This window comes from Eptesicus fuscus, chromosome 13 (genome assembly GCF_027574615.1).
Source record: "Eptesicus fuscus isolate TK198812 chromosome 13, DD_ASM_mEF_20220401, whole genome shotgun sequence".
Classification (NCBI taxonomy): Eukaryota; Metazoa; Chordata; class Mammalia; order Chiroptera; family Vespertilionidae; genus Eptesicus; species Eptesicus fuscus.
The window spans coordinates 79,946,742-80,053,901 of NC_072485.1; the positions used below are offsets into that span (position 1 = coordinate 79,946,742).

Genomic DNA, 107,160 nt, shown 5'->3' on the forward strand with positions numbered 1-107,160 from the left:
GGCCCTGAAGGCTTGGCACAGCCCCTCAATTCCCAGGGTCACCAGGAGGTGCAGCATGCTCGCTCAAGCTGGAGCACAAAGAAAACGCAGAGTGTGAGAGAAGCGCTGCCTGGCCGCCCTGCCCCTCCACTGAGCCCGCCACCTCGGGGCTTTCCGCACCCCACACTCAGCACCCTCCCCCAGCACGCAGAGGCAGGGTGAACCACCAAAGCTACCCCAGGAAGTGGCGGCTGATCTGAGACTTAAAAGGAAGGACCAAGGGCAGGTGGCTGCACCCCTGGTGGCCTGGAGCTCAGGCCCGGGATTGTTTTTTACAGGTTGGGGGTCTTCTCAGGCTGTGATGGGGGTTCAGGGAGGGCCAGTGTGTGGACAAAGGTGTGGCCACCCCTCGGAGGGCAGTCTCCGCCCTCACCTCGTCCCCAGCTCCCTGGCTGGCCAGGACCCTGGGTGAAAGGCCGCCTTCAGAGGCTGCTCGGGCACAGGAGAGCTGATTGTACCCGCACCCAGAGCTCCTGCAGTAAGAGGCCTTTGGGGCCATCTGCCCACGTGGCACCTCGGAACCCACGATGCAGGAAGCCAGGGGCGCACCCACTGCTCCGGGCCCCCACGGGAGCCCTTCATGTGAGATCTCATCAAAACAGTCACTCCTGCTCCGTCGAAAACGTTACCTTGTCCTGTTCTCATCTCAAAGAGGCGTCACAGAACTTGCCCAAGGCCACCAGGCTCGACAGGGTTAGGACACTCAGCCACCAGTTCTGCCCTCTCCATCCAAAGCACAGAGGGCAGGTCTCAGGCAGACAGGCCGGGGCCGAATCCCAGCTCTGCCGCTCGCTCGCTGAGACTTGTCTTCCCTCCTGAGCCTGATTCCTCGCTCGCCACATGCAAACAGGAGCTCCTGCTTCAGAGGCAGGGCCCCTCAGATGGCCACCTTTGCTCAGCACCCAGTGCAGTTGGTAGGGGTTGGGGGTAAGGGTCGGTGCAGGGAGCCCAGCACCCCACCCAACTCCCAGAACAAAGCAGGTAGGACCCACCCTTCCCTACAGCAGCTCACAGACTTGGTGGCGCCCATGGGCCAGAGGGGTGGTGGCCGCTGGGGCTCAGGCCTGGCTTCCTGTGCGCCCAGAAGGGCTGCTAATTATAAAACCACATGGCCTGCAGCCTCCGTGGAGTGTGGGAGCCCCTATGGTGTGTTGGAGCAGCACAGGTTTTTGGAAGCCAGGATGATGAAATCACCATATGTCCACCCATTTGGAGCTTTGGACTTTTCAAAGGACACACCCCTGTTGTGCTGGGGTGGGCGGGGGGGCGGGGAGGGGGGAGTGCGGGGCTACCAAGGACTAGCTTGGGGAGTGGGGACCCTCAACATCACCATTTCCATCAGCCTCTCCCCCACAGAGACACACGTTTAGATAAAACCTGGAGCCTGCGCGGCAATGCAGCCCCACCCTCCAACCACACTTCCTAGACAGTCCCGCGACCACTGGTGGGCACCCCGTGGACCACTGGCCCCTCACACCTGAGCTGGGGCAGTTCTCCACTGTGACAGCAGCCCAGAGGGGAAACGACTTGCCCCGGCCACACGCCTGGTCAACACTGACCCACAGCCAGGCTCCCTTTGGTCCCTGGCTCTCTGGGGCACGAGTGGGGCACTGTGCTTCCGGTGGGGCCCAGGGCCAGGGCAGCGGGCCAATGCAAGTGGCCCTGCAGGCCCATCTGCGGAGGGTGGTTCCTGAGGCAGGGCTGGGAGAGGCTCGTCCTCAGCCACTGGGCCTGAGTCTCCGCCGTGGGGAAGGGGGGCCCAGGCGGTGGCTGTGGATGTGACAGACCCTGAGGCTGCCTGTGTCTGAGCCACTCCCAGACTCAGGGACCTATGCTCTGGGGTTCAGAAGGCCTGGGTTCCCTGCCACTCCCCTGCACTGGGCTTCACCTCCCGCTCTGTGGCGATCCCCTTATCTGAACCACCATTTTCTTTCTGCTAGCCTCAGAAATACACCGGAGGATATATTTTCCATTGATTTTTAGAGAGTGGAAGGGGCGGGGGGGGGGGGGGGAAGGGGAGAGAGAAACATCAATGTGAGACACTTCGATTGGTTGCCTCCTGCTCTCTCCTGAGCAGGGCTGGGGCTCAAGCCTGCAACCCAGGTACATGCCCTTGACCGGGAATCGAACCCTCAACCCTTTGGCACATGGGCCAACACTCTGAGCACACCAGACAGGGCCTGACAGTTTCTTTTCTCCTCCTCATCAAGGCCCTTCCCAGAGGCCTACATCAAGTCCACCGCCCTCTGGCCTTTCCTGTCCCCTGTCCCCAGCGTCTGGGGCCACGGGCTGCCCTTCTGCTGCCGGGCACTAGCCTAGGCATGGAACCAGGAGAAGCTCAAGGCTGGCGCCACCCACCTCCCCAGCCTCAAGGTATTAATCTGTTCTGGGAGGGCCCTTGTGAAGATAGCAGATCTTAGCTTTGAAATACTAAGGACCACAGGAATGAAGATGTAATCACCATGATCTGCTATCCCCGGGGCTCCCCGAGAGCTAGTGCCAGCACCTCCATACCAAAGGGGCTGGAAGGGGGAGAACTATGGGAGGAACAGGTGCCCTGCACCTGGTGGGCCTCCGGGAAGCAGTGACCAGGGAGAGTGAATGAGGCGGCGATGGGGAGGTCTTCTGCTCAGACTCACTGGGCCAGGGTCTTTGCCACACGCAGACCCTGCTCCCTGGGGCGAGGCTTGTGCAGCCCAGGCGGTCTGGCTCACACAAGACTAGAGAACAGATCTGCTGGGGCAAAGCAGGGCCCCGTGCAGGAGCTGTTTATGATGGCTGGGCTGGGGGACTGGCTGCTTGTGGAGTCTGGAGCAGGGGTTCAGGTACAGACTGAGTCTTGAGGGGTTTTCTGACCTTGAGCTGGGAGCCACCCCCCTTTACCGACAAGGAAACGGAGGCTTGGAACAGGATGTGACAAAAAGGAATGCAGGACCAAATAGAATCAAGTACCAGATGGACTGCCCCACGTAGACACCGGTGGGTCTCAGTTCTTGTCCGCTTCCCCTCTGCTGTTCTGCGTGGGATGGAGTATGAAGGGCCTGTCTGAGAATCCAGCGTTCAGAGAAGCTAAGACACCTGCCCGAGGACACACAGGGAGTCAGCCAGGACCCAGAGGCCCCACCAGTTGGTCCTTGACTGATGACCCTGGGGGCCGGGTTGGAGTGGGTTTGGGGATCAGTGTCCAGGAGGGGCAATGAGGAGTGGTCTGTTTTCCCACCCAGAGCCTTTCCCTACCCTATAACTCCCCAGAAGATGGGAACTTGGGCTTGTCCTGAGCACCTGGACTTCCTCTGGTCTCTGGCACCCCCCTGTGGCCTCCCAGGGCACAAACCCTACAGTGGGCCCCACCCCTGCCCCGCCCCCAAAAGGAGGGCCCAGAATGCTACAGGTGAGAACCCCGAGGGCTCAACCACACAATCCCAGCCCCCTCCCAGAAGACACATAGGCCATTGAAATTTAAATCCCGGTAGTAATAATAACAATAATAACAACAATAACAATAATAATAAATCCTGGCTCCCTTCCCCCACCTGGCTTTGGTGGGGAGAGAGCCTGTGTGTCTTGGTTTTCCCAGGGACAGGTCTCAGAGGAGATCAGATGGGAGAGACGTGTGGGGAAGCCCCGGGGCTGCTAGGGATGCTTACTTCAGCTCCAAGGAGTTCAGAGTGCCTCCTCCCTCAAGGCTCGCTACCTGACCCAGAAGACTCAAGAAGGTCTCCGCCTGAGGGAGGAGGCAAACCCCCAAAGAGATCTTTTTAAATGGAAGAATGTGTTATCTAAAGCCGCTAAAACCCCACCCTTTGATCCCTCCTCTTGGACAGACTCACAGTCCTGTGGTTTCTGGTCCAGCCCAGCTGGAGACGGCTGGGCAGAAATCAGAAATACCACTGGATAAGCCAGCCCCTCCCCTCTCCTGATCTCCTCCAGCTCAGCCAGCTTCTCCTTGGCCTTTAAGTTCCAGGCCGGCGGAAGGCCCTGCTCCCACCCAGGGCTTTGAGAGCCTGTGGTGGCCTGTCTCCCTCCCGGAGCACACCTGTGCCTTCCCCTACCTCTCCCCTCCCCCCACAGGCGTGCGTCTCCTAAACTCTAAGGGACCCCCCGAAACTTGCAATCAGGGGAGCAATGGCCAGCAGCAGCTTGTCTCTCGCTAACCCCCTGAACCTGTCCCCAAGGCTCCCTTTTCTCTGGCTTCTCAGTGAGCCAAAGCAGCCCTGCCTAGGCTTTCCTGTTGCTTCTCCTGTGCTAAGCCCTTCCTTATTTCACAGTCACCAGCTTTAATAAAAGTACACACACACACACACACACACACACACACACACACACACCAGAGCCTGTGGTGGAGTCACCAGCTCAGCCGCACTGCAGGGGTTAGCTAAGGGTCCTCTCATCCTCAGCCTCTCAATTCATTTTGTCCTTCCCAACTCTCAGTGTGTCCATCTGCCAAATGGGTGTAACTATTCCTGCCTCACATACCTGTCTCCCAGGTGGCTGTAACGATACAAATAAAGTGAAAGCAGAAACTAGCGAGTTTTTTGAAGGGGGACAGCCCGGGAAGGGAGCGGACTACAACTCCCATCCGGCTCCGGGGCCGCGGGCGTCCCTAGCCCCTCTCCCTAAGCTGAGAAAGAGGCGGCCGCTGCCCCGGCGGACGAGGGAAGCTGCCGTACCCCGGGCATCCCCGCCGAGGTTGGGGGCCGGCGAGGGCCCAGGTAAGGCTGGGTCTAGGGCCGCACAGGGATCGCCGGCTCCCCCGGCCCCTAGAGACCCCCGCCTGGCCCCGCCCTGCCCAGGAGTTAGTAGCGTTCGGGCCCGCCCCCCCACTTCCTGGCCGAGGTTGGCTCCGCCCCCGCTCGCCTCCGCCCTCCCACCTTCACCCACTGTCGGATCTCCCATTGGCCGGCGCGCACCTGCCCGTCCGTCGGGGGGCGGGGCGGAGGGCGGGGCGGGGCGCCCAGGTGAGGGCGCGCTGGAGGCCTCGGAGGAAGGTGACAGCGGGGAGGGCGGGAGGGTGGGGGGAGGACGCGCGGAGGATCCGAGGACGGACCGGCGGACCGACCGACGGCGGACATGCGGGCGGCCCGGCTCTAGCCCCGGCCGGAGCCTCGGCCGCAGCCATGGAGCGGCGGCTGCGTGCGCTGGACCGGCTGGCGCGGGGCGAGGCCGGCGGCGGCCCGGGCCTCGACGGCCTCTTGGATCTGCTGCTGGGGCTGCACCACGAGCTCAGCAGCGCCCCCCTGCGGCGAGAGCGCAACGTGGCGCAGTTCCTGAGCTGGGGTGAGTGACTCGGGCGGGACCGGAGGGGTGGACCGCAGGGGTGGACCGCGGGACTCCGCGTCTGGACCCTCTCCCTCCGCGCTCCACGCCCACAGACCCTCCCACCCGGAGCCGCGCGCCCACAGCCCCCAACCCCCACCGCAGACGCAGGGAACTGGCTAGCGGACCCCGCGGGCCTCTTAGTCACCTGCACACCTTACCTTCACTCAGATTCACACACACTCCCTTCCACTCACAGAACCTGGACCGTGCTCACAACACACATCTCACATAGACTCACAGAAACTTGGTCCCAGGTATAGACCCAGACACAGGTACAAGGCACGCTCTACACAGAGCCACGTCCAGAACCCCTCCCTCACGCATCACACCTCATGACCTGTGAGAACAGACTCACACGCAGACTCCGTGCATGTCACCCACGGGCACACATGCGCTCTCAGTCTCCCGCATACCACACGGCCGCACTGGGACGCTCGCTCATATGCAGCTGGTGGAGAGACACCTGTTTCTACTCACAATCTGTAGGTGTCACACACGTCCCCCCGACACGCACTTCCATCTCCCTGCATCTAAGACCACCCCAGTCTGGACGAGGCACCAACCTCAGCCCCTTTGTGCAAGCCGCTGGCCAGGTTTCCCGAGGGCTTTTCCCCAGGGCCAGGGAGGGAGGCCTGGCTGGAGGTGGATCTGTACCCCTTCCTGGTTGACTCATCTGAGTCACCGGGAGTGGCTGGCCCGGGGTGACCCTGAATTCACTGTGAGCACCGGTGCCAGCCAGGCCAGGCCATGGGGGTAGGGCATGGGGCCTGGCCTGGAGGGAGAGTGAGGGTGTTTGCCCAGTGGGCAACTAGTGTTCAGGCACTCCTGAGCTCTGGGCAGGCACACGGCCCAGCCTGGCACAGTTGGGGGCCTGAGACATTCCAGTGAGTGGTCCCCAGCCCGCAGCCCTTTCCTCAGTGGTGAGGGCGTAAGAGGTGCCCCATCTCCTTGCTGCCTTCTCTTCTCCCCGGACTCCTGCACCTTATGCTTGTGTCTCACTGTGTTGTCATCACCCCCTGTGACGCCACACCCACGTGTGTGTGTTTGCACACACATGTGCTCCTCCCTGCCTGCCTCTGGCGCCTCTGCCTGGGACCCCCGTGTGGGGGCCTGTCTGTTGACATCTCCCGAGGTAACTTGCAGGGTGGTGACTCACTCTGCTCCTGCCCTAACTTGTCCCCAATCCTAGAGCCCCATCCCCTAGGGCAGGGCCAGGGGACTGGGCAGCCTGTCCGGGGACCTGGATCCTCCTGTCTATGGGCCCCTGGTTTGGGCCCCCGTCTGGCTGATGGGTAGCCGTCCTGGCCTCCGCTCCCCCTTGGAGGCCTGTGGCTGCTCCTCGCAGCTGCACACACAGACCTGGGAAAGAGACAATTAATTTCTGTAATGAGGTTTCCACCCCTGCTGCGGGGGTTCTGCCTGATAAACCTGTGGAGCAGCTCTCTGTCCCACCCACACACTCGCCCATCTGGCAGGGAGTTTACCTCCTGGCAGGGGAAACTGAGGCAGGGAGTCAGACTGCAGCTGACCCCAACCGCTACTGGTCACTCTTGGCCTCCTTAAGTTTCTAGGCCCCGGTTCCCACCTCCAGGCCTGGAAAGGGCCTGGGAGTGGCTGAAGATGCCCCGTGTGGGAGTGTCAGGGACTGCAGGCAGGAGGAGGATCCTGGCCAGGTGAAGGCCAAGTCCAGAGAGGGAGGCGGGCTCAGCTGTAGGGCTGGTCAGGCCTGGAGGAGGTCCTGAGTGTTCACATCTTCCAGTGCCAGCGTCTGGAGCCAGGGAGAGGTTTTTGGCCCTGCATGTGAGTCTTGTGAGGTTCTGGGCAGACCCATCTATGCCTGCCGACGAGGAGGCCCCCATGGGGAGACGCTGTCCTGCCTGTCCTCTGGGCTCCCCCAGGCCTCACCCCGACCGAGGTACCCCGGTGCCTACAGGGGCCCGGGACTGGGCCACACTCCTCAGTGGCAGAGAAGCCTCTCTGGGGACAAGGAATGTTGCCTGTCCAGTTTCCCAAGACAGGCTCTGGCCTGGTCTTGCTGGTGGCTAAGAACTGTGCGCTGGGGGTGGGAATGGTATCCCCATGTGCCCCGGGTGACCTGGCTGGCCAGGGGCAGCCCCAAGCTGGGGAGGACTACACGTTCCATCAGTCCCTGGGATCCAGGCTGTCTGGAGTCTGGGGGCAGAGGTCTAAGGATTCAGGGAGGTCTCAGGGCCAGGTGGTCAGCAGAGTCAGGACCCCACCTTGCATGCATCCTGATCATGGCTGAATGGGCTGCAGCCCCTATCGACCCCTTAGCCAGAGGTTGTCCTGGGGAGGTCATCCTTGCCCTGGCCTCAGAGGAGTTATGGCTCCTGGCTTCCCCCAGGTGAGAGAGGGATCCGGGGCCCTCCCGAAGGTTCCCTGAGCCCCACTCTGTGTCTCCTCAGCCAGCCCCTTCGTCACAAAAGTGAAGGAGCTGCGGCTGCAGAGAGAGGACTTTGAGATCTTGAAGGTGATCGGCCGAGGCGCCTTCGGGGAGGTGAGCAGCGGCCTGGGGAGGCGGGAGGAGGGTGTTTGCACCGACGGCGCTGAGCCCCGCTGAGCCCGGTGCTCTCTGTGGCCTCAGGTCGCCGTGGTGAGGCAGAGGGACAGTGGGCAGATTTTTGCCATGAAAATGCTGCACAAATGGGAGATGCTGAAGAGGGCCGAGGTCAGTTTGGAGTCTGGTGAGACTTAGGCACCCTAAAAACGGGTGAGGGGGGAGGGCGAGAGGGTGCTGGCATACAGGGCATGCGGGAGAAGAGGTGGTGTGGCTGCCCAACAGGCAGAGGATCCACCCCCAACAGCTGCCGACTCCCCCATCCCTTCCTCACTCTAAACCTTCCTTGGAAGCACGTGGAGTTGTTCCCACTTTCCTTATGATAACACTGAGGCCCAGAGCCATGAAGCATGGGCTCTGGCTCACACAGAGGACCTTAATCTGAGCTCCTAGACTTCCTGAGTTTTACTCCATCCCCTGAGCTGGCGTGGGGCTTTCCTGGGCTCTGATCCCACCCCATCCCCTGCCCCCCAAACCTGCTATAGACAGCCTGTTTCCGGGAGGAGCGGGATGTCCTGGTGAAGGGGGACGGCCGGTGGGTGACCGCTCTGCATTACGCCTTCCAAGACGAGGAGTATCTGGTGAGGATCCCGGGCGAGGTTGGAGGGGGTTGCCCGGGGACAAAGGAGAAGGCCCTTGGGGTCCAGAAGCATTGGGCCCAAGGAGAGAGAGGTCCCTCCTACTGGGACCAACAGGCTTACCCTCTCAACCAGCTCAGGGCCTGGACCCTCCGCCTGAGTACTGACTGGGAGCTGGCCCCCCCAAAGCTGGTGGGAGACACAGCCCCGCCTCCCAGAGCCCCACGGGGCCACTGGGAGGCGAGGTCCTGGGGCAGGTGTCCCTTTTTCCATCTGATTCTTGCCCCACCCACCACCATCCAGTACCTGGTGATGGACTACTACGCCGGCGGGGACCTCCTCACTCTGCTGAGCCGCTTTGAGGACCGCCTCCCGCCCGAGCTGGCCCAGTTCTACCTGGCTGAGATGGTGCTGGCCATCCACTCCCTGCACCAGCTGGGCTACGTCCACAGGTGAGGCCCGCACAGCCCCAGTGCCCGCTCCAGTCCCTGCTGACGGCTCTGGGACAGCTGACATTGGCTGAGCACTCACCCCGTGCCAGGCCCTGCGCTGCGTGCGTCGCTGCATGATGCCTTGGACTACTCACACCAAAAACTGTGTGAGGGGCTGCTCACTGCTCCGTTTGATAGATGAGCAAGTCAGGGCTTAGCACAGCTGAGCACCTGCCTGGTTCCCGGTGACTCAGCTGGGGGGTGGCCAAGCTGTGGTTTGCTCCTGTGTCCCCCAGAGCACACTCTGCTGCCTCGGAGGGTCGTCCTTACGGATCCCTTTCCCCAGTCTAGCCACCTTCCTCCTTCCTGGGAGCTAGGGGGCCTGGCCGCCAGCCTTCACCCATCTCACATGCATGCATGCAGGAGCACGTGTGAGCATACACATACGTGCCCGTGCACACACCCAACCGCACACACAGGTCAGGCCCTCACTCTCCCCGCCTCCCCCAGGGATGTCAAGCCGGACAATATCCTCCTGGACATGAACGGGCACATCCGCCTGGCCGACTTTGGCTCCTGCCTACGTCTCAACAGCAGTGGCATGGTGAGGACCCCGCCCCGGGGTGGGGGCAGGGAACACGTGGCTAGAAACGCTCCCAGGGCCTGGGAGGCACCCGGCCTAGTGCAGGGGGCTTCCGGCTCCCAGGGGAAGGAAGGACTAGGCCCAGGGCCCAGGTGGGAGCACCAGGCCAGCCAACCCCTAGGGAGTGGGGTGCCAAGGCCTAGACCCTGGGTGAAGGGCCAGCAGGCCCAGCCAAGCCGGGGGCTGTCCTCGTGTCCTCATCAACACCACCGCCCACAGGTGGACTCGTCCGTGGCAGTGGGGACTCCCGACTACATCTCCCCTGAGATCCTGCAGGCCATGGAGGAGGGCAAGGGCCACTATGGCCCGCAGTGTGACTGGTGGTCGCTGGGGGTCTGTGCCTACGAGCTGCTCTTTGGGGAAACGCCCTTCTATGCTGAATCCCTGGTGGAAACCTACGCCAAGATCATGAACCATGAGGTCTGGCTGCCAGGCTCCGGGGTTCGGGGAGGGCAGCGGGACTCCCGGGTCCACGAGGTTGGTGATGCCTGTAGGTGGGGGTGGGATTCCGGATACCCACCCGCACCGCTCCCCTGGCCTGCAGGACCACCTGCAGTTCCCCTCGGACGTGCCGGATGTGCCGGCCAGTGCCCAGGACCTGATCCGCCAGCTGCTGTGCCGCCAGGAGGAGCGTCTGGGCCGAGGAGGGCTGGATGACTTCCGGAACCATCCCTTCTTCGAGGGTGTGGACTGGGAGCGGCTGGCGAGCAGCACTGCCCCCTACATCCCGGAGCTTCGCGGGCCTGTGGACACCTCCAACTTCGATGTGGACGATGACACCCTCAACCATCCAGTGAGTGGTGGGTCCCACTGCAGTAGGTCCCTCCCTGGCTGTGGGAACCCCCTAGAAGTTTCCCAAAGCAGTTGCTGGGCTGGGCCTGAGGCCTTCAGACCCCAGAGGCTCTTGGGAGTTATGTTCCACCTGCCTTGAGGTGGGTTGTGTCAGGTGAGGGTCCTTTACCTTGCCTCATTCTATTAACCAGAAGTTTATAAGGAAGAAGACTCCCGGCCATAGCCTCAAGGACTCATGGGAAGTGTGGTCTGGTTAGGTGGGGGCCATGTTCCCACCTGCGCAGGAGGAGGGCGGCACTCCGTCCCCAGGCGTCTCCTGGATCTGAAGCCTCAGCCTGGAGCTGTGCCCGGAGACTCTAACTCTTTCCCCTCCTTCCGCAGGGGACCCTGCCACCACCCTCCCATGGGGCCTTCTCAGGCCACCACCTGCCATTCGTGGGTTTCACCTACACCTCGGGCAGGTGAGTCTGGTCCTCACCCACCTGGTGGGAAGCTGGGGGCTGCCTGGCTTGGAGGACACTGGGAGTGTAGCCCAGGACCTGGTGCCTGCATGGGACAGGTGCTGAGGATGTGTGCTCTGAGCCCGCAGGAAGACAGCCCCATGTCCTCGGGGTCCCAGTGAGTCCATGCCCAGGCCCCTCTGGGTCCCGCCCCGGCATTTGGCCCTCACAGTTCCCTCCATGGCAGACTAGAAGTATGCTGGACTGGGAGCCAGAGGCCTCACATTGGAAGGGCCCGTACTGCTGCCTGAGCCTCAGCTTGTGCCTCTGTGAAATGGGCAGGATGATCCAGTTCCATGCGTGGGGCTGGCCTGAGACCATAGTGAGGTCCTGGAGAAGAGGCACTGCGGGTGTGAGCCGCACGCGTGGAGCGCCCACGGGTGCCGCACTCATGGTGCCCACTGTTTGTTCCCCAGGCGTGGGGCCCACGGGACCCATGTCACCGAGTCCTCTTGACAATCCTTGGAAGAAACCCTGTTATCACCTCCATTTTCCTGTGAGGAAATTGGGGCTCAGATATGTTAGATGACTATTCATAGTCACATAGCTTGTAGGGGCTCGAACCTGGACTGCGGGATCTGGGAGCCAATGGTACCAGCCTGGGGACTCCCAAGGGCAGGGTCTGGCCGGATTGGTTTCTCTTCCGGCACAGAGCCCAGGGTTGGGTACAGACCTGGCACACTGCGGGTGTTTCTTGGGTGAATGAATGAGGGGATGCGGGAGAATGGAGGCGGTTTTGGCGGGTGGGGTCTCTGCTGACCTTGCTGCCCTGCTCTCCCCAGTCCCGGCCCCGAGAGCAGCTCCGAGCAGCTGGCTGCCCTGGAGCGGAAGCTCCGCTGTCTAGAGCAGGAGAAGACGGAGCTGAGCCGGAAGCTCCAAGGTACCGGGAGCCAGCGGGGCCGGGGCTGCGGGTCTGACCAGGGCTACTGCCGTGGACTAGCTGCTCACCTGTGGCTCTCCCCGCGGCAGAGGCCCTGCAGATCCCCTCGGACCATCGGGAGCTGGAGCAGCTGCGGAAGGAAGTCCAGACCCTACAGGACAGGCTGTCAGGTATCCTACTCACCCATCCCCGCTCCTTCTCTGCCCCCTGCCCTCACCTTGGGGCGGACCTGCTTTCCCAGCACACCCGAGTCCACCCTGGGTTCCGGTCCTGCCCCGGCTCTGTGCACGCTGTGTGAGCTCAGGGAATTATCTTAAACTCTGAGCCTGCACATGGAAAATGGGCCGAGGAGACCCCCTCCCAGGCCGCAGCCAGGGCTCCACGAGACACTGCCTGCGGTGCCTGGCTGAGGCTGGGCAGTCAGTATGTGCGGTCTCAGTGACAATTCCTGGCAGAGACGCTGAGGGACAGCGAGGCCCCCTTGTCCCAGACGGATGGGCCCCCTGCCGGTAGTGACGGTGACCTACAGCAGGAGAGAGACCGGCTCCTCCAGGTGAGGGCCTGGTGCGGTGGGACTGGCCCAGGGCTCGATGGTAGGAGGCCCTTGCCCTGACTCCAGGCTTTGTCCTCCCCATCCTGGTCCCCAGGAGCTGGCAGAGGCTCGGGCAGGGCTGCGGGCACAGGAGACGGAACTGTGCAGAGCCCAGGGCGGGCAGGAGGAGCTGCTCCGACGGCTGCAGGAGACCCAGGAGAGAGAGGCGGCCTCGGCCAGCCAGACCCAGGCCCTGAGCTCCCAGCTGGAGGAAGCCCAGGCTGCCCGGAGGGAGGTAAGTGACCCCTGGCATGGCTGGAGGAAGCCCAGGGAGCTTGGGTCAAGGTTCTGGGAACACCAGGTGCCTTTGCGCTCCCCACTGTGGCCGGCAGAGGCCTGAGCAGGGGATGATGGTTAGGGTGGGCGGCTGGGGTTCCCTGCCTCATTCCCGCTGTGGCTGGCAAAGCTGGAGAGTCTGCAGCAAGGCCAGGTAGACGCTTGGGGTGGGCAGGTCAGCACTGGCTGCCTCTGCACCCCATCACAGCTGCAGGCCCAGGTGGCCACCCTGAGCCGGGAGGTGACACAGCTTCAGAGACAGAGGGAGCGAAGCCTTGAGAAAGAATCTTCCCGGGTCAAGGTACTGAGTTCTAACCCCCAACCCCCTAAGGGGCACTTCCTCTGCCTGACCTGACTCAGGGCCCTCGGGTCCAGGCCTGTGTCCCAGCGGTAGAGTGGGCCATGGCTTCCCAGGCCCCTGCCCTGACCCCTCTCCGTGTCCTCAAGACCGTCCACACTGCCTCTGAGACCAACGGCACGGGATCGCCCGAGGGCGGGCCTCAGGAGGCTCAGCTGAGGAAGGAGGTGGCCGCCCTGCGTGTGCAGCTGGAGCAGGCCCGCGGCCACGGGTGAGCTGGGCAGCTGGCGGAGGCGGGGGGGGGGGGAGAAGGACCAGGGCCCCAGGTGGGAGTAACCGAGGCATCCTCTCCTCTCCAGGCCCAGGGGAAAGGAGGAGGCCCTGTGCCGGCTACAGGAAGAGAACCGGCGGCTGAGCCGCGAGCAGGAGCGGGTCAGTAGGGTAGACAGAGGGCAAGACAGCCAGGCAGAGGGACCTGGCAGGGGCACAGCAGGAGGGGTGGGCAGAGAGGCCAGGGCCCAGGGCTGGCTGTCTCCCTAGGGGAGTGCCCGTAGCAGGCAGGCAAGCTGGAGGGGGTGAGCAAGGGCGGACATAGGCAGGGCTCTGGTGCTCGGGCCCCTGGGACTGACCCCACCCCCCACCTGGCCCCCAGCTTGTGGAAGAGCTGGAGCGGGAGCAGCAGAGCCGGCAGCGCCTGGAGGGCGAGCGGCGGGAGACAGAGGGCAACTGGGAGGCCCAGATCGCCGACATCCTCAGCTGGTGGGTGCCTTGGGCTGGAGGTGGAGGCTGGGCGCAGGCGGAGCTGAGGGCTCAGCCATCACCCTGAGGCCCCTTTCCAATCAGGGTGAATGATGAGAAGGTCTCGAGAGGCTACCTGCAGGCCCTGGCCACCAAGATGGCAGAGGAGCTGGAGTCCTTGAGGAACGTGGGCACCCAGACACTCCCTGCCCGGCCGCTGGTGAGCCCCAGAGATACCCAGTGGGGAGGGGGTGCCTCACTCTGAAGGGGAGGACACAGCTCATGGAAGAGCAGTGACTTGCTTCAGCCCACAGTGTCACTGGCAGAGCTGGGGCTGTGCGCCTGATCAGGTGGCATCGGCAGTGGTGTGCTCTGGCGAGAGGGGGCCTCTGAGGCAGCCAGGCCCAGGGGGCATCTCACAGGGGTGCCCTCTGGCCACCAGGACCACCAGTGGAAGGCAAGGCGGCTGCAGAAGATGGAGGCCTCGGCCCGGCTGGAGCTGCAGTTGGCCTTGGAGGCCGAGATCCGGGCCAAGCAGAGCTTGCAGGAGCAGCTGACACAGGTGCAGGAGGCCCAGCTGCAGGCCGAGAGGTGAGCCAGGGCAGGCGCGGCAGCGGGCACCAGGAGCATGCCGGGGCGGGTGGTGAGCTCTCGCCGGTCCTCCCCAGCCATCTGCAGGAGGCTGAGAAGCAGAACCGGGGCCTGCAGCAGGAGCTGGCTGCACTGCGGGAGGAGCTGCGGGCCCGCGGGCCAGGAGGTGAGTGGCCGTCTGCATGGCTGTCCTGGGGCAAGTCCCCCACTGCAGCCTCCGTTACCAGGGGGTCCCACCCGCCTGGCAGGGCGTGGAGACAAGAATTTGTTCCAGACGGTCGCTTACCCCACCATCTGTTAGCAGCACTTACTGAGCACCTACTGTGTGCCAGGTCCCGCCACCACAGCCTGCAGTCATTGCCCCACTTTACTGAGGCGGAAACAGGCCCCCACTGGCCCATGGCTCCTCAGGAACAAGTGTCAGGGCTGGGCCAGACCCCAACCCCAGTGACCCACACCCTCTGTTTTCAGACACCAAGTCCTCAAACTCCCTGATTCCCTTCCTGCCTTTCCGGAGCTCAGAGGTAAGAACCCGGTTCAGGGGCTGGTTGGGGAGGGTCCTGGGGACAGGCACAGAGGCCTTGATTTGCCCCCAAACCCCAGAAGGATTCTGCCAAGGACCCTGGCATCTCAGGAGAGGCCCCAAGACCCGGAGTGGAGCCCGAGCTGAGGCCGGAGGGCCGACGCAGCCTGCGCCTGGGGGTAAGGGCGGCGGGAACCTGCCGTGGGGGGCCCTCTGCCCATGCGTTTCTCACCTGCTCGTTTACCCTCCCCCGCAGGCTGTGTTCCCCAGGGGACCTGCGGCTACCACAGCCCCTGCCGAAGGTCCTCCTGCAAAGGTGGGTGCCCAGAGGGTGGAGCGGGTGGGGGCACCACGCCGTTCTGCTGGGTTTCCAGGGACCCTCTTGGTTCCTCCACCTGCACCAGGGCCCGCAGACCACATCGTGGGTGGCGGTGGCAATGGGTCTGAGTGCTGCCACAGACTCACTGGGGCTCAGAGCTCACGCTGCCAGCCGGCTCAGTCCCTGGTCCTGCCTGACGCTTCAGGGTTGCCTCAGGAGTGGGGTGCAGGGCCCTGAGAGGCTGTGGTCTGAGGGGAATAACGGCCATGTTCCTCCCCAAGCCTGGCTCACACATGCTGCGCCCCCGGAGTTTCCCGTCCCCCACCAAGTGTCTGCGCTGCACCTCGCTGATGCTGGGCCTGGGCCGCCAGGGCCTGGGCTGTGACGGTGAGACCCCTCGCCCCTACCCAGCCCCCGGCCTCCCCGGCACCAGCCCCAGCCCCTGGGAGGATCGAACAGAAATGGCCCCGATCCTGACACACCAGGCTCCGTCTCTGAGCCCAGGCTGCGTTTCCCACTGCTACGTTTTTCTTTTCTCACTTGATGGGGAATTAGTGACAGCTTGGGGCCTCAGGGAAGCTGGGGCTGGGAACGCCCAGGCTCACACCCTGCCTCCTGCCTTCCCCACAGCCTGCGGCTACTTCTGTCACTGGGCCTGCGCCCCACAGGCCCCACCCTGTCCTGTGCCCCCTGATCTCCTCTGCACGGCCCTGGGAGTACACCCCGAAACAGGCACGGGCACTGCCTACGAGGGCTTCCTGTCGGTGAGCTGGGGCCAGGGAGGGGGAGGACAGCACGGTGGCGCTGCGGCCTGGCGGGCCCTCCCATGCCTGCCTTCCCCAGGTGCCGCGGCCCTCAGGCGTCCGGCGGGGCTGGCAGCGGGTCTTTGCCGCGCTCAGCGACTCGCGCCTGCTGCTGTTCGACGCCCCAGACCCTCGGCTCAGCCCGGCCAGCGGGGCCCTCCTGCAGGCACTGGATCTGAGGTGGGTGCCGGGCATTGGCATGGGACAAGGGACAAGTGGGTGGATGGGGTGCAGCCAGGGGGAGTGTGACCTCTGACCTATTCCATGAACCTCGCAGGGACCCCCAGTTCTCAGCCACCCCAGTCCTGGCCTCTGATGTTATCCACGCCCAATCCAAGGACCTGCCGCGCATCTTTAGGGTAAGTGCCTGGGGCGGGGTGGGCCAGTCACCACCCACTGTCAGGCTGACCCCTTCCACCGGCTTTTCTCCCTCTCCCTGGCTGACCCTCCGTCCCAGCCCCTCCTCTCCACATGGGCGGCTGCACGAGCCTCCATTCGGTCCGGGCACCCCCGCCCCATCCTGGAGGCAGAGTTTTCCATACTGGAAGCTGGCTGTCCTGCTTGTTAGGACTCACCTGCGGCTCCCTGTCACGCTCAGCGTGCTCCCGCTGTGGCTTCGAGGCCCTACATTCCTGACCCGGCAGGCCTTCCCCCCTCTCCCGGAGTCTCTCTCTGCCCTGACCACACCCTGCTTTCTCCACTTCAAAAGGGCCCTGCACTGGGACCCTTCACCTCTGCCCCCTCCGCCAGTCCCTCCCCCTCCTCGGCCATTCCCGTACTGCCTCTTCCCCCGGGCTCCAGCGGGACGCCTCTTCCCTGGGGGGTCACCCTTCCCCCTCACCTGTGTCCCCACGGTGCCCGCACATCCCCTTCCCCAGCACCCGTCAGGGCTCTGCAGTTGTCCCTGTGCTTGTCTGACCCCCTGCCTCGCTCATCACCTGCTCCAAGCAGCACCGAGCTCTCGCCCGGCAAGCTCACGTCTGGGTTAATTAGCATCAACTGCTGCACAGAGAGAAGGGAGGAAGGACACCTGGCCCGCAGCCCACAGCCCTCCAGCCGAGGTCTCTGCCCACAGGTGACAGCCTCCCAGCTGACCGTGCCGCCCGTCACGTGTACCGTGCTGCTGCTGGCGGAGAGCGAGGCTGAGCGGGAGCGCTGGCTGCAGGTGCTGGGCGAGCTGCAGCGGCTGCTGCTGGACACTCGGCCGAGGCCGCGGCCTGTGTACACCCTCAAGGAGGCCTACGACAACGGGCTGCCCCTGCTGTCGCACACGCTCTGCGCTGCCATCATTGGTGAGCCTCCTGCCAGGGGGCGCGGCCTGTTCCGGGCAGGCCCGGGGAGCAGTTAGGGCCTGTAGGGACAGTGCTGGCCCAGCCACAGTCACGAGGGCCGCTGCCACTGCCCAGTCCCTGCAGCTACGAGATGTGGACTCCGCCTTGCACCGTCCCTCGGCATGGCGGTGTGAGGAGCCCAGGCCGGGGCAGGAGCCTGGCTCCTGCTGCTCAACTTCTCTGGACCTCCATTTGCTTTTTCTGAAAGAATCTCAGGCCAGTGAACAGAGCAAAGGTTTTAATAGGAAATAAACCAGGTGTTTTGCTCTCAGCTCTCTTAACTAGCAGCTGGGTGACCTGAGCCTCACCCGTCTCCCATGAGGTTGCTGGGTCAGCAGGAGCCTGGAGCCTCCATGACAGACGGCTGCGGGAGAGGAGAGGCGCTCTCGGTGCTCCCGGTAGCCTGGGCCTTGTGCGGTCCGCCAGGTCCCCTGTCAGTCAGGAGCCGGGGGCACGGGCATTTAGTGAGCAAGGATTGCCGTGAGCTTCACACTTACCCTGCATTGCTTCCTCCCGTCTCACAGCAGCTGTGTGAGGAAGGTACCATTACTGTCCCCACGTTATTTTTATTTTTTTATTTGTCCCCACTTTACGTTAGCGGGAACCGAATCTCCAAGACTTACCCGAAGTCCCACAGCTTGGGGTGGAGGGCCTCTCACCCCATCCCTGCCCCCACAGCCTTTACCATTAGAGCCAGTCTAGACCCTGGGACAGAAGGGTTCAATGACACAGGGACAGGGAGAGACTGAGGCTCAGCAAGGGCAGGTGGACTGCCCAGTCTCTGCCTCTGAACAGGCCCTCTGACCCCTGACCCTCTCTTTCCCTCTCCCAGACCAGGACCGGCTTGCTCTGGGCACCGAGGAGGGGCTGTTTGTGATCCACCTGCACAGCAATGGTACATGCCAAGCTGGGCCAAGGCTGGTGTGGGTGGGGCTCGCCCCAGGGCCCAGGAGGATGGGCACTGAGCTGCTTCTCACCCACCTGCTGGTGACACTCTCTCTTACCAACTCCACAGATATCTTCCAGGTGGGTGAGTGCCGGCGGGTGCAGCGGCTGGCAGTGAGCCCCACCGCGGGCTTTCTGGCCGTGCTGTGTGGCCGAGGCCCCAGCGTGCGCCTCTTCCCCCTGGCCGAGCTGGAGAGCGCCGAGGTGACAGGCGCCAAGATCCCTGAGTCTCGAGGCTGCCAGGCGCTGGCAGCCGGGCGCATCCTGCAGGCCCGCACTCCTGTGCTCTGTGTAGCGGTCAAGCGCCAAGTGCTCTGCTACCAGCTGGGCCCAGGCCCTGGGCCCTGGCACCACCGCATCCGTGAGCTGCAGGCACCAGCCCCTGTGCAGAGCCTGGAGCTGCTGGGCGACCGGCTGTGTGTGGGTGCAGCTGGTGCCTTCTCGCTCTACCCGCTGCTCAATGAGGCTGCGCCCTTAGCGTTGGGGGGCAGTCTGATGCCTGAGGAGCTGCCACCATCGAGAGGGGGCCTGGGCGAGGCGCTGGGTGCCGTGGAGCTCAGCCTTAGCGAGTTCCTGCTGCTCTTCACCACGGCTGGGGTCTACGTGGACAGCGCCGGCCGCAAGTCTCGCATCCATGAGCTGCTGTGGCCAGCATTGCCCACAGGCTGGGGTAAGGCCAACAGAGAGCCAGTCTGGCCCCTGGGGCTGGCTTGGGGTGGGCCAGGGGCCTCTGGGGCTGGCTTGGGGTGGGCCAGGGCCAGGCACCTGAGGTGTAGCCCATGCATCAGAGGAGGACAGGTCCTGCCCAAACATCTGAGCTGCATCGGAAGCCAGTGTGCACCTTCCTGTCTGACCATGCCCTGCTCTGCCCTCGGCGCCTTGGAGGATCGTCCTCTTCCATGCCTTAGATCCCATCGTCCCCCTGCCTGAGCTGCTCTTCTCTTTGTGCCTGGAAAACTCTTAAGTCCATCCAGCCCCCGGGCCCGAGCAGGCCCTCCATGCGTGACCACCATGGTCGCTGTCATTGTGTGTCCGTGCTCCCTTTTACTCCCCCACTTCTGTGTTTGGACCTCTGCCCTGGCTCTTAGCACCTTCTTGTAATGACTGTTGTGGTGCACTGGGGGCTTGCACATCAGCTGGGCTGGTTTCTTCGTCACATCCAGCACCCACCCCTGACAAGCACACTCCAGGTGCTAGGACTGATTGGAGGAATGAATGAATGAATGGATGAATGAATGAATGAATGAATGAATGAGTGGGGCAGCGGGGGAGTTTGGCACATTCACAGGTAACTGGCGTAATGGAGTATGGGCTGAAAGAGAGGGACAGAGCTCCCTTCATGAGCAATGGCTCTTCTGGGGTGGGGCCTGTGGGTTGGGCGTAGCACAGACTTTCAACATGTAGGCGTTGGACCCAGACAGCCTGGGGCCAGTTCCCAGCTCTCACTCACCACGGGGTGACCTTGCCCACCACTTAGCTCTGAGGTTTCTGATCCCTCATCTGTAAGGTAGGGTTGTTTGAGAATTAAAGGAGAAAAAATATGCAAAGTGGTTAGAACTATGCCTGGCATGGCACAGAGTGGCACTCCAAGATCGTTATCTCTGATTTGTGTGGAAGTCGGGTGGGGCCACCTGGGAAGTCTCCAGAAGGACTTTTGGTGGGGCAGAAAGTTTTGCGCTCTGGCAGGGCACAGGGTGTTCCCGTGGTCCTGAGGAGGAAACAGCCCAGAGAGGTGCCTGACTTGCTCAGGGCTGCACAGCACGAGCAGTTTCTACCCTGCAGGTTACGCAGTCCCCTACCTGACGGTGTTCAGTGAGAACTCCATCGATGTGTTTGATGTGAGGAAAGCAGAATGGGTCCAGACGGTGCCGCTCAAGAAGGTGAGGGTCTGCCGGGACCCCTGGGGCTGGCCTGGGGTAGGACAGGGTAGCATGGCGTGACCTCTGTGCCTGTTGCCTCAGGTGCGACCCCTGAACCCAGAGGGCTCCCTGTTCCTCTATGGCACCGAGAAGGTCCGCCTGACCTACCTCAGGAACCGTCTGGCAGGTGAGGCAGTGTGTGTGCTTGTGTTTGTGGGTGCGCACGTGTGGGTGAATGACTCGGCGCCCGCGGACCGGAGCCCGGGGACTTGAGAGCACCGTCAGCTCTGCTTCTTCCACAGAGAAGGACGAGTTCAACATCCCCGACCTCACCGACAACAGCCGGCGCCAGCTGTTCCGCACCAAGAGCAAACGCCGCTTTTTTTTCCGGGTGTCAGACGAGCAGCGACAGCAGCAGCGCAGGTGCGCGCGCGTGACGCAATGGCTGGGCGGGGCCTCCAACTCTTGGGGGCGGGGCGAAGCAAGGCCCGCCCCCGGGGGCGGGGAGTCAGCCCCGGGAGGCGGGGTCTAGGGGCGGGATGGGTGGGAGATGGCACCTTCGCCTTCCCCCTCTAAATCGTTTCTGCCCGCAGGGAGATGCTGAAGGACCCCTTCGTGCGCTCCAAGCTCATCTCCCCGCCCACCAACTTCAACCACCTGGTACACGTGGGCTTTACCGACAGAAAGCCCAGCGCCAGGGACCCGCCCCCGGTGAGTCCAGAGCCAATCACAAACCTCCTTGGTGAGGTTGAGCCAATCAGCGCTTCTCCGGTGCGCTCGCTGCTGCCCACAGCTCACCTGGTGCCGGGCCCTCAGCACGTCCAGGCTGGCGGCCGGCTGCGGTTCATTGTCACGGTCTATGGTGCCGCTGAGTCCCACCCTCCGCCCCGTCCCCCCACAGGCTCCTGAAGGGAAGGGCCGAGGTGCCCGCAGCTCCGTCCCGCAGCGGCCCCACAGCTTCTCCGAGGCCTCGCGGCGCCCAGCCTCCATGGGCAGCGAAGGGAACGCGGACCCCAGTAAGAACAGCCCCACAGCCTCCTGTACCTCCGCATGTCTCCCCCAAGTTCCCACCCCCTTCGGACCCCTCAGATCTGACCTTGCATTTTTGTCCCCTCACCCTGTTCCTGGAACAGTGAAGAAGAAGCCCTGGACATCCCTGTCCAGCGAGTCCGTGTCCTGCCCGCAGGGATCCCTGAGCCCCGCGGCCTCCCTGATACAGGTGAGCCACGGGGGGGCGTTTCCCTCCTCCACTCCAAGCACAGGCAGTTCTGCTCGGTATTAGGCCCTTCACCGGGACCTGAGGCCAGAGAACAAGCTTAGCCCATCCTCCCCTGGATCCTAAGAGATGCGGACTGTTACCTGTCTCACCCCACAGTGGGACCTGCGGAAGTCTGGAGTTGGGATCTTGGCTCTGACTGTCCCAGCAGTGTGGCCCCGGAAAGGTGCCTGGCCCCCCTGAGCTTGTCTTGCCTGTAAAATGAGGTGGTTGTGAGACCTGGTACATAGCTCCGCACACGGGGACAGTGCCTCAGAGGGGGACCTCTTGGGATTCTTAACGGAGGCCCAGCCATGGCAGAGAGCAGCTCACTCTGGCTGGAGATGAGGGGTTCCTGCTCATCCTCCAGCCTTCTCTACAGCTGTCACCCCATCACCACCCCAGCCACACTGGGCCACTCAGAGCCTGGGCCTTGCCCTGTTCTGTCACACCTCCCAGCTCTTGCCCCTGCTCCCCCCCCCCCTTTGGGTGCCCTTTCCTGTCCCAACCCGATTAATGCCAGGCCACCTCAAGGCTCTGCACCAATGTCACCTTTTCCAGAGACCACCCGACTACCCGGTCAGGTGTCACTGCCCCTCTGGGGTGGTGCCACCTTTGGTGCCCGCCTCCCACCCGTTCCTTGTCAGTGCTGCTGTGCTTTGGTTTTTGTCTGGGTGCCCGTCCTCCCTCAACTGTGGGCTCATTGATGGCGGGGATCAAGTTGGTCTTCTGTCCAAAGGAAAGCATGTTTGTTGATTGAGTGAAGAATGGAGTGAATGAACAAAGAGACTTTACTTTGGACTCCAGGATTAAGTGCGAGCTCCCCAGTTCTCACGTCACCCCACCCCCACCTCACATCAGCCTCCTCCCAGGGCCCTGCTGCAGCCGGTGATGGGTCCTGGGAAGGCCCCGGGGGCGGTGGCTCGGTGAGGAAAGAGTCCTGCGTTCCTCTTTCTACCCTGACTTCCTTCTCTTCTCCTCTAGGTCTCAGAGCGGCCCCGGAGCCTGCCCCCAGCCCCTGAATCAGAGAGCTCCCCTTGACACCCTCTGGCAGGGCCCACCCGAACCCCAGGACTGAGATGTGAGGGAGCAAAGAGTCTGAGGACTGCCACGCTCCGGCTGGTCCGGGACACGTGGAGATTCAGACTCAGGGAGAGCCTGGGCTGGGGAGCCACTGGGAGGCTGAGTCCCTGGGACCTGGGAACCTGGCTCCCAGCCCTCACCCCACCTTTCTCCTCTACTCCCAGCCCGTTCTGTGCCCGCCAATGGTCCCTCTTCTGCTATGGGCTGGGGGCTCTTCTGGCCTGGTGTCCAGGGATGATTGTGCCAAAGCCCTCGTTTCCAGTGCCAAGCCTCGGGGGGTTTGGAAGAGTCGGGGACGGAGAAGGGCCAGGTCCCTGGGAGCAGACTCAGGTCTGGGCTGCGCCCTGTCCAGCCCCCAGGGAGGCCGAGTTGGGGCATATCCCAGCCTCTGCTCAGGGACAGGGCGAGAAGGACAGGCTCTGAGCCAGAGGAGAGAAGCGAGAGAAGCAGGGGGAAGGATGTAGGTGAAGGAAGTGAGAGGCAAGTAGGGAGAGAGGAGGTGATGGTGATTAGAAGGAGGGAAAAGCCACCTGGAGAAGGAGAGAGGGATAAAGGAAGGTGGATGAACAAGAGACAAGGAAAGAGGGAATTGGGGGAACGCACCCACGGTCCTTTCTCTGGGGAGGAGCAGGGTGGGGTTGGGAACAGGGAGAAGAAGCTCCATAAGCAACTGACATTGTCACCTAATCCGTCCAGAGGAGAAGAGAATTCCTAAGCAGGGGTGGAGTGGGGAGGGTATTTATATGGGCTACTTGGTGGGAGATGGGCACCCGGTCGGTCCACTGGCGGGTCTCCAGGCACACTTTGGCCCTTCCCAAAAAAGGGGGGGTCCTTTTTCTCAAAGCTTCGACCAACTGTGTATTAGGGGATCATAGGGGACATTTTATTATTGAGCACAGCCATTATTATTATTATTATTATATTACTATTTTTATTAAACCTCCCCCTACTGATGAGTGAGGGGCAAAATAAGTATTTATCTCCTCAAATGCCCTATTCCCGGGAGGGGTCAACCCTGATGCTCTTCGAGGCAGGAAGAAAACAATAAAGACAACTTTGTAAGTTGCTGGCCTCCCGCCTGGATCTGTTTTCCTGGGGTTCAGAAAATGGGGAGGGTGAGGAGGATCAGAAATGGAGGAGGAGGGGGAGGGTATCAAAGAAAGTTAAAGACCAAGCTGTCTTCCCCGTATTTTCAGGAATCAGGTGACACATCCAATGGGGTAAGTGAAAAGTGTTCGGTAACAAAGGGGTGGTAGCATTAGGGGGCCCGTGGAAGAGGGGGAGTGCCCCAGACCCCACGTAGCAGGAAAAGGCAGTGGTGCTCCCTGAGAAGAGCTGTGGCTCTCAGTAGAACTTGGCCATGGCTGAGCAGGAAGGCACTCCAGGAGATAAATTCCTCCTCCCTAGCTAGAGCTTAGTTTCACTGCAGGTCCTAGAAGGTGGCCTTAGCACTGAGCTGTGAGTCTGCTGAGAGCAGGGAGGAGGAGGGGTCTCACTTGTACTGTGACTGGGCAAGACCCAGGTCCATGCAGAGCTGGCTGAGGAGAGAGGGTGAAACCTGTGCCTGGGATCAAGGCCGGCCTGGGGGACTGTGGCTGAGGCAGGGCTCATGGCATGCTCTACAGCTACAAGCACCAGAGGCCCAGGCACAGTGAGGCTGGTGATAGGGGTTGGGGGTGCCCATGGAATTCCAGGGCCTGGGTAGGAGCCCAACCCTGAGAGTCAGACAACCTGGATTCTAGTCTAGCTGTGCCGTCATGAGCAAGTTACCCAACCTCTCTAAGCCCCGGTTTCCCCTTTGGCAAGTGGGGATCATAAAACCCATCTCATGGTGGTTCTGTTGAGATTTGGTGAGATAATGAGTGTAAAACGCCTTTGCCCCACTCAAGAAATGTATGTTCTCTTAAGATGCAGAAGCCCAAAGCGAGGGCCCAGGGAATCTGAGGCCCCTTGCAAACTAAGACCTCCAATCACCCGCCCTAGCACCCAGCAATAATTTAGCCAAAAGATTTTCATATTTTGTAAGAATTAATTTTCTTCAAGCATTTTATGTTGACTAATCTCAACCCTACAGAATGAAGATGAACTCCCTGTACTGTCACCTAGAGTCACCGATCGTTAACCTTACGCTGCTTTTGTTTTCCCTCCACACCTACCTGCGTCCATGTACACCTGGTACATAGCATGCAGTCTGCTACCACTTGAAAGTAAGTTGTAGACATCTTGAACTTCTCACCTAAATGCTTCGCAGGCATCTCTTAGAAATAAGGAGCCACCAGAAGCCATTGTTATTGTCTGGAGAGATTTAACATCGACACAACAATATTGTCTAATATACAATCAGTTATGGGTTGAATTGTGACCCCCACCCCCAAATTCCTATCTTGATATCCTAACCTCAAATATCTCAGTATGTGACCTTACTTGGAAATAGATTCATTGCAGATGTAATTAGTTAAAATTAGGTCCTGCCTGGCTGGCAGGGCTCAGCGGTTGAGCATCGACCTATGAACCAGGAGGTCCTGGTTCGATTCTCGGTCAAGGCACATGCCCAGGTTGTGTGCTCAATCCCCAGCGTGAAGTGGGCAGGAGAAAGCAGATCAATAATTCTCTCTCACCATTGATGTTTTTTCTTCTTTTTTAAAATATATTTTTATTGATTTCAAAGAGGAAGGGAGAGGGAAAGAGAGATAGAAACATCCATGGTGAGAGACATCAATGGTCAGGCCTCCTGGGTTCTCCATAGCTCTGACCCTCTCCTTTTCCTTCCCATCTGCCCCCTCGGCTCCTGATAGCTGACTACTGTTCCTTCTAGAGTTGATGGTCCATCTTTAGCAAAATCCCGGGTCCTCATCTCCTCCTGCAAACGGTCTGGTCCTGGTCCTTAACCCTCCTGCTCTAGCAAAAACCTCGCCCTCCCTGAGGTCACTGCTGCTCCCTCCTCACGTCCCACAGACCTTCTGCGTCCTTCCTGGAGGTGGCGGTGTCCCGCTGAATCCTCATCTGCACTTACAGGTGTCCTCCTCCCTCCTCCTTTCACACACTCAGGTTTGAATTCACGTTATCACCTTCCACCACCTGTTTTGTTTCTGAGATCTCCCAGCACGTGGATTTCACACCTCTCTATCACTTTAGCTTCTGATTGCTGTGACTCTCTCCATCCTACTCCTGCTTTAATCCTTAGAGCCTCCGCTGTGCCTGTGGATGATCCAACCGACGGCCTCTCAGTTCCTTGGGCTCTTCTTCCGTGATCTTGTCCTCCACCCCACCCCAGCCACCCATTCCCACAGCTCTGTCCTACTGGGAGCTACCGGTTCCATGTGGCTACTGAGAAATATGATTGGTCTGAAGGAGGATATGCTGTGAGTTTAAAATAGATACCAGATTTCAGATTTAGTGAGAAAAAATATATAAATTATCATTAATAATTTTTATATTGATTACAAGTTGAAATAATATTTTGGGTATGCCCTAACCGGTTTGGCTCAGTGGATAGAGCGTCAGCCTGCCGACTGAAAGGTCCCGGGTTCGATTCTGGTCAAGGGCATGTACCTTGATTGCGGGCACATCCCAAGTAGGAGGTGTGCAGGAGGCAGCTGATCAATGTTTCTCTCTCATCGATGTTTCTAACTCTCTATCCCTCTGCCTTCCTCTCTGTAAAATATCAATAAAATATATTTTAAAAATATTTTGGGTATATATTATTAAAATTAACCCCATGTATGTCTTTTTGCTTTTTTAATGTAGCTACTTAGAAACTTTAAAATTGCATGTGGGCCCTGGCCAGTTTGGCTCAGTAGATAGAGCGTCGGCCTGAGGACTGAAGGGCTCCAGGTTGGATTCCGGTCAAGGGCACATGCCCAGGTTTTGGGTTTGAACCCAGTAGGAGGCGTGCAGGAGGCAGCCAATCAGTGACTCTCTCTCATCATTGATGTTTCTCTCTTTCCCTCTCCCTTCCTCTCTGAAATCAATAAAAATGATTTAAAAAAATAAACATGCACCTCATGTTATGTTTCCACTGGAAGCGCTGCTCCGGATCGTTTCATTGCCCGTAACGACATGCTCGTAATGCCAAGCATTCCGCCCTCCCACCAACACCCCATCGAGCCGCTCTCCAACTCCAATACATTTTGGAACCTACAATCCGCTGGTTTTGCCACACTTTTGCTGTCCCCCCATCCCTCTTGTGTCCTTATATGCCTCCTCACACAGCCTACATTCCAGGCCAGTCACTCATTGTAGTCACTTTTTTGCATGAATGTATTTCATTTATTCAGCAAATACTTGTTGAACACCAGTTATGTGTCAGACATTCCTGGTCCTTGTGGAGCTTATATTCTGTTGGTAGGAGACAGACACTATAAACAAGTAAGTAAATTGTATTATGTACTAGAGCAGCGGTCGTCAATGGGGGGCAATTTTGCCACCGATGGGACCGTTGGCAATGTCTGGAGACATCTCCCATTGCCACTACGGGGGGAGGGGTGCTATTGGTATCTATTGGTAGAAGCCAGGATGCTGCGAAACATCCTGCTGTGCACAGGCAGTGCCCAAATACAAAGAATTATCCGGCCCCAAAGTCAGTGGTGCCTCAGTTGAGAGACCTGCTCCAGAGATGTTACTGCCTTAGAGAAAGAAAAACAAAACAAAAGTAGAGTGGGGTGGTGGGATTGAAAGAGGAACTTGGGTTGGAGACTGAGTTTAAGTAGGTCTAGTCAGGGTTGGGTCGGCTTCATTGAGAAGGTGACATTTGAGCAAAAGTGTGAAGGAGGGAGGGAAGGCGGCCAACTAGGCCTCCTATTTCGTTGAGAGAATTCAAGTCCTCGTCACACATGCCGGTGTCCCGTCTGCCCTCTAATTATTGCGGATAAACTGGCCGCGTTCCTAGCAAAGGCCCAATCTCTCACTCAGGAGCTCTCTCCCTCTGTTCAAGGCCATCAGTGCAGCAATGCTTTCCTATTAAACATCAGCGACACCGGAGCATTTGAGTTCTTGCTCCCCAGCATATGTTGTTAGTTTGGTCCAAATAAACCCTTAAAAAAAAAAAAAAAAAGGCACCAGCAACAACAACCACCTTATATTTTACCCTCTTCCCCTCCCCACAACTGCCATCTTATTTTTCTCCTTCCATTTGCTGCAAAGCTCCCTGACAGAATTGTATATTATCCCTGTCTCCAATTTTTTTCCTCCAATTTTTCATTTATTTATTAAAGAGAGAGAGAAAGAAACATCCATTTTGTTGTTCCATTTATTTATGCATTCATTGGTTGTTGTTGTTTGTGGGGTTTTGGGTTTTTTTTGTTTGTTTGTTTGTTTGTTTGTTTGAGAGAGACATTGATCTGCTGTTCCACTCATTCATGTTTTCACTGACAGGGACTAGAACCTGCAACCCTGGTCCATTGGGACAACACCCCAACTGAGCTAACTGGCCAGGGCCATTGGTTGACTCTTTTTACTTTAGATTTTTTTTTAAATTTTGATTTTAGAAAGAGAGAGAGGAAGGGAGAAGGAGAGAGAGAGAGAGAAACATCGATGTGAGAAAGAACCATCAATCGGTTGCCTCCTACATGCCCCCCGGAGAATGAGCCTGAAACCTGGGCATGTGCCCTAACTGGGAATCAAACCAGAGACCTCTTGGTACATGGGACAACGCTCAGCCAACTGAGCCACACTGGCCAGGACTGGTTGATTCTAGTATGTGCCTTGACTGGGGATCAAACCCAAAACCTTGGCATACTCAGAGGATGCTCTAACTAACTGAGCTACTCGGCCAGGGCCCTCCCATTTTTCATGAGCCCAAGAATGTTGGGCTTTTCCTTCTGAACTACTCTTTAAAAAAAAATAATAATATATTTTATTGATTTTTTACAGAAAGGAAGGGAGAGGGATAGAGAGCTAGAAACATCAACGAGAGAGAAACAGATCAGCTGCCTCCTGCACACCCCCCACTGGGGATGTGCCCGCAACCAAGGTACATGCCCTTGACCGGAATCAAACCTGGGACCCTTCAGTCCGCAGGCCGACGCTCTATCCACTGAGCCAAACCGGCTTCGGCTGAACTGCTCTTACTGGGGTCACCAAAAGGTCCCACAGAGCTAAATCCAGTCCATCCTTGGTGCTCAGCTCGCTGACCTGAGAGCAGCATCTGACACTGTCCATCAGGCCTCTGCTCCATGCCTGGTCTTCTTCTGCACCAGACGCTCATCTGGTGTTCCTCTCATTTCTCTGGCTGATCCCGCTCATGCTTTTTCTGGTTCCTCCTGGTCTCCCAACCTCAACACGAAGGAGAAACCAGAACTCAGCACTTGGTGATTTCATCTCCATATACCTTTCACACAGCTTCCCCTAATGTCAATATCGTACACAACCATGCACATTTGTCAAAACTAATTGATGAAAATTATGAATGAAGCTACAGACTTTATTTGAATTTCACAAGTAGAGCGAGCTCCGAGGTGCCCAAGACTTGACTGTTGTGTTTTCTTTAATTTAATTTATTTTATTTTATTTCTTTTTTTATTGAGGTATTATATGTGTACATATCTTACCATTGCCCCACCCCAGTGTTTTCTTTAATTTTAAATAAAATAAAATAAAATAAAATAAAAACAAAATCCCTTGTGTCGAGGGCTGACTTTCAATAGATCGCCGCGAGGGAACTGCTCAGCTACATACGAAACCCTGGCCCAGAAGCAGATGGTCTACGAATGGCTTAGCACCAGGTTCCCCACAAACGTGCGTTGCGTGAAGGGTGAGGGGTGGCTTGGTTTTAAAACTGAAAGTTGTGCCCTAGCCAGCTTGGCTCAGTGGATAGAGCGTCAGCCTTCGGACTGAAGGGTCCCAGGTTCGATTCCTGCCAAGGGCACATGCCTGGGTTTCGGGCTTGATCCCCAGTAGGGGGTGTGCAGGAGGCAGCCGATCAATGATTCTCTCTCATCATTGATGTTTCTATCTATCTCTCCTTCTCCCTTCCTCTCTGAAATCAATAAAGAAATATATATATATAAAACAAAAACTGAAGGTTGCATATGCCCCTAGTCCCCTCAGTCCTGGGCAGATTGGGACAGTCGGCCACCTTATCCACCAGCTTTTCCATTAACGTCCTTTTTCCGTTCCAGGATTCAGTTCACCATATTGCATTTAGTGGTCCTGTCTCTTTAATCCCTTCTAATATGCAACAGTTTCTTAGTCTTTCCTTGTCTTTCATGACCTTGACACTTTTGAGAAGTACTGGACAGGTATTTTGTTGAATGTCCCTCAGTTTTGGTTTGGTTTGCCAGATGTTTTCTCATGATCAGACTAGGCTTATGGATTTTGGTGGGGTTTTTTGTTGTTAATCCTCACGTGAGGATATTTTCTCCATTGATTTTAGAGAGTGTGGAAAGGAGGGAGGGAGGTGGAGGTGGAAGGAGGGAGGGAGGGAGGGAGAGAGAGAGAGAGAAAGAGAGAGAGAGAGAGAGAGAGAGAGAGAGAGAGAGAGAGAGAGATGAATGTGAGACATTCTGCAGGTGCCCTGACCAGGGCTGGGGATCGAACCTGCTACCGAGGTATGTGCCCTTGACCAGAAATCGAATCTGTGACCCTTCAGTGCAAAGTTCTAACTATGGAGCCACACTGGCCAGGGCTAGGCTTATGGATTTTGAAGAAGAAAAGCCAGAGAGGTGAAGTAGGGCAGAAATTTGATCTGCTTTTTCACTGTTTCATATCCAGTGCCTAGCACTGAGTGCCTGGCCCGTTGTAGGCACCAAAAATCTGTTTGTGGGATGACTAAAGGTATGAATGAATGTCTCTGTATAAGTTATTTAGGACTGTTTTGAAGGTTTACAATGTGAATATAAGTACTATCCTATCAAACATGTTGTACTGCAGTATTTTTTCCTTCAACAATGTGTCCTGTAGAGCCATTTCAGGACGCATAGAGCTACTTCATTTTTCTAACTTTTACCCTATTACAAAGATCCGCAATGGCTCTGTAGATGGACGTTCCGCTGTGCACAGACGTTGGGCTTGTGTCATGGGCAGAACTGGGGCAGAATTGCTAGACGCAGAGGAGGCGCTGACGGTGAGTGGATACTGAAAGACGTCCAGCGGAAGCGGCTGAACACCGTGACACCCCAGCACTTGGAAGCACCGTTTTCCCCACGTCTTGCCGACACGGGATCAGTGGCTAAAGCGCAGTGGACCGCCTGAGGATGCCCGGACACGTTCCGGACCACATCTCCCAGGATGCCCTGCGGCCCCTCGGCTACCTGGTTGCGTAGATGGAATGACCAATCCCGGAGAAGCTCAGAAAGGCGGCGCCACCTCCACTCCTCACCTACCGCACGGGGCACCCGGAGCAGCGACTACCACTCCCAGAAGCCCCAGTGGACCGGCGCAGCTGGCCACCATTTCAAGGCTCGGCAGGGGTGGGAGAGGGCCCGGATCCCACTTCCCGGCAGGCAGTGCGGCCGAGGGCGGAACTCCATTTCCCAGCAGGCTCCAGGCGGCGGGCGCCGCGGTGCCTTGTGTGGGATGTAAGCGCGGAGGTGGGCGCGGGGGACCGCAGCCAGGACTCTTCTTGGGATTTGGGGGCTTGGCCAGGGGGTGCCTTTCGGAGGGACTCTAGGGCCCCGGGGTACGGCTGCAGAGAGGGACTGGGGCGGCCATTGGCGGTCCTCAGCGGGGTTCTAGGGGCGCACCCCCATCGGGGCCGGGGCTACTGGGGTTGTGGGGGACGAGGAGGCCCTACCGCCTTGGCTGAGGGGGGGTCTCATCAACGCGAGAGCCGAGGAGCGGAGGGTGAAGGGGGCGGGGGGCAAGGGATTGTGTGTGTGTGTGTGTGTGTGTGTGTGTGTGTGTGGCGGGAGGGGGGGGGTTGGAACCTTAGAGGAGCCTGGGCAGGGGCTCCCGGGCCGAGCCCGCCGACTCTCCCTCTCCCGGCTCGCCCGCAGGCCGAGGCCTGCCGCCATGGGGCTGAAGGCCGCCCAGAAGACGCTGTTCCCGCTACGCTCGATCGACGACGTGGTGCGCCTGTTCGCAGCCGAGCTGGGCCGAGAGGAGCCGGACCTGGTGCTCCTCTCCTTGGTCCTGGGCTTCGTGGAACATTTCCTAGCTGTCAACCGCGTCATCCCCACCAACGTGCCCGAGCTCACCTTCCAGCCCAGTCCCGCGCCCGACCCTCCCGGCGGCCTCACCTACTTCCCAGTTGCTGACCTGTCCATCATCGCTGCGCTCTATGCTCGCTTCACCGCCCAGATCCGAGGTGCAGTCGACCTGTCTCTGTACCCCCGAGAGGGGGGCGTCTCCAGCCGAGAGCTGGTGAAAAAGGTCTCCGATGTCATCTGGAACAGCCTTAGCCGCTCCTACTTCAAGGATCGGGCCCATATCCAATCCCTCTTCAGCTTCATCACAGGTTGGAGCCCCACAGGTGGCAGGGGGCAAGAATCCTGTCCCATCTGACAGCTTGGCCCACCTCTTCACAATACATGGTTTACAGAGCCCTTTTGAGACCTATAAGCCTCATGAGGTGGGGCAGGTGTTAACCCCCCCTTTGCAGTTAGGGAACTGAAGCCCAGAGAGGGGAAGTGAGGTGCCAAAGTCACACCAAGTGGCAAGACTAGGACTAGACCCCAATCACTTGGCTCCAAATCCATTAACCACCCTTTGCCCCCTCAGCACCCCCATCCCTGCCATTGAGCAACTCTAGGAGTCCTACAGCCCAGCCTGAGGCACAGAGGGCAGCAGCAGATTGGGGGGTGAGGAGCCAAAATCTGGCTACATTTGAGACGACTAAATGAAATGTCTATGAAAGTGATGGCTTAAGGCTCAGGGTTTGCAAAGATCTTTCTTTGCTCAAGCCCAGTTGACTAGCAATCCTGTCCTGGAGTGCCATATTGAGAAGGAATCAGAGGCTGCTTCTGAGCTTAGCAGGAAAAGAGTGTAGAGATAAATTAGGAGTAGTTGCCAGTGGGTGTGAAAAAAGAGGACTTAGTCTCTTGGTCCTGTTTTTGCCTATTCTGTTATCACCTGATAGGCACAATAAAACGAGGAAATTCTTTAACCTAAACATATAATGTGGTTGCAGAGAAAGAGAAGTGACAGGGTCCAAGGCTGGGTGGAACTGGGAAGATCCAAGAAGGTCTGTTGTTGGGCGATGAAAACGGGGAGGGAGAGGCTTGGAACAATAAGAGGAAGCGGGTAGAGGAGTGATGGAGGAGGGTCTGAGGTTTGGGCACCGGCTGGGAGGGGAGGGTGGGAGGGAACATGGCCAGTCCCTGCCTAGCCCCCTTCCTCCGCGCCAGAGCTCAGAATCCTCTTTCGTTACCTCCTGCTCCATAGGCACCAAACTGGACAGCTCCGGTGTGGCCTTTGCTGTGGTGGGGGCCTGCCAGGCCCTGGGTCTCCGGGATGTCCACCTGGCCCTGTCTGAGGACCACGCCTGGGTTGTGTTTGGGCCCAATGGAGAGCAGACAGCTGAGGTCACCTGGCATGGCAAGGGCAATGAGGACCGGAGGGGCCAGACAGTCAACGCGGGTGTGGCTGAGCGGGTATTGCCTCCTCCCCCTGCTCCCTTCACACTCCCACCCAAAGGGCTGTGCTTTCCTGAGCCCACTCCCCTCTCCCTGTCACCACCTGAATATGTCAGGAAGGGGACACAGAATAGCTCCCTTCCTGCCTGTCATTCCTTGGAGCAGGCACAGGGGGGTCATCATGAGCCATCTGGTCTTGTCCTCTCCCAAGAGCTGGCTGTACCTGAAAGGATCATACATGCGCTGTGACCGCAAGATGGAGGTGGCATTCATGGTGTGCGCCATCAACCCTTCCATTGACCTGCACACGGACTCCCTGGAGCTGCTGCAGCTGCAACAGGTATGTGCCTGTGGGACCCTGGGCAGCTGCAGCAGGTGAGGTGTGGCTGTGGGGCCCTGGCAGGGGCACTTTTCCTCCCCCTTTATTTTGGTTAATCCTCACGTGAGGATATTTTTCCATTGACTTTTAGAGAGAGTGGAAGGGTGGGGGAGGGACAGAGAGAAACATTGATGTGCAAGAGACACATGATTGGTTGCCTCCCTTACATACCTTGATCAGGGCCAGGGAGTGAGTCTGCAACCGAGGTACATGCCCTTGACTGGAATTGAACCCGAGACCCTTCAGTCCATCGGCCGACGCTCTATCCACTGAGCAAAACTGGCTGGGGCTCAACTTCCCCTTTTGCAACATGGTTAACAATTCCTGGCCCAGTGTTTCCCAGGGCTCTGGGGAGAGTGGTGTTAAGACATGAAAGGACTTGGACTCCAGTAAGGGGCTGGTTTCTAAATTCTGGCCCTTCCTATCTAGTGGGAGATCCCTGCTGGTGTTGGACCCCACTTTGCCTGGTAGACTGAGGACTTCTCACCCCCCCCCCCCAACCCCCTACCCCAGCTCTTATTTCTCTCTTTTGGCCTCTAGAAACTGCTCTGGCTGCTCTATGACCTGGGACATCTGGAGAGGTCAGTAGGGGGAAGTGGCCAGGCTGGGCCTACGGGGCCGGGTGGCTAGGTAGCAGCCTGGACTCATGGACTTTTCCTAGGTACCCCATGGCGCTGGGGAACCTGGCAGATCTGGAGGAGCTGGAGCCCACCCCTGGCCGGCCAGACCCACTCACCCTTTACCACAAGGTGGGGATTTCCCAGGAGGGCACAGAAGGGAGAACCAATAGTGGCTGGGGTTCCCTTCTACCTGGGACTGGGAGGGGCCACATGAGAGAAGAACTTGGTGTGTGTTGGGAGTTACCACCCATTTTGTGTTCACCATGTACATAGTCTGTGCTGTTTGCCTCACGTGGTCCCTCCTGGCGTATAACAGATGTCAAATGTGGGCGCACTGAGGAGAGGGTGTTAACTTGGTGCGAGTGGAGGTAGAAGGGACATTGGGCTGGGCTTGGAAGGCTTTGGTGTTTGTGTAGGAGTGTGTGGGAAGCCTGGGAAAGGGACATGCCCCGAGCTTGGAGGACAGACCCCTCCCCTTCCCTAGGCCTTGTTCTGCATTCTGGCCCAGGCCTCACCAAGCAGCCCTGCAGCCATGGGCGGAGCAGCTGGTAGAGCGGATGGCAGGGGGGAGAGGTGGAACTGGAGATGGGACTCTGGGATCGTGCCTATTTCGCATTCTGGGTGTGATCTGATGGGACATTCCTGCCACACAGTATGGCTGGGGGCTGCCTCCCTGAGGGCCCTCTGCTCTGTCCCTAGGGCATTGCCTCAGCCAAGACTTACTACCGGGATGAGCACATCTACCCCTACATGTACCTGGCTGGCTACCACTGTCGCAACCGCAACGTTCGAGAAGCCCTGCAGGCCTGGGCCGACACGGCCACTGTCATCCAGGAGTGAGGATCCTTCACCCCCCACGCCTCCCACTAGGGCCTTAGTCCATCCTTCCTTCCTCTTTCACCCAACTTCCAATCATACTTACCCAGGAGTGAGGCCTGGGTCCCAAGCCCCATCCTTTCCTCTAGTCTGGGCAGCCAAGGCTACCATCACCCAGGAGGCAGGGATCCCTGATGAGAGCCTCACGCCTTTCTCTCCCTCCCCTCTCCTCCTAACGGCCAACCACCATCATCCAGCAGTAAACCCTGCCCCCCTGCCCCATGCCCCCCTCCTCACTCTGGCTCTGGGCTGGTACAGACATCATGATTTTGGAGTGAGGACCCCAACCACTCGCCCAGTCCCTAGATGATCAAAGGAAAAGAAACCTGGGCTCCGTCCCCCACCAGGTCCCTGGGGGTTCCCAGCATGGTCGAGGCCCCACGGTGCCCTCCTGCTCTCACAGCTACAACTACTGCCGGGAAGACGAGGAAATCTACAAGGAGTTCTTTGAAGTAGCCAATGACGTCATCCCCAACCTGCTGAAGGAGGCGGCTAGCCTGCTGGAGGCTGGCGAGGAGCGGCCAGGGGAGCAGACCCAGGTGAAGGGCTCCCCCTGCGCCCCCTTCCCACCTGGTCAGGGCTCCGAGTCAGAGGACATGGACTGCTGCCCACGGCGGGGACTGAGTGAGGAAGGTGGCCCAGCACACAGAGCAGCCAGGGTTTGGGGGAGCTGAGCGTATTTTAGGGGTTTCTACCTTATTCCTTCAGGTAAATGGGGTAAAGCCCTTCTCTTTCTTGGCCAAGACTTCTTATTCAGTTGAGGCGGGTGGGATGGAGGTAAGGGACGGTTCCCTCTTTTCTCCGAGTCCTGGCTAAGAACTGGTTCTATAAAAGGAAGGCGGTTCTGAGAATTCCCCCCTATGCCCACTCTTACGGAGCCAGGGCTCTGCTTAGATGAGCGGCTTGGCCTAGCCCTGATAAAGGGGTTCTGATCTGTGCCCTCCTTTCCCCCTTGCCCAGGGCACCCAGAGCCAGGGGTCTGCCCTCCAGGACCCAGAGTGCTTCGCGCATCTGCTTCGGTTCTACGATGGCATCTGCAAATGGGAGGAAGGCAGCCCCACGCCGGTGCTGCACGTGGGCTGGGCCACCTTCCTGGTGCAGTCCCTAGGGCGCTTCGAAGGACAGGTGAGGGCAGCTGCGCGGGGCTCTGAGGAGGACGGGTGGTGACAGCAGCTGCAGGGCAGCCAGAGCCTGGGCGGCCCTGAAGGGCATCTGCTCATCCTCTCTGGCCGCATGGGACAGGCCTCAACCTGCGGTCCGAGGCGGGGTCCTGGGGATCCAGCCACGGGGTTGCAGCCTTGCCCTCAGCTTGCTTCCCTGTCCGGCCAGGTGCGGCAGAAGGTGCGGATAGTGAGCCGGGAGTCCGAGGCAGCTGAGGCCGAGGAGCCCTGGGGCGAGGAAGCCCGGGAAGGCCGGCGGCGAGGCCCGCGGCGGGAGTCCAAGCCCGAGGAGCCCCCGCCGCCCAAGAAGCCGGCGCTGGACAAGGGCCCGGGCCCGGGCGCGGGGCAGGGCTTGGCACCAGGACCCCCCCGGAAGCCCCCAGGAGCGGTCCTGAACAGTGCCCGCGGCCCTGAAGGCGGCAGCACGGCTCCCGCGCCTGCGCCGGCCGCGTCGCCGCCACCAGAGGGTCCGGTGCTCACTTTCCAGAGCGAGAAGATGAAGGGCATGAAGGAGCTGCTGGTGGCCACCAAGATCAACTCGAGCGCCATCAAGCTGCAGCTCACCGCGCAGTCGCAAGTGCAGATGAAGAAGCAGAAGGTGTCCACGCCCAGCGACTACACGCTCTCCTTCCTTAAGCGGCAGCGCAAGGGCCTCTGAGCGGCGCCCCGGACCCCCCGCCAGCCCGCGGGAGCCTGGCCTCGGTCCCCGCCGAGGCTCCGCCCAGCTCCCTCCGCCCCAGCCAATGGGGCCCAGGCCCGGCCTCCGGGCCCCACCCCTACCCGGAACCGAGGCTCGGTCCGGACCCGGAGTCAGACTCTACCCCGCGCTCGGCCTTGGAACGTAGAACCCGTGCCCAGCCTCCCAGCTGGCGATGGAAGCTTCGCCGGGGCCCCATAAAGGCCCAGCCCCGGGGACTCGGGCCCCAATCGGACCGAGGTTCCAGCCGCAGCCTGACCGGTGCCGCTCTGGTCTCAGCCCTGGGGCTGAGGTTTCACCCGCCTCCAGCCCGGGACCTATGACCCGGCTCGGAGAGCATTTCCGCACCTCAGAATCATGTCCCCTGGGAACCCAAGCCCCCCAACCCAAAGAATTAAAAAGGGGCGCTTCCAGAAGTGGAAATCCCAGCTTCCTCCCCTCCCTATCCCCCGAGTCCGGGTACGAAACTCCTCCAGCCTGTGTGAACCCTGAGCTCCGCCCCCTCCCTGACCAACTGGCTCCAGATCAGAGCAGACAGACCTCTCCCGACCCCCTGGGCTCCCTCCCCGGGTCCCGCCGTCTCGGGGGGCTTGCCAGTGGGCGAGGGGAGCCTGATCTCCGTTTTGTACATAGATTTATTTTTCAGTTCCAAGGAAGATGAATACATTTTGTTAAAAAAAAAAGTACGTGTCTGTTTCATTTGGGAACTTGGGGTGGGAGTGGAGTGCCCTCTTGCCTCTGCCTGCGGGCTCCAGACCTCGGCCCGGCGGCTCCTCGGGGCTCCGGGGCTTCCCCTTCCTGCCGAGGGCCCGTCCCGCGGGCGCCTCCTCCCGGCCGGGCGGCGGGGCATCCCCTGCCTGTCCCCGCCCCAGGCTCCGGCCCCGCCCCAGCGGCCTCCGAGCCACCGGCGCCCGCCCCGCCCCGCCCCGCCCCGCGCCGCCCCGCGCCGGCTCCGGCTCCGGCTCCGCAGCTCGCGTCCTCCCGCCCGCCGGCCCGCCGGCGCCGGGCCATGGCGCTGCTGCGGGACGTGTCGCTGCAGGATCCGCGGGACCGCTTCGAGCTGCTGCAGCGCGTGGGGTCCGGGACCTACGGCGACGTCTACAAGGTGCGCCGGGCGGCGGGCTGGCGGGGGAGCGGCGAGGAGGTAGCCCGCTCCGCGCCCCGCGCGGGATCCAGCCCCAGCCCCGCCCCCTCCTCATCCCGCTGCTCCCACTCCGTCCCTTTAGGCCCGCGACGCCGTCACGTCCGAACTGGCCGCGGTCAAGATAGTCAAGCTCGACCCAGGTGAGGGCCCGGGGCCGGGGCCTCTGCGCGGGAGGCAGGGCAGAGCGCCTGGCGGCCGGCGTGAGGGGCGGAGAGTTGACACTTCGGAGCCCCCCTGAGAGGCGAACCCAGGAGGTGCTGTCCCGGCACCGGTCTGGCCGGGAGGGAGGCGGAGCTCAGCGGTCCTTTGAAGATGAGGGCGCTGAGTTAGGGCGCTCCCGCTGAGCTTCTCCCCCCACCCACAATGCCCTGTGCTCCCCAGGGGACGACATCAGCTCCCTCCAGCAGGAAATCACTATCCTGCGTGAGTGCCACCACCCCAACGTGGTGGCCTACATTGGCAGCTATCTCAGGTGAGGCTGCTTCCCCCTGCCCACCCCGGCGGCCCCATGTGGCCCTGCCATGTGCCCACCCCGGCGCTGTGTTCCCCCAGGAACGACCGCTTGTGGATCTGCATGGAGTTCTGCGGAGGGGGGTCCCTGCAGGAGATTTACCATGGTGAGCCCGGGACTCCCGGCCCCAGAGGGCCACAGGCTGCTGCTGCTTCTCTTCCACCGGCTGCTTCCCACCCTCAACCCCAACATGTGGCGGGAGGGGAGACCTGGGGCCCAAGGCTGGTCCCCGCTGGCTGTGTGACCTTGAGAGAAATACTGTCTTTCCTGGGTTCGGTACCCAGACCGCCTGTGGCTTCCTTGTTGGGGGGTGGCCTGGGAGGGTCAGCGTATCCCCCAGACCTCCATGCTAGCGCCTACCCCTTCCATTTCAGCCACTGGGCCCCTGGAGGAACGGCAGATTGCCTACGTCTGTCGAGAGGCACTGAAGGTAGCTAGGCCCATAAGGCTGCTCACAGCCCCAACGCCCAGGAGCCGTGGGCAGGGAGCCCAGCTGGCCAGTGTGGGGGGTGGAGTGCCTCAGGCAGGGCTGGCCTGAGGGGCTGTGGGTCCTGGGAGAAGGGGCCCCAGCCCTGTTGCCGGAAGCAGCCCATTTCCCTCTTGGCTCAGTCACTTCCTGTTTGGGGAGAGGGGAGGAGGAAGCGGCTTGGGTGGGGGGCCCAGTCCTCAGAGAGGGTTCAGGAAAGGTGGGATGTTGCTGGGTAGCTGCTCTCAGGGGCTCTTCTTTGTCCCCAGGGGCTGCACCACTTGCATTCTCAAGGGAAGATCCACAGGGATATCAAGGTAGGGGAGTGTGGCCTTGGGCATCGGGGGAGGGGGAGGAGGAGGAGGCTGTCCAGAGCTCCAGATGGGATTCTCTCGTCTCCATTCCTACAGGGCGCCAACCTTCTCCTCACCCTCCAGGGAGATGTCAAGCTGGGTCAGTACCCCGGGGACACAGTCAGGGTGAGGGTTCTGTGGGAGCTCCTGGAAGTCTTAGAGTCTGCATTCAAGTGCTGGGTGTCCTTGGGCAAGTCACGTCACAGCTTGGGCCTCAATTTCCCCATTGAGGAAAGCAGAAGAGTCCTCCCTTCCTACTACAAGTTGGATGTGGTTGGGTCTGTATGGAGTCCAACGTCTGGCCTGGCACTTGGTCAGAGATTGAAGATGGTTGGCCTTCCCAGGAGGGGGCCCTGGCCTTGGCAGTTGTAGCTGAACTTGGTCTGCCTGTTGTCTGAACCCAACCCGCCAGGTGCATCCTGAGTCTGAGCCTCAGAGGTGGGTGGGGTGTGGCAGCCAGAGGGCGGGTTTGAGCAGCTCTTTCTCCCTGCAGCTGACTTTGGGGTATCAGGCGAGCTGACGGCATCTGTGGCTAAGAGGAGGTCTTTCATTGGGACTCCATACTGGTGAGGCTGCATCTCAGGCTGAGGGGATAGGGGCCACAGGTGGGGTACCCAGCCATCCCATCTGTGACCCCACCTCTAGGATGGCCCCGGAGGTGGCCGCTGTGGAGCGCAAAGGTGGCTACAATGAGCTGTGTGACGTCTGGGCCCTGGGCATCACAGCCATTGAGCTGGGCGAGCTGCAGCCCCCTCTATTCCACCTGCACCCCATGAGGTCAGCTGAACACTTGCCCCTTGCCTGACCCCTAGGGCCCTGTTGACCCTCGGCTCCTGACCTTTTGCTCTCCATAGGGCCTTGATGCTCATGTCCAAGAGCAGCTTCCAGCCGCCCAAGCTGAGGGACAAGACTCGCTGGTGAGGCCCATGTTCCTCGCTGGGTCCCCCTTTTCAGTCAGTCCTCAGGGGAGTAGAGGAGCCATCTGCCAACTCCCAGGGCGCGGCCTCAAGAGCCCTGCCCGCTGGTATTCTGCAGACCATCTGTGAGAGGGGCCTGGGCCGCATCTCGGGGCCATGGCTGGTGTGGACAGTGGTTGTTGATGGAGGAGCTTCCATGTCGCAACAGCAGTATTGCTCAGGCCGGCCGCCCCTGGCCTCGGGCTGGCCTTTCCCGGGCAGGCCCAGCAGACGCCTCTGGAGTGGCAGTGGGGGCAGTTGGCAGGATGCCCTGCATGAGGGCTGAGCTGGGTCTGGGGGCTCTTGTGTCCACTAGGACTCAGAATTTCCACCACTTCCTCAAGCTGGCCTTGACCAAGAACCCCAAGAAGAGGCCAACAGCAGAGAAGCTTCTACAGGTGGGAGGCAGGGGGTGGGGGCCGGGGCTCAATGCTTGAAAGCAGGGGCCTGGGGGCCAGAGACCAACCTGAGCCCTCCTCAATCCTCCAGCACCCATTCACAACGCAACAGCTCCCTCGGGCTCTCCTCACACAGCTGTTGGACAAGGCCAATGACCCCCACCTGGGCGCCCTCTCCCCAGAGGACTGTGATCTGGAGGTGAGTGGAGCTGGGGAATTGAGTCTTGGCCTGGCCTGGTTGTAGGGAGTGCAAAGGTGATATAGGTCAGGGTCCCTTTAACTTGAATATTTCCAGCACAAGGAGCTCCCCTCCAGGTGAGCCACCCACTGGGAATCTTCCCTGAGCCAGGTTCCTGCCCTTGACCCAGGCTGACCAGGACCCTCGCTCGGCCATCTTCTGCTTTCTGTGTGCCTTTGGCCAGTTATTGGCTTCTGTGTGCTGGTTTTCTCGGTTATGAAATGAAGGTGCCATTTAATCTCATGATCGTCTCAGGGTTTGTGTGTAAGCACATGGCGGTGGTGTGAGGGGCGTGCTGGGCGTGTGTCCACTGTTTTGTGTTCTTTCTTAGACTTATGACATGTTTCCAGACACCATTCACTCCCGGGGTCAGCACGGCCAGGCGGAGAGGACCCCCTCAGAGATCCAGTGTAAGCCGGAGAGGGGGCGGGGGCTGTGTGAGTGGATTTGGTGGAGGGCTGTGTGTGGATTTAGTGGGGGGCTGTGTGTGGATTTAGTGGGGGGCTGTGTGTGGATTTTCTGGGGGGCTGTGTGTGGATTTTCTGGGGGGCTGCGTGTGGATTTAGTTGGGGGCTGCGTGTGGATTTAGTGGGGGGCTGTGTGTGGATTTTCTGGGGGGCTGTGTGTGGATTTAGTGGGGGGCTGTGTGTGGATTTTCTGGGGGGCTGCGTGTGGATTTAGTGGGGGGCTGTGTGTGGATTTAGTGGGGGGCTGTGAGTGGATTTTCTGGAGGTCTGTGTGGATTTTCTGGGGGGCTGTGTGAGTGGATTTAGTGGGGGGCTGTGTGTGTATTTTCTGGGGGGCTGTGTGTGTATTTTCTGGGGGGCTGTGTGTGTGGATTTAGTGGGGGGCTGTGTGAGTGGATTTTCTGGAGGTCTGTGTGTGTATTTTCTGGGGGGCTGTGTGTGGATTTAGTGGGGGGCTGTGTGTGGATTTTCTGCTGTGTGTAGATTTTCTGGGGGGCTGTGTGAGTGGATTTGGTGGAGGGCTGTGTGTGGATTTTCTGGGGGGCTGTGTGTGTGGATTTAGTGGGGGGCTGTGTGAGTGGATTTTCTGGAGGTCTGTGTGTGTATTTTCTGGGGGGCTGTGTGTGGATTTAGTGGGGGGCTGTGTGTGTATTTTCTGGGGGGCTGTGTGTGTGGATTTAGTGGGGGGCTGTGTGAGTGGATTTTCTGGAGGTCTGTGTGTGTATTTTCTGGGGGGCTGTGTGTGGATTTAGTGGGGGGCTGTGTGTGTATTTTCTGGGGGGCTGTGTGTGGATTTAGTGGGGGGCTGTGTGTGTGGATTTAGTGGGGGGCTGTGTGAGTGGATTTTCTGGGGGGCTGTGTGAGTGGATTTTCTGGGGGGCTGTGTGTGGATTTTCTGGGGAGCTGGCTGTGTGAGTGGATTTGTTATGGGTGTGAGGGTAAGTCCTGAGTCTTCATTCCCCCCTAATCTATGTACACTGGGCACCCCAGTTCACCAGGTGAAGTTTGGCGCCCCACGCAGGAAGGAAACGGACCCGCTACCTGAGCCGGTGAGGCTGGCTGTGCGGGAGGGGGTGCGGGCTGGGCTGGGTGCTGTGCTGGAGGGCGAGCATCTCATCACAGGGTCTTTGAATCGCTGGCCTTGGGGCTGGGAAAGCTGCCCAAGCGGGTGTGTCCCGCCCAGGGACAGGGGAGGCTGGGGGCCCCTCCAGGGCCAGGTCCTGGACGTCATCTGGAACGTGGCAAGGTGACCACACCTTTCTAAAAAGTGGGCCCGACACAGGGCCGAGCCCCCACCCACCCTTTCGGCACATCTCTCTGCCTCAGTCTCTGCCTGTCACTGGCTGTCTGACTCACGTCTCTGCTGCCTCGCTGTCTCTCGTTATCAGCATCTCGTCACTCCCACAGTCTGAGTCTCTCTGCCCTGCTCTCTGTCTCATTCTCCGCTGTTTGTCTTTGCCTCTCATTGTCTCTCTCTCTCTCTCTCTCTCTCTCTCTCTCTCTCTCTCTCTCTCGCAAGCCTCTCGCCTATTACTGTCTTACTTTCCATCTGTCTTCTCTCTCTCCCACAACTTCTTGATCGCCCTCTCACATTGCCTTTGTCTCTCTCCCCATCTTTCTGACTCGGTTTCCCCACAGTGGGAAGAGGAGTGGACCCTGCTGGGAAAGGAGGAGCTGAGTGGGTGAGTGAGGGAGAGGGAAGCTGTCGGAGAGGGTTGGGGGCCGCAGAGAAGGCTGCCCTCTGACCTCCCCCTCCCTGCCAGGAGCCTGCTGCAGTCCGTCCAGGAGGCCCTGGAGGAAAGGTGAGGGCGGGGCCTGGAGGCCTGGGGCAGCCAGGAGGGCCCAGTCACATCTCACACCTCATTTCCCTCTGATTTGCCCGCCTAGGAGCCTGACCATCCGCCCAGCCTTGGAACTCCAGGTGCGGGCGGAGGGAAGCTGGGGTAGGGGCGGGACAGTGCTGCCGAGGGTGCAGCTGGGATGGGACCAGTTTACAAGGTGACCTGCTGACAGCTGGGATGGGCCCCCCGACCCTCCCCCCAGGAGCTGGACTCTCCAGACGATGCCATAGGAACCATCAAGCGGGCCCCGTTGGGGCCAGCCCCACATGAGCCTCCAGCTGAGGACCCTCTGTCCAGCCCCCCAGGTGAGTCCCAGGCTCGGGGGACCAGGAAGCAGGTCCGGGGCGGGGGGAAGGCTGGGCCTGGAATTTACCCTGTGTCTGTGCTTGCAGGAACCCCACCCCGACCTCTCCCCGGCTCTGACAGCCCCCCGCCTCTCCCCACCGCCTGGGCCACCCTGAAGCACCGGGAGGACCCTGAGGTGAGGGGGCCACAGGGACCGGGGAGATGGGAGGCCACGGGGCACATGGTCCTGACTCCGCTTCCCTCCCAGAGATCATCCTGCCACGGGCTGCCCCCGACCCCCAAGGTGCACGTAAGTGTCCGCCCGCCGCCCTGCAGCCCCGCCGCCCGCCGCCCTGTGCTTCCTCACCAGCCTCTTGCCTCCCCAGATGGGCGCCTGCTTCTCCAAGGTCTTCAATGGCTGCCCCCTGCGGATCCATGCTGCTGTCACCTGGATTCACCCTGGCACCCGGGGTAGGTGGGTGCAGGGAGGAAGCAGGAGCCAGGGAATCCCGGCTTGGGCCAGGGCTCCTGACTGACCTCTGACCCGGCACTCAAACTGCAGATCAGTTCCTGGTGGTGGGGGCCGAGGAAGGTATCTACACCCTCAACCTGCACGAACTGCACGAGGACACGCTGGAGAAGGTGAGGCCTGGCTGGCTGCGGAGGGCAGAGGGCCGGGGGGTGCCTGGGTGCTGACCACCTGTCCGTCTGTCGCTCTGCAGCTCATCTCACACCGCTGCGCCTGGCTCTACTGTGTGAATAATGTGCTGCTGTCACTCTCAGGTACACGCTGGAGCAGGCGGAGGGTGGGGCAGGCGGGGGACACCTGCCCGCCAGCGCTCTGAGCCCCCCTCCCTCCTTGGCAGGGAAATCCACGCACATCTGGTCCCATGACCTCCCGGGCCTATTTGAGCAGCGGCGACTGCAGCAACAGGTTCCCCTCTCCATCCCCACCAACCGCCTCACCCAGCGCATCATCCCCAGGTGGGGGACCGGGGAGCCTGGGTGTGCAGGGGAGAGGGGAGTCGCGGGGAGGCAGAGGGCCAGAGCCAGAGGTGGACTCTGGCCTCGCTCGTCACTGGGACCTTAGATCTCAGACCTGTTGTGACCTTAGACATGTCACTGCCTCTCTGAGCCCGTTTCCTCATCTGTCAGTGCAGTGAGAGCCTCCCCTCCCCTGACCCCAGGCCTGTGGCAGGCAGAAGGAAGTAGTGGATGTGAAATTGCTTTGCGGATTGTGGGAGCTGTGGTTCTTAGGAGGTGGGGCAAACGTCTGCTGAGCGCTTAGTACGCGCCAGGTCTTAGGCTGGGCTTGGAGACGAGGATCAAATGAGTCAGTCCTTGGGTCTCAGTACCTGGTACTGAGCTGAGCTAGAGTTGGGGGGCCGGGAGGGGCCGGGAGGCCGCAGAGAGGTCCGGTGAGCTCGTGGAGTTTGGAAGTGCACAGAGGTCTTCCGGCAGAGGGAAGAGCAAGTGCGACTGCAGGTCGGGCCGGGGAGGTGTCAGGTGTTTGGCTTTGGGAGGCAGGTGGAGAGGCCCGAGAGGACGCTGCACAGGTGGCAGGTGGCAGAGCTCCCTTTGATGCCAGGCCCAGGATCTGAGCTTTGTCCACCTGGCAGCAGTACTGTGACCATGGTAGACGGACCCTCCGTATGTCAGAGGGAGACGACCTAGAAGGGCCCTGTGGCCACAGTGAGGCCCTTGGCGTTGGCTCAGAGCTGCCCGAGGGCCGCTGCCGAGCTGTGTGCGCCGAGGTTTTCACGGAATTGCTCCAGCTGCTGTGCTGAGAATAGACTAGAGGGGATGAGGCTAGAAGCAGGAGGCCTGTCAGGAGGCCATTGAAATCATCAGATGGGCCGAAACCGGTTTGGCTCAGTGGATAGAGCGTCGGCCTGCGGACTGAAAGGTCCCAGGTTCGATGCTGGTCAAGGGCAGGTACCTTGGTTGCGGGCACATCCCCAGTAGGGGGTGTGCAGGAGGCAGCTGATCGATGTATCTCTCTCATCGATGTTTCTAACTCTATCCCTCTCCCTTCCTCTCTGTAAAAAAATCAATAAAATATTAAAAAAAAAAAAAGAAAGAAATCATCAGATGGGAGATGGCGGCTTGGGTTGGGGTAGCAGGGAAAGAAGTGATACATGGTTGGATTCTGGCTTTAATTTGAAAGTTGAACCAACGGGATTTCCTGACAATTGGTGGATGGACGAGAGAGAGGAGTCAAGGTTCCTGGCCGGGCAACGGGAAGGATGGAGCTGTCATCAGCTGTGGGTGGAGCCGAGTTCCATGTTGTCACGCTGAGTTTGACACATGCAAGTGGGGCCTCTGTCGGCTGTTGGCAGAGCGAGGTGGAGGCTCGAGCGGGTGGCCGGGCTGTGGGCTGAGCTGTTGTTATGACCAGGTGGTGGTGGGTGCCTGTGGGCCAGGCGGGGAGGCCGGGCCAGTGGCTCCACAGCTGGGCAGATGCCCTGCCTGCAGCGCACTCGCGCCAGGACCACAGGACACAGGCCCAGGAGCGCCCCGTGTCACAGGCAGGTGGGGTGTGATTGGGAAATCACGGAGTCACAGTGTCGGTTTCAAAGGTAAAGAGCGGAGAACCAGAATCGATCGGAGAAAAAAATCAAACACAAAAACATCTGCTGAGGCCAATTGGGCAAGAGAGTGGGAGGAGCAAGGGGAGAGAGAAGCGTGAGGACAGGGGCAGAGAAAGACAGGCAGGCAGGCAGGCGATGGCTTCCTCGGGGGGCCCGCATCCTGGCAGAGGGCACAGACAGGGCTGGGGTCACTGGGAGGTGGTGGCAGCACTGCTGACGGGTAGCCCTGTTCCCCAGAGAAAGAAACAGGCTCAGAAAGTCCCTTGGGGGCTGAGGGGACAGACACTTCTTCCCGGGCGCCCAGGTGAGCCAGCACTGGCCGCACCGGCCGCGGCCTCGGCTAAGACAGCGGGGCCAGGCCGTTTGCCTTTTCCTGCAAGTCTTCGTCTCTGGGCCCGTTGGCTCGTCCGTGCCCGGGTCACGTGGGGCAGGGATGGGAGTGAGCTCTGGCTGCCTGGTGGAGCCGGAGCTGCATCGTCTCTTCGTTCATTTCTCCGTGTGCAGTGACTGGAAGGAGGTGGGGAAGTAGTGACACAGGATGGTAACAGCCCTTTGTGGGTGCGTGAGGTACGCCAGGCTCTGCTGTGTTTACTCACTGAATCCTACGAGGTGGGGGGCCCGTCATCCCATTCTACAGATGAGGAAATCGAGGCACGGAGAGGTTAAGTGACTTGCTCAAAGTCACACAGTTAGAGGTAATTCTGAGATCTGAGCCCCTGGACTGGACAGAGACTTCAGGCTGTGGAGGTGGGAGCTGGAGCCATGAGCCGGCTGCAGCTCCCGTGCCTTCACAGCTGCGGTTCCCAGCAAGTCGCTGTGTCTCTCTGAGCCTTAGTCGCTTCCCTGTGAGGCAGAGAAGATAGTACCCACTCGTTGGGCTCTGTCGGGGCCTCACCTGTGGTGTGTGCCCTGGTTGTCGCCCCTACAGGCGCTTTGCCCTGTCCACCAAGATTCCTGACACCAAAGGCTGCCTGCAGTGTCGTGTGGGTAAGAGCTGGGCTGGACGCACCAGGGAGGGGTTTGGGTGGGGCCCAGCCGTGCCCACCGCCTGCCTCTCTCGCAGTGCGGAACCCCTACACGGGCAGCACCTTCCTGCTGGCCGCCCTGCCCGCCAGCCTGCTCCTGCTGCAGTGGTACGAGCCGCTACAGAAGTTCCTGCTGCTGAAGGTGTGGGGCGGGGGAGAGGGGGGAGCAGGGGGGGCCAAGGGGACCCTCCAGCAGGGGACAGGGGGGCTGGGGGAAGAAATGAAGACCCGAGCACCCCTGCTGCCCCCAGAACTTCTCCAGCCCCTTGCCCAGCCCAGCAGGGATGCTGGAGCCGCTGGTCCTGGATGGGAAGGAGCTACCGCAGGTGTGTGTGGGGGCCGAGGGCCCTGAGGGGCCTGGCTGCCGTGTCCTGTTCCATGTCCTGCCCCTGGAGGCCGGCCTGACACCTGATGTACTCATACCACCTGGTAAGCAGGAGGGTGGGCGGCTGTGTGTGTGTGTGCGCGCCCACAGAAACCTCGAGGCCCTGAGCTCCCCGCCTCCCTGCAGCCGGGCTCCCTAAAAGATTTCCTTAGACCAAAGGGCTTGGCAACTCAGAAAAAACCGACCAACACTGCAGGCGCTGCAGGCACAGACCAAACCGCGCAAGTTGGGCTCGGAGGCTCCATTCTGAGCTAGGAAGCAGGACACGTGGTGTGGGGGCCGCTCGTGGGCAGAGTGAGTGGCAGTGGGCAGAGGAGGAGGAAAGTGCCCTGAACAGAGGCCCTGCTGCGTCCCAGGCTCCGAGCCAGGGGTCTAACGCACAGGATTTCATTCTTGATCCCCACAACGGCCCTGCAAGGTTGGCATCATCATGCCTGCGTTAGGGATGAGGAGACCGAGGCTCAGAGATTCAAGGTCACACAGCAACTGAGTCCCACAGCCTGGTTCTCCTGGCTCCGGAGCCCCGCCCTCCCCACTTCCCAGCTGTCAGGGAGGTTAGGCATCCTCACCTGCCCAGGTTGTGCGAATGAAAGGCACTTGTGGCCAAGAGCTGCCTGAGACTGTCCCCCATGTCCTCTTCTTGGGGCCACAGCAGGGTTGGTGGCTCATGTCTCCCTTCTCTGCCTACAGAGGGGCTCCCAGGCTCAGCCCAGCAGGTGGTCCAGGTGGACAGGGACACAGTTCTAGTCTGCTTTGACCGTGAGTGCCCTGGGGTTAGGGCTTCGGACAGGGGAGGCCAACTGGGTCACCTCCCCGGAAGGGAGCCACTCCATCCCTGCTCACCAGCCCTCTCCCTGTGCAGGCTGTGTGAGGATTGTCAACCTGCTGGGCGAGCCTACGGCCACACTGGCTCCTGTGCTGACTTTTGACTTCCCCATTGAGACTGTGGGTGAGTGAGCCAGACACGGGGGGGCGGAGGGGGATGGAGTACCCCAGGTCTTTTAGCTGGCAGCAGGACAAGGAGTCAGGTCCCCTAGCCCCTCTTAACCCTTTGCACTCGCTTGCTTTTTTCTCGATTCCTTTATTCTACTTGGGATTTAATTTTTTAAATACCCCAGATTTTACAAAGCGCGGCAGTAGAATAAAAAACTGGAGTTTCTTTTCATACAAACTTATTTATTTGGATTTTTTTATATTTCAAATTATTGATACATTCAAAGAGTAATATTAATCTCGACATCCGAGTGCAAAAGGTTAAGGGTCATCCTGGTCACGTGCGGTCCTCGAGGACCCCTCTGGCTGGGGAAGCCCGCATCGTCAGGGCAGGCCCAGGGCTGACGGCAGCCCGGCCCCTCCCAGTGTGTCTGCAGGACAGCGTGCTGGCCTTCTGGAGCCACGGAATGCAAGGCCGCAGCCTGGACACCAACGAGGTGAGTGGGACTCGGGAACTGAACCTGGCTGGCCGTGACCCAGTTGTCTCCACCTCTTAGCAGAGGACCCGCCGGAGTGGCCTCAGTGTCCCTTTTCTTCCCAGGTGACCCAAGAGATCACAGATGAGACGAGGGTCTTCCGAGTGCTTGGGGCCCACAGGTAGGACATGGCGCTTGGCCTCCCATTCAGAGGCCCCTGAGGCCGGGTGGCCGTGCCCACGTGTCTGCTGCCCGGCTCACCTCCGCTCCTCTTCCCTCCAGAGACATCATCCTTGAGAGCATCCCCACCGACAACCCTGGGGCTCACAGCAACCTCTACATCCTCACCGGCCATCAGAGCAGTTACTGAGCGGCCCAGGCCTAGCCAGTGGCATCCCCCTCCCCATGCCTTAGCTGCAGTCCATTTAGGCAGAGGGAGCCCAGGCCCCCAGCTCTGCTGGGTTGAAGGGCAGAAGTAATCCTGAGAAGTTTGGGGGCTGCGGAGGGGAGGAGAGCCCCTCCCACACCCCTGCAATAACTGGACCAGAGGAAGCTGCTGTCACCTCCCCCTCCCCTGCCCAGCAGCCCAGGTCCCAGTGCCCCATGGCAGAGGCCCTGGGTAGGGTGGGGGCAGGCCCTGGACGATCCATTCCACGTTGTTCCACATTTCCTTTCCATCCTTCCTGCCAAGAGCCTGCCCCTGCGCCCTGTCTTGGGAACATAATATTTAAGAGAGAGAACTATATTGGTATTAAAGCTGGTTTCACTTTATTCCACTGGTCCTTGTGGGTCGGGGACCTAAGCCCACGGCCTCACTTCCCTCCTCCTCCCCTCTCCCTCTAGCACATCTTTCTGTGGCACCAGGTGCTGGGGGTGCCCCATGGGAAGGGCAGGCCGCCAGTGTGTGGCGGCTCCCTCATGGGGGTGCAGGCATCAGTGATGGGGAGGCCGGTGTTCCCAGAAGGCATCTCGGGCACGGTCTTTCCGGGGCCCCTTGCTCAGGATGAGCCTCAGTGTCGCAGTGTGACCGAGGAGTCATGTAGCTGGGAGGCCTCTGAACAAGGCACTCTCCTCTGGAGCAGCCCTGCCCCGTGTGGGCTCACCAGGCAGCCAGGGGCCAGCCAAGGGCTGCTCCACCCAGCCCCGGGGAGGCCTATGGAGCCAGCCTGCCATGACCGGTATTTCCTGCCCAGGCCTGGGGCTGCCTCCCTCCCTCCCACCTGTTGCCTAGGTACCGTGTGCTTGGTCAGGCCAGACCTACGGAATGTGGGCACCATCATCAGGCTGGACTTGGTAAGATTAGCCAGTGCCCACTAAACAAGTATTCCCCGAGGGCCTTCTCGGTGCCAGGCCCTGGACTCACAGAGGGCCGCTCCCAAACTGTGGACCAGCCCCAATGAGGGGCTGTCCTTGCTGCAGCCTGCACCTCGAGGGCACTTCCATCCACCCATGGCTGACCTCCTGCTTTGCACTGTCATTCTCCCCCATTTCCCTCTTAAGGGCTCCCTACCCTGGGAGCCTCCTGTTGCCCCAGGCTCTGACCAGAGCCTTTGGGCAAGTGAAGCCAAGAGGAAGGATGCCAGCCGGCCTCGAAGGAGGGTGGTGCAAGGCAGGACCAGGACTGCAGCGGGTGGGAGGCCCTGGGTCTGGGGGAAGAGCTGGAGTTTGGCCTAACGATGTCCCTTCTGATATTGAAGGCAATGTTTAAATTACTTCTCTGCACCGGGTGGGCTGTTGGGAAATATTTGATGAGTGGTGGGTAGATGGCAGCTTATGTGAAAAGCCCACAGCAGCCCAGTCCCTAGGGCCCTTGGCAGGGGCCCCAGGCAATCCCATGGCTGTCATATTGTCCCCCTGTCCACACTCCAGCGGAGCCCAGCTGCTCTGACTCCTAGTGACTGCGTTTCTCAGCTGAAATGGGGGGTCAGACGGGAGACAGCCCTGTGCACTGGGCACACTTGCCTGTGTTCTCTGAGCCCTAAAGGAGGGGAGAGGACCTGAGTTCAAAGGTTAGGCTGCCCCTGCTTGGAGAGCATCTCCTAGGCCACATGATGGGGTGAGAGGATTATGCTTCCTAACTTTCCGTTTCCTCGCTTTCTTGGTGGAGGTGGAGGGTTAGCTGGGGAGTGCCAGTGGTGGGAGGTGAGCCCCCACCCAGCAGCGGCTCCTGACCTCAGGAGCCTGGAGGACAGATCTGCTCACAGCACCACGCTGCAGACAGTACCACCTGGTGGCAGGTTTCCCCAGTCCTGCGCTGCCACCCTTGTCTGAAAAGGGCGGGAGATGGTTGGGGACTATCAGAGTATAATGTGCCAAAGAGGGGGGTCTGGGAAAAGCTAGCACACTGAAATACCTGCTGATAGCAAAGGCTGGCCACAAGCCAAAGAAAGATCAGGAAGCCAGGAAATATGCGCCGAAAGACTAAAATTATATATTTTTAATAAGTAGCCTTGCTGCCTATCTGTATTTTTTAAAAATACAAAGTAGATGCTATGGAAAGTCTCTCACCCAAATCCCACTTGCTCTGAGCCCTCCTAGAAGTATTTATGCATATTTAAGAGTCAGCTGTGCTTCATTCTCCCCCGTGATTCACAGTGACACTGCGCACTGCTCGCATCCTGCCCGGTAACAGCTGTCCTGGGGCACGCCCGTGTGACTAAAGGTCCGGTTCCCAGTCAGGGCATTTCTTTCTTTCTCCCTCTACTTTCTTTCTAAAAAATCAATAAAGCCCTAACCGGTGTGGCTCAGTGGATAGAGCACTGGCCTGCGGACTGAAGGGTCCCAGGTTCGATTCCGGTCAAGGGCATGTACCTTGGTTGCGGGCATATCTCCAGTAGAGGGTGTGCAGGAGGCAGCTGATCGATGTTTCTAATTCTCTATCCTTCTCCCTTCCTCTCTGTAAAAAATCAATAAAAATACTTAAAATAAATAAATAAAAATGAAATCTGTCCTGGAGAGCTTTCCGTGATCAGTGCCTCCCCCTCCTTCTGTTGTTGTGGTGTGTTTTTTGTTGTTGTTGTTAATAGACAGTGGTATTCCATTATACAGGTTTCCCATACGTGTTAATTTACTGTAATTAGATCCCCACTGATGGGACTTTGTTTCTACTACTTTGGAATTAAAAACGATGCTGCAGTAAATATGCCAAATACCACTGGCATATTCAAGTGTCCATTAGGACAAATTCCTGGAGTGGCACAGCAGGGTCAGAGGGGGCTGTCCTGTGATAGCCACCGTCAAATTGCCCCCCACTGGGCAGGCGCCTCCGGGCTGGGTCAGATCAGCCTCTCAGCCTTCCATGGTGAGTGCAGGAGGTGTGGGCAGCCCAGGTGTCCAGGTCGCTGGCCCATACCCCAGCCTAGTGAGGGTCAAGAGGAGAGGTGACAACCAGAAAGTGGCCACGTTCACTGTGCCACGCCCAGCACCTGGTCACGCCTGGTGCATGCTTTCCGCGGGAAGGAATGAGCGTGTTGTGAAGAGGAAGCCCTGGGGTCAGGCCCTGGACCGGTGAGCTTGCTGAGCCCCATTTTCCTGGGTGTATCATCTCTAAGTCTGCCTGCAGGGCTGGTAGGAGGATTGAAAATACCCTAACACACAATGCAACAACACATGCATCTTAGAGAGGTAATGCCGAATTAAAGCAACAAATTGCATAAAACTACACACAGTATTACAGTAAAACTAAACTATGTATTGTTTGGTGACACACGTGATAAAACTCCACTAGGAGGTCAGAAGAAGAAAAAGCACAAAATGCAAAATGCTGATCCCTGTGAGGGGAGCGAGGGTGGGTAAGGCAGGACCCAAGAATTTGCAAAAGGTATTGGTAACATCCTGGTTCTTTGGCGGGTGGTAGCTTCATGGTGTCCCGTCTTTAACTCTGTTTCTAACATAAGGCGCACACATCCTTTTGTATGTATCAAATCCTATGTAATAAGGGGTTAGGTTGAAATGTTTCAAAGTGATCACACAAAAATCAAAGCCCTATAGTGGTTTAAAAAACGAAAACAAAAGGCCAAGATAACCCTCTCCTCGGTAAGGACCTCAAGTGGAGATGATGAAAGGGTGGACAGGTCTTTCCCAGCAATTGCTTCCTTCTATCGTTTTGTGTGTTTTTTTAAATATATTTTATTGATTTTTACAGAGAGGAAGGGAGAGGGAGAGAGAGAAACATCAATGAGAGAGAAACATCCATCAGCTGCCTCCTGCACACCTCCTACTGGGGATGTGCCCACAACCAAGGTACATGCCTTTGACCAGAATCGAATCTGGGACCTTTCAGTCCGCAGGCCGACGCTCTATCCACTGAGCCAAACCGGTTAGGGCTATCGTTTCCTTTAAAAATAGCTTTCTGGAGGAATTGTCGGCATACAATAAACTGCATGTATTAAAATGGACTATTTGATGACTTCAACACTTATGTACCACACCCGTGAAACCGTTACCACAATCAAGATACACATCTCCATCACCCCCAAAAGCTTCCTCGGCCCCCTTGTAGTCACACACCTCCTGCTCTTCACCTCCCCATGCCCCCGTAACCACTGGTCTGCTTGTGTCAATAGAGATGAATGTGAATTTTGCAGAATTTATATAAATAGAATCATACACTATGTACCCTGTTCCTCTCTGGCTTCCTTCACTAAGCACAATTATTTTGAGTTTCATCCATGTTGTTCCATGTGTTAATTAATAGCCCTTCCTTTTATTGCTAAGTAGCATTCCACTGCATGGGGATATACCAGTTTGTTTAGCTAGTCACCTGGTGAACATGTGGGCCGTTCCCAGTTTGGGACTGTTACACATAAAGCGGCTACCGACATGCATGCACCTGACTGTGTGGCTATGTACATTCACTCTGGTAAATGCTACGGACAAAACAGGGCACTGGAATAAATCTAACGGAAAGCTAGCTCACAGGGTGATCTCATCATAAATTCTTAATTGGGTAGGTCATGGGCAGTCACACCCCGGGTCTATGAGAGATTTATCTTTCCCTTAAGCCAGCCCTGTCCATTGATCTTGTGCACTGAGGTTAACACACCTTTGAAATGCTAGAGGTAATCCACAGACCCCTCAGAGGTGTGACCACCCTCAAGGGAGCCCCATTTTGTCGAGTATGTTGTCAGTTCGGCTCAAATAAAACTCAAACTCTCATACTGGTTTGGACATTCTTACATCGACAATATTTTGGAATGGAAGGATTGGATCATATGGTAGATGTGTTTAATTTAAAAAATATATTTTTTATTAATTTCAGAGAGGAACGGAGAGGGAGAGAGAGATAGAAACATCAATGATCATTGATCAATTGCCTCCTACACGACCCCTCCTGGAAATGGAGCCTGAAACCCAGGCATGTACCCTTGGCTGGAATCGAACTGTGACCTCCTCCCGTTCATAGGTTGACACTCAATCACTGAGCAACACAGGCTGGGCATGTCTTACATTTTTAGAGTATGAAGCACATTGTGAAAATATATTGGTCATTAAAAATGTAGGTAACTTTCCGGTTCCTGTTTCCCGCTCCAGCATTATCACTGATAACGTGTGCTGTGTATCCTTCCATAGCTTTCGCTATACGCATAGTCATATGCAAACACACACACATATAGATGTTTGTTTTACAAAAAGAAAGTCATGTAATGTAGTATATTTACCTGCTTCTTTTCTCACTTAAAAACAAAACAGCCCTAGCCAGTTTGGCTCAGTGGATAGAGCGCTGACCTGCAGACTGAAGGGTCCCAGGTTCGATTCCAGTCAAGGGCACGTACCTTGGTTGTAGGCTCCTCCCCTGCCGGGGCCCTGATCCAGGCCCATGCAGGGGGCAACTGATCGATGTGTTTCTTTCACATCCATATTTCTGTCTTTCCCTCTCTCTTCCACTCTCTAAAAAAATCAATGGGAAAATATCACTTGAGGATTAAAAAAATAATTTAAAAAATAATGCTTATGCCAAAGTGACACATTTTACTTATTTATTAAAGATGTTTTTTATTGATTTCAGAGAGGGAGAGGGAGGGACAGAACCATCAATGATGAGAATCATTGATCGGCTGCCTCCTGCACACACACTTGCTGCTAGAGATTGAGCCCGAAACTCGGGCAGGCTTCTATTCTAGGTCAGGTGGTATGGGTTAACGGCTTTTCAAGGCTGCCTAATTCCAGGTTATCGATATTTCAATTTGTTGAACCATTCACACATTATCTTTTTGTTTTTTTAATCCTCACCCAAGGATACTTTTCCATTGATGTTTAGAGAGAGTGGAAGAGAGAGGGAAAGACAGAAAGAAATGTCGATGTGAGAGAAACACATAAATTAGTTGCCTCCTGCACAAGCCCTGACCAGGGCCTAGGCTGGGGAGGAACTGAGGTATGTGCCCTTGACTGGAATCAAATCTGGGACCCTTTGGTCAGCAGGTCGACGCTCTCTCCACTGAGCCAAACTGGCTAGGGCAACAATATATCTTTTAAATATGTTTTTATTGATTTCAGAGAGGAAGCGAGAAGGAGAGAAACATCAATGATGAGAAAATCATTGATCGGCTGCCTCCTGCACGTCCCCCACAGGGGATGGAGCCCACAACCCAGGCATGTGCCCTGACGGGGAATCCAACGGTGACCTCCTGATTCACAGGTCGACACTCAACCTCTGAGCCACACTGGCTTGACAACCACTCACATATATTTTTAAAAAATACATTTTATTGACTTTTACAGAGAGGAAGGGAGAGGGATAGAGAGTTAGAAACATCGATGAGAGAGAAACATCGATCAGCTGCCTCCTGCACACCCCCTACTGGGGATGGGCCCGCAACCAAGGTACATGCCCTTGACCAGAATCGAACCTCGGACCTTTCAGTCTGCAGGCCGATGCTCTATCCACTGAGCCAAACCGGTTTCGGCCCACTCACATATTTTTAAGATATATATATATATATATATACATATATATATATAGTTTATTGATTTCAGAGAGAGGAAGGGAGAGGAAGAGAGATAGAAACATCAATTTGATGAGAATCATTGATCAGCTGCCTCCTGCTTGCCCCTACTAGGCATTGAGCCCACAACCAGGCATGTGCCCTATAAATGCAGAAGACAACACATTACCTTATATAATCACATGCGCTGCTTTGGGGGCAGATTCCCCAGAGAGGGATTGCTTTATTGAAATGGTTTCTTTTCCTTGAAAGAGATACACTTTTTAAAAAATAATCGTCACTTGATATTTTTTCAGGGAGGGAGGGAAACACCATTGTGAGAGACACATCGATTCCACACGAGTCCTGACCTAGGGTGAACCTGCAATCCAAGTTTGGACCCTTGTCTGGGAACTGAACCTTCAGTGCCCGGGCTGATGCTCCATCCACTGAGACAGGAAGGGGTACAAGTTTAATAGACAACAGAATGCTTTCCAAAAAAAGACCTTCATATTAGTGTCAGCACATTTGTCTTCTGCTCTTTTAATGATTACATAAAGAGATCCTCATTATCACCTTAATTTGCATTTTCCTGCTAACAGTGTCCCTTTCACATTTTTTGGCTATTTGGGCTTGCTTTTCTGAAACTTGCCTATTTGTAGTCTTTTCGAAAATTAGTTTTTCCCTGGCTAGGTAGCTCAGTTGGTTAGAATGTCGTCTGGATAGACCAAGGTTGCAGGTTCCATCCCCAGGCAGGGCACATACGAGAAGCAACCAATGGCTCACTTGGGTGTGGCTCAGTGGTTGAGCATCCACCCATAAACCAAGAGGTCAAATTTGGGTTCCTAGTCAGGGCACATACCCAGGTTGTGGGCTTGAACCCCAGTAGGGGGCATGCAGGAGGCAGTGGATGGATGAGTCTCATCATTGATGTTTCTATCTCTCTTTCCCTCTCCCTTCCTCTGAAATACCGCCCCCCCAAAAAAAAAAGCAATGAATGCATAAATAATTGGAACAAGTTGATGTTTCTCAAATCAATAAAAATTAGGAAAAATTTATTTTTAAAACTTCTTTGAATATTAAAGATATTAACTATGAGGTGTGGCAACTGTTTTTGTAGCTTATTATTGTCTGTTGACTTTTATCATAGTTTCAATGTATTTGGTAATCAAGTATATCTTTTCTTCAAAGCTTGAGTTCCCTGTCTTCATAAACTATCCCTGCATTACCCTGACAGCCCAAGTGGTTTTATTGTTTCTATTCAGGGCTGTATAACATTAGCTAAACCTTTTCCTTACTGAACTGAAATACCACCTTTGTGGTATTTTTACCCATAAATGGGGAATCTATTTCAGGACTGTTTCACTGATGTCACGCCTACATCACATTGTTTAACTATTGTATTTTATACTGTGTATTATCTGGAAAGGCAAGTTCCTCCTCAACCTTGTTTACAAGTTTCCCCACTATTTTCCCAAATGACTTTAAGACGATTTAATAAACCACATGTTGGGAGTCTAATGGAATTGCCTATTTGTAAACTCATTTTAGAATTGACAAGTTTACATTCTTTTCCACCTAAGGTTATATGTTCCATCAGCTCAGATTTTTAATCCTTCAATTAGGGTCTACTTTATAGCGACTTTTCTCTCACTATTTTTTTCAAAGAAAACAGGATGTCCTTTTCTACCTGTGGCGTCAACGGATCCCTTTTACGGACACGCACCGGACCCGCCCCCGACCCCGGTTCCGGGTTCCGAGGGAATCGAGGATTGACGTCACTTAGGGTTTACGCTCCGGACCCGGGAACGAAGGTGAAACGAGGGGCGGAGAGGCGACTTTGCCCAGTCTACGCATGCGCACTCCTCCCCCGCCGTAAATCTCATTGGCCGCGGCTTTTCCGCCGCGACAGCCAATCTCGGGGTACGACGACGCAACCGAGTTTGATTCTATCAAGTTCAGCCAATGAGAGCGCGCTTGCAGCCTACGTCACAGTTTGTCCCACCCTAAGCCCTCCTTCCTGGACTCCGAGCTCAGTTCGCGCAGTAACAAATGAAGTGCGCGCTGCGACACCTCCCAGCTCTCCAGGCTCGGCCGCCATTTCCTCGCCAGGCCTAACGGTCCGGCCAATCCCAGCGCACAGCGAGAAGGACTGAAGCTCCGCCAATCGGAGGCCGCCGATCCGACCCTTTGCCTCAGCCCGGCCCAATCCAGGCTTCGGCCCGTCGCCCCCTGCCCGCCCCCGTGGCGCCCTCTCTCCTCCCTCTTTGTGCGTCTCGCGCCGCCGCCGCCGCCCGCCGCGTGAGAGGAAGGGCTCCGCGCGTTCCGCGGCAACGCAGTCGAGTCCCCTCCCCCCGGAAGGTTCGCTAAGGAGAAGCCGCCGCCGAAGAGGAGCCGCCGGTGCGGGTCCCCGGGGGCGCCATGGCTACCGGAGCGAATGCCACGCCGCTGGGTAAGCTGGGCTCCCCCGGCCTTCCCTCCCTTCCCGGGCCTAAAGGGAGCTTCGAGCCGGTGCCACCGCCTGTCCCCGGGCCTGGGGCGGGGCTGCTGGTGCCCGGGCCGCCGCCTCCTCCGCCCGTGGGGGCCCTGACCGCGGCCTTCCCCTTCGCGGCGCTGCCTCCTCCTCCTCCTCCGCCTCCCCCCCCGCCGCCGCCGCCGCCACCGCCGCCGCCCTCCCCGGGCTCCTCGTACCCGCCGCCGCAGCCGCCCCCTCCGCCGCCGCTCTACCAGCGCGTGTCGCCGCCACCGCTGCCGCCACCCCAGCCGCCGCGTCAGGACCAGCAGCCGGGCCCGGCCGGCGGCGGAGGAGGTGAGTCGGGCCGAGAGAGTGCGAAAGGCGTCGCGAGAACGGGCCCGGCCAGCTGAGGGGCGCGCGGCGGCGGCGACGGCGACGGCTGCACGCGGCAGGGGCGCGCGCGCGCGCACACGGGGAGGCCCAGGCGGAGGCGCCACGGGGCGCGCAGCCTGTTTCTTGTACCTTGAGTGCGCACGCGCGCTGGGGAAAAGGCGTGGGGGGGGGGCGGCTGAGCGGGAGGTTTGCTGTGCGCAGGCGCAGTGCGCTGCCAGGCTGTATGGTCCGAATAAAAGCTGGGGGCGGGGGTCTCCCCAGTTGCTCTCTAGCCCCAGGTGGAGTGGAGGGGGTCGAGTGGGTGGATTGGGTACCGGGTGTGCATGTCCGGAGGGTGTGAAAGAGTTCAGTCATGACGTGGAACACCTTCCTGGTCGTAGAGGAGTCAGGGAGAAAAGTACCAAGGAGAGCTATTTGGACTGGAAGGCAGGGTACCTCTTCACTACCGAGAACGAAAGAGTTGAAAGTCTTCAGGACATTGTTGGCTCATATCTCTTGTGGCTCTTTGGGGGTGGGGGAATTCTGTTTTCTAGTTGGGGCTTCACTCAAGGCCTGGGCCCCTGGGAAGTAGGATGACTTGTGTACCATATGTGTAGGGAATTTGTGCTTATATATCAGGGAAGAAAGGTTTCGTTATTATAGTTTGTTCTTTTTTAAACTTACTTTTATTAAGAGAGGGAGAGAGAGAAAGAGAAACATTGATGTGAGAGAGAAACATTGATCTGTTGGCCTCCCCTATGACCTGGGCTGGGGATTGAACATCTGCATGGGTGACTTCCAACCTCTGAGCCACTCTGGCCAGGGATTTTTTTTGAACTTGAGGTGTCAGACACTGGACAAATGGCCAGGAAAGTTGCTGATCTCAACCAAACTTTTGAAGAAAAAGGTAGTCTTGGGGGGATGGGGGAGAAAAGGAGGAAGAAGGAGACGTGTAAAATTTTAGACAGTGAAAGGAAGATTTAAAAAAAGTAGTCTTGAAAAAACTTGCTATAGCTTTAGTCGAGATCTGGCCTAGTTAGAATGGTTGGGGAGGTGGTGGTGGGAGGAGCCAGCAGGTTATAAACTTGTTTGGTTATTGAAGGATGATGTAGTATATATCTTCTCAGCACCTTATTTTCCTGTCCGAACTTGACCCATTAAGATTTGTTACCTTGTTGCCCTTATCGGTGTGGCTGGATTGGTTGTTGTCCAATGCACGAGTTTGCCAGCTCGATTTCCCATCCGGGAACATGCCGGAATTTTTGGGCTTGATCCTTGGTGGAGGGCTTGCAGGAGGCAGCTGATCCATGTTTCACTCACAGTGATGTTTCTCTCCCTCTCTAAAAATCAGTAAACTATTCTTTTAAAACACACACACACACACACACAAGATTTGTTACCTTGTTCACATCACAGTTTCTCTGAATTATTCCGAATTTTCTGGCGTGTAAGACGACTTTTTAACCCAGGAAAATCTTCTATACGCCTAGTCGTCTTATACGCTGGAAAATACGGTAACTTTTTGGACTCAGGTCCACCTGCCCATCCATATGTCTCTGATTTCTCAGGTTTGACTTCCATTCTTTGCTACTTACATTTTAGGTCAAGTTCTCAGTTTCAGTCTGCTGAGCTACGTGTAATGTCATAAGTATCCTGAACTGCTGGTAGTTAGTTATTCTGGTGGTTGTGTTTGCATCCTACGAACTTTATTTCTTTTAGATTTCCCAAGTAAGAAGCGGAAGAGGAGCCGCTGGAACCAAGACACAATGGAACAGAAAACGGTGATTCCAGGAATGCCTACAGTTATCCCCCCTGGACTTACTCGGGAACAAGAGAGAGCTTATATAGGTAAATACACGTTCTACACCCAAATGCATTTTCAGATTGTTAATATTCTGAGCGACACTTTATCCGTTTTAGTTTTGAGACTTTAAATTTTTCTATTTTGAGATAATGTATGGCCAGGTGTACTCTCATGACTTTGAAATAATTCTTCAGTTTTTGCTGTGTGGGTCCTGCATTTGCAGCTCCTTGTTACGGTCTGTTGGTAACAGCAGTGTTCTCCATGAGGACCGGGAAAGTAGAGGGGCCCCCTTAGGAGTTAAGAATAGCCCCCAGGTTAGAACCCCACACCTTTCAGCTGCTGTTACTGCCAGTTGGTGAGGTGAGTGTCTTATGCCTCTGGACACGGCCCCAGTGGAGAACACCGCAGGTATTGTAAAACCTAGTGCCTTTTCGCAGCATGGCCTTTCACCGTAATTTCACATTTCTCCCTTCCCTTAAAAAATGGTCTTTTACTTCTTATAGGTACTTTCTGACAGAAAAAATACTCAGTTTAATAAAAAAGTTGTTCTGAAAGTGTTTACAGTTCACCCCCTTTTTAATCATTTTATTGAGTTTAACCTTTCCTTCAGCAATTTTTTTCCTGGTTTGGTCTTTGGAGAGCTGTCTTAAAATGAGGGCTCTTGTATTTACCACAAAGAACTCTGCTGGGAAAGGGATACTTCTTGGATATGGAATCTTACCTATGGAGAACTTTTAAGAATTAAGAATGACTATCCACATTGGAAATGAAATTAACCTCAAAGTTACCTTTTTAAAAATACAAGGTTTTTAATGCAATTTGACCTTTATTTGTGTATATCTGCTGCTGTCTCAAAAAAAGTTCACTTGATAAACATTTCCTACTAACCAAATAAACACCCCCTTTGGAGTAAATTAGGGCAATGGTTTCCTACACTTACGAGGCTATGGCCTTCACAAATAAAAAGCTTCAAGGCTGGCTTGTTATTCTTGAGGATCATAGTGTCTTACATTTTTTAGACTGCTGAGAATTTTGAGGTGTTGGAATTGTCTAATATTCACAATATTTTCCTTCCCCCACTGTTTCTATCTACTCCCGCCCAGTCTCATGTTAGGCAGATCTGAATCTTCACAGCCTTGTGAAAATGTCCTTTGTGGAGCAATATCCCAAAGAATAACAAGCTGACTTAGAAAATGGGAAAACAGACTCATTCTTTACATCTCCAGTTTTCTTCCTGTGGAAGGAGTTAATTCATTGAGCCCTAAGGGCTATTTATAGCTAATTTATAGCTAGAATCAAAGCCTGGGCTAATGTAGATAAACCTTGATTTAAGTGCCAGCTATTTCCTCAAATTAGACCCCAGGACCCCTGCAGTCCAGTTAAGAGAACTGACACACACACACACACACACACATACACACACACACACACCACACACACACACACCCATACACCCATGTGAAGGTGGCTTTCGCTTTGAGTTGTTCTTAGAATTTAATTGCCAAGTCAGAACTTTACTGGCATAAAAGCTTAAGGGGAGCCATTGTCTTACTTTTGTCTCACAGTACACCCTGCCTTGTACAAATGCCCCCATGTTTTTTAAATATTAGTGTAGATTTTAATTTCTTTAGAGTTTTTAATGGGTGTGTAATATAGCCCCTGTGGGATGTATTTATTTACTTATTTGGTAATCGTCTGAGGATTTTTTTCATTGATTATTTTTTGAGAGAGTGGAAGGGAGGAGGGAGAGATTGATGTGAGGGAGACATGGATTGGTTTGCCTTCCACATGTGCTCTGATGGGCTGGGAATCGAGCCTACAACCAAGGTATGTGCCCTTGATCAGAATTGAACTCGGGACCCCTAAGTGCAGACAGATGCTTGACCCACTGAGCCAAACCGGCTAGGGCTCTGGGATATATTTAAATTTAGAAGGGTATCTTCGCTAGACATACATTAATCCTGTCCTGGAGCTATTTCAACTTTAACCCAGCCAATAAGACTTGCTCTTAAGCTGTTCAGAACTCTCAGATGCTAAGAAATAAGTGGTGATTGAGCACGCTGAAGCAAGTGATCTGGCTCTTCTGGTCCCGTTATTTTGAGTAAAATCAGCCGGGTAGCATTCATTCCCTGGAGTCTGAATTTTTGTGAAAAACCCTCATTTCTCTTTTTCATGTACAGCCTCATTTGTCAAGGTCAGAGGGTCACACCATTCTTGACCCACACTTTCAGTCCTCTATACCCCTACTTTTACTCCCACATAAGGAGCAAGTCTAAAACCAGACTTCTTACCACTACTGGTTGGTTAAGGTATATGGATTGTCATCTAACATTTGAATAAAAGCAAGAAGGTATTGGGAGATTCCTACTAGTATGGATCTGGTGTACAGAAAATATGTATGAACTTCTGTGAAGTGTTGAATTGGTTATTAACTGTCTTCTTTAAGGAATTTTTAACCTTCTATCAGTGAAAATATTTGCTCAACTGGTATATTTCCTTGCCCCACGTTAATTGGGTCTCATTTTGGGCTATGCTTAATATTTAATGAGGAAAAATTAGCTCTCAAGAGTCTTGCCCTCAAAGTAATTTGGTGGGAACAGGGTATCGGTGATAACGTACATGGTTTGGTTCTGGGTGCCAGTTGTTACAGCAAGCCTTGGTAGGGGGAGAGGTGAAGCACCTGATAAATGCTTTGGTATTAGCCATAGTGAACAGTCTATACCGCTAACCCCTCTTCAAACAAACTGTTTGCTTCCTTAAGTGATAACCATTTTGAAGTGAAAAATACCTATAGATGTAAATGGACTCCTGCCGATAGATGGTTGGGAGTTTTTGCCTCAATGTGTTCACTGATCAGTCGTCCCTTTCAAAGTCTCCGAGTTCTTCATGCTTGTTGTTGAGATTTGAGATGTTTTTTGGTAACATTGTCTTTTTTCCATCCTTTTTTTTTCTTTCCTAACCTGGTTTCTTCCAGTGCAACTGCAGATAGAAGACCTGACTCGTAAACTGCGCACAGGAGACCTGGGCATCCCCCCTAACCCTGAGGACAGGTTGGGAAACAGTTTTAACCAGCTGACAGTAACGCTTTTACCTTTTTCTCAATAACGTTTTACTGGTGGCAACATATTGTGTCAGTTCAATAAAATCCTAGTAAGACGACTGGTACTCTGATCAAGTGGTTAGTCATCAGCTAGAAATTGGAATGAAACTTAATTACTAGCAGAATAAAAAGTTACAGGAAAATGGATAACTGGTTTCTAATTTGTAAGCATGTTTACTTTAACCTGACTTGCTCACCCATAAGGACAGTGAGTGGGCCATTACCAGCCTTTTCAGTACCTGCTTTGGCTGAAAGCCCAGGGTGTGGAGAGTTTTTCTCACAGGTGCACGATGCAGGAATTAAGAATATTTTTGAGCATCACTGAATTTGAGCAGGCCAGAAACTCAGTCTGCTCAGCTCATTGCTATATTGTTCCTGCTCATGGATTTGGGATGGTTTTAAAATAGACGAGATATCTACCCAATTTCCTTTATTGCCAGTTAATTTTCAGTCTTGGCCATTGCCTGGGGTATTGGGAGGGGCCAGAATATTCCACCTGTTTTGGGAAGGCTAGCTACCATCCCTACATTACCAGCACCTCCCCCCCCCCCTTTTTTTTAAAGGGGAGTGTGGTCCTCCAACAGCTGTGGTCATGTTACCTCAGTTTAAAATTTCACCTGTGAAAAGAAAAAGTCCAAGGGAAGTGAATTTATATGTGTGTGTGTACACACACACACACACACACACACACACACACACACACACACAGAGGGGCGGGGGAAGGGAAAGGGGGAAAGAGAGAAACATCAATGATGAGAGAGAATCATTGATCGGCTGCCTCCTGCACGCCCCACACTGGGATCAAGCCTGCAACACAGGATGTGCCCTGACCTGGAATCGAACCATGACTTCCTGGTTCATAGGTCAATGCTCAACCACTAAAGCATGCCAGGAGGAAGTGAATTTTTTTAAGCAGTAATTTTATTGGCCGATTGTGGTCTTTGAACAGCTAAAACCTGGTCCATTTAATTGGAAGGGCAATATGCCTTCTCTCAATGAAATTTCTCCTAGTGCATGTAGCATAGTTGAAAGCACTTTGCTTTAAAATGTAGTGTTTTTGGCTTTTGTTACCCAATTAGTAACTTGTTAAAGCAGGAAGATGTATTGGTTTAAGAAGCCACTCTTATACATCTTTCTGCTGCCCCTTGCTAGGAAACAAGTTTATTGACTTTAATTTGTTTATATTATTTTTTTACCTGTAGATTTTGGTTGGAGGGGGTTGTGTTTCATATATTTCTTGGTTTTTTGTTTTTTGTTTTTTTTAGATTTGCATTATAGGTTGCAGACCACAACTGTTAAGTGCCTTTTTTGGCTTTTTTCCCTTTAATAATACATCTACAGGTTACCAGGCAATTCCTCAAAAGGTTGAATTTTTAACAAACCTTTGCTTCCTGGAGAACTGGGATTAGAATTTAGTTGATCTATACGATGTTTACGCAAAGTAAAGAGGTTGGCCAATCTAACCTTTAGAATATCAGCTTTTGTATTTCACATTCATAATTTGGGAAGAGATTAAACTGTTGTGAGGCCTTTAAATGACCAATTTGTACTGGTAAAACTCATTTTGGTGATTAGCTAGAAATGCTTAATTCTAGACAGTTACCAGGGGGGATTAGAAATGTCAAGCATGCTAGAAATAAAACCAGAGCAGCCTCTTTCTCCCTTGTATTCAGTTGGAAAGAATCCCTAATACCTGATTGGTTTTTCTTTTGAGCCCAGGTTGGAGGGAAATGCATGAGTTAACTTAATAAATAAGGTTATTTCTTAAGGTGTATTTTCAATATTAAGCCACTTTATGCCATTTTGATGTTGCTTAAGTTGCACAGTTAAAAATGTTTTTAAGTTGGTTGTAGATTTAAATGTATAAGGTGATAGTCTAATAAACTGGGGTATGTTCGCTTTTGTTCACTATTACTGGATTGTGCTAACAGTTTATACAGATGCTAGAAACGGAGGTGTCATTTAGCCGTCATTAGCCATGAACAAACCTGACCTTTTATTCCATCGTGTGTGTAACGGATGACATGGTTCCCTTTAGGCTGAAGACAGAGGGAGCAGCCGAGTTCAGTCCTTGCTCTCCAACTAGGCAAGGTTCTCTCAACTAAACCAAGGGTGTAGGAGTCTTGACTACTTTCAGGATGTTTTTTAAATAACCTGATCCACATGGTCTCTTCCCTTCTTGCAGCTGCTACTAAATTTTCAATCAGAATATAAAGCTATGGTCCTTTTTGTAATCTTAACTTAGAATTCTAGGAGTGTAACTTCTCTTTTTTTTATTACCGCAAAATCCAGCTGTGGTAAACTGACCATTTTATCATTACTATTTTTTACTTGTAGCAACAGCATTTTACTCCTTGAAAAACAGAGAGAGAGAAAATCTGCTTTCTGGACTTGTAAACTCTGGTGGAGAATCCTAGGTTTTCCCTGCTATTTGCAGGTTCAGACCTTAGACAAGTACTTGGCCACGTCTGCATTTGCAGCCTCTCTTAGAAGCTGCTTTAGCACTTTAACGTTTTTCTTTACCCAGACTCCCCAACATCGAACAGCCAGAAAACAGGTTGACTCCTGGGCCTTGGACACAGCCAGTCAGGCCATTGAAGGAAAAGCAGAGACGAAGCCTTGAACCATCTCTCCATTGTGGGGGCCAAGTAGCTGCACTAGCCTTGAGTCCTAGTTGCATTGGGTTGAAGAGTTCATACTTACTATGTGGCAGGGGTACATACACTTCCTAGTAGGGCATGAACTCTGCAAGAGTTAACATTTTAAATAAACTTGGGGTTTTTGTGGTTCATAAAGTTGTAATATTGTAAAGTTTTTTTGCAAATGGTAGAAAATCCATATTTGGCAAGAAGACTCCAGATAGTACTGTCCTTGTCATTTGCAGTCAAGAGATTTTTCCAAAGGACAGACTAAACCCTCATCATTTTTTAAAAAAAGCAAAACCATTTTTTGCCTTTCTCAAACACACCCAAGTCTCCCCCCAATGTTAAGCTTCCATCTCCCCATTCCACACGATCTTGAATAGCACACGTTATGGTCAGTTCCTCCGAAGAGTGTTGTGTTAGGATCTGAGGCAGAGGGGCTGGGGAAGGCTTATTATAGCCCATGTGGGGATGACAGAAGAGTTAAGGTAGAGCAGTAATGGTGGTCTGTTTCCCACAGGTCCCCTTCCCCTGAGCCCATCTACAATAGCGAGGGGAAGCGGCTTAACACCCGTGAGTTCCGCACGCGCAAGAAACTGGAAGAGGAGCGACATAACCTCATCACAGAAATGGTTGCTCTCAACCCTGACTTCAAGCCACCTGCAGATTACAAGTAAGCAGAGGGGCTGGGTTGTCTGGGACAAGAACACGTGAAGAATGCATGTGACATGGTAGAACATTAAAAAAAAAAATAGACATTGATTTCAGAACGAAGGGGGAGAGAGAGAGAGAGAAACATCAATGATGAAAGAATCATTGATGGGCTGCCTCCTGCACACCCCACACTGGGAATCAAGCCCATAACCCGGGCATGTGCCTGCCTGGGAATTGAACCATGGCCTCCTGGTTCCTAAGCCAACACTCAATCACTGAGCCACATGTTGGAACATTTGGTACTAACTTCTCACCTCTTACCTCAAATCACCAGAGTCAATGAGTCTTTTCTTCCTTAGACCTCCAGCGACACGTGTGAGCGATAAAGTAATGATTCCACAAGATGAGTATCCAGAAATCAACTTTGTGGGGCTGCTCATTGGGCCCAGGTAAGTAACTTCTAGCCTATGGGATAGAGAATTCCTAAGAACCTGTGAGGTGTGTTTATCTTGTGCCAAATTGGGTGCCATTGATGTCACCTTTCTGTTTTGGGTAGGACCTTCACTTTGGCTGAGTTCATGCCTTCCTGTGAGAAAATCTCTTTAACATCCTCATTTTACTTTAGGGAAGTTAAATCTTTTTCTTTCTTTTTTTAATATATTTTATTGATTTTCTACAGAGAGGAAGGGAGAGGGATAGAGAGTTAGAAACATCGATGAGAGAGAAACATCGATCAGCCGCCTCCCGCACACCCCCCACCGGGGATGTTCCCGCAACCAAGGTACATGCCCTTGACCAGAACCGAACCTGGGACCCTTCAGTCCGCAGGCCGACGCTCTATCCACTGAGCCAAACCGGTTTCGGCTAGGGAAGTTAAATCTTAAGGATTGCTGTGGCTGATCTTAACTTAGACATCATGGATCTGTTGGTGGGGATATCCAATTCTCTGCACTCCTGATTTCCTACCAGTGCCTGATCAGCCCACCTTTGTCTCCTCTGGCATGTGAATTTGCATATAACAACTCAGCCTTTTCTGCATCTGATAGAGGGAACACGTTGAAGAACATAGAGAAGGAGTGTAATGCGAAGATAATGATCCGGGGGAAAGGGTCTGTGAAAGAAGGGAAAGTTGGGCGCAAAGATGGCCAGATGTTGCCAGGAGAAGATGAGCCACTTCATGCCCTGGTTACCGCCAACACCATGGAGAATGTGAAGAAAGCAGTAGAACAGGTGAAGGAACCAGAAACGAAGCCTCTTGCCAGAAATCTGGGTGGTTGTCTTAGCACTTAACATAACTGTCCATTTTCTCTCTCAGATAAGAAACATCTTGAAGCAAGGGATTGAGACCCCTGAGGACCAGAATGACCTACGGAAGATGCAGCTTCGGGAGTTGGCTCGCTTGAATGGGACCCTTCGGGAAGATGATAACAGGTATCTGATCAGTTTAGAGGAGAGTGCATCAGAGACCTGAAGAACCTATTGAAGTAGGAGGCGGTTGGCCATAGCCCTTGAGTTGACTTTTTTCTCTCAACAGGATCTTAAGACCCTGGCAGAGCTCAGAGACCCGTAGCATTACCAATACTACAGTGTGTACCAAGTGTGGAGGGGCTGGCCACATTGCTTCTGATTGCAAATTCCAAAGGTGAGGGGCTGCAGTCGTGGTTTGCTGGTAGCCTGTGGTGTACAGGAAGCTCTTCAGCACATTGGCTGGTCGCTATTAACCAGTGGATCCAAGAGAAGCTTTCCTTTCTGTGAATGTCATGGTGTGGTATGAAGTCCAGGATGATTAGAAACAGCCTGTGCAGAACATTCCTATTTTGTTGTTCATCTTGAGCCCAGGAAAACTGTAAACTTCCGTCCTGGGTATGGGGAGTTGGCCCCCCTCCCCCTTTTTTTTTAAATCCTCATCCAAGGATGTTTTCATTGACTTTAGAGAAAGGGGAAAGGAGAGAGAAACATCAGTGTGAGAGAAAAACAACAATCAGTTGCCTCTAATATACACCCCAACCAGGGATCGAACCTGCAACCTGGGTGTGTGCTCTGACCAAGAATTGAACCTGTGACCTTTTGGTGTATGGGACAACGCTCCAACCGACTGAGCTACACCTGCCAGGGCAGGGTATAAGTGTTCTTACTGTAGCTCAATATTAAATTAAGTGCCGTTTTTGCTGCCGAAGATTGGTTTAAGAATACCAAATTATGTAAAGATTTTGACCAGTTTTGGAAGCCAGCACTTGATAGCAACACTTTTTCACTTGGAGTGGCTTTGTTAAGGAAGTTTTGTCAGCTGTGTTCCAGTCTTGTATAGATTTCCTTCCCTCAGACTGGAAATGCAGAATTCTTTGTTTAAATGTTTTTACTGACTTCAGAGAGAGGGGAAGGAAGAGGGAAAGATAGAAACATCCATGAGAGAGAAACAACACCATATACTGGCTGCCTGCTCACAACCTGGTTATCTGCCCTGATTGGGAATCGAACTTTGATCCTTGGGTGAATGGGATGATGCTCTAACCCAGTGGTTGGCAAACTCGTTAGTCAATAGAGCCAAATATCAACAGTACGATTGAAATTTCTTTTGAGAGCCAAATTTTTTAAACTTAATCTATATAGGTAGGTAAATTGTTACTAACTTAATTAGGGTACGTGGTATTTTGTGGAAGAGCCACACTTGGGGGGGGCCAAAGAGCCCCATGTGGCTCGCGAGCCGCAGTTTGCCGACCACTGCTCTAACCAACTGAGCCACACTGGCCAGGTTAGAAAGGATAATTCAGTTCCTCAACTTTCTTGTGTAAATTCCTCAGGGTAAAAGTTTACTCCTTAATGATTTCCCCTCTCTGTTACCCACACCCCACCTTCAGGCCTGGTGACCCACAGTCAGCTCAGGATAAAGCTCGGATGGATAAAGAGTATTTGTCCCTCATGGCTGAACTGGGAGAAGCTCCTGTGCCAGCATCTGTGGGCTCCACCTCGGGGCCTGCCAGCACACCTCTGGCCAGTGCACCTCGGCCTGCTGCTCCCGCCAACAACCCACCTCCACCGGTGAGCTTCCGGCGCTGGTTCTTGTGGCCTGGCCCCCTGTCTTCCTCAGAGGAGGGGTAACGGCCAGGGATTTGGGGCAGAGCAGACTGCTGGACATGGCTGGCAACATTGTTCTTTCGGGCTGTCAGATGTTTGGGATCTCACACGGAAGGTTCTGTCCTTGTGTTCTGGTCCTCTGGCATAGCCGAGAGAACAATGTTGCCACCAGGGGGAGCAGGCAGGGACGTTGGCAGGAAATGCTCTCACATAGTCTCTCATGTCTACCACCCAGAGCCGCCCACCCTGGATGAATTCTGGCCCTTCAGAGAGTCGGCCCTACCACGGCATGCACGGAGGTGGTCCCGGTGGGCCTGGAGGCGGCCCCCACAGCTTCCCACATCCGTTACCCAGCCTCACAGGTGGGCATGGTGGGCATCCCATGCAGCACAACCCTAATGGACCCCCACCTCCTTGGATGCAGCCACCACCACCACCGATGAACCAGGGCCCCCACCCACCTGGGCACCATGGCCCTCCTCCAATGGGTAAGTAAGTGTCAGACCAGAAACCTTGGGGCTTTGGGATAAGCAGGGGTTAGAGCAACTTGCTGCGAACTAGCAGCAGTTCTCAGAGTGGCTGCGTGTTGCACTGAGTCTCTTGTCAAGGCTTGGGCACCAGGAAGAGCAGGCTCCATCTGATTCAGGAAAGGGTTTCTGTCTGGGGTCAGCACAGGCCTCTCACAGAACTGCTCTTGTAAGGGAGTGACTGCAAGATGTGTGACTGTAAAAGCTGTTGGTGGGGGCGACTTCCCTGGCCAGTTCAAATGTCCTGCTAAGTCCCTGCTCTTTCCTTCCATCAAGATCAGTACCTGGGAAGTACGCCTGTGGGCTCTGGGGTCTATCGCCTGCATCAAGGAAAAGGTAATGGAGCCTGTCATCTCCCTGGGGCATCACCTAGGCCTGGGAATGAAGGGGGGCCTGTCCCACATCTCCTCCCAGAGGCCTGACCCTTTCCTTCGCCTAGGTATGATGCCGCCACCGCCTATGGGCATGATGCCGCCACCGCCGCCGCCACCCAGTGGGCAACCTCCTCCCCCGCCTACTGGTCCTCTTCCTCCATGGCAACAGCAGCAGCAGCAGCCTCCACCACCCCCCCCGCCCAGCAGCAGTATGGCTTCCAGTACCCCCTTGCCATGGCAGCAAAGTGAGTGGCATATTTTGGGCTTGTGGGGGTGGGTGGGATGGGGGGTGGGGCTAAGAGGAGTGAGAGAACCTCACAGCTCACACAGGCAGGCCAGCACCTTAGGGTGAGACTCTGATCTCTGCTGGGGGGGGACACAGAAAGGGCCTTGTGGCCCCTGGGAGGTCTCGGGGAGGAGATCTGATGTTTGGCGTGGTTGTGTCTGGGGACATCTGTGGGGGCCTGGAGGGGACCTGCCATAGTAGGTAGGGTGTCAGAAGTCCAGGCTCTCACTGGCTGAGTGAGCTGCTGGCTGGCTCAGTTCTGTGCACATGGCCAGGGGTGGGTGGTGCATGCGAGTTTTGGAGAGGGATGTGATTGGGGCCTGAGAGACTGGGGATGGTACCTGGCAGTGGGAGAGTAGCTGTGGCCTTGAGGTTGAATGTGCCGTTCGGTGGTGGCGGCGGATGGGCGGAGGGATGTCAGAGCCGGTTCTTGTGTCTGGTACCTTCCTGTCAGCCCTTCCAGGGGACATTGGTGACAAAGGGCTTACTTTGTTAAGCCCAGAGACCTTGAGGCTGACCCTAGGGTAGTCCTGCCCACCCCTTCACTCCCCACCACCAGGACAGCCCCGCCCGCCCGCCCCCCACCACCGTACAGCATGCAAAGCAAGGAGCAGGCGCCCCTCGCCCCCATCCCAAGGCAGCAGCCGCAGAGAACCGCGGTGTGCCCCCGCGCGTGTGACCTTGGGCTTCTTTACCACCCCAGATACGACGACTACCACCACGAGCGCTGGCACAGGGTCCATCCCGCCATGGCAACAGCAGCAGGCGGCTGCCGCAGCTTCTCCAGGAGCCCCTCAGATGCAAGGCAACCCCACTATGGTGCCCCTGCCCCCCGGGGTCCAGCCGCCTCTGCCGCCCGGGGCCCCTCCCCCTCCGCCGCCTCCGCCACCTGGTTCCGCCGGCATGATGTATGCCCCACCTCCCCCTCCTCCGCCTCCCATGGACCCTTCTAACTTTGTCACCATGATGGGCATGGGGGTGGCAGGCATGCCGCCCTTCGGGATGCCTCCAGCTCCCCCGCCGCCTCCACCACAGAACTAGACTCGGTTTTTTAAGAAAATATATATTCTATAGAGAGAACTGGTCTTGTTTAAACACACGCCGAACCTCACCATATGGAGCCAGACATTGGGACGCACGCATGTGATTGTGTGCACGCATGTGTGTGTGTGCACGCACCGGGCTGGGCCAAGCGACTGAGGACGGGCAGGTGGTAGTAGGGGCGCCAGCTTGGGCTTTCCTGGCGCCCCGTAGCATCGAGTGTCTTCTTTGTCTTCTTTCTCTCCTCACCCAACTCCCTTTGCCTCTCCCCAAACCGGGCCGCCAGGATCCCTCCCCGCAGCAGCGATGGCCCGAGCCATGAGAGTGAGGACTTTCCGCGCCCATTGGTGACCCTTCCAGGCAGACAGCCTCAGCAGCGCCCCTGGTGGACAGGATGGTTCGGCAAAGCAGCCTGAGTTATTTTTGTGGACGGAATCGGAACACGCTGGCTCCATATTGTGAAATTTTTATTAATTTTTTTCTTTTTCCTTTGTTATTTCCTTATCTCTTCCTTTCTTCAGACTCCGTCCAAGGAGATGCTCTCCCCGGTCTTCTGCTGCAATCAGATTACTTTTCCTTTTCTCCATTCCTCACTCTTCTCTTTCCAAGGAGAGAGGAGCAAATGGTGTTAGGCCGAGGCCTTGGCCACTAATGTCAGGCTAGTTTGGACAGAGGTGTTCCTTTGGTTCTAAGATTTCCAAGGTGCCATCGCCACCCCAAGATGATGATGATTTTCTTAAGTGTGGGATTTTGTGTCTGCTACCCTCAGAGTAGTGGCTTCATCGCCAGGCCCGGGATTCAGTGTCCATCCTGACACCCCTGCCAGCAGTCGGGTGTGGCTGCCCAACCACCTTGGGCTTGTCTGCCAGACCAGGTCGTTCCCACTTTCCTGAGCGCCTGAGCTGCCTCGTTCCATTTGTTCCTCTCCTTCCTGGAAGGCTGCCTTTCAAGTTTTCTTTTAATTCCAAATGTCTGGATGTTTTGCAGTGTCTAGGGTGTTGAGCCCCTTGTTTTTTCGTTCTGCTCCCCCACCCCGTCCCTTTCCATGGAGTGATTATGTTGACAATAATGTATAACGCGCGTTCTCTTCACTGGTTTATCTGCAGAAATTTCTCTGGGCTTTTTTTTTTTCCAGTGTATGATTCAACACTGCGTTAAAGGGGGATGTTCCATTGAATAAAAGAGCAGTGTGGTTTTCTGGGTCTGTTTCTTTATTTTCTCTTAAGCCCTCTCTCCCCCCATTGTCAGCAGAATTAAAGTTACCATTGTTCCCACAGGTAGCACCTGGCCCCTGGGAAACCTGTGGGATATTAGCTGAGGAAGCCTCCCGCCTGCCTCCCGGTGTGGGTTTGCTGGTGGAAGTGGAGTATGTGGGCAGCCCCACCACCTCCCCCTTGGGTATAGTTAATAGCTGAGAACCATGCTCTCCCCTCCCTGGTGATCCCTCATCCCTCTGGTCCATGTCCTTTTGAAGACATTTCCCTGGGGCTCGGACCCCCCACATTTGCAGAGCTCCAGTTGTGATTTGTGCCTGAAAGCTGCCACCTGACTACGGCCCTGGGCCTAGGAGGCATCAGCACTAAAGGTCAAGCCAACTAATCTGCCTGTCAGGCACAGAGCAGCTAAAATTAAAATTGCCAAGTGGCTTTTCTTGCTCTGCTGGTGACTTGCAGCCTGCCAGCACTGCAGGCTTTGGGGAGTGGTGGGGGCAAGAGAACGTGCCCACCTTGTGCTTCGTAAGCACTTCTTTGCAAAGGGTCTTAGCCTGCTTTTTCTTTTCATGTCTGGACAGTGCCCATTGTGGCACTGGAAAAATCCCTGTCCGGTCTCCATGAGGTATTGAGGTCCCATCCCTCTGCACTGCCCCTGGGAGAGCCGTGTTAGAGCTGGCCCTTCCCGGGCTGGCTTTCCTTCGGAGAGGCTAAGGGACAATAAGCTCCTCTCCTCCCAGCCCTGACCAGTGGGGACAACTCTGGCCTGGGCTGTTTTCCAGCTTCAAACAAGAGGTGGCCATTACTGTTGATCTGGAGCAAACCTGGGTGTCTGTCCTTGCTGGCGGCCTGCGGGGCTTAAGGAAGCTTCGGGAAGTTCAGTGGGTTCCCTAAGCCTCAGTTGACTGAAAGGAGAGGTGGGGAAATCTGTCCTCAACTGATGGGATGGAGGCAGGGCTCGGGCCTGGCTACCCTCTTTGACCTTGGCTTCACCTCATTTCTTCCCCACAAGCTTGGTTTCCCTGGTGGGCTCATTGGGCGGTTAATTAGCTCTTTGAAGCTCTGAAAGAGGCAAAGTGGCGCTATGTGGGTTTTAGAAATAAAATCAATAAACGACTTAACCACAGCCCAGCTATCTCCTCTGTCTCCCCTGGGGCCAGCTCCATTCCTGTGCTCTGCTCCCTGCCATCAGCTTTTGTTAAGGTTTGGAGAGTAACAAAGTGGCTGACGAAGGCATCCGTCGTGGGCCTTTCTCCAAGCAGCTCTAGACCCTGAAATGGAGGAGAGACAACAGGAAGGCTTGGCCTTCAGAATGGCAGCGAGCCACCTGCCTTTGTGGCAGATGGGGAGAGACGTGGATGCTCCCCTTCACCCCCTCCCGGAGACATCCTAGGTGGGAAAGGCCTTCTATGTGGCTCTGTTACAGAGGACCAGCCACCCCTTGTTCCTTTGTGTGCTGCTGCATCTCCCCACCCTCCCAAAAGCTTGGGTGAAAGGAATCCAGTTGGGGGGGAAGGTCAGCGTTAGGGCTCTGTTACTGAGACCCAGCCAAGTGCTCTGGAGAAACCCAAGATTGGTCCAGGGAAGGAGGCAGGATTTCTGATGAGAAACCTAGTCAGACATAAATAACCTTGAGTTCGTTCAGGTTGGAAAATGGCTTTCAGAATTCTTTAAAATAAATGCACATAGAACACCAGGGAGCGAATGAACAGGGAGAAAGAACATAGTGAAATGAGAAGTAGGGCTGTTTGAGCCTAGGTTTCATGCTGCTGGGTTGGGGCATCGAAGGAAAAAAAGCTTGGAAACTGAGTTGGAGGCTCCTGACACAAAAACTGAAAAAACCCACAAGAAAGGCAGTTAAATGAGTCAAGTGAATTTGTCACCAGCCTTGGTTAAGCATCGGCCCATGTATTAGGAGGTCACAGGGCACATGCCTGGGTTGTAGGCTCAATTCCCAGTAGAGGGTGTGCAGGAGGCAGCCATCAATGTTTCTCCCTTTCTCTGAAATCATTAAAAACATTTAAATATACATGTTACTGATTTCAGAGAGGAAGACGGGGGCGTGGAGAAAGAGAAACATCAATGATGAGAGAATCATCAATCAGCTGCCTCCTGCATGCCCCACACTGGGATCAAACCCACAACCTAGACATGCCCTGACCAGGAATCGAACTGTGATCTGATGCAGGTTGATGCTTGACCACTGAGCCACGACAGCCAGGCAATAACATTTTTAAAGGCACATCTGTTTTCCAGTAGAAATGGTATGTCCCAGTTCAAGTGCCTTGAGTGCAGGGGAAGGGTGAGCACTGAACTGATAAGAAGAGGGCTTTGGGTCAATTCTGGAAAAGGATTGAATGAATTTGGGGAGCTGAATAAAAAGATGGGAGTGATCTGGCATTGGCCAGTGTTGCCCGATTGGGCATAGTACTACACACCAAAAAGTTGCTAGTTCGATTCCATCTCAGGGCACATGCCTGGGTTACAGGCTTGATCTCCTGTAGGGGGCGTGTAGCAGACAAGAGATCAATGGTTCACTCCCTCTGGGGGGGGGAAGGATGGGAAAAGCCCTGGCTAGTTTTGTTCAGCAGTTAGAACGTCGGCCCTCGGTCTGAAGAGTTTGATTCCTGGTCAAGAGCACATACCTCGGTTGCAGGTTCAATCCCTGGCCCCAGCTGGTTGGTGCGCCAGTGGGAGGCAACCAATGGATGTGTTTCTAATGTTTCCTCTCTTTCTCCCCCTGCCCACCCCCTTCCACTCTAAAAATCAATGGGAAAAACCTCCTCCTCTGGTGAGGATTAAAAAAAAGATGGGAATGGTCTGTTGGGAGCCAGTCCTTAGTGGCAGGAAAAAGCCTTACAGGCAATTAGGGGTCAATATAAAGTTTTGTGTCGCCAAAGTGTGCTGCCACAGTTTGGGTGTGGTGAGAGCACACTAACTGGTGTGCTCTGCTTGGACCAGCCCTCCACAGAAAGTGCAGGCCGAGCGAGCCTCGGGACTAGGGGCCTGGGGGGAGGTGGGGTGGAGCTGAGCAGAGGCACTGCACAGGAGGCTGAGGATGGGAGGTGTGAAGAGACCAGAGTGCCGCCAAGCATTCCTTTTGGAAATAGAAGGCTTCTAGAAGTCTTGCCTAGCTGGTTTGGCTCAGTGAAGAGAACATCTGGCCTGCAGACTGGAGGGTCCCAGGTTTGATTCGGGTGAAGGGGGCATGCAGGAGGCAGCAATTAATCTCTCTCATCATTGATGTTTCTATATCTCCCTCTTCCTTCCTCTGAAATCAATAAAAATACATTAAAAGTCTGAATAAAAGTTATTTAAACAAAGAAAACCGGTCTTTTCTTTGGGACCTTTTTCTCCACTTGAAGCCTGGCGCTGTGGGGGACCAGCATGGTAATGCCGTCTCCGGGAGTGGGCAGAGCAGGGTGTGGGTATCAGAGGCCTGGATGGACTTGGACTTTGGCCCAGCACCGAGCTGTGGTTCCCGGGCTAGGCCTGCTGTGGGTCAGAAGGTCCTCAGGAAGAGCTTGCCTTTCCCTGAGCCAGGCTCCCTGTAGCATCCTGCAGTTGTCCAGGCCTCTGACCTTCCTTGGCCAGACAGAACACCCAGTTCCTCCTCGCTGCCCCCAGCCCCCGGCCTACAGCCCCAGGAGCCCAGGCATCCTTTGAAACAGCACAAGGCCCTGGGCTCCCTTTGCTTCCAAAGTCAGCGTCCACAGTGCAAGGCTCAGAACAGTAAAGCACCAGCCTGAGGACACACAGCAAATCAGTGCTGGGGTCAGCCCCTGAGCAGTGAGTTGGGGGCAGTCAAAGCCTCCAGAGGAAGATGAATGGTGTGAAGTTCTGGGGTGCAGGGGCTTCCAGTTTACAAGTGAAGTCACAGCTGTGACTCCTGGACCACTAACTAAATCCTTGTCCGGTGGGTGGCCCCAGGTGGGAGGAGTGAGTGGGAGAAGGCCTCCAATCACCTGGCAGTTGCATCACAGGAAGACCTAATACCATCGGCCAGTATTATGGCTGGGGTGTGTGTGTGGGGGGAGCGGGGGGAGGGCGGGATAGTATGCTTCAGTTTCTCCTACCCCTATGGGCCCACAGGACTACAGTTCCCAGGGGCCCCTGCTACAGGCTGTTGGCCCCTAGGCAAAGTTGGCCTGTAATCTGACCATTCTGGAAAGGTCACTTCAGAGCTCCTTGAGAGACAGCAACAGGGGGAGATCAGCTTGGGTGGGGCTGGGGGTGGGGTGGGGATAGTGGCTCTGCCTCGGGTGACATCAAAGACTGAAAAAGCCCACAAGAAAGGCAGTTAAGTGAGTCAGAAGTGAGTTTGTCACCAGCCGCTGTGCCTCAGTTGGTTAAGCATCGGCCCATGTATTAGGAGGAAGATGAGTGGGTTTCCCATCCCCTGAAACTCGGGGTCCTCATCTCCCTTTTCTCAAGACACCCAGTGTCCTACGCTAGCTGCACCTCTTCTGTTGGGGCACACCGACCCTCAACTCCTGGCCCTTCAGCCCGAGGGGGGGAAGGGGGGTCCTGTTCCCTTTTGCCACAACATGTGGCCTTCCCACCAGAGTGCAGCTAACAATAGCCCCCAGTGTGGCCACTATGGAAGCTTGACCAGAGGTCATTCAGCCTGTGGCTTGCAGTCTCCCTGGGCAAATGTCTAAAGCAAACCGAGCTGGCCCTAGCTGGTTTGGCTCATTGGATGGAGCATCAGCCTGCAGACTGAAGGGTCCTGGGTTCAATTCCAGTCAAGGGCATTTAAAATAATAATAATAATAATAATAATAATAAAATAAAATAATAAATAAAGCAAACTAAGCTGCTCATGAAGGCTGGGCCTCCTGACACCTGCCCACTTGACAGCCCCCTCAGACTCTCCTGATTGACAGCCCACAATCCAGCCCCACCCTTCATCTAGAACCCAGGAAAAGGACCAGATCCAGGCAACCTCTAATCCAAGGTCACAGCCCATGGGCTCCAGGCAAACCTCGGGCCTCTCAAGCCAGCACTCGCCTTCTGCATCTTGTTCCTGACGCTGCGAAGACAAGACAGAGACCCCAGTGTGCGAGGCCTGGAGGAAGTGGGTCAGCACAGGGCTGTGAATGAGCCAGGCTGAGCCTGGCCTGGCCTGGCCCCTTGTGGAGCTGGGCCCTGTTCTCCCTGCCCCGCTCTCTTCTCCTCCCCTCACCCCCAAAATAGCTCCTGGGCTGTCAGGCCAAGACCCTCCCATCCTGGGGGAGGCGGGGCATGCTGCCCAGAGTCTGGCTTTAAATCACCAGGCTCCTGGGGATTTCCACTCCTTGGCTGGAGGCACCACTGAGGCCGCCTGTCCACCTATCCAGCAGTCAGTCAGGCCCACCCTCCCGCAGCCATGTCCCGGCCCCTGACAGACCAGGAGAAGAGGAAGCAAATCAGTGTGCGCGGCCTGGCCGGCGTGGAGAACGTGACCGACCTGAAGAAGAACTTCAACCGGCACCTGCACTTCACGCTCGTCAAGGACCGCAATGTGGCCACCCCTCGCGACTACTACTTCGCGCTGGCCCACACTGTACGCGACCACCTCGTGGGCCGCTGGATCCGCACGCAGCAGCACTACTATGAGAAGGACCCCAAGGTGCTGCTTGGGGCACCCCGGGCAGGGGAATGGGCTGGGGGCCCCGCCGGGGCTGGGAGATCTTGACCAAGCGGCAGCCCCTTCCTGGGGTCAGTTTTCTGTAGCCAAGTTTCCTGAGGTTGGAGGATCCAGGGGTCCTAGGTGCAGGGGGTGCTGGGGCAACCCAGGGGGAGAAACCCAAGCAGAAGCAGGTCAGGGGGCTCAAGTCAGGTGGGCCGGTTGCAAAGGCCCAGCACCCACTCTGAGTGGAGGGACTACTCGGGGTGGGGAACTGGAAGACCCTCGAGGCCTGGGTTGGTGGGTTGGACCTGAACTGAAAGAACGAGTCATTGAACATGAGTGTGTGTGTGTGTGTGTGTGTGTGTGTGTGTGTGTGGTGGGTAGCAGGTGGTGCGCAGCTGGGGTAGTTGGGGCAATGGGATCAAGTGTCTTTGGGGTTAGTGGTAAATGTCAGCAACCTGATGCTTCTGGAAAGGGGTGGGGGAGGGGCAGGTGGGTGGGGCAGAGAGGGGACCCAGGAGACCAGGAGACCAGGCACCATCCTGGATCCTGGTGCCTCTCGGGCCCTTGCTAGGACTGAGGCTTGAGGGCCACGGGGAGCTGAGCACTGCAAGGCCCGGACGGGCTGACTCCAGCCATGAGTCATTGCATGACCTTGAGCCAATGACTTTCTCTCGGCTTCGGCTTTCCCTGTCAGGGAGCACTTGGAAGTATTTCTCAATGTCCCGGCTCCTTGCTGGGCTGCTGGGAGGCGTGTGTGGGATGGGCGGGGTTCGCACCTCTCCCAAGCACCTCCATACCTGAGGGAGATATGGCCAGCCCCGTGTTCCAGATGAGGAAACAGGTTCAGAGAAGAAAAGTGATGTGTCCGAAGTCAGAGGAAATGCTGGGATCAGAACCTGACCTGCTGGGTCTCAAAGCCTGACATGGGAAGAAGGAAAACGGAGACAGGGCTGGGACACGCTGGGACCCCGAGTGTGGCAGGAGGTGGGAGAGGTGTAGGCCCGCGGGGCCTACCTAACTGTGGGTTGGCAGCCCTGACCCCGCCCCCCGTGCGTCTGTGTCTCGGGCAGAGGATCTACTACCTGTCTCTGGAGTTCTACATGGGCCGGACACTGCAAAACACCATGGTGAACCTGGCCTTGGAGAACGCCTGTGACGAGGCTGTTTACCAGGTCTGGGAAGGTTGGGGGTGGGGCACACCTAGGGTTTGGGGGACTCCCCTGCTGGCCCTTGGCCCTGACTGCCGCCACACCCTGCCCCCTCTAGCTGGGCCTGGACATGGAGGAGCTGGAGGAAATCGAGGAAGACGCAGGGCTGGGCAACGGGGGCTTGGGCCGGCTGGCAGGTAAGTGAAGGGTCGCAGGGGGCGGGTGGGCACAGGGTGTTTTGTGCCGCGTCCCTGACACTCGCCTCCCTGCACGCCCCTAGCCTGCTTTCTGGACTCTATGGCGACCCTGGGCCTGGCTGCCTATGGTTACGGGATCCGCTATGAGTTTGGGATTTTTAACCAGAAGATCTGCGGGGGCTGGCAGGTGAGCAGCCTTTGGCCCTGACTTCATGGGGACCAAGTAGTGATGGAGGGGACCCCAACTGGTCATCCATCTCTGGATAGACCAGAACTGAGCCCAGTCTTGATGAAAAGCACCCTTGCCCCTTCGCCATGACCCCAAAGCCAGCTGGTCACTCCTGAAGCAGGTGGGTCACATCCACGTACAGACCAGAGCCCTTAGTTTACACCCTGCATGGGCCACACTCGGGCCACTGCTCCTGCGCCTCCCTCCCGCTGCCCACCATGGGGTGAGTCTGGGTCTGACGCTGCCTCCCTTTCTCCCCTGATCTGCCTTGGGCTCAGATGGAGGAGGCTGATGACTGGCTTCGCTACGGCAACCCCTGGGAGAAGGCCCGACCGGAGTTCACGCTCCCTGTGCACTTCTACGGCCGAGTGGAACACACCAGCCAGGGGGTCAAGTGGGTGGACACACAGGTGAAGACAAAGCCGGGGAATGGGGGAGGACTCGGCCAGGGAGAAGGGGAGGAGGAGGCTCCTGGAGGACACAGGGGCAGAACCTGGAGGCTGCTGGACCCAGTGCTATTTTCAGTGGAGGACGCCAAGGCTCAGAGAGGTTAAGTGACTTAATCGCGGCCGCACAGCCGGAGCCAGGCGAGGCTGGAGACAGGAGGGTCACAAGGGAGCCAGGCCAAGGGCAGAGCCGGGGGGAGGAGCGAGGCTGCCCCGTTCCACCAAGGCCCTCCCCGGACTTGCTCCTCCAAACCCGCTAGGTCCATCAGGGCCTAATCATGGTGCCCTGACGCCCCCACACATCTGAACTGGGGGCTTGACAGGGAGCAAAGCAACAGGCCAGAAAGGGGAGGAGGGGGGAAAATGAAAGCCTTGCGAGGGGCATTGACTTGTTCAAGGTCACATAGCAAGTTAAAGGAAGCCCTAAGCCAAACCCGGCCTCTGAGCTCCAGCTCAGTCAGGCCTCCTGCTGTGGCCGCAGGGCATCGGCCCCCAGATGGCTGCACGGGGACCTCGAGGCCTTCAGCATCGGGCATTCGTTCTGCTGTCGTCCCCACGGAGGAGCAGCAGGGCTGGGTGCACCCGGCTGTCTGCTCCTGGGCCTGTCCCTTCCCCGGAGCTACAGCCCCCACCTGGCTCCAAGCAGGCTCCTTAGTGTTGGGGAGGGAGGAGCGGATGAGGAGTTATCGGCAGAAATCAATGACCGGGAATCGAACCCGGGTCTCCGGTGTATGGGACAATGCTCCTACTGACTGCGCCACACCGGCCAGGCCAATCATTGGTGCTTGCTAATTGTGGGAGGCGGGGCCAGCAGCAGTCACTGTGGTCAGCTAGGCATAAGCTCCTGGGATGGCCTTGGCCTCTGTGCCTCCTCCAGTCAGGCCCCGGGACCCCCCAGCCCTTTCGTGCGTCCAGAGTGTCCTCGAGGTGCGCGCAGGCCCGGTGGGCCAGCTCGCTGTCATCACTGCATGGCCACCAGCAGAGCCCCCACCTTGGGCGCTGGGCTCATCCCTGCCTCTTCCTCCCATACTCCTTACGACACCCGGCCAGGCGGGGCCGGGGTAAAGGGGACCCTGGGGGTGTCCTCTCTTTGTGAATGAGGCCCAGCGAGGCTGAGGGCTTGCTGGAGGTTACCCACCGTTGGGACTAGACCCTCGGCTTGGGAGTCGGCGCAGTGCAGGGACAAAGCCGGGAGTCCCAGCTCGCAGGGCCTCCCAGGGAGCTCCTCATCCGCGCTGTGCGCCGCAGGTGGTGCTGGCCATGCCTTACGACACGCCCGTGCCTGGCTACCGCAACAACGTCGTCAACACCATGCGCCTGTGGTCGGCCAAGGCCCCCAACGACTTCAACCTCAAGGACTGTGAGTCCCGCCGGCCGCAAGCAGCCCCGCCCACGCCAGCCCGCGCTTGGCCCGAGCCTGACCCTGCCCCCGCTTTTGTCCTCCAGTCAACGTTGGTGGCTACATCCAGGCTGTTCTGGACCGCAACCTGGCTGAGAACATCTCTCGTGTCCTGTACCCCAACGACAATGTATGTCTCCCCCGGGCTGGGCAGGGGAGGGGAGGGCCGTTCTCTGGTGCCCTCGTCACATCCTGGACATATTGCTGGATGTGAACTGTTTGTCCCCCGCCCCCGACCCCCCCCCCCGCACTCCGGTTAAGTGGGAGGATGCCTGAGTCCTGGGGCAGTGGTTAGGGTGGGCACTGCCCCCATGACTACTTCTTGGTGGGGGAGACCCGGGGTGCTGGAGATGGGCGGTCAGGACTCAGGGGACTGGGTGTCTGTGGGGTCTCTCCTGACCACACCCACCGTCGTGGTCGGCCCGCCCTCAGCGCTTTGACTCCCCTCTGCCTCACACTGTCCCCAGTTCTTTGAGGGGAAGGAGCTGCGGCTGAAGCAGGAGTACTTCGTAGTGGCTGCTACGCTCCAGGACATCATCCGCCGCTTCAAGTCCTCCAAGTTCGGCTGCCGGGACCCCGTGCGCACCAGCTTCGATGCTTTCCCGGATAAGGTACTGGCCGCAGGGAGGCCGCCCTCCCACCGCCACCTCCCCTCCCGCCTCAGCCCGCCCCGTGGTGTAGATGGGGACATGGAGGCTGGTGGCTGGGGGTGTGTGAGGGTGATATGCTCTGGGTCCTCAGTCAATTGGCACACAATCTGGGCGTCGCTGCGGCTCCTGCCCCACAGCTGCTCCCTGAGAGCCTCCACCGCCAGCTCGGCCCTAGCGCTGGGCTGGGGACGCTGACGGGCAAAGGTTTGGAGCCCAGCCGGACTCCCTGCCTGCCCCCCTCCCAACAGGTGGCCATCCAGCTCAATGACACCCACCCCTCCCTCGCCATCCCCGAGCTGATGAGGATTCTGGTGGACCTGGAGCGGCTGGACTGGGACAAGGTGGGCTGAATTCAGGACCCTTCTGCCCCCGCCTGACCCTCCTGCCTCAGGGTCCCCTTTCCAGTCTGGGGGGTGGAAAGATGTGAGTTGGAGCCCCCACTGAACAGATGGCAGGGCGAGGCCCAGAGGGTGGGTGTCCTCGAACCCGGCACCGCAGTGGGGAGCCATGGGGCTGAGGCCGGCGGTCCTGGGTCTTCACTCCTCGCCAGGCGTGGGAAGTGACGGTGAAGACCTGCGCCTACACCAACCACACGGTCCTGCCCGAGGCCCTGGAGCGCTGGCCGGTGCAGCTCCTGGAGACGCTGCTGCCCCGGCACCTGCAGATCATCTATGAGATCAACCAGCGCTTCCTTAACGTGAGCGGAGGAGGGCGGGCGGCGGGGGCCGGGGCTCAGAGGGGAGAGCTCTGGGCACAGTTCTGAGGGCAGGGGCTGGGGCTGGGTGCCGGCATCTGGGCCTAGCTCTGGGCTCTCCCGGCACAGCGGGTGGCAGCCGCGTTCCCAGGGGATGTGGACCGGCTGCGGCGCATGTCCCTTGTGGAGGAGGGCGCGGTGAAGCGCATCAACATGGCCCACCTGTGCATCACCGGGTCTCACGCCGTCAATGGTGTGGCTCGCATCCACTCCGAGATCCTCAAGAAGACCATGTGAGACCCGCCCTCCGCTGGGCCCGCCCACTATAGCCACGCCCACTTATAGCCACGCCCATCGGTAGGCCCGCCCCTCACTGCACAGCACAGCTGGCCCTTCTACAGGTAGCATCGCTCTCACAAGCTCCCACAGCCCCGACGTGGGGTCCAGTCCTGTCCCCAGATGGCCCTCTCTCGCACACAGCAGCACCTCAAACCCCCAGGCTCTTTCATCAAGAACCCAGGATAGGGACCCAGAGGGAGGCCTTCATCCCACAGGGGTGAGTGGTGACCGTCCCCCCCCCCCCCCCCCCCCCCCCCCGCCCCAATTCTGCAGCTTCAAGGACTTCTATGAGCTGGAGCCTCATAAGTTCCAGAACAAGACCAATGGTATCACCCCTCGGCGCTGGCTGGTCATGTGTAACCCTGGGCTGGCAGAGGTCATTGCTGAGGTGAGAGGTCACTGTATGGCCAGTAAGGGTCAACACGGGCTCCTGCGGGGATCAGCTGGGTGTGGTCATGAAGGTGGTGACTGGGGGGTGTCCAGTGCAGGGCCAACATCCTTGTTGCGTTTTGTCCCCCAAGCCTTGCACGCACGCAGGGAGGAGAGGACCCACTGTCTTACTTGCATGAGGATGTCCTAAGGGCTGGAGAGGCCCTGGCTCTGACAGTCACCTGGAGTTTACAGTCTACTGGAGGGGTCATCAGTAGGTCACACCCGAAGTGGACTGGAAGGGGACAGAGATTGGGAGCAGGAACGCGAGTCATTGCCTGTATGAGGAAAAGGCCAGGAGGAAGGCCTGCTGGGTCAGCTCAGGCCGGGAGGGGAGGAAGATGGACAGTTACGGATCACCGGGAAGCTGGCGAGGGAGGAGCTGTCTGCCGCGGATGGGGCTTGTCTGACCTGGAAAGAGACCCCCCCTCCCCCCAAGGAGGACGAGGAGAGGAAGGAGCCTGACTGAGAGCCCTCTTCCCGCAGCGCATCGGGGAGGACTACATCTCAGATCTGGACCAGCTGCGCAAACTGCTCTCCTATGTGGACGACGAAACCTTCATCCGGGATGTGGCCAAAGTGAAGCAGGTGAGGAGCATTGCAACCTGGGCCCGCCCACGTACAGGCCCGCCCACTTATAGGTCAGGCCCGGCCAGGCGTGCCAGGCCTGGAGCCGAGACCCTTCCGTGCTGGAGGGCCAGACGTCCAAGTCAGGAATGGCCAGTGGTCATCTCTCCTGCAACCGCAGGCCACTGGTAGAAGGTGCACGAAGTCCGTGGTAGGAAGGCATCGATGGACCTCACTGGAAGGGCGCTGACATGGATTAGCAATGTCTGCCCCGGTGTAGGCGTGGACGAGGTGGCCCTCTGCCCTCTACCTCCTGGGAAAGGAATGAGACTGTAGGATCTCCCAAGGCGGAGGCCTGTCGGTGAGCTCTTCCCTCCCCTGCCTTCAGGAAAACAAGCTGAAGTTCTCTGCATATCTAGAGAACGAGTACAAAGTCCGGATCAACCCCAACTCACTCTTCGACGTCCAGGTGAAGCGGATCCATGAGTACAAACGCCAGCTCCTCAACTGCCTCCACATCATCACCCTTTACAACCGTGAGCTGCGGGCCCCGCTCCGGCTCCGTGCCCTCCCTCCATCACCTCCCGGCATGCTCATGCTTCCTAGACAACATCTCCTTTGGCCTTGGGACAGCTCCTGGGACATGGAACTATCCCCATTTTACAAATGGGCAAACTGAGGCTCAGAGAGGGGGAAGGGACAGATCTGAGGTCACATAGCAAGTGATTGCTCAAGTCAAGGCCTACTTTCTCCCAGCGTGGGCCTTGGCTGATGGGTACTGTCAGGAGCTACTACCCAGAGGGGAACCTGGCCCCCCTCATCCCTCTTTCTCCACAGGCATCAAGAAGGAACCCAATAAGTTTGTTGTGCCTCGAACGGTGATGATTGGAGGGAAGGTGAGAAGCTGGGCCACAGACCATGGCTCTGGTCTTTTGCTATCTGGGTTGAGGTCAGCCTTGGCTGTGTTGCAGGATGGGGGTAGGGGGTTCGGCCATGGAGCTGACTCCAGACTGTGCCCCCACAGGCTGCCCCTGGGTACCACATGGCCAAGATGATCATCAAACTCATCACGTCCATTGGGGATGTGGTCAACCATGACCCGGTGGTGGGAGACCGACTCCGCGTGATCTTTCTGGAGAACTACAGAGTCTCGCTGGCCGAGAAAGGTGGGGTGCCACCGACGGGGACCCTAGGGAGGCTCCGATTAGTTTGGTGCCTGGAAGAGGTATTAGTTACCTCTTCCTGAGGGACTTGCACTTTCAAGAAGAATCTGGAGAGGGCAATAATTAAACCATGAGGCTGTCCCCTGAGCTCCCTGGCAGCATGGGTAAAATTATAGGGGAGATGGGCCTTGTTGGTGTTTGTCAAGTCACACAATGGAGCGGGGGGAGAGGGCGGGGAGGGAGTCCAGGTTAGATCCCAGATGTTTAAGGATCATCAAGAGGTTGGAGGCTGAGAAGGAGATTCCGTGGTTGAGGACTGGAGGGATGGGTTGGATGGGGCTTTGAATCTGGCTATGCCTAGGGCCAGCCTCCCTCGAGAGTCCCCAGCTGGGGTGGGGCTCTTCCCACAGCTGACCCTGTTCTGCTGCTGCCCCACAGTGATCCCGGCCGCTGACCTCTCTGAGCAGATCTCCACCGCGGGCACTGAGGCCTCCGGCACTGGCAACATGAAGTTCATGCTCAATGGGGCTCTGACCATCGGCACTATGGACGGGGCCAACGTGGAGATGGCAGAAGAGGCGGGAGAGGAGAACTTCTTTATCTTCGGCATGCGGGAGGAGGACGTGGAAAAGCTTGACCAGAGAGGGTATGGGGGTCAAGAGCTCCTCACTTAAGAGTCTGTGGGCAGGAGGCACCAAGGTGTGGCTGCTGGAGGGTAGGGCTGGGAGCAGAGGCATGGAGAGGCTAGTGCAGGCTGCCCAAGCTCGTAGTTATGCCATCCGAATTCTGGAAAACTGTTGCGGTAACTTATCAAAGAAAAGGTTAATGAAACAGGAAAAGAAAGAAGTAACACAGAACTGAAGGAAAAGGAAGAGAAAATTATATCAATCCTAAGAGATAATATTATTCCTGGAATTGGAAGTAAACTAAATTCTTAGTTCCCTGGAAGCCATGGCAAAAAAGGGAAATCTATAATAATAAAAGCGTAATATGCTAAGTAGACCAGATGACCTTTCGGATGAGGCCGGGGCTGCAAGGGAAGCCTGGGTCCCGGGTGCCAGAGGGAAGCCGGTGCCGGCAGCCGGGAGAAGGAAGGCCTACTCTTGCACAGATTTCGTGCATTGGGCCTCTAGTAAGAATGTAAGAGTTAACTGTGCTTATGGCCAGAAGCATAGTTCTTTAGAGGAGACATTTCCCTGGCATTATGTTTTTAAAATTTATTTTAAAATATGATTTTTTTCTTATCATAAAAGCAATAGTGGAAAAATACAAAACCACAAAAAAACAAAGTAACTGTCACCCATAATTTCATCACCTAGATTTAAAGTCACAGTTTTCTTTTTCTTTATTTAAAAAAAATATATATTTTATTGATTTCTTTTACAGAGAGGAAGGGAGAGGGATAGAGAGTTAGAAACATTGATAGGAGAGAAACATTGATCAGCTGCCTCCTGCACACCCCCTACTGGGGATGTGCCCACAACCAAGGTACATGCCCTTGACCGGAATTGAACCTGGGACCTTTCAGTCCTCAGGCCAACACTCTATCCACTGAGCCAAACCCGTTGTGGCAACACAGTTCTCTTTTTCTGTGTATACTGGTATTTATATATGTGTGTGTATGTGTAGGGTTTTTTTTTGTTTTATTTTTCTTTCTTTTGTATGTGTAATTTTTGAAAGTTAGGAATAACATATATGTAATTTTGAATCCTGATATCGTATTTAACGGTGGAGAGGCATTTTCCATGTCATTAAATAGTCTCCAAAATATTCTAAATGATTGTGTAGTGTTCCATCCGATGGACATGTCATAACTTATTCAACCACTCCACCGAGGTAGACATTAAAGCTGATAGTCCCTGTTGGTACAAATACCACTGTGATGACCAACCTTTTACACCTCTGGCCACATCGCTGATCAGTTCCTGAAGATAATTACTAGAAGGGGATATGTCTGAGCCACATTGTTTTCCAGAAAGTTGGTACCAGTTTACACCCCTACCAACAGCGTGGGAGAGCTAGCATTAACTATTGGAAGGAATTTCCCTGTGAAGCCTGACTAGGAGGTTCAGGCATGGTCCTTTGACGGGGAGGGAGACGTGACATACTTCCAGCAAGGTCCGACATGTGTAGAACTAGGCTCCAGAAGGACAATTTTGGCTGCAGGATGGAGAATGGACTGGAGGGAGCAAAGTGCAGGTGGGGGCCGGTGTGGGGACTCACGCCTCAATGCAGGGAGAGTCAGTGGCAGCAAAGCAGGGCTGGGGATAGGGACAGGGACATCGCTGAGGAGGTGGCCTTAGTTTCTGGTTGGAAGAGGGGAGGGAAGGGAAGAGAGGAGCCTGGCCTTGGGGATGCTTTTGAACCCTGGTGGCTGAGAGATGGATTGTGCGGCCTCAGGAAGTGGGTGGGACTCTGGAGGCTCCTCCAGGCCCCCGGCGGTGAGGCGAGGGTTGGACTTGAGAGAGCAGAGGGAAGAGACATTCATGGAAGAAACACACTGGCCAGGAGATGGTAGTGGCATGTGACACTTCTTTCTGCCCTCCCCAGGCCTCGGTTTCCTCATCCCCATAAAAGGTGATGAAAAGCTGAGCACAGAAGGCAGAGGGCCTCCAGGGAAGGAATCCAGTGGCAGCCGCAGCGAGGGTGGGAGCGGCTGGCCCTGGGCCTCAGGACTTCGGGGATTTTCTCTGGAGGAAGGGCCAGGCGCCCCTCTCCTGGGTGCTGACTGCAGCTCTTCCCCGCAGGTACAACGCCCAGGAGTACTATGACCGAATTCCTGAGCTTCGCCAGGTCATCGAGCAGCTGAGCAGTGGCTTCTTCTCCCCCAAACAGCCCGACCTGTTCAAGGACATTGTCAACATGCTCATGCACCACGACCGGTGAGCCAGTCGCCCAGGGGACCTGGCAGGGGGCGCTGCTGGGCTGGGCAGGGCTGGCTGTGTTAGGAGGGCTGGACAGGGCTCCAGGGAAGCAGCATCACTCTCCAGGCCCCCAGGAGTCCACCAGGACCGGATGGGCTCGGCCTTGACCTCAGGGAGCTTCCTGCCTGCCCGTTCGTTCCCCTCCAGGTTTAAAGTCTTTGCAGATTATGAAGACTATATTAAATGCCAGGACAAAGTCAGTGCCCTGTACAAGGTAAGGGGTCCTGGGCCAGGGGCTGGCAGGGCTGGGGTGAGGCGGGAGGTGGGGACCCCGCCAGCAGAGCGAACCCAGAGTTTCCTTTTGGCCTGTAGAACCCGAGAGAGTGGACGCGGATGGTGATCCGGAACATAGCCACCTCCGGAAAGTTCTCCAGCGACCGCACCATTGCCCAGTACGCCCGGGAGATCTGGGGCGTGGAGCCTTCCCGCCAGCCCCTGCCAGCCCCTGATGACCTGGTCTGAGCCTCCGGACCAGACCCCAAACCTGCCCCCCCCCCCCCCCCAGTCTGTTTGCAATCCCTTGGGCCAGCCCCAGCGCCTCACCCGGAGGTGGGTCCTGGAGTTAGAGCTCTCAGCCTCTTTCTGCAACCCTCATTTACTTCCAGCCCGAGGTCACAGCCTCCATTGTGACTGAGGACACGGCTCCCACCCTGTCTTCGGGCTTCCGGCCCCCTCCTATTTATGGGTCTGACCAACCGTCCGCCCTCCTTCCCCCCAATAAATTGATTCTCCTTGGGAGCCTCCTTTGCTTCTCTCTCTGGTGGGGAATATTTTTAGCTCTGGGTGGGCACAGCGGCAGCTGCGCAGTCACCGTGCCTTACCCCACCCGCCGCAGGTGCGTCCCCTCGGAAGGAGGGGGCGCCCATGGGGGCAGGGCCTGGGACTCTCCAGCCCCTTTCCCCACGTCACCCTCCACGCCCCTCTTCCCCGTGCTGTGTCCATACTAGGTCAGCGGCTGCCAGGCTGGCCGGGGGCGGGGCGCCCGCCTGGGTGGGGCCCACCAGGGCTGGGAGTCGGGACTTGGGCTGGGGACCGGGGACTGACTGCTGAGGATCCTCAAAGTCGGGGCGAAATCAGGGAGGGGGAGGGGCCTGCGAAGGTCGGGGCTTTCTTGACTCCGCCCTCCGCCCCGCCCCACTGCGGCGTTTGAAGGGTCTCGGAGCCGGTGGCCCGGCTTCCACCGAGTCCGGGAGGGTGTGAGCGGGGGATGCTCACAGGCCGCCCAGGCTGGGCCAGTGTCGCCCCCACCTCGCTGTGGGGACGCAGGACCAGAAAGGGCCTGCTCCGAGGCCTCACATCACCCAGGTTGAAGTGAGGGGGAGGTCCTGGCTCCCCAGCCCTGAGGCAGGGAGGGGCCAGCGTCGGAGGCAGTTTTGGGGCGGGTGGTTTCACAGTGAGTGTGTTTGAACCCACAGTCCGGAAACGGTTACCGGTTCCCCTGGGCCCGGCTGGTGGGGACCCCAACCGCCTGCGGCTGCCCCTCCCCAGTTCCTCCCTGCCCAGGCCTCCGTCTCCAAGCTACGGAGAGTCCACCCGCAGCCCGCCGCTGCCCCTTCCCATCTGGCACCAGGCTTCCGGGGCCCCGGGCCCGCCTGTGTGAGCTGCAGCTCCCCCACACCCCCAGACATCGAGGTCTCGGCTCCAGGTAGCGGCGTTTTCATTCTCCCCTCCCCGCAGGCCCTCTCCTCCCCAAACGCTCCCCGCTCGCTAGCCCCGCCCCCGGACTGTCACCAGGACCCGGTGCCCCGGGCCCCCATCGCCGCCAGGCCTGAGCCCCGCTGTTCGCAGGAAGGCGTTCGGCCCCGGGTCGGGGTAGCCCCGTGGGAACGGTTTGTTTCGAAAACAGGAACCGGGCCGGGGGCTGGGCGGGGCGCCCCTTCCCCACCGCAATCCGCTTCCTGCCCCTCCCGGCTTCCTCTGCCCAACGCCAGGCAGGGCGGGGGGCACAGGGGCGTCCGGGGTTGGGGGAGAGGGCCCTGGGTTTGGTCCCCCACTCCGCGCCCGGCTCTGCCTGACCTCCGCTCTCCCACCCGCGGCGCAGCCGGTGGCGCAGCCCCCCGCCCGGCCCCGGCCTCCGGGCGGCGCGGCAGGGGAGGGGTTAAGCTGCCGCAGGGACCGCCGCGTGCGGGGCGAGAGGGAGCCCCGGTGGGGGAGGCGCAGCGGCGGTGCGGAGTCCCGCGCAGGGGCGGGGCGGGGCGGGGAGGGGAGGGGGCGGCCACGGCACGGGGGCGGGGCGGCGGGGAGCGGGGCAGCGGCGCGGAGAGCGGGCGGGAGCCGCAGCCGCAGCGAGGCGGGCGGGCGGAGCGCACGGAGGTGGCGCCTCCCGGGCCGGGTGCGTACTCCCTGCCCGGGTCCCGAGAGTGAGTGGAGCGTGCGCGGGCGGGGCGCCGCCCTGAGCAGGGCCTGGGCTCCGGGGCCCGCGGGCGGCGGTGGGCTGGTGGGTGGGGAGGCTGCGGAGGGTGTCGGGAGGGAGCTGAGGCGCCCGGACAACCCCCGGGAGGGGGCGGCATCGCGGCGCACTCGGCCCTTCCCAGCCAGGTCCCAGCGGGACCTTCCCCCGTGGACACCCCCATTTGACATATGAGAAAATTGAGGCTCCGAGAGGCCAAGTGACTCTCAAGGTCACACAGCAAGGAAGAGTCCGAGGGGTGGCTCTGGGCGGGTCCTAGGAAAAGTCTGCCCGAGAACTCCTCGGAGGAGCCCCCGCCCCAGCCCGAGGGCACAGGCTTTTCCGTGGCACAAAGCCCCGCCCGTGGCCGGACGGGGTGGTGGTGGTGGTGAGGGGTGTTGGGGCGTTTGACCCCAGGGCTGGCCTGGACCGCCGATGAAGAGGTGGTGGTGGAATGGGCGTGTGTGCGCGCCCACGGGGGTGTGTGCATATGTGCAAGAGTGTACATGCGTGTAGGTGCGCTGTCTGGCGTGTGTGCACACGTGTGCCGATGTCAGCGCTGTCGTGGCTGAGGTGCCAGCCCCGGGAGTGGGTTTGCATTCTGAGCAGGGGGCTGGGTATGTGTGCCTGAGGGTCGGAGGTGTGCGCTGGGCGTGGGTGCCATTGTGTGTGTGACACGGAGGATGACAGGCGAATGCCTGAGGCCCTGGTGTGTGTGAGCTGGGGCGTCTGGCACCCCAAGGTGGGTCCTAGCCTCGGGTATGATGCGTGTCTGTCCCCGATGGGTGCGTATGGTGGTGCCATACAGGCATGCTGCAGCCCCCACGGCAATGGCGCCCCCTTCTGGGCATCCTGCTCTGTAGGGTGTGTGCGCTCGCCGTTCGGCTGTGCAGCGTGGAGCCGGGTCGGAGCCCGGGCTGGGGAGGAGGCCGGCTTTCGGAAAGGCTGACCGGGACCCCTGGGACCTTCACGGGGGAGGTGGCTAGGGAGCGCGTTTCCCAGGCTCAGCTTCCCGCTGACGCCTCCGGGCCGCAGCGGGCTCCCCCGCCCCCGCCCTAGGAATGTTCTGCTCCTCTTCCTCTCTCCTCCCCAAGGGCAGGCCCCGGGGCCGCCACAGCCCCACCTCCCTTCCCGGGAGCCCAGGAGGGGGCCAAGCGGGCCGGACGCCTGGGTTCCTACTCCCTCCCATCCCAGAAAGAAATTCCTCCGAGGTCCCCTCAGGCTCTGGGTTCCCAAAATAACCCTGCGGGGGAAGGGAGGCTGCGAGGGAGGGAAGCGAGAGGGGCGCAGAGCCGGGCTGCCGCGGCTGCAGGTGCCTCGGGGAGAGGGCGCGGGACAAGAGGGCGCAGGGGGGCGCACCGACCAGCCCCGGAGTCCCGGCTCGGCCCCATCCCCAGGGAGTCCCTGGCCCTCTGGCGACTCCGAGGGTGGGCCGGAAGTCTCTGGGCCAGCCGGTTTCCCAACTGGGGGGTTGCACCATCCCGGGCCAGACCGTTTAACCCGGGAGTGGCCTTGGCCGACGACGCCGCCCCTGCCCAGCAGGGGGCGTGCCCGCCCCGCCCCGTTCCTGCCCACCGGCCGCTCCCCCGGCCCGCGCCTCCGCAGACTCCCACTCGGCCTCTCCCGGGACAGGGGTCCAGTCCGAGCCCCGTGGGAGGCTCCCGGAGCGCATCTTGGCCCAGCCTACCCGCTCGGCGGCCATGGCGGGCACCCTCGACCTGGACAAGGGCTGCACGGTGGAGGAGCTGCTTCGCGGCTGCATCGAAGCCTTCGGTGAGTGGCGCGGGCGCACACGCCCAGCCTGAGCCCGGCGGGACACTGACTCCGGACCCGCTCCCAGGCCAGGCTCTGGCCTCGACCCCCTCGGCTCCGCATCCCGCATCTTCCTCGGGGAGAGGCCCCCCTGCTCCAGAAAGAGAAAATGTTTCCTTCCCCAGCATGTGGCGTTGAAGGCAGGGATGCGGGTCCCCAGACTCTTGACACACGGGGTGCATTATCTGCCCCCCCTCCCCCGCCCCCTGGGAATCCGGAGGAACTCTCTATCTCCGGCCTGGGAGCTGTTTCCGGCTGATGCGGGTGGCTTATCTGGTGAAGGGGTGCCCCTTCCCCCAAGCACTCAGGAAATGACCTCTGGATTCTTGACCCTGGGGAACCCAGGCTCCTTCCGCCCCAGCTGGTTCCCCTCCGGAGGATGGGCCCCACTCACGCTCCCCTCCTCCATCCAGTTCCTCGGATCCTGCCTTGTATCTCTCCCACCCTACCTCCTCCTTCTAACCTGCCTCCTGGTCTCGGAATCCTGGGAAAGCAGGAGATTGGGGTGGGGGTGGGGGTGGAGGGAGAAGAGACCCCTCTGGCTGAGGGGTGGGGTTTAGAGACCACGGCTGCTGGACAAAGAGTCAACCCGCTTCTCTCTGCCCCTCGGAGTTAGACGACTCCGGGAAGGTGCGGGACCCGCAGCTGGTGCGCATGTTCCTCATGATGCACCCCTGGTACATCCCTTCGTCCCAGCTGGCGGCAAAACTGCTCCACATATATCCTTCCTGCGTCTCACCCACAGCCCAGGCCCCTAGCCCGCCGTGGCCCGGATGGGCTTCACTCTAGAGGCGGACCCGCCTGCGTCCCAGAGTTCAGGCTTGGCCCAGTCTCCCTAAGGCCTAGGCAGTCCTGACTGCCTCCCCAACCTAGGCCTGCCTCCCCGCTCCCTACCGTCTAGGACCCTTCCCTACTGTCAGCTTGGTCTGCCGCTTGCCTCTCCCAGAAACCAGGCCCTGCTCTCAGCTGACCCCCGGAACCTAGCCCCTTCCCTCTCACCTCCCTCCCCTGCTCAGCGCTCATCCCTCCCTGCAGCCTCTGTCCAGAGCGTCGGCCTGGGCCTGCCCCACCCCTGCTCCAGGTCCTTCCCCCAGCATTTCTCCTGGAACCAGGCCCCGTCCCGCCTCCCTTCCTAGATGTAGGCTCACTCTGGTTTTCCTTAACTCCCTGTCACCTACCAACAATCCCGGACGGACAGCTCCAGCTCCCTGCAGGTGAAAACATGTCATCTGGTTCGGTGAGTCCTCCCTCCTGGGGCACCTTCCCCTTCCTCCCCTGCCCCGGGCCCTGGTCTGACGCAGCTGGCCGTGCGTTTGCCCCCCGGCTCTGTCCATGGTGGGTGAGCTGCCACAGGCCTGCCCCTGCTGGTCCTGGCCTAGGTCTTCTGATCTGTCCAAAGCGGGTGGGGAAGGACAGAGCTGGGTCAGGGGGAACCATGGTTTGAAGCTCTTTCCCCCTTTTATGGGGAGCTACGATGCCAGGGGCTGGTGGGGGAAGGGCCACCTTGGGTGACTCCCGCTCTCCTGCAGGTACTGGATCTCAGCGTTCCCAGCGGAGTTTGACTTGAACCATGAGCTCGCTGAGCAGATCAAGGAGTTGAAGGCTCTGCTGGACCAAGAAGGGAACCGCAGGCACAGCAGCCTCATCGACATCGAGAGCGTGTGCGTGGGGGGAGCTTGGGGGCAGGGAAGGCACTCGGCATCCTCCACGGTCTGTGCTTAATAAATGTTTGTTGAATTGAATGCGTGAGGGTCATGTCACTCTCTTGCTTACAAGCCGTCTGTGGTTCTCTGTCGCCTTCAAGATGTCTCCGCTGGGGATTAGGGCCTCTCGTGGCATCTGCCTCATCCTCCACAGCCCCGCACGCATCGCACGCACCTCGTCCTGCAGCCACTCGGGTCCACTCTCCATTCTCCAGCCCTGCACCCTCCGCCATCGCCATGCTCTGCTCATACTGCTCTTGCATCTCTGTTACCACATGCAGCTCGAGCGTGGCGTGTGTGGGCTCGGAGGGCCCAGCTTTCCCGGGGCAGGACGTGTTGTTCCCTCCGCTGCTCCCCGTGGCACTTCGTGCGAGGACCTGGACACGCGCCACGCTGCTCTGTGTTGTCTGTTTCTGTGTCCGTCTCCCTCAGTAGCCTGTGAGCTCCTTGGGGGCAGGAACCATGTCTTGCTCATCTCTGACCCCCGGCGTCTAGCCCAGTGCCTGGCCCAGAGCTCGCCTTCCATAACTGCGCGTGGGGTGCATGGTGAGGGGAGCTTGCAGGAGTTCTGGGGCGGGGGACAGTGCGGAGGGCCTCGGTCGGCTTGAGGGGCGTGCGTTTGCATGCGTGTGGGGCATCTCCAGCAAAGGGCTCACTGCCCTTGCCCCCGCAGCCCCACCTACAAGTGGCAGCGGCAGGTGACCCAGCGGAACCCAGTGGCACAGAAGAAGCGCAAGATGTCCCTGTTGTTTGACCACCTGGAGCCCATGGAGCTGGCGGAGCATCTCACCTACCTGGAGTACCGCTCCTTCAGCAAGATCCTGGTGTGGCCGAGGGCTTCGGTCCGGGGTGGGGTGCAGGCTGGGGCCGGGTCCCAGAAGGGGCAGCATCCTTGGGGTAGGTGGGGTCACAGGGTGGGCGGGTGGTTTCAGTATAGCCGCCACAGGGCACCTGGAGGGGAGGCGTGGCTATGGGTGAAGGGAGGGGCCCGCCGGGCCGGCACTGAGGCTGCTCCCACCCCCAGTTCCAGGACTATCACAGTTTTGTGACTCACGGCTGCACCGTGGACAACCCTGTCCTGGAGCGATTCATCTCCCTTTTCAACAGCGTCTCGCAGTGGGTCCAGCTCATGATCCTCAGCAAGCCCACAGCCCCGCAGCGGGCCCTGGTCATCACACACTTCGTCCACGTGGCGGAGGTGCCTGCCCCTCCCCTGTTCCCGCCGGGCCTCCCCCATGGCCAGGAACCCACTGCCTCCTCTCCAGAAAAGCTGGGCCGGATTCTGGACCCATTCAGTGATGCCCCTCCCCCCTCCGCCCCCCTTTTGTCCCCCAGAAGCTGCTACAGCTGCAGAACTTCAACACGCTGATGGCGGTGGTCGGGGGCCTGAGCCACAGCTCCATCTCTCGCCTCAAGGAGACCCACAGCCACGTTAGCCCTGAGACCATCAAGGTGCCTGGGGCTGGGGGGGGCCCTGGACTCCGCCTGCCTTCCCAGGTCTGGCTTCCCTGGGAACTCACAGCAGCGAGTGCTGGGCACTCCTGCCCTCATTTGACAGGTGGGGAAACTGAGGCTTGGAGGGATCCAATGCTTTTGCCATGTTACACAGTGAAAGTGGCAGCACGCGGGCTCACAGGTCTGCCTGACTCCAAAGCTTGTTTTCTCCTCCTTTTATCTTGCTTAACATATGGGTGACATACACATAGAAAAGTATATAGAACATACGTACACTTAAAAGACAAATGATAAAGGAAACAGCTGTGTAGCCAGCACCCAGGTCAAGAGATAGAACATCGACAGCCCCCGAAGCTCCCAGCACCTCGGACCGTCACTCCCGCCCCAGCAGAGGCGACCGATGTCCCGCCTGTCATAACGATGCCCTGCTTTTCCTTATAGCTCCACCACTCAGGCATGCACCCCAAAACACTGTGGGGTTTTTGTTGCCCGTTTTTGAACTTTCTATAAATGGAATGATGTTGTTTATGTTACTTTATATCGTCTCTCATTCTTACATTCTGTTATGTGGAGCACTCGTTCATTCATTTTCATTGCGACATAATGTTTTATTGTAAGTCCGCTCCAGTGTATGATCTACTCTGCAGTTGAACATTCGGGGTTTTCCCAGCTCGGACTGTTAGGGACGACACACCCAAGAACGTTGTTCTAATTATTCCTGCGCTGCTTTGCCTCCGAGCCTCAGTGTCTTCTCCTGTTAAATGTTGATGACCTGTGGCCAGGCCTGGTGTACAGGTGTGGTCCTTGGCAATGGGTGTTCCCTTGAACTCATGACCTATTAACTCTGACCCTCAGGGGCGCAGGGAGCCAGTGCTGGGGGACAGTGAGGGAGGATTTTGCCCTTTCACCCATCCCTGACTCAGATCCTCATCCTCTCCCACGTTTCTAGGGCTGAGTGGGGGAGGCGGGGGATGGTTGACCCAGCGATGGCTGTATGTGTGTGACCTTCTGCCCTTTGCCCCCAGCTCTGGGAAGGTCTGACAGAACTGGTGACGGCCACCAGCAACTACGGCAACTACCGGCGGCGGCTGGCAGCCTGCGTGGGCTTCCGCTTCCCCATCCTGGGCGTGCACCTCAAGGACCTGGTGGCCCTGCAGCTGGCACTGCCTGACTGGCTGGACCCTGCCCGGACCCGGCTTAACGGGGCCAAGATGAAGCAGCTCTTCAGCATCTTGGAGGAGCTGGCCATGGTGACCAGCCTCCGGCCACCAGTGCAGGCGAACCCTGACCTGCTGAGCCTGCTCACGGTGAGGCCAGGCACCGGGCTGACAGCCACAGCGGGCCCCGGGCTCACACATGGCTGCCGGCCTGGCCGGGGGTTCTTGGTTCGGAGCGAGGGACCAAGATCCAGCCTGGGCTCTGGGCTTGGCGTGGATTCTGAGATGGGCTCCGGGCTCCGGACAGGACTGAGGTCTGCTCTCGAGGCCGGCGTGTGGGCCCTGGATTGAGTTACCAGCAGTGGATTGTGTTCAAGATTTGGGGCCAAGGTCTGGATTCGGGGTGCAGGGGTGGTTTCTAAACATGGCACTGAGCTCTGCGGTTCGGGGTGTGACCTTGGACTCGGTTTGGAGGTCCAGGGTGGGAGCTGGGTTCTGATCTGGGCTGCGGCGTAGGTTTTCGGTTTAGATGGATTGTTAGCTACCTCCAAGCTCTGGACTGGGGTCAGGGCTGAAGTCTGAGCTGGATTGGATTCTGAATGCTGGGTTGGGTTCTAGGTCGGGGGTGAATTTGAGGTTTTGGCTGGGTTTGACCTGGATTATTATTATTATTATTCCTCCTCCTCCTCCTCCTCCTCCTCCTCCTCCTCCTCCTCTTCCTCCTCCTCCTCTTCTTCTTCTTCTTCTTCTTCTTCTTCTTCTTCTTCTTCTTCTTCTTTTTCTTCTTCTTCTTCTTTTAAAATTAACAGAGAGGGAGAGGGAGAGAGAGAGAGAGAGGGAGAGGGAGAGAGAGAGACAGACACAGAGAGAGAGACAGAGAGAGAGACAGACAGAGAGAGAGAGACATCAACATGAGAGAAACATTTATCAGTTGCCTCCCCTATGCACCCGACCTATTGGTGTACGGGATGATGCGCCAACCAACTGAGCCGCACCGGCCAGGGCCTGACCTGCTTCTGGCTGAGACCTTGGCAGTGCCCTTTGCTCGAGGTTTAGGGGGAGCTTGGCCTGTGGTCTGTGTGCTGGCTGGCATGTGGCTGCTGGGGGTGTGTTCTAAGCTGGCCTTGTCCCGAGTCTGTCTTCTGGCCTGGGCTCGGGCTGAGCTGCAGTCTCTGGTGGACCTGTGACCTGGGCTCAGGCAGCGGGCTCCGAGAGCAGCCAGGCCTGTGCTGTGACAGACCTGTGTGTCGCAGGTGTCGCTGGATCAGTATCAGACGGAGGACGAGCTGTACCAGCTGTCCCTGCAGCGGGAGCCGCGCTGCAAGTCGGTGAGAAGTGGACCCTCCTTCTCCACGCGGCCCATCCCCTTCCTCCCCCACAGCGCCCCCCCCACCGCCCACCCCTAAGCCCAGGATGTGAGGGCTTTTATTTGGTCGGAGTTTTCCCAGTGGGCAGGCGTTAGGTGGGTGTGGGTGGTCCTAGGACAGGCTCAAACTTAGCAGCTGCCTCACCCCTCCTGCCTGTTGCGCAGGCTCCTGCACCCCTGCTTCTCCTCTCCGCTCCCCTGGGCTCTGGGCTCCCTCACCTCTGGCTCTCGCTCAGGCCTGACCATTCCCACAGCCAACCAGCCCCATCAGCTGCACCCCGCCTCCCCGGGCCCCTGTGCTGGAGGAATGGACCTCAGCGGCCAAACCCAAGCTGGACCAGGCGCTCGTGGTGGAGCACATCGAGAAGATGGTGGAGGTGAGACCCTGGCGGCAGGCTCTGGAGCCTTAGGACGCTGGCTTTGCCAGGGCACCAGTCCAGGAACCAGCACCGGTGCCAAGTTCAAGGGCCAGCACTCACTCTCCAGAAGGCACGGGGTATGGGAGAGGGAGGTGGCGGGGAGGTGGACAGCTGCCCACATCTGGACACCCTTTCACACGGACTGAGAGTGCAGGCAGGATGGGGCTGCTGGGGCTTTTATTCCCCTGTTCTCTGTGTCCTTCTGTGTCCCCAAGTCTGTGTTCCGGAACTTTGACGTCGATGGGGATGGCCACATCTCTCAGGAAGAGTTCCAGATCATCCGTGGGAACTTCCCTTACCTCAGCGCCTTTGGGGACCTCGACCAGAACCAGTGAGGAGGGCTGGGGGCTGGGGAGAGGGAAGGCGAGCTCACTTCCCCTTGGGGTTCAGTTTCCTTCTGTGCACGATCAGCCATTGGACCAGATGCTCTTGGCAGAGAAAGCTACCCCTGTGGGAAGGAACTCTTCTTTGGGGTCACAGGGCTCCTGAAAGCAGCCAGGCCTGTGGCTCACCCGTTCAGACAGATGGGGGCTCCCCCTGCACCTTACAGCGACGGCGGCCTGGGGACGGTTTCTCCACAAATGCCATTTCATTTGCGGGGCTCCCAGCTGGCACGCAGGGTGGGCAAGTGGAATCCCTGGGTAGCCTGTTTTAATGAATAGATAAGAAAGGCCTGTAATTAGCACCCACTTGCTTATCAACAATTCACAAGCTGACAATTTGGACAAACAGCTGGTTGTCTGAGGTAGGTTAAATGTGCCCCCTGCGACCATAATCATATCTGCTTTGCTGAACAGATAAAATTCCAATCAAAATTTACAGGTCAAGATATTTTTAAACGTTGATCTGTATTTAAAAACCGTTTTTTTTTTCCATAATGCAAAAATCCCTGGTTTAAAAAAAATCAGGTAGGAAAACAGATTTGTAATCAACAAAGTGTATAAAGTAAGAAGTGGAAAGTTGCCTTCCTCCTTTCCTAGCTGAAGAGGTTATTATCATAACTTCCTAGTAAGACCCTTGGCAGGGTTCCTGGTTTGGCAATATGTGTATCCTTCCAGTCTTTTTTTTTTTTTTTTTTCTTTCTTTCATGCATGTGCAAATTGACAGATTTTGTTTGCCTGTGTTTGTGTCATGGACAAACAGAATTACAGCATAAATCCAGCTCTGCCCATGGTGTTGGTTGTAATTGTTTTGTTTCTCCACCCAGAGTTGAGACAGAGTTCCATGTTATCTCCCTGGGTGGGGTGGGTGGTTTTTTTTTCAGGCCACATTTTCAGTGAGGATGCAGCCCTCAGAGACCTTGGAGGCCCAGCTTCAAGCTGGCGTCTCAGCCTTAGCTCCGCACCACCTGCAAGGCCACCGCCTTGGGCCTCCCCTGGTTGCGTATCAAAACCCAGCACCTGGCCCTGGCTGGTTGCCAGCTAGATCCCCAGCAGGGGGCATGCACGAGGCAGCTGATTGACGTTTCTCTCCCTCTCCCTTCCTCTCTCTCTCAAATCAATAAAAACATATTTACACACACACACACACACACACACACACACACACACACCACCACACACACACACCCACCACCACCACCAGCAATCGCAATAAAACCAGCACCTGGCTCGCCAGGAGGGAGACCAGCAACCCAGCGTTGGGGCCCAACTCACTGCCTCAGCTTGAAGCTCCCTCTTGGGTTCTGGAACTTGGGGGTTTCCATATTTTTTTTCTTTCAAACTCGCCTATGCATTTAAAGCTATTTTTTATATGTCACCAGCACCTAGATGTTTGTAGCCGTAAGGCTTTCAGGTGCTTTTGTGTGTTTGTTTGTTTTAGTCACTATCTTGGCAGAACTGCATGCCATGCTTTGTTTTGCTTTTGTTTTCCACGTAAGCCTTTATCACGGACATCTCTTCATGCCGATGCATGCAGGACTACGTCATTCTTTAGAACGGCATCCGAGTAGTCCGTGATGCGGCGGGGCATCCTCTACCTCGCCATTCTTCCGCTGATGGATGTGTGGGTCGTGCCCAGTTTTCGCTATTAATACATGCGGGCTGCTGTGGACATCTTTGTGGCGACGCACTCAGGCCACTGTGTCTGTAGGAGAAATTCCTAGAAGTGGGAGAATTGAATCAAAAGATACGCACATTCTCAATCAGGAGAGAGACCGCCAAAGTGACCTCAGCCGAGGTGGTGCCAGCTTGCGCCCTCGGCAGCAGCGCACGAGTGCCGTTTCCCAGCTTCCCTGCCAACAGCGGAACCTATAATAAGCTTTACAACTTTGCCAGTTTAATTGGCAAATGGTGTCTTGGTTAAATCCGCATTTCTTTCACACGAGTGGGGGTAGGATGTCTTTTCATATGTTTATTGGCCACTTATATTTCTTCTGTTAATTGCCTGTTCATAGTCTTTGTCCATTATTCCACTGGGTTTGTTGGTCTTTTTCCTCATTGATTTTCGGAATCTCTGTTAATGGATATTAACCCTTTGCTGTAGAATGTGTTTGCAAATATTTTCCTCCAGTCTGTCATTTATGTCGTCTTTTCCCGTATAAAAAATTTGAAAAATGTTGTGTGTTCAGTATGTCAGTCTTTTTCTTTGTAGCTTCCTAGATTTGTGGTCTGTGCAGAATGGCCCTCACCCCCCTCAAGATTCCAAAGAGATTCTCTTTAACCTTTTCAGGTTCTTTGATAATGTTTATCTTTTCACATTGGCGTTCTCAGGTCAGTGGGGATTTGGTTTTCATGCACAGTAGGAGGTAGGAATCCAGCCGTCTGTTTTCTCCTAACTGGACAGTTGTCCCAATGCCCCTGAACTTGAGGGACCACCCGCATCCCACCATGGCGCCCCAGACCAGCCTCGGCAGAAACAGCTCGGGGTAGCCCGGGACCCAGTGACTCCCCAGACACTGTCCCAAATGCTTCGTGTGCGCTATCTCACTTAATCCTCACCCCCCCACCCCCAGCTTGAGGTGTAGGAACGACCATTATCCTCATTTAGAGAAGAGGAAACTGAGGCACAGAGAGCTCTAACCAGCTGGAGGTCACACAGCCAGGGAGTAGTGGAGCCAGATGTGAGTCAGGTCTGTGGATCTGCAGAGCGCATGCTCGCTCTTTTCCTAACCGCAGGGTGATGGGGTTCCTGGCCCCAGAACTCCTCAGAGACCTCCTTAGTCCTCGGGGCTCGGAGCTGGTGCCTGTCCGAGCTCCGTGTGGGAAGCAGAGGCTGATCACCCGGGGAAAGCAGGCCCTTTGCGTTTGCACACCGACTCTGTGCGGGGGGCGGGGCAGGGAAGGCAAGCCCTGTTTTCTGGGGAGGAAACCCTGAAGGGACTTGCCCGAGGCCACACGACTGGTTAGTAGCAGCCCGACAACTGTCTGACGCCAGCCCGGTGTCCTTTCTCCTCCCTGCACCCGGGTCAAACCCGGCGTTTGGTGAGGACCTTTTCTGTGGCAGGGGTTTCCCAGCGGGGGGGGCGGGCCTGGGGAGGGCTCCAACGGAGGTGCTCCCCTCCCCGACAGGGATGGCTGCATCAGCCGCGAGGAGATGATCTCCTACTTCCTCCGCTCCAGCTCCGTGCTGGGCGGCCGCATGGGCTTCGTACACAACTTCCAAGAGAGCAACTCCTTGCGCCCCGTTGCCTGCCGCCACTGCAAGGCCCTGGTGAGCCCCCGCCCAAGCCACACCCCTCCAGCCCCCATCACCCACCCCGCCCCGCCCTGTTCTCCCTCCTGGCCCCGCTCCTGCCAGAGCCCTCTCAGCTCTCAGCCCAGGCAAGCCAGCCTCATTAATTTCACCTGCCTCTCCTCTTGCTCTCCTGCATCTAACCCTAACCCTAACCCTAACCTTAACCCTAACCCTAACCCTAACCCTAACCTTAACCCTAACCCTAACCCTAACCCTAACCCTAACCCTAACCCTAACCCTTAAGGGCCCAGAGAGGGTCAGGCCCAGGCCCGGCCCCGGAGAAGGAAGAAGTAGAGTCATCACCTATACATACCTCCCCCAGCACGGCCCTTCTCCTCTGTTTCAGATCCTGGGCATCTACAAGCAGGGCCTCAAATGCCGAGGTGAGACCGCAGGGCGGGGCTGCTAGGCTGACTCTTTTTGGGAAGAGTTACTCTCTGGGTGGGGACTCTTATTTTGGTGGGGCAGTTGCAATGGGAGTGAAGTCGCTTGGAGCCAGGGAGGTGATGATTATATGTGAAGGGTTTTGGGAGAGGGCATAGAATGGCAAGTAGGATCAAGAGAGCCCTTTGGAAGGAGACTTTTGTTTTGGTGGGGCAGCTGCTCAGGAGCAAAGGAAGCTGGGAGAGGTGCAGGCCTAAGAATGGGACGGAGGGTGTTCTGACCAATGGCCCGGGCTGGGCTCCCCGTCTGCCTCCCCAGCCTGTGGTGTGAACTGCCACAAGCAGTGCAAGGATCGCCTGTCAGTGGAGTGCCGGCGCCGGGCCCAGAGCATGAGTCTGGAGGGGTGTGCGTCCTCGCCCTCACCCACGCACACCCACCACCGCACCTTCAGCTTCTCCCTGCCCCGCCCCGGCAGGCGAGGCTCCCGGCATCCAGGTAAGAAGAGGTCTCATTCTGTGTTGGCCTGTGGAGGGAGGAAGGCAGGGCCAGGATGGAAACCCTTTCAGAGTTTGTGCAATTCTCTTATTTTGGTAGGGTGATGAAGAGGGTTGGACTGGTAAGGGTGCCAGAAGGTAGCCAAGGAACCCTTGACCTTCTGAGGCTGAGGAGGAGAGAGACTTTCGTATATAAAGAAGAGTAAAAAGGAAAGAGACTTCCAGATTCCAGTCACACTCTTATTTTGTTAGGGGGATTGGCAATGGGTTGGAGAGGGAGTTATGTGAGCCATTTACCTGCATTTTCTTGTCTGGCTGCTCTGGACACATTTTGAGAATTCTAAGCCCCTTACCCCCAAAATCACCTGCAGCTCTCTGGGGGTCTCTGGTGGTTTTAGGTCAGTTTGCTGAATGATAATTCCTCAAAGGATCATTTTGCTGAGAGCAGTCTGAACAACTGTGCTAAGCTGGGGTCTAAGGCCGTTGACCACAACCTTTCGGATCAGCATAAGTCCTCAAAAATAGAAAAGATAAAACCATTTGCATGGAACCCTCCAGAAGTGCTGGTGTCTCGAATGTGACACGCACAACACTGACATTTAAGCAAACTGCGCTGACAAGTCTGTGGCTGCGAAGAAGCTGCGGCAAAATGAACACTTAGCAGAACCTCAAAAATTGGGCCGTTCGGTCCTTCAATGAATTGATTTTTGGTGGATGGGTCGGTCTGCTTCCGGGCGGGGGCTGGGTGCCTCCTGTGGGCGGGGCAAGCGCTGCTGAAGGCACGGGGACCCAGGAGTCAATCCTGTGATGAACACCCCCACCCCCCAAACCCCTGCAGAGATCCGAGAAGAGGAGGTACAGACGGTGGAGGACGGGGTGTTTGACATCCACTTGTAATGAGGGTGAGTCCTCCCACAGCTTTGGCCAGAGCCTCCACACTGGGGGCCGGGGCTGGGGGTGGGGTCCGGGAAAGCGCGCTCTGTCTGAATGGCCTGGGCCAGGGGGACTCCTACTTTGGGGGGAAGGATCTTCCTCACCACCTCTGTTTTTCTCTTCCCAGCTGTGACTGGATCAAGCACTCATGCCTGCCTTGGAGCAAAGACCTGGACCAGAGCAGGGAGCCGGGTGCTGGGGCGGCAGGCTGGGCTGGGGGGGGGTGGGGCATGAGGGTGGCATGTGGCTGAGGGCAGGGCCAGGGCTGGTGTCCCTAAGGTTGTACAGACTCTTGTGAATATTTGTATTTTCCAGGAATAAAAAGGCCCGTGTCATGAACCTAGGCCATCAGAGCCAAGACTCGTGGAGGGGGCGGGACTAGAATGTTGGAGTGGTCAAGTCTGTAGTCAGAGAATCTTGGGAGATCTGAGGTCTCATGTATCTGGAATCTTGGGGGGACTAGAAGCCTGGGGGATAGACCCTTAGGACCAGAAAACCTTGGAGCTTAAGCATCTTGGAGAGGCTCTGACATCTCGAGGAGTCCAGAATCTCGGGGCCTAAAACTTGAAACCAGCACTTCTTTGCACCCAGACTCACTGGGCCCAGAGGTTTTGGGTAACCAGAGCCTTCAGCCCAGTCGAAATTCCCTTGCTTGACAGGTGGCCTTTCAGCTCCTGTTTGAATTCTTCCAGCCATGGGGAGCTCACTGCAGAGAATCCTGGGAAGGGAAGGGCTGTCCTGAGTGCCAGCTTGAGGGGTGGTGGGGGAGGGAGGGGCCTGGGCAGCTTTCCTGTCTGGAGGTGGGGGGGGGGGCGCTGCACTTGGGCTTGCAGCCTGCAGGCCTGGTGCTGCTGCCAGCCGGAAGGACAGTGACTTCCAGAGGAAATGCATATTGATCCTGCTCTCAGCCTCCTGTGGCCTCTCCCAACCCAGCTCCTCCCGCCTGAGGTTGCAGCACAGAGGTTTTGGGGGGTCAGTGCTACCCGAGGAAGGCCAAGGCCAGTTGCAAGGCTGGTCTAGGTTAGGAGGGTGAACGGGGGTCTTCTAAAGGGTTTGAAACTGGGCCGGGCTGTCCCTAGGGTCAGGCTTGTCCAGACAGCAGCCCTGGGAGTGGGAGCTGCTTCCCAAACCCCCCAGCTGGGTGTGCCCCACAGCAGCTGGGGGTGTCCTGGGGGTGGAGCCTAAGCACCTGACTCGCACCTGCAAAGCTCAATATCTGTGGTCCTGGCCGTGGCCTCGGCCCCCTACCTCGGGTTCCCTGACCCCATGCCCTCTTCCCCTTTGAGATGCACTCCCCCTGGCCTACTCCTCAGTTGGGTCTCCTTCTCCCACCCTGTTACTTTTCAGCCCCATGTTGGCCCCCAAGCCTTGTCCTCCATTGGGTCCCCTGCTCTGTCCCTCCTTCCATCCTCAACCCCCTCCCGCCCTTCCTCCTCTGAGGCTGTAATATCCGTTTCACGATTTGGGGGCTGAGTTGCTATAACAACAGACGGTGATTGTGTTGTGAAGAGCAGCTCTCTCCCTGAGCTGCCCGCCTCCCGTGCTGCCTCCATCCCTGCAGCCTGTGGCCTCCCCTCCCCGCCGCCCCCAGCCCCAGCCTGGCCTCTTCCCAGTGTGTGTGTGTGTGTGTGTGTGTGTGTGTGTGTGCGCATGCATAAACGTGCCCAGGGCCGACCTGCCTGGGAATATGAATGTGCCGTGGGACTGTCTGTTCATGGTTGCATGTGTGAATCCGGTGTATGCGCTTCACATTGCATGTATGCATGTGTGTGCTCAGACACGCACGCTGCATTTGCTGCATTTCCCCTTCGCCTTGTGAGCCCACTGGACTTCGCACCAGAGAAGGCCACATTGGGGGGGGGTAAATGGGGAGGGGGTCTTGAGGTGGTGGGTCCCAACTGCATTAGGTAGTCTGAACCTTGGGCCTTGGGGGAGGCGTCCTTGGAGCTGGGGGGAGGGGCAGGGAGGTGCAGCAGCTGTCAGGTGACCTTTCCTGCCCTTGACGGGCAAAGGTGGCCCAGGGAGCTGGGGAGGGGGACAGGAGACAAATGCTCACGCTCACTCTTACATTCTTTCCTGGCCCTGTCCTCCTGACATCCTCCCCAACCATCTATAGAGTGTGAGAGACATTCTGTGAATCACTGCACCTGTCTGCCACGTATGCACCGTGCCTGACTGGATGAACCTGTGTGTGCGCTGCAGGGGAGGAGGCAGTCAGGGGGGATGGTGGGCAGTGGGCTGTGGGGTCAGAGGCCTTTCACAGCCACAGGCCCTGACTCAGCGGTTCCCGTTCTCTGCCTCCTTTAGTGGCCTTGGTGGAGCCAGCCTGAGGGTCTCCCCGGATCTCTCTTCCCGACCCCTAGGACACACGCCCTGCAGCCTGGGTTACCCCCTCCCCCTTACCCCCTTACAGGCTGGGGAGGGA

At 57.1% G+C, this 107,160-nt stretch overlaps 6 protein-coding genes across 21 annotated transcripts; all 6 read left to right on the plus strand.

Moving 5' to 3' along the window:
* Positions 1-5,070: 5,070 nt before the first annotated feature.
* Positions 5,071-23,438, plus strand: CDC42BPG (CDC42 binding protein kinase gamma). The gene is made up of 37 exons (XM_054725215.1): positions 5,071-5,316; positions 7,785-7,876; positions 7,964-8,047; positions 8,422-8,517; positions 8,818-8,966; positions 9,456-9,549; positions 9,808-10,008; positions 10,133-10,381; positions 10,762-10,841; positions 11,663-11,760; positions 11,850-11,930; positions 12,216-12,313; positions 12,408-12,587; positions 12,837-12,929; positions 13,076-13,197; positions 13,286-13,358; positions 13,579-13,685; positions 13,770-13,884; positions 14,107-14,255; positions 14,333-14,421; positions 14,727-14,779; positions 14,859-14,957; positions 15,035-15,094; positions 15,379-15,484; positions 15,728-15,861; positions 15,941-16,080; positions 16,178-16,259; positions 16,976-17,192; positions 18,064-18,126; positions 18,247-18,846; positions 19,959-20,056; positions 20,138-20,222; positions 20,338-20,458; positions 20,629-20,746; positions 20,937-21,051; positions 21,169-21,254; positions 22,275-23,438. Exons 1-37 carry the CDS (start codon positions 5,157-5,159, stop codon positions 22,329-22,331), a joined length of 4,644 nt encoding a protein of 1,547 aa, XP_054581190.1. The 5' UTR covers positions 5,071-5,156; the 3' UTR covers positions 22,332-23,438.
* A 7,291-nt stretch (positions 23,439-30,729) lies between these two features.
* On the plus strand, positions 30,730-37,292 carry MEN1 (menin 1). 2 transcript variants are annotated; one of them, XM_008159086.3, is made up of 10 exons: positions 30,730-30,901; positions 31,307-31,767; positions 32,694-32,902; positions 33,096-33,224; positions 33,804-33,844; positions 33,925-34,012; positions 34,583-34,719; positions 35,163-35,298; positions 35,720-35,884; positions 36,089-37,292. In XM_008159086.3, the coding sequence occupies exons 2-10, from the start codon at positions 31,323-31,325 to the stop codon at positions 36,575-36,577; spliced, it is 1,839 nt and encodes a 612-aa protein (XP_008157308.1). In that variant the 5' UTR covers positions 30,730-30,901; positions 31,307-31,322; the 3' UTR covers positions 36,578-37,292. The 2 variants fall into 2 exon arrangements, with proteins under 2 accessions (XP_008157308.1, XP_027991657.1); XM_028135856.2 differs by having other exon boundaries at positions 30,730-30,889.
* A 270-nt stretch (positions 37,293-37,562) lies between these two features.
* MAP4K2 (mitogen-activated protein kinase kinase kinase kinase 2) lies at positions 37,563-51,653 on the plus strand. The gene is made up of 32 exons (XM_008159084.3): positions 37,563-37,721; positions 37,843-37,900; positions 38,142-38,232; positions 38,313-38,377; positions 38,646-38,701; positions 39,007-39,054; positions 39,148-39,190; positions 39,584-39,656; positions 39,736-39,867; positions 39,945-40,007; positions 40,363-40,444; positions 40,536-40,643; positions 41,014-41,092; positions 42,140-42,198; positions 42,788-42,831; positions 42,913-42,951; positions 43,037-43,070; positions 43,193-43,295; positions 43,383-43,471; positions 43,544-43,585; positions 43,662-43,746; positions 43,838-43,917; positions 43,998-44,058; positions 44,142-44,259; positions 46,795-46,853; positions 46,930-47,033; positions 47,143-47,320; positions 47,967-48,035; positions 48,139-48,225; positions 48,636-48,706; positions 48,811-48,866; positions 48,968-51,653. The coding sequence occupies exons 1-32, from the start codon at positions 37,626-37,628 to the stop codon at positions 49,053-49,055; spliced, it is 2,460 nt and encodes an 819-aa protein (XP_008157306.2). The 5' UTR covers positions 37,563-37,625; the 3' UTR covers positions 49,056-51,653.
* Positions 51,654-57,660: 6,007 nt separating this feature from the next.
* On the plus strand, positions 57,661-73,132 carry SF1 (splicing factor 1). Of its 11 annotated transcripts, none has more exons than XM_054725821.1 (14): positions 57,661-58,417; positions 60,155-60,283; positions 63,214-63,289; positions 66,502-66,654; positions 66,995-67,084; positions 67,682-67,865; positions 67,951-68,066; positions 68,170-68,277; positions 69,494-69,674; positions 69,925-70,198; positions 70,514-70,573; positions 70,677-70,856; positions 71,601-71,805; positions 72,225-73,132. In XM_054725821.1, exons 1-14 carry the CDS (start codon positions 58,030-58,032, stop codon positions 72,352-72,354), a joined length of 2,274 nt encoding a protein of 757 aa, XP_054581796.1. In that variant the 5' UTR covers positions 57,661-58,029; the 3' UTR covers positions 72,355-73,132. The 11 variants fall into 11 exon arrangements, with proteins under 11 accessions (XP_054581796.1, XP_008157303.1, XP_054581794.1 ...); XM_008159081.3 differs by having other exon boundaries at positions 57,661-58,060; XM_054725819.1 differs by lacking the exon at positions 71,601-71,805.
* A 5,323-nt stretch (positions 73,133-78,455) lies between these two features.
* PYGM (glycogen phosphorylase, muscle associated) lies at positions 78,456-89,686 on the plus strand. Its single transcript, XM_008159077.3, has 20 exons — positions 78,456-78,760; positions 79,834-79,935; positions 80,030-80,108; positions 80,192-80,295; positions 80,616-80,747; positions 82,032-82,143; positions 82,230-82,312; positions 82,650-82,793; positions 83,081-83,173; positions 83,383-83,529; positions 83,656-83,819; positions 84,139-84,253; positions 84,781-84,882; positions 85,250-85,397; positions 85,699-85,757; positions 85,886-86,027; positions 86,463-86,670; positions 88,772-88,906; positions 89,096-89,162; positions 89,261-89,686. Exons 1-20 carry the CDS (start codon positions 78,518-78,520, stop codon positions 89,408-89,410), a joined length of 2,529 nt encoding a protein of 842 aa, XP_008157299.2. The 5' UTR covers positions 78,456-78,517; the 3' UTR covers positions 89,411-89,686.
* A 669-nt stretch (positions 89,687-90,355) lies between these two features.
* RASGRP2 (RAS guanyl releasing protein 2) lies at positions 90,356-105,079 on the plus strand. Of its 5 annotated transcripts, none has more exons than XM_028135864.2 (17): positions 90,356-90,593; positions 92,970-93,110; positions 93,766-93,868; positions 94,324-94,386; positions 94,679-94,810; positions 95,526-95,676; positions 95,877-96,050; positions 96,188-96,304; positions 97,333-97,614; positions 98,718-98,792; positions 99,085-99,207; positions 99,465-99,580; positions 102,759-102,900; positions 103,271-103,307; positions 103,627-103,803; positions 104,641-104,704; positions 104,863-105,079. In XM_028135864.2, exons 2-16 carry the CDS (start codon positions 93,038-93,040, stop codon positions 104,697-104,699), a joined length of 1,824 nt encoding a protein of 607 aa, XP_027991665.2. In that variant the 5' UTR covers positions 90,356-90,593; positions 92,970-93,037; the 3' UTR covers positions 104,700-104,704; positions 104,863-105,079. The 5 variants fall into 5 exon arrangements, with proteins under 5 accessions (XP_027991665.2, XP_054581801.1, XP_054581802.1 ...); XM_054725826.1 differs by lacking the exon at positions 90,356-90,593 and adding an exon at positions 90,679-90,777; XM_054725827.1 differs by lacking the exon at positions 90,356-90,593 and adding an exon at positions 90,679-90,760.
* The last annotated feature ends 2,081 nt before the right edge of the window (positions 105,080-107,160 follow it).

Coding starts and splice junctions, on each gene's coding strand:
- CDC42BPG (XM_054725215.1), top strand. CDS start 5,157: ATGGAGCGGCGGCTGCGTGCGCTGGACCGGCTGGCGCGGGGCGAGGCC. Junction 15,862..15,940: donor CCTACGAGGGCTTCCTGTCG/GTGAGCTGGGGC, acceptor TGCCTTCCCCAG/GTGCCGCGGCCCTCAGGCGT. Junction 16,081..16,177: donor CTGCAGGCACTGGATCTGAG/GTGGGTGCCGGG, acceptor TGAACCTCGCAG/GGACCCCCAGTTCTCAGCCA.
- MEN1 (XM_028135856.2), top strand. Junction 31,768..32,693: donor CCTCTTCAGCTTCATCACAG/GTTGGAGCCCCA, acceptor CCTGCTCCATAG/GCACCAAACTGGACAGCTCC. Junction 34,720..35,162: donor ACGGCCACTGTCATCCAGGA/GTGAGGATCCTT, acceptor CTGCTCTCACAG/CTACAACTACTGCCGGGAAG.
- MAP4K2 (XM_008159084.3), top strand. CDS start 37,626: ATGGCGCTGCTGCGGGACGTGTCGCTGCAGGATCCGCGGGACCGCTTC. Junction 44,260..46,794: donor ACCCAGCGCATCATCCCCAG/GTGGGGGACCGG, acceptor TCGCCCCTACAG/GCGCTTTGCCCTGTCCACCA. Junction 48,707..48,810: donor GCAGCCTGGACACCAACGAG/GTGAGTGGGACT, acceptor TTTTCTTCCCAG/GTGACCCAAGAGATCACAGA.
- SF1 (XM_054725818.1), top strand. CDS start 58,030: ATGGCTACCGGAGCGAATGCCACGCCGCTGGGTAAGCTGGGCTCCCCC. Junction 58,418..60,154: donor CCCGGCCGGCGGCGGAGGAG/GTGAGTCGGGCC, acceptor TATTTCTTTTAG/ATTTCCCAAGTAAGAAGCGG. Junction 63,290..66,501: donor CCCCCTAACCCTGAGGACAG/GTTGGGAAACAG, acceptor TGTTTCCCACAG/GTCCCCTTCCCCTGAGCCCA.
- PYGM (XM_008159077.3), top strand. CDS start 78,518: ATGTCCCGGCCCCTGACAGACCAGGAGAAGAGGAAGCAAATCAGTGTG. Junction 79,936..80,029: donor GTGACGAGGCTGTTTACCAG/GTCTGGGAAGGT, acceptor TGCCCCCTCTAG/CTGGGCCTGGACATGGAGGA. Junction 83,820..84,138: donor GAGATCCTCAAGAAGACCAT/GTGAGACCCGCC, acceptor CCAATTCTGCAG/CTTCAAGGACTTCTATGAGC.
- RASGRP2 (XM_028135864.2), top strand. CDS start 93,038: ATGGCGGGCACCCTCGACCTGGACAAGGGCTGCACGGTGGAGGAGCTG. Junction 93,869..94,323: donor GCGGCAAAACTGCTCCACAT/ATATCCTTCCTG, acceptor ACTCCCTGTCAC/CTACCAACAATCCCGGACGG. Junction 103,804..104,640: donor GCGAGGCTCCCGGCATCCAG/GTAAGAAGAGGT, acceptor AAACCCCTGCAG/AGATCCGAGAAGAGGAGGTA.